We start from the raw sequence: 144,179 nt of genomic DNA, 5'->3' as shown, positions 1-144,179 counted from the left end.
GAGGGAAAGAGAATTTTAGTAAAATTGTTAACATTTATGATAATATACTTCACTTGCATTTTTACATCCATCAAACCCTTTGGTATTCAAGATATAAGAAGCCGTAACATTCAATTCACAGGTAGTACGTTCATAGTGCATGCTGGGACATGTTGCTTTGCGACCCTCTAGGGGTCACCAGCCTTTTTTCTGGGAATCTCAAGATTGTTCTTGAGCAAGGGTATGTTTTGGCTTTTTTTCAACTGCCGTTACACGAAGCTTATTTAACAGAAATTATTATAATAATACCTTTTTAATGCAAGTAGCAAATTTATTAGTGCGGTGCTATTTTTGTACCAGGACGTTACATATGAATATTATTGAATAAAAAATCTTAAATGATGTCATCGGTTATATTGAGTTACTCATAAGGGGTCGCAGTATGAAAAATGTTGAAAACCACTGATCTAGATGGTAAAACCATGACTTAACCTTATAATCTTATATAGATATGGATTTTTTTTTTTATTTTAGTGGTTTTTAATTCCATTAGAAATGAAATTTATTCGATTTTGCCGTTTTAAACTTTGGTCCTTAGAATATCTCTTTTAAACTCATTATTTATATAATTTCCATTTTCAATCATTCTCGCCAGAGCGCTGAATGACCCTGTGGGTCCCAGTGATTGGCTTTATGCCTAAATGCTAAATCACATACTATTCCATTCAGTTCCTTCTGTAATCTGAGTTATCATGTAACATTTGGAATACTTCACCTCACTGTGACCAGATTTTTTAAATTATATTTATCTTGTTCATATATCAGTATCCATTTGCATGTGCTATCAAGTTTTCCTCAGCCTAGCATAATCACTGTCTACTGCCACATATTGCTCATCATCTCTATCTTACCATTTTCTCCCAGGTAATTTCCTTGTGCCTTCGTTTTGTTAGCACCGTCGTTTATTAATTTATCACATCAAAGAAGAAACACACAGTTTACTATTATTTCGTATGTATGTAATATCATAAAACTCCAAACAGCACAAATTCCTACCGTGGGAAATAAGAAGTTAGTCAATTGATGTGATACAAATAACAAGACGACCCACGATTCTAAGCTTCTGGCTTTCCGCGTCATTAGAGTTATCAGGTGCCCACTTGAATGGGAAATGTAAGTATATTTACGAGTTGATTGTTATTGAGGCATTTTATGCCCATTGAACAATTGTTATTTATACCTTATAGGTCTCGACAGTCGCTGAATGAAAAATGCAAAGGGTATCCATCGTTGTCGGTAGGCTACTCCCGAGAAATGTTTTGGAAACATCGACATCGTGCGCCCTTTAAAAAATGTTGTTGATTTGTAGTTTCGTGAAATTTATCTTTGTCGTAAGGCGGCAGTTTGGTGAGCAGAATAAATACGTCCACCGGGGTGTTTATACGATGGAACTGTTGGGATTTTGCAAGGTGTCATCAAATTGAAGTGTTTCGACCATCCTTGTCGCCTCATTTGTTGGAAGCAGGCCTACCTCGTCCCTGCATGCTTACGGTAGGCCACCCTAGCTTGTAGTCTGTAACCAAGGCAAGGCCTTGGTTACAGACAATTAACTGAGGCAAGCCACATGTTTTAGCTATTTATGAATGTCGAACGCAGGTAGAATGCAGAGTAGAGAGGGTCACGAATTAGTAGTAGTAGTACTCGAGGGGGATCTGGGGACGCGAGGGGTTGAAGCCCCCCACCCAAATTAAGACATGTCATCCAAGGTTAGGTTAAGTAAAGGTGGAACTGGTTAGGTTACATTCCCTCCTAAAAGCCTACTAGGCCTAGGCTACAGTAGTCCGGGCCTACTGCTCTGCATTTGCTCCTGAACTATGCTAGCCTGAAAAAAGCTGACACCTAGCTAATCTTTTCTTTAAGGTATAATAGTATGGCTAGAGCTATAAATAAGGTGGTTAGGTAGTTGTGTGGCAACAGCTAGAATGCTGTACCCTGACCTAACCAGACCTTACCTTCCCAACCTAACTTCGAGAGAGTGCCTTGCCCTGACCTAAACAGAAGTAAATTTATTTAGGGAAATTACAAATGCTTAACCCTGTCTCCCTACTGTGCATACTGCCTGCATATTGTTTTACTTTTAGGTCTAGATAATGAAAGTTTCATTTTTCATCCTAGATCCTCTATACATTAGTGGTTGAATAAATTATGACTACTCAGGGCAGTGTTGTTACTGGTATCTTGTAGTTCACGCTCTTTTGTTGGCATATTTTATTATAAGTGCTCACATAGGTAGACTACTAGAATCATTATATGGTAAAAAACCGCATGTTACAGGGGTGGACCATGTACGATCAATGTGTACAACCCGAAGAAAAGTACATTATAACGCGTCCTGACACCGGAGTAGAGGTCTTTAGCTCTGTTTCTCACCAACAACAAGTCGCGTCTGATGCCCATCTCCGATGTCAGGACGTGTTATAATGTACATTTTTTGGGGTTGTACACATTAATCGTACATGGTCCACCCCTGTACCATGCGGTTTTTTGCCCTATAATTATAAGATGAACTTGGCTAACAGTATTCAGCATCTCAGGACTGAAAATCTGTTTTGTAGTCAAATTTTTGTTTGCTGGAGTGCCTTGAAAACTCTTTACTATATATTCTCTTTGTAGGTATAAGTGATAGTCATTATAAGATAACCTGTAGGGTACCTAAAACTTAAACAAAAACTGAAAATGCACATCTTTTTTATGGTCTGTGACAACAAAAAATCTATAGATAATATTTTGTATTTATCCATTGATTAATGGCAGTTAAGCTGAGTATGGCCTAGGCTACCATAATCATTTTCCTAAACCCTCAAGGGAACTGTAGGCAAAATTAGGTTGCCAAAATCAGCTTCCCGTAGGGGGTTAGTGCCATCAGTGCATCTCATTCAGTGCAATGTAGGCATTACTTAAGGTTCTTTGCAGCATTCCGTTGGCCCCTAGCTGCAACTACTTTCATTCCTTTTACTGTACCTCTATTCATATTCTCTTTCTTCCATCTTACTGTCCACCCTCTCCTAACAATTGTTTCATAGTGCAACTGTGAGGTTTTCCTCTTGTAACACCTTTCAAACCTTTTACTGTTAATTTTCATTTCAGCGCTGAATGACCTTAGTTGTCCCAGTGCTTGGCATAATGCTAAAAATCTATACAAATCCAAATCATATCAAATCAAACAGAATCATCTGATATCCATGCCATCATACATGTATAATACAGAAGCAGAATGGTGCTAAAGCTTTTATTTATTTGTTCACATAGTGATTCAAACCATCATTTTTTTTGTTTTCCTCACCTGTTGTGAAACTTGGTAAAAGTTGTATAACTGGTGGTAGGTAGGTAAGTGTGGGGAAGCAGTTTTTCTTCTGCCCCAGCAAAATTAAGATACCTTGTGCTCAGACTAACCATCAAATTGGAACTTACTTTTTTTTTTTTTTTTTTTTTACTTTTTTTTTTTTTTTTTTTTAATACAAGAATACCAACTGTCATTTATTATGCTGGAATATTCCTGAACACAAGGGGCATCGGTCTTTGAAACTTCTTAACAAGTTTCAAATGCGGGAAATACTTGCACTCACCTGCCATCACCAAGGACTTTTTCTGCCACGGCCGTCTAAGTATGGGTTTCTTGTTGCATGACTGCTTGGCTTAGTTGAAACTTCAATTTTGTATGACAGTTTTATGGTTTGCATTTATAAATGAAGAAAAAACTTGTATTCCCCGCAAAAATTGTTTGAAGTGGTCAGTTTTGCAGTGAGAAAGGTTTGATAGAAAGAGGAAGAGGGATCAGAAGCTTCTCAGGAGGGGAGAGCCTTTCCATGACACTTGTCAATTCTTTTAGTTCTGTATTTCCCCACCCCTCCCATGCTTCTTTCCACTCCTGCACATACTACTCTCTCTCGGTCTAGGGAGGGTACCTGCAAGATGAGTGACCCAAACTCTCTTCTAATGATAAGTTGTTCCCATGGCAGGCCGCCAGGTCCAAGGAGACCTCTCTCAAGAAGTTTTGTAGGGCTTTGAATACATGCCCTTCCCCAGTTAGTGGGGGTGAATTAGTTCATCCACATCCAGGTTTTACAGCAACTGTAGATAGGGTTGATGAATGTTATTGAGTTTGTTTGGTATCCCAATTTGGCTCATGCCTACATGGGCACAAAGGCTGCTCTTGATTCAACCACCCATATTTCACCTGAAGCACACTGTAGAGTCAGCATTGCCTCGCCTGCTTGGTGCTTGGAAGGTCCTGGGTTTTACGTACTACAGATGGAGTTTACATGTGACAGGTTTCTGCTGTAGGATGCACACCAGTGCCATGGACCCTAGTTTTGTGCATGTACGATGCCAACTGTGCTCTTTCTTCCATAGCCTCTACTAGGTTGGTTTTCGATGAACATAGGTCATCTTCGGCCTGGGTTACATGATCCAGTCTTGGTGGTACTGACTTTGTGCCATTGCCCAGTGTTTGTGCCATTGCCCAGTGTTTGGGCACTAGAGCAGGCTGAGTCATCTTCCCTTCAGTTGGGAGATAGCCCAGCGCATTTTTCTGGGATATAATGAGACCAAATGAAATGGAACATTTAAGAGATTATTGTGCTCATGCATGAATGTAAAAATCTTGGGGAAGCTTCCACAGTTCCATATCTTAATCCAATGTCATTGATAGAATTCATTTTCGATTGAGCTCATGAAGATCGATCATAGTTCAGATTGCCATTGTCTAATCTAGCTCATGTTATTTTGGGCTAAGTGAATGATCTGATCTCTGGTTGGGAAAGTTCCTTGTCACCTGTCAGGTCAGGCAGCTCTTTCTCATGCTGTTGATGTGTCAGAGGAGGTCTGTATACCCCCAGAGAGCTCAGAGACTAGTATACTCCTATGCATTGTGCTCTCCAGTCTGCTGACATGAATGACCTCCCCCAGTCAAGACTGTCAGGAAGCCACTGTCTTCTCTTAACCGAGCTCTCATCCCAAACAGCAGGCAAAGTAACCTGGCATGCTAAGAGACATTGCAGCAGTGAGTATTTTTCCATTAAACTGTCAGCAAATTCTGTGAGGTTACACCATGGTTTCTCTCTCAGCAGGAATAAACGAGAGCCTTGTATCAAAGTGCCCACCTCAACACCCTGCCTTGTCCCCAAGGCCCAAGGATAAGTTGTTGTGACAATAGGTGAGTAAAGGGTATCCTCCCCCTCCAGGCCCCTATAACTACCAGTTAACCACTCTTGTTTACAAGTTCAGCAACTGTCTCCCGGTGTTGTGTGGAGACAGAAAGAGATCAAGCTTTCCTGTGATTTTCCTGTGATGTATGGATGTGCAGTGAAGTATGAAAGGGTTAGCATGGTAAATGGTATTCACATGGTGTACTATTATTACTTTAGGGAATTAAGTTAAAGTGTCTTGATTTGATTTATCTTAAATGTTTTTGTATTAATTGTTAATGGATGTGCTTGTTTTTGGGGTAATGTAGTGTTGTTGAAGTAGATATTGCCTCTGAATTACGTTGTGAAGAAATTTGATCATACTTTTAAACCCTGATAACAAGGAAAGGTCAGGACCACAACCATTCCAAGTTTTCAGGGTCTTACAGAATTTGTGTTGAACAGCAATTTGCATTTGAAAAGTTACCATAATCAGGACTACTGTATTTTGACTAACTTTCAACCTATTTTTTACTTTTAGACAAAATTCAAACTATTTTTAACTTTTATTTTTTATTATCTCCTTTCTGAAGAACCAGGTTGTTACTGAGTTACATTCTTTGCCAGTGATTATCCATTGAGCTTACAAAAAAATTACTGTATTCTATTAGGAAATTGGTTTTTAAGAATTATTTTATTGTAGTTTGTAGAAATAATCACAAGTGCAAACAAATGTTTGATAAATAGATAAATTATTGTCTTGTTTATTTTGCAGGTTGGACAAAGAAACATTGTTTTATTCTCACGGCATATGGAGAGTTGAGTAGCTTCAAGATGGATGCACCAGGTGTGAATCTCCCATTGAGTTTGGGGGATTCCCATGATATTAGTGGAAATGTAATGGTTTTAATGAATGACCTAGGTACTGTAGATTCTTCATTATTGGATGTTCCCAAACTTGATTTCTCAGTGCAGAAAAGTGTATCCTGTCAAACAGATTTTGATGACTTTGGAGGGAACAGTTTACCTTTGCTCTTTTGTGGCTTGTTGTGTAACGAGCGTGAAGCATTCACCCAATGTGATATTCCAAGGAAGGTGAATGTAGGTGTGTCTTGCACCAGTCTGCCTGAAGTAAATGTGACAAGCAGGAATGAAAGTTCAGCTGATGCCATCAGGATATCTGTTGCAACAAAATCATTGACCGATAGTTTAACATCTTTGAGAAAAACAGAGGTCAAACCTAATGAAGACATAGTTTTTAGGCCACTGGGGTCAACTCCTCCTGTGATAGTGACACCAATAGCAAAGAATGAAGGAAGCATCGATGGCGCTAAGGTCAAAGTACCTGCTGGTTTTACTAATGTTTCTTCACTTACGGGTGATAACTCCAGAGATTCCCCTTTAAGAGGTGAGTGCCTTTTGCATTAATTATTTATTACCCTGGTATCCCAATTACATACACTTGTAAACCCTTAATTTACAGAGCCATAATATTCCACTTTAAATGGTGTATAAGTCACAGATTACTAAAATTTTACCACTATATGTAGTGCTGAAAGGGAAACCCCTGGGAGTTAATGTATGCTGAATGGCTTTGTTAACACTGTCCGGTACAGCGCTGGAGCAGAAATGATGAGCTAGTGTCGAATATGCACTTTTAGTACATATATACTCCATGATGTTGCCTTTGTTAAACCAGTTGCCTGTGTTACCATCCAAAGGAAGGGCCACCCTTTTTTGCTAGTGAGATTCCCATTAAAGAAAGTATGAGAAATTCATTTGTATTTCCTTTTTTCTTGAAGCTAAATTGACTGAGAGATATGATTACTGAGGTCCTAATATCTCATCCCTTCAAGTTATTGCTCAATTTTTTGTAACTTTCTTACTCGTTTTTTAAATGTTATCAAAATAGCTGAATTCCTATGCAGGAGGTATTTTTATGTTCTTTGTCTGTAAGGACATGGGTGTTTGTGAAGCAGTTATTTCAGTTTCCAGTCATACAGAAAACCCTAGATTTTGGCCATGAAGTTCATGATTGGTCTTGACTCTGGTATTGCTTTGACCTTGTTTACTATGAGACCCTTGTTTTTTTTAACTTCATCAGATGTGAGTTTGGGGGGTCGTTTTATAGTAATAATACTGTATTGAACTCTTAGCTAAGTTCTTAGTGTAGCTGTTGAAGGTCACTAGTGACTGCAGGCTTTTGATATGGTGTTCCTTTGGGTATTTTCTTGTTCTGCTATTAATATGATGTAAGTACAGAAGAGGTTGGTTTGTCCTTGAAGACAAGCTTCTTACTTATGCAGATGATAGTAGTTTTGTGTAAATTGCTGATTTTGCATATATAGATTTGGAGTTGGTGAATCTCGTAACAGATACCGGTAAATTTAGTGTATGATTCAAGTATTGAGAATGAAGTGTAATCTTTACATTACAATTATGAATGTTAGTAAGTCTAGGACATTAGGGCCCGATCCCCCTGCTCCTTAAGATCTTTTCATTGACAGTATTTCTTTAACCACTTTCAACTCATTTAGAATTCTAGGTATCAGGGCTGATTGGAAATTTGCATTTTATAAACATTGGAGTATATCTTCTTCAGTTGTATAAGAAATTGGTGTGTAGAGAAATCTTTTAAGATTTTTTGGAGACTTGACCGAATGTTTTTATCCTTTTACTCTGCAGTGTTTTGAATACGTACTGTTCTTCGGTTTGTTTTATTGAACAGAAAATAGACTCGTTCATACTGGAATACAAACTGTTGCCCTTTTTAATAGGAGTAGTTCTCAGCATGGGGTTGGAGACTTGTAGAAGCTTGGTGACAAAGTGGTTAATTGGTGATAGGCAGATGATTTGGTAGTCTCCCACTCACCTGCCACAAGCCAGGATTTTTTTCTTGTCTTGGTTGAATATAGACATATTACTAGCACTCTGAGACCCAAAATCGATCTCTGCTTTCTTCTTTTCTAGGTGTGGTGTTTCCCATGTTTATAAAACTTAATGTCCTTTTGTGTCTGTGGAACCCCACAAACTTAGTTCTTTTGCAAGGTAGGGCTTGCAGCCCTGATTTTTCCTCCAAGGAGTGTGCTGGCTGGTCTCCTTCATAGAAGAAGAGATCTGGCAAGAAGCACAGAAAGACAAAAAGATGCTTGCCAGTGTCTTTGGGGAGGAAGACATTGCAATAGGAGAGATGTGTTAATACTCCCTCTCTGTATTCTTGGGAGTAGAAGAGGTTATACTCGTAGGTCTCCTGGGACCTCAGCCACGTCTAGGTCTGTCTTGTGTACCCAGGTTCATGGCCAATCCAAGGCAACTTCCTCTCTCCCTCATGCATCAGTTTTATCAGCTTTGCTCTACCTGTATAGCTTAATAACATAGATGGCTTAGCCCTCTGTCCTTAGTTTTCCCCTTCTGTGTCTGAAGTTCTCATTCTGCAGAATTAGATCATGAGACAAGCTCATAGGAACTTTGTTTGGTTTTAATTAAAGCAGATCCTTATGCACCTCCTCCTCATAAAGCAATGACTTTCATCATAGACATCTAGAGTATCTGCTGCCATGCCTCATAGCACTGATAAGAAAAGGCATTTCTTGCAATTTATTTTTTTTCTTGCAGAGTTTAACAGTATAACTCATGGATTTATTAAGGTGTAGTCCATATCATGACTCCTTTTTAGCCTCAGGAGTCATGTTGCACCTACTATCCTTCAGGCAATAGTGATGATTGGTTCAGTGACCCCAGAAGTTCCAAGATTTCTGATTAATTTTCTAGGTGTGAGTCACTTCCACCAAAGTACTTACTTAGGTTAAAATGAAGTACCAATGGGTTTGTGTAGAAAGGTTGCAAGGTGGGCATTTTTTCAAAGTGATTATATATAAGCCCGTTTACTTAAAAAACTTGCCTACTTTGCAATCTTTCTAAGCTGTAGCTTGTTTATACTATGAAGAGAATGGCTGTTTTTTTTTTTTTACCCCCAAAAGGTGCTCAGAGACTTGGATGTATACTCAGATAGGTGAAAAGTAGGACTCTTTTAGGATGTGCATGGAAATTACTGCTGCTGCAGATTGACTTTAAATTATAGGCATGAAAATGAAAAAAATGCATTTGATGTATTGAAAATTATTTTAAAAAACGTTACCCTTTTATTGTTAAGATTTTTTATAATTGGAGATTTTAATTCATCATTATTTTTATTTTTATTACCACTGCCAAGATTGTATTAGCTCAGTTAGTTATCAAGATTATGCAAAAAGTTTCATTAATGCTTTTATTGAAAATTTTGTTTGTCATAGACTGCATGACTAGGAGAGAATGGTAAGATTTGGGGAGAGATCGATATGTGGATGGGGGGAATTTTTAGGTGGGTGTTGGATTCTTCAGTCATGGTAGTCATATCAAAGTTTGCACTCTCAAAATGCTTTTGATTATTTGTAATGTGTTGTCCTGTAATATTTAATGTGGTTTTGTTAGTCTGTAGGTAAGTGCAATGGAAATCTCCATTTTTTAAAATATTACAGGTAACACTGTGGAATTATGTATTTTTTTTTTTTCAGTTTTTACATTGCCAGCAAGGAAGAGAAAAAAGACAGTTGATTTTGATGGCTTTGCAGGTTATACAGGCATTAGTGAAGAGGAAGCAGACTTATGGGACAGTTCTTCACGTATGGTTTTAGAAGGGAACCAAAGGCCAGGCATTGCATACAATGCAAGTGTTCATGAAGATCCTCAACTGAAAGTTGTAGAGGAGTGTCTTAAGAAAATGAAAAGAGAGGAACCTGTGGAACCTGAAGGGATAGAATTTCAAACTAAAGTGCTGGTAACTGATGAAGACCTGGAAGAGCAAAGACTGCAGAGGAGGGAAAGGGTCAGTTTGCTGAAGAGTATTCTTCGACAAAACATTAAAATAGAAGCAGAAGGAGAATGGATTACAGATGATGAAGAGGATGAGGATTACGAAGATTTTACAGAACAACTAGAACAGAGTATGAAAGATGAAGGTGAGCGTACATGTAAGGATTGCAATCTTACTTTTAACTCTCACTTATTGCTCATTGAACACACTGAGTCCAATCATGTTGCAAACATATGTTCATATTGTGGGTTTACAACAACATTTAAAAACAAGTTGGATAGACATGTAGTGAAACATACTAAAGAGAAGGCATTTATTTGTGATATGTGTGGGAAGCAGTATTCCCAGAAACAGAATTTGCGTGATCACATATCACGCTATCACAGTGAGGAAGATAGTTCCAGCAGATATCCATACAGCTGTGAACATTGTAAAAGAATGTACCGCAATGAAAATAACCTTACTAAACATTTGGAATCTCAGGGTGGTAAATGTGACATATGTGGTGAAGTGCTGCCTTGCTCTGGTGTTCTTTTCCGTCATAAAAAGAATCATGCCACATGCAGTTGTGAATATTGTGATAAGGTTTTCCAGTCAAAAAGTGCTCTGCAGATACATGTGAATATCAAGCATAAAGACAAAGGCCTCCAGTGTTCTATGTGTCCAAAGAAGTTCCTGTTCCCCTCCTATCTAAAGTTACACTTTGCCAATGCTCATAGTCAGAGTACCCCACAGTTTAAGTGCCAAGAATGTGGTTTTTGTGCTGTGACTGAATCTTATCTCAAGTCACACATGACAAGAATGCATTCTGGTTCAGACAAGAGAAAGTACACTTGCCAGGTGTGCCACAAGAACTTTCGAAGCAATGCCCGCTTGGTTGAGCATACTCGGATACATACTGGTGAGAGGCCTTTTTCTTGTCCTGTGTGTTTCAAAACTTTCTATTCACAGAGCAATTTGTATGCTCACGAAAGAACAGTTCATGGTAGGTTAAATAACTATGGTTCCAAAGACATGATTGAAGAAAATGAAAATCCTCCTGTTATGAAGAAAGTGTTCAGCAGTTGTTACCAGTGCCAGTCCTGTAGTGAAACATTCAGTAATAAAAAGAAACTAAAAGCTCATATGGAAAATGAGCACAACATATGTGACAATGATGACAAAGCTACCTTTGAAGAAATGGTTTCTGACATGACAGATATTGAAGTGGCTCCCATGCAGTTTGAAATGGACAATGAGACTGTTGTTCATTCAGAAGAGTATATGGCCAATGGCAAAGCTGATGACACATCTCTACAACCTACAGAGGAGGATACCCTTAATGCAAGGTCTGCCTTATCACTGCCAGCTTATGTGGTTCCCCCTAATGTGAACTTAGTGGAAATTGATGGTGTTCAGTATCATGTGATTAGAAGTAACCCTTAGATAATGATGAAAATAAGTAAAATTTTATTAAGTGAATATATTTTTCAGTATTTTTTAATGAAGAGAAAGAGCACATGAAAGTAGTGTAAGCTGTAAGAGACTTCGTCCCATCCAGCATAATGAGGAAATTATATAGCTTCAGTAGCATATGCAATTGTCCCTTGGAATACTACATAGTTGTGTCTTGATTTATTTGAAAATTGAATGTGCAATCCAGTTGTGTCAGTTATACTTGCAGTATGTAATGGGTTCTTACTTAGGATCATTTCATATAACTACCAAAAAATGTTAACATCTTGTATAGTACTTTTAAACTTTACAGCAGCTAAAACATGCAGTTTTAAACAGCGATTGGTTTATTTTTGGTCTTAGTAATGTTTAGAATTGTCATTTGAATTGCATATGAAAATTTGGTACCCAGTTTATGTATTGGGAAAAAATACAATTGTTTAAATGAATGCATATTGATTAGGTCTCACAGGCAGGAACTAGTCTTATGTTTTCTAATACTGGAAATTAAGCAGGTCAGGTGCAAATGAACCAGAGTACTGTACCCGTGCTTTGTTATAAGAAAGATTATAGCTTGTTATATAACACCGTTTCCATCACATTTTTTAATTTAAAGGATCACTATGAGCTTTTGTGATATTTTGTTCATTTTCATTAGATGGCAGTAAAGATTGACCCTCCGTCCTCCATTTGTTCCTCAGTTCATAAAAAATTAAGTACTTTTTTGTCAAACTCCTTTTACTTCTCTGGCTTTGACCTTTGATTTGACATACACAATTTAATAGCTTGAAAATATGTAGATATTCAGAGAAATAATACTTCCTTGAATGATATTAAATAGTTTTGGGCACAACAGAATTCACAGATTTACATATAACATTCCATGACCTAGTTATACTAATATTATTCACTCCAAGATTACAAAGCAGGGCAGGTTTGTATATTAAAAGATATAAGTGATTTTCTTATGTACATAAAATCAGGTTCTGATTTACATGGCAGCATTTTCAACAAGTCATAGTTAAACTCCCATACCCTGCTTTTTCATTGTATTACTGTACCAGTCTCAACTGAAGGGATCCTTTCACCATTTTACTCAGCAATTTAGAAAAACAAAATTTCATTTTTCAGTGTTTTTTTTTTCACTTTTTTTCACATTAGATTTTTTTAATGAAATTAATGATAAAGAACCTGGAAGCATGTGTGACTGATACAGTCGAAGTTTTGTCCATATGCCAGAGACTTTTGTTATCTGAAGGTGAGCAGCTGGTTTAAGGGTAAAAATCCAGACTTATGAAGATATGACTGCAGTATTTACATCAGGAATAAGAGACATATTATGCATTAATTTTAGCCTCAAAAATGCCATTGTGACGCTTTTGTTTTTTGCCCTTTCAAAAAAAATCAGATACCTGTTCCCTTGTATGTATAAATTACGTACTTTAAAATATTAAGTTAATATGGTATAGAAAATGTGTTGATCTCTTGATAATATTGTTGGCATGACAAAAAATTTATTTGAAATTTTAATTTTTACAATCGGCAAAAGTAAAATGCCAAATTTCAAAGGGATATAAGACAATTGCAGTTAATTGGATAGGTTTAGGTTTTTTGTGGGGCAGGAAGGTGTCATGTGTCAATTTGGTTGGCCTTTTCAATTTATGTAAATAATATATCATACTTAGCAAATATAAATCAAACATCATTTTTAGGGAGTGATTGTAGGGAGTCCCCATAACTATATAACTAAAAAAAAAATTTTATTTAGCAAGTCATATTCAGTGTTCATGCATTTCATGGTACACATTCATTAGCTGTTTCACAGATGTCATATGTAATTCTGACTTATTTCATGCACTGTTATTAATCTTGTATTTTGTGTATATCAACAAGCAATGACCTGCAATTCTTTTGATAAAACAGTCAAACTTTTATAGTGATTAAAAAAGTTTTAGGCTTTATTTTGCAGGCTTTAAATGTAAATTTAAAAAGTTGGTAAAAGCCAGAATTTCAGGTAGGGACAGGCTTGACTAGTGGCTCTTTAGTCATAATAAGGTTGTCTCTGTCACTATTTTTTAGCAAGCCATTTGAATAATTGGGATGCATGTTATTCCAGTAGTATTTGTCTTCCCAATACGTTGTCAGTGTTTACCACAACAGTAAACTACAATAAGGTATTTAAAGATTACCGAAATTCCTTTAAGTCTTTGGCTTTATAGCCACTTTTGATTCCCCCTTTGATTTCATAATTGGTAATTTCCCAAACATCCAATCATGTGTATACAGTTATGTATACCTTAAAACTGTACTGCCTTAAAATTATACAGAAAATTATAATCAGGACCCAAGCACTCCACGAGTTGTCATATCCTTTTTGATTGTAGTGTTCATTTTTGCAATCAAATTATTTCATTATAAATGTTATGAAATTTTTGTAAGAGTGGGATTTTAATGAAAAATGTATTGTTTATGCTTATAAAAATGATTTGGCTTTAGATTAGTTTGTTATAAAATCACTCTGTTCTCTATTTGGTATTTTGTGGTCCAAACACCATTGCCCTAAGTAGCTTTACTTTTCCTGATAGCATGCAATCAAGAGTAAGGTTATCCAATGTAGTGGTGTTTATGTACAAAACATAACATTGATTTGTTTCTTACATTTTTATACTTTGCATATTACAGTATATTGTACAAATGCATTTAATCTGAATTGTTTTTTGATCATGCAACTTGTGTTGGTGTCCATGTTTTTATCAATATGTAAATTACAGACTACTTACAGCGTATAACGCACGGATGCTTTAGCTCACAAATTAATTTAGAAAATTACTGGGTGCAGTGTCATTTGACAGGATGTAAGTGTGCACAGAGGTCTGAACATTTCTTTGCTTACAGAAATTATGCTCTGGCTTAATGTAATAATTTTTAACCCTTTGAGATTTTTCTTTTGTGGGGCGGGTGGGGGATCCTAACCTCGTACGTATGTGGTAATACAGACTAGGTTTTGGCTTACTTTTATAGGTTTGGAGAATGGAGAATTTTCCTTCATCGCTATGAAATTCTTCATTTTATAATGCTGGTTTTGATCTCACTTTCAAGCCAAATATTTGTACTCGATGCAATACATATGTTTAAATTTGAAAAACAAGAAGAATGATCCTATCAGAATAGTGCATTTTAGTTGATTGAGAAGAGTATTTTTTCCCAATACATATATTATTTTTAAGCTTGTAATTGTTAATGAAAAAGGTAACATACAATAAGCAAGAATTGCCTTTAAATTGGAACCAATCTAATAATTTTCTTTGAACATTCCCTAAGTTCATGATACTCTCCAGATATCATCCTGTTCGTTATTTCACATGATTTTGTTTCTGCAGATGACAGTATCAGAATCTCAATGCATGAACTTAACAATATGTAATTTGATTTCATCAGAATCTCAAAGGGTTAAATAAATTTTACCTACCCATCTGGATTGCAACAAAATGAAGTTTCTGAATTTGAAACTTAGTGATACAATTTAGTGATACAAGCTATAAACAGTGCTGCTGTTATCTTTAAACCAAAGATGCCTCAGATGTTGCACATTGTACTTGGTAATGAATTCAGAAAACTGGGAAAAATAATTCTAAATGAAGTTTTTTTTAGTACCAATTTGATATATTCATTACAATTATGTATACGTAATCCATTATGAGTTAAATTATATCTTTAAAATTTGATTTTGCAGGATTTGGGAGTTTTAATTTTTTTATAGTATTCATTTTTATGTATATAATTGTTTCATGGAAATAATTTCAGCCCATTGAATTATATACCTTGCAGGGGTACTGTCTGCCTCTTAGGTAGTTATTTCAGCAAGTAACTTATTTCATAGTAACTTGTGTTCTTGTCTGTCTTTGTCTTTAAATGTAAAGCCCCGTCCACACGGCCAAACTTTGCCCGACAGACTTTGTTCCATGTGACGTCAGAAGCGGAGAAACTGCGGATAAGGTTCTGACTTTTCCCGCTTCTGATGTTACATCAAACAAAGCCTGTTGGGCAAAGTTCGAATGTGCGGACAGGGCTTTATTGGTTTATGGCAATGCATTGAAGGAAGAAAAACTGTGCTGAAACCAAGGCAAATCCAAGGATAAACTATGTAGCATTACATATTACACATTGGGTGAAAGGAACAAGACAAGGGAAGATTAAAGTGAAAGCATTATTTACCATGTATGTTTTACTTTATTAGTAATAATTACATACTTACATTTCGTGAGTTTTTGTGAATAGACCAGTATCTTGTTGAGCTGTGTATTGTTTTTAAAATGAATAAATCAGTCGGTTCATTTGATTAATGATCTTTTGCTAGGTAGTTATATTGTCTGCTAGATATGGAGAAATAAAATTTGGGCACCTTACCATTGAAATGAGAAGTAATTCCACAAGCCAATACTACCACTGAACATTTGGGAATCCCGGCATCTTAAGTTTGGAATTACTAGCTGTCTAATAATCCATTTTATTTTTACAAGTAAAAATATATGAACAAAGAATGATGTTTGAAGAATGGTACTCTACAGTGCTACCTCTTTTGAGCTTTATAGATAACAATTCCAGTTGAAGATTTGTTGTGAATCAGAATTCAAATGAATTCCAAATCCATTGGAGTTTTAATAACTTTCCTCTGATAACTCAATCATTAGTCCAGTGGAGGTTTTTATCCATTTCTTTATTGGTTATAACCTAAGTGAGTCCATGTCATATTTTTATTTTTGTAGAAATTCTTTATGTTCTTAAATGGCTTGAGTTTTGTTCAAAAGTTTCCAGATTTCAAAGTAGTATTTCTTGAGTAATTGGTCAGTATTTAGATGTGAAATTAACATTTGTGTTCTGAAAGCAGAGCAAGTAATTAAAACTGATATTGAGTTTTGTGTAAGATATTCTAATTTTCAATTTTTAATATGATTTAAGTCACTATTATTCAAAAGTGCTCATATATGAAGTTTTATATTACTAGTTCAATTATTACCAGGGTACTATATACTGTATCTATTGTGATTCCTCAAGTACAGTTTTTGTATTATGTAAAATAATGCTGGTCAATGAGTAATTTAACAAAATAACTTTGTTTCCATTTTGCCTTTACCCAAAATACCAAGCACCCATCCTTAGCCATGAAATCTTATTTGCGTATGTATTATTTCAACCGTGAACATTGAGCAAAGAAACTTATTGGGAAGATTTGCAAGCCTAGTGAGACTGCATTAAAAATCTTGGGACATGATCGAGTATTGCATTCTTAAATTATGGTAACTTTTAGTTAATACCTAACGCTGTCCTGTATCTAAGCACTGTGGTGTGAAATGACAACTGGAATATGTCTGCAGCAACAGTTAGAAATGAGAAATATAGATGTTGTTAGATTGTGTGATTGTCTTCCAATGAGACAATTAATATAATTGTATTTAAATATATTTGAATTCCAAAGGAGAAAATTTAGTAAACTGTGCATTCTAATCTCTCAATTCTTAAATGCCTTAATTTTAACTTGTCCTGAACAGTACACATAGTATGCAATTACAGTTGAAGGCAAGTGGCATTTGTTCTTATGTGAATACCAACCTTATTTTTCATATAGATGTATTTCTTGGTGTGGATTTGAAACGATTGTTGTAAGGGGGTGGTTCCCGGACTCTCCTGCCATAAACCAGCACTCTTTCGTTGTGGTTTATTCAAAACATCAGATGCTTTCTTCCTCAACTGCCTTACTGAAACTTTTCCATCTTTTACTGTGTATGGAATTTATTTTTTTGTGCCCATCATTGATGTGAACAAAGAAAGCTTGTTCAAAGGTGTGAGACATGACCAAATGTGTGGCAGCTTTATGTCCTGTGTTGAGAATCTCACTTTTTTGTTCATTCTGCAGGAAAGGGGCTGCAGGACCTACCCATCTCCCTGTATGGAGGGTGCTGGCATGTCCCTGTTGCAGTGGAAAAGGCTTGACAACAAACTGAGGATGACCGAGAAGCATCTCCCTGTGTCTTGTTGAGAGAGGCAATAACTGCTGAATCATTTTGGTCCCTTCTGCTTCTTTTCTTCTGGCTCACTGCAGAGAGGATGTACGAGCAACCAACAGATGCTCTCCAACAGTGGTGGTCCAAGTGTGTGCGCCAGCTCTCCTCAGTGAGACCCTAGCATGTGCACATGGTTTGTTAGCAACTACCCGTTTTGTTGCAGTTCAGGCATGTCTGCATCATAAAGTACCAGGAAACCCAACTTTTGCTGCCTTGTTAGACCAATCTGTGACTAAGGGGTCACTGTTCTTCAGCAGCTGCTCAAGTTGCCATTCCAACTACAAATCTCAACCTAACTGAGCCATCTGAAGCAGTCGTCCTGCCTGTGGGAGATACCACTTCGGTATTAAACGGGCTGTGCTGTAATGGTACTTACTGTTCCTGCTTTGGCATCCTTTCTTGCTGTAGTGTAGGAGAAAAACTTATGGACTGAATGTGTAGAAACAGAAAAATGTACTTGCATCTTCTTCCCCTCATTTCTTCTGCCCTTCTTTCTCCTGTAGGAAGTAGTAGTCTTGGATCCTCTCTCACAAAAGTCCTATCAGACTTTGAATGAGTACCTTCCCTCTCTGAGGGTTGGTGGCAATGTTTTTTAAGTTGCGGGTGGGACATCCATCCTAGTAAGAGTTGACATGAGAGGTTTCTAAGCATGCTTATGATCTCATGTCTCCCTGTTCCTTCAGATGTTTGATGACTGTTATAGACTTTTTTTTCCCATAATTTAGCAGAGGGTACATGGAGTAGAGTTGGCACTACCCTCTCGTTGGATACATTTCTCCCATTTTGAGTGGAGAGGGCAGCTATGTTGTACATGGTCCTCTCTGATCCTACTTGCTTTAAGGTTCTGAGAGCTCTGAGCATAACTGTTATGGAGAAATTAGATCATATGCTTACTATGTTAGTATTCTTCAAGTGTATGGATTGTCATTTTATCTAGGCGTGCTTCATTAATCTTGCTTCCTTGGTTAATTCTTAATGTATTCTCCTGTAATAAAAATAAATCCCAGTCACTTGCTGGGAGAGCCTTGTATTCCAAATGTTCTTCCATCTAAACTAGGATCATCTACAGTTCAACAGATTACATAAAAATGCTGTATATAACAAATATCAAAGCTATCATCCAGCTATCTACTAAAAAGATGTTCATCAAGGTTATGTCATAGAGACAACTTTAACTAAAGTGGATGGCTGAAACTGTAACTAAACCACACTCAAAGCACTAAATTACATTAAAATCAGTAATAGAAATGTTTCACTTAATTGGATGAGCAACATGACCAGTGCACAAGGAATGATCCTGTGACAAAAATACTGTACTGCAAGGAACTATTAACAAAACTTAATAACACTGACATCAAAATATATGATGCACTAAAACTATTATATTCCCTCATAAAAATTTCAGTATCAAAATACAGTATATGAAGTATTAGTATGAGAAGTCAAATTATAGAAATTAGGCCATACACTCTACATATTCAAATACCCACTGCAAAGCAAAATCTGGAATAAATTTACCTAAACAGATAATTGTTCATACGCGAACAAACTCTGTCTTAACAATAGGATAATTTCTAGCGCCTAGCTGGATCCGGTAAAAAAGTAGATGAAAGCAAGGAATCTTGTGGTATCTGGCAACGGATGCGTAGATCGGATGAAGAGTGGTCAAACGCCGAACATCTACGCCAGTCTTTCTTTACCGCCTTGGGACGAGAGTTGGGTTTTTTCCTCTCTTGGCCTTTTTCCCGGTTTTTGCCCGTTTCGTTCCTTTAGTGTGTTTGTGTGTGTTTTTACCTAATAGTATGGCTGCTTCTGCTCCATTTATAACAGATACTCTGTGTTTTCTGTGAGTCAAGTGATGAACTATACGACACCACAACATTAAAATGTCAAATGTGGTCAAAACCATAATGCTGAATCCAAAGTGGTCATTTTTTAATCTATTCAGTACAGTAATACTAAGCTCAAAATAATGCAAGGTAAAATGGCGTGTCCTTATATGAAGCAAATTTACAACAGAGAAGGGGATTGAATGGCCCATCCAAAGCTTTACAAAATAGTGGCTAAATATAATTGATAACAATGAAATAAATATTAATAACTAAAGCAATACATTAATGATTTCAAAGAAAACAATTCAAAATTCCTAAGATAAATTTTAACAAAATATATAAAAAATTCCTCATACCATATAATTTGAGGAATCTACCAGACCTGAACAAATTCAAGAAATTAACAGGAAGCTGTAATAAACTTCAAAAATTTTTTGCCCAATACTGAATTGCCATCAAAACCAAAATATAATACAGAAAAACAAGTCTATTAATGAGATGAAACTAAGCAAAACCAAAAGTCAGTAGATGAGATTACATCTTGCCTAGTAAAGAAAAACTAAAGACAGAGGAAGGAACTTACAAAAGAACCACTGGATTCGCAGACTCAGCGATTCGCGGAATTCTCTGTAGAACCTATCTCTATATTATTCATAGCAAAACTCACCCATTCACAGATTTTTCTGTAGAGCAGTATTCTGTATTTTCATATTTTTGTGACTAAATACTGTACTGTACCTACCGTACATATACATTTCATGATAAAATAATGATTTACAGTACTAGTTTTTAAATAATATTAAGTTTAATAAGGATAAATAAAAAATTAAATAAAAATAATAATTCTCTCTCTCTCAGAATTTTTATGTATATATAATATGTATGTTTATTTGCTTTTGTATGATAAATGATTTACTAATTCCAAATATTAATATTAACATAAAAATATCAATTCATTAAAGAAAATATACTAGTGAATTAGCAAAATTTTAATTCAATATACATTCTTTTCCTGAAAGGTTTGGAACAAAGGGGGAGGTGCTATCTGTCAAATATGTCAAATTACTTGACATAAAATAGATCAGAAGGGTAGAAAGTGTTGCCCTTTCAAGGATGTGTAAAATGTGAGAAATGGATGGATGGATAGAGAGATAGATAAGACAGATAAAGGGATAGTAGTTGATAGAAAGATATAGATTAATAGAAAATAATAATTCTATCTCTCTCCCTTACTGAGATGAGAGAATTTTTATACTTACGTAATGTGTATATTTGTTTTCTATGATAAATAAATGATTTACTAATTTCAAATAATAATGTAAACAGCAAATTATCAATTCATTAAAGAAAATATAGTGAATTAGTAAGATTTGGGCTAAATAAATTTTTTCCAGTGTCCATCAGCGAGGGGGGAAGGTGTTACCTGTCAAATATCTTGACATATTGGCCACAAGGGTAGAAAGCGTTGCAAGCGTTGCCCTATTGGTGGTCAAATATATGATGTTGCCCATTCATTGCTCTCTCTCTCTCTCTCTCTCTCTCTCTCTCTCTCTCTCTCTCTCTCTCTCTCTCTCTCTCTCTCTCTCTCTCTGTTATTGGCTATGTATGTAGTACAGTAGTACCTCGAGATACAAAATTAATCCGTTCAGAAGCGCCCTTCGTATCATGAGGTTTTCGTATCTTGGACCACATTTTACATGTAAAATGGCTAATCCGTTCCAAGCCCTCCAAAAACACCCCAGTAAATTTCATAATAAAGCTAAATTGACCTATAAACAATGAAATACTACAACAATTTGGACCATTCAATACCTAAATTAATAGCAAAATGAAAAATAATCTGTAAATAAAGTGTATTAGTGTACACGGTATACAAGAAATACTGTACGTAAAATGTGGAAGCTTACCTTTCGAGTGAGGCTATCTCCGAAAGTGGCGGCAGAGGAGGAGGAGGAGGACAAACGATTGCACTTTATGAAAAGCGGCTAGAACATCCTTAATTTCTGCCGTTTTTTTTTTTTTTTTTTTTTTTTTTTTTTAACTTTTTTTTTTTTTTTTTTTTTTTTTTTTTTTTTTTTTTAACTTCATCACCACTTTCAACTTTCTGTTTTTTTATCACTTGGTTCCCTTCCTTTTTGCTTACAACTTTCTGTTTTTTATCACTTGGTTCTTCCTTTTTGCTTACTCCTGCTAATGCTAAAGGCCTCTTTAAAAAATAACGATCCAAGGAAGGTTGCTTCTGCCTACTTTTCACAATGTTCCTGAAACGACTCAGGCAAACGTCATCGAACTGCGCAAGCATACGACCTGTGTGAGCCTTTTCGGGGTATCTTTTTTTTTCTATAAACGCATAGTGTTCATTAACGGCTGCCCGTCTTGATAATTATCTACTAATTGTTGCACCTCATGACTCTGTTGGCCCTGGTGTCCATCAAAACCCTGTTCAACCAAATGCTCTCTCTGCAACTGATTTGGGTACTGAATGTTCGGCTGCTGACCTTCAACATAAACTGAAGTGCCTTGATTATACTGGTATGAATGTTGTAAATGATTAGTCAACACCCTCTGTTCAGCAGGGAGTGGAGATTCTACCAACCTTGCAAAGTTTCCAGTTATCCCATGAGAGAGACCTTGATCACTTATCCCATGTGAGAGATCTCGGTCACTTATCCCACGAGAGAGATCTTGGTCAATCATATCATATATATGTCGTCACTCAAGAGGTGCTCTTCTTTTTCCATTTTCTGTGAAAAGATATGAGAAATTTTTTTTAAAAATACACATTGACGATCCCGAAACGAATACCACGTGCGTACTATAACAATGCTGGTACCGAGTGGCCGAGGCACGCCACCACGTACATAGATGCATGATGGGAGGGACGCTGGCCAATAGAAGAGAAGGATTTCATGGCTGCGACTAGCATCAGGAACCAATGGGAGAGCAGGAGGATGGTGGCGAGTCCAATAAGTTGGCGGCGCGCGAGTTTCAAAATTGCTATAGGTGGTTCGGGCGAATCTCGGACTTTACAGAAACCTTTCGTATCTTGAAAACTTTTCATATGTAGAGCCATTAAATTTTTCGTATTGGCTTTCGTATCTCGAGTTTTTCGTAAGTTGAGCCTTTCGTATCTCGAGGTACCACTGTATATATCTTTAAGGGTAATATGTTTATGATGATATATAATATAATTTCAAAGATTAATACAGTAATAGGATAATAATTTAAAGTATATTTGATGTAGGATGATAGTTTAAGTATACATTTGGTATTTGAACTTTCAAGAAATGCAGTTATAAACCTTTGGGGGGTTAACAATTTGTGGGGGTCTGGTACGTAGCCCCCACAAATACAGGGGCCAGTGTGTACACTTAAGAATATGAAGTCGCACATTAAAAAAAGAAGTACTGTACATGCATTCGATAAATGCTTGGATAACAAACTAAATACTGTACTATCTGGTTGATTTGACTTACTGAAAAATTAAGCTGTAAAGCCAATTAACTGGGCACTTTCAGCCATTAGTGCATAAGAAAGTGAAAATTTGGACAAAAACAAAGCAATCAAAAGCACAAATACATATCAAAATAATTATGTGTAAATGGGTAAAAACTTCAGCAAAGCATTAAACCAAAATTACCTGACTATCCTTACCCAAACTTCCAAGTCATATAATATGCAACAGGAATATGAACTTACTCCAAACAAGCTTGAGACTGCTTATTCTCCATACTGGATATTATGCTGAAATGGAACAATCAGCCAACCAACAATACATACATACTATATATATATATATATATATATATATATCTATTATATATATATATATATATATATATATATACACACATATTATAATAAATTTAATAACTCTCACATAACAATTAGATAATGTGACTAACTTTACAAATGAAAATAACAAAGACCTACCAAAATTCTCTTTAAGACACAGTGAAATGGTTAAAGCCTAATACAATACATATCAGCAATGATTGAATGACAGCTAACTTTGCCAAAATACTTACTGCCCCATATATTTGCTAACATGCTATTATTTATACCAAAAAAGTATACTTGTACTACTTACTATCAAATATATGAATAGAATTTGTGCCAAATTAACACTAAAATGTTTAAACAAACAACCAAACGAAAAAGAAAGCTGATCCTTTTCTGTCAGTTACTTTGTTAGACCTTTAATTAATAGTAACAACATAGCTACATCACTCTATTCATTCACATAATTTTCAAACATCCTCATATAAACATTACTGAACAAACTGTATTAACACAAGAATCAAATGTTGTTACAATAAGAATCCAGTAAGTTAACAAAGCATACAGTAGCTTTCTTGCATTCAAATGCGCTGTTCAACGAATTGAACTGCACTCAATTTCTAAGACTCCACTGCTGTTTATCTACATGGATATGATAAGGTAATGCAAATCCTTCATAAGATACCAAATCATAAAAAACTGCACATACTATCCACACCAGGTACTCAACCGCTCTTAAAAAGTTAAAAGTTAACTGTTCTAAAATTATTACGAAAGCTAGGGCAGATAAAAGACTAAATGCATCTTTCAGCATATCAAATGTACAACTACAATTCAACGTGAAGGTACCCTTCCACTGTGATACGTACACAACGTATCATACTAGGATTTGTACTTCACTCTAAAAATCAAATTTACTCCACACCACAAAAGAAATGTCAACCATATGATCCCATTTGATGAAGTATTTTGTCATCAACATCTGCCATCTGTCAAGAGTTTTATGAAATATTTGATAGTAAACCTCTGATCACTTTCTCATCATGAAGAGAATATGATACATTTCTGTTAATTTCATATGTAAAGTTAAAGTCAAGATGGATTAGTATTATGATTTATAATGGTAAGATGCATTCTTCTGCTACACAAAACTAGGTTTGTTTACATGTTAGCTGTAGTGTGGCTCAACTACCAACAGGCTTCTCGTTTCTAAGGTAAATATGTGATGCTGAAATTATAAAACTTACTTTTTATTTGGCATAATTCTCAGCATGGTAGTTCTGTTTATCAGGAAGATGTATTTATTTACACTTAATAACCGACTGCCACATTTTAACTTTGCCTGCAGCTTGAACTTAGTTTTCTTTATAATTTCATGCATTTTTTTTAGTTATGAGATACAGTTGACCCCCGCTATTCATGGACTCATGATTGGCGGACTCGCCTATTTGCGGATTTTTCTATGGATGGAAAATTCCTCTATTTGCAGTATTTTTTGCTGAGAAATATTCACAAATTACGAATTGCATTTTCATATCATTTTCATAACTAAATGCACTTTTTGTGATAAAACCATTAGTAAAATACTCAAGTATAAGCATTAAGGTTTTTTTTTTTTTATCTATCGAAATAGGCAATTCTAAGCATTTTTGGAGGGGTTTTAAGTATTCGCAGATTTTAGCCATTTGCGGGGGCATCTGATACCAATCCCCCAGGAATACGGAGTGTCTACTGTATATGGGGGTGAAGCAGACAATGGCCCCAACTTGTCAAGTTTCACTAGTACAGACAGCCCCTGGTTAAAGGCGGGGATTCCATTTCTGGTTGAGCGCCATTAACTGAAAATTGCCAATAATTATGGTAATAAATGGCATTTACATGTCATAAGTACCAACAAACAGCTAATCGGCACCGATAAACCACTTACTGACGCCAATAAACCACTAGCCAACGCAGATAAACTGCTTACCGACGCCAAAAATCAGTTACCGTTGCTGAAAATCTGGTTAACAACGTCATTAGCCGAGTGCCATAAAACTGGAATGCAGTTAACCAACTCTGACAATTGAAAGAGGCCTGCCTGTATATCACTAGTATAAACAATGAAATATTGTCTGACCCTGATTCAGAATCTGATTAAACTATTGATGATCCTGATCTGGTTGACTGTGATGATGATGATGATGATTATGGTAATGATGATGGTGCCCCTGCACAAACTCTGTGTGATTATATTGCTTTACCATTCACATGGGATAAAGTTAAGTCAAATGCTAATAATTCCATTGTTAGAAATTTGCAAATAAGATCAAAGAAATAAAACTAGGGTATAAAATGGGAATTTTGCAACTTATTTCCTATTTTGTCATCACAGTACAGTACAGTATATGCTTTTAATTAACAAAGTATACACTGTGCAATACTGTACACAAAAAACCAAATTGTGCAGTAAACTGTATATAAAAGATGTAGCAAAAATTCAACACTGAAATTCTCTCTCTCTCTCTCACCTGTGAGTAATGCTGAAACTGCTTACAGTGGCTGACTTGAATTTTTTTTTTTTAAAGAATAACCCAGAGAGAGGAAGAGATATTGTACTGTATAGTTTATCTCAACATGATGCATATGTGTACATATACATGCACATACACATGTATGTATTCACATACTTGCATACACAGATTGGCCAGTCTATACCATATGTGTTACTTCATAATTTGTTCAAGTTTTTCAGTTCACTGGTATGTTAACTTCAGAAAAGCTTATTCAATATTAAAATAAATAAACTTGGAACAACAGAAATATTTAAAAATCAATGAGGTGAAAAAAGAGCATTAATCAATATGCTGCTTCAGCTACAGTTACACTTCTCCAATGCACTGACAGTGGAATGTGTGCAGCACACCACCTTTGTTTTTTTCTTTTCAAATTTTGGTGATCAATAGTGGGGTGCATCTTCAAGTTGAAGCTTCTTTGATGCCAGGAAATAATAAGCTGATTTCTTATATTTAACCTACAATTTTCTCTTTATAATTTTGAATATTTAAGCACCAGGAATTCACTGTCACCATTGGCGTTACCCACTGGAGGCTGGGAAGAAAGAGCGGAGTGAGAGGGGAAGGACTCTAAAGTAGCACCCAATGAAAAAACAAAATTTCTGACAAAGCCATGACTCATCTCAATTAGCCACTCACAGGTTATAAACAAAATTAACTTTTATTTTACACTGCTGGTTGTAAGTCAATAACACAGAATTTCATAAAAAAAAGCTTCTAGCCCTCCCAATTCTGCTCTTCCAACTCTCACTTCCCAAACACAATTCCTTGGTCTATAACTCTACAATACCCCTTTATCAGTGTGCTATATGAATTGTTAACAGCATTACCATCATATTCTGTCACCCACACTGCATTACAAACCAAATGGGAGGATTTTTATTTTTTGTATATATATATTACACATATATTGCATGGAGTTAATACTGAGCTGCAGATAGAACACAAGCAAATAATTGAGGTGATACTGTATTTGGATTTTAAAAACTATACCTCGAATGAATGCTTTGTCATTTTTTCCGGAGGAAATATCTGTTTGTGCTGCAAAACCATCAAATAAATATATAAGTCTATGATAGCTAAGCAGCCGCCTTTACCTCAAGTATCACCATATTATCAGTGGACACAGTAACTTCCAGGGATATAAACGTTTGTTGCAGTTGAAACTGCAATGAACTCACAAGCCTACCACTGAATTCACAAACCTAACAAAAAAAGACATTTACCTAAGTGAGAATAGCTTTATATTACTGTATATACACCTGGGGGATGTTGAGATGGACAGTCCCCCTCTCCTACTGCCATAAGTAAGTGGATGCCTGTAGTACACTCTTTCAAGTGTCCCTCCATAATTCCTCAAAGAAGTACAATAACACCTCGACTTAAAGGACTTCAACTTATCATATTTTTGTACTCATCAGCAACATTATTATGATGACTTTACACTAATTTACTATTTTAAGTGTAAAACATTTTTGACAAATCTCTAGAACCGTGTTAAGGGTATTATAAAAGGTTAGTTTAGGCTGTGAGCTTTGAGGAATTGCAGTAATACATTATTAAATAGTTATCTTGAAAATATGCAACTGCAGGCTATACTATTACCAGACTTTGTTACTTATCTGAACAGCAAACCCACAAAAGTAACCGATACTGTGGGGGGGTTTCCTTCACTCTGCAACAGGACTGTCGACCTGTTCAAAGCTATGTGCTTTGGGCTGGTGACAGCCCACTGTTCTTCACACTGGTTTTCAACCCTGGTATCAGCTTGGGCCATTCACAGGATATACTTGCTATATCACAACTACTCCACAGACTACCTACTTTATTTTGTTGTGACCTGGGGAATATGATAAACTTTGGAGAAATCAAATGTCTCACACATGCATGCAGCAGGCAAAGTACCTGGACATGCTCATAAACATCGGAGCAGTGACAGTTTTTTCCTTGGACTCTCATGTTGGCAATCTCAGGGAGGTTACAGCGCAGTTTCTGTCTCAACAGGAATGACCAACTTGGCTTTGGTAGCACCTGTTCTCCTTGGAGAAGCTTGTCCCACACGGGCAACTCTCATCTCTAATTTCCACAGTGGCAATGAAGCCGCACTGGTCAGCAACAAGTGATCCTCCCTTTCAGCTCATGTGCCTGAGAGATCAAAAAGGATCTTGTTTGATGGCTGGATCACGAAAACCTCCTCATGAGAGTTCCCTTGAACTCTCCACCTCTAGAGATGCAGCTGTTTGCTGATACACCAATAGAGGTTGGGGCATACACCAGAGCAGCGTGTTTGCTTCTGATGTGTGGGCAAAGGATGAAACTTATCTCCACATCAAAATGCGAGCAGTGTTGCTAGCCCTTCAAACATTCCAAGAACGTGTGATGGGTCACGGTAGTGTTGATCAGTAACACCAACAGCATAGTGGCATACATCAATAAGCAGTAGACCTATATGTAACCAATTAATGTAATTCTTTTTGCCAGATTGAACTAGTACCCTTCTTTTGTATCATCTCTTCATCGGGTTACCTTTGGTTTTCAGAGTTTCCTTTTTACAAGCGAGGTCCCAGGCACTTCTTGATCAGTGCCTTATGCTATCACTCCTATTATTCTTTGTTTTGAGGCGTAACATACTGATAAAGTACACTACAAGGAGCACTGCAAATGTGGAAAATTAATATAAATGTATTGATGGTGTACACCAACATCAAAGAACATTTTCTATCTTCTCTAGTTTCCCTTTTTGTTACTAATGCAGATAGAAGCCAACTATGTGCTATTAAATATTTTGGGGTAGAGTATAAGACATAATGGTACAAGAAAAATTACCAATATTTAGAAATGAATAAATCACACATTAATCTCTTTGCAGTCGTAAGGAGCTACTTATAAGCTAAAATGATGTTCATTCCTGAAAATATTGAGCTTAGAAAACTGTTTTAAATTTTATTAAACTGAAAACATCTTCACTTTTCAGTGTGAAATGATTACCTTAAGAAACAAGAGCTAAAATAAATTCTAGAGCAAAAATGTTCAGAGACCTTTTCTAGGAGGTTCCTCATGTTTGCCATGCATTCTTTTTGCTGGTGCTCTTTGAACCTTGACTCCAAGTATAACTGAAAATAATGAATCATCAATAACCATGATTTGAAAGTGTGGCCCAAGTAATGTTTCTGCTTACCTGTGTCAACCTGCCAAGTCAAACCAAACAAGACTGTACTTCCTTCTACAACTCAATATATATTACCTTTCATCCAGGGATATTAAAATATATGTACATTATCAATCTAGAGTTGTAAAGTTTTATACATAAAGTAGCTATAAAAGTTTTATACATATATGTAGTAGCTTTAACTTACAAGTATTTATACAATCAGGACTCCACATCAGCATCACTTATTTCATATGTAAAGCAGAAGTCGCTGTTGGATAAGTTCCTTTTTTCCCACTCTTCAAAAGCAGAAATTTCCATCTTGGTTAAACGAGCTTTCCAGTCTCCCACTTTACCTAAGAACATACCAGATTTTCATTACTTTTAAGCCATATAAACATCATCATTAATAAAAGACATGTTAATCTCCATAAACTTTAGACTCGCATTACAATACCAGTTTCGAATCTTTTAGTTTAACAATAGTTTAAAAACTCAAATAGCATTCAGCTTTCTACAACATCTGTCATCAGAAAATATCACATTCAATGCGCTTTTAATATACTAGACAGGTATCATTTCACAAGTTCACTTCAAGAAAATGTTTAATAAATACTCTACCCTGTGATAATTTGAATAACTTTGTCCATGAAATTTTGAAAATTCAAGAAAATTATTCAACAATCTTATTATGAGGAGGTAAATCTGATAACAATTATCATGGAATCTGTACAAAACATTACTGAGTTAAATTGTTCATGAAATTATTACATAGGTATACACACACACACTACATATTAAAGGAGAATTAAATAATAAAAAGTTGTTCATACACAGAACAAACCTTTGGTCTTAACAAAAGGACAATTTTCCAGTGCCAGCTGGAAACCAGTTAAAATAATCAAAGATTGTAAAGCAAGGAATCTGTGGCATCTGGCAACTCATGCGTAGTGAGGTGGAAGCTGGTCACCGACCGGGCTTGGTACCCATGACATTTCAGTCTATCTTTGACCGCCTTGAAGAGTAGTCACTTTTGGGCTCTCCTTCCCAAGCCAGTTTCTTTGTTAGCCCCCAATTTATTTGTGCTTTCATACAAATTATTGTGTTAAAACTGCATATGCTGAAATGTATTGACACTGGAATAGCAGAACCAGCCCAAAAAGAGCCATTATTAGGCTCATAGATATGGATAAACTAATCCTTTATATAATAATAATAACTGGAATGGCAGAAACAATGTTCTAATACTTCTGTGAAACTATAAATATTACTAACACGTATACAGGATACAGTAATCATCTGCAACCACTAAATTTGTCTCAGACTTAACATTTCTCTCTATATTTACAAAACATCTCTTTAGTTTTTTTTTATTACTACGTATTTCATTTTAGAGAATGGCAGTCTCTCCTAGCTATGAGAGAATCTTGACAATTAGTTGGTCTGTCTTGTTAATAATAAAAATAGAATTTTAATGTATGCACAGTTAAACCTCTTAAACCAGCATTCTTTGGTCTGGGAACTAGCCATTGTTTGACTCAATTTAGATGGTGGTGTGCTTTGTTGTACTTTTTATGACAACATTCAAATGCACTGAGTGATCACTGGAATTCATTCTTTATTTTTTTCATCTTGTTACCCTCTACAATAAAAATAAATGACAAAGAAAAAACTAATAAAGATGTGACATTTATCAAGATAGTAAATTTAAGAGATGAAAGTCACTGATAATATTCAGCAGATTCTCAGAAAAGTTAAAATATATGAGTGGTATCAGAACATAGCCAAGTAGTAGGCTAAGTCAGCAATAGGCTAGATTATGTTTACACAAGGCTTCATTTTTTACGGGTGTATTCTATATTCTGGGATTTCCTGTGGTCCAGCTGTGGCCTGGTCCCAAGGTTCCTGGATTTAAGAGGTTGGACTGTAATAAAAATTCAAACATGCTTACCTTTCCTCATGAACTTTCCCTCTTCTTTATGAGCAAACCCAAGGTCTTTCCAGTGCTCATAATTGACACTAGGATTTTCAGACATGGCATCAAATGATGTGCAGGCTGCTACATACAAAATGTCAGCATCTGAGGCTTCTATCTAAAAATATAGCATGCAAGGAGTATAGTGAGGTCTGGAACATGAATAATAAATGTTTATAAAATGTAGCATAATGAACTGAAACAATGGAGCACAAGATCTTTTGCCTTTTGGTCCGTTTCAATAATAATAGTTTGCTAATATTTTTTAATAATAATGAAAATGCCTTTATGTCAATATAAAAGAACTTGCACTCTGCTGTTGCGATTTCATTGTGGTCATATTATCTGCTTCTATCGTATGATGTTATTCCCAGATATGTGTCTTTATATCCGTCTTCCTAATACACATTTATAATATACTAAAACCGAATATTAGATCATATTCAATACAGGTCACTGAAATTTTATCAAATTATACAAACAATTCCCACTATCATATCCACTACTATTTTGTTAACCTCCAGATACAAACTGTACATTCTTATAGGATACAGTAATTATAGTACTGGTCATGATAATCAAGTTAGTTATTAAATATAAATAATCATTTACATATAATAGTATAAACATATAGTACCTTACATGCAAAAGAACTGAAAAATTGAATTTGTTACATACTGGAAAATTAATCAGACAATCTAATTCAACAGGAAGAAAATATTACAAAGACCAGTAGGTTTTACAAATAAAAACTGGTTAATGGGGTACATAACCATTTTAAAGAACAAAACTGCATTAATACTGTACTGTTTTTGGCCAGTTCTAATTGACCATTAATGTTGATTTATTCTGACATTTAATACTTAAGTTGTCTGGCACAAATAAAATTAATCACAGTCCATACATGGGATCTTTATTAAAGAATATTGCAACTCTAGTGAGGAAAATTTCCAATTTGCATATTTTTTAGTGTCATTACATATATGAAAATATTACAATTACCCTGAATATTTTCAACACTGATTTGGCCGACTCAAAGCTGATTCACAATAATATTCCGAAAGTAGGAACTGAAATATCTGATTAGTAAAAACAAATATTACAGGTATTGCACAGCACCACAACTAAACACAAAACATACTTTGGGGTCTGGCTTTCTGAAAAGTTGCAAAGTCTTTTAAATACCTACCAAAGGCCCTATATTACAGCATATACTCATACTTGAATCCAATGCAGTACTTTCTAGATATCCTACAGCTGACAGCAATTCCGCACTGTCCCTTCACTAAACATTCAATCCAAGTGTTTATAGAAAATTGTACCACCTCTATAAAATGGTGGCATAGCAAAAACAATCATAATACACAGCTGGAAAGTACAGAGGACTGTTAACTGTAGGTGTTCCTACTCTATAACTTCAATATTATGCAGTAAACAACTGACAACTAATATCTTTTCACCTACACAAAATGACAAACAATCAAAAAACTTACTTCAAGAAATTTTGCCACTCTCTGTATAACATGGATGGGACGTTTTTTTAAATCCTCATATGTTATAAACAGAATATTGGATACCTCTCGCCTATTCCAGTACTCTAACACATGATCAAAGAATGGGCTGTACATAACTGCAATAGAAATTAATATTATTAATTATTACTATTATCATTATTATTACATATTTGAACAAGATCACTCAAACTACATTTTGAACTCACAGAACTAACCTAATACTTAATACTAATAGTCCTCTACTCACAAATATGTTACATTCTCTACTTATGATCAAGTTACGTCCCGAACGGCTGTTCATATCTTAATTTGTTTGTAAGTCCAATCTAATATACTCAAGAGTCAATATGTACAGTGCTATTTATGTCTCTCTTATACAAAAACACAATACTAGTATGTACTGTACTGTATTCTATAGAGTACCTTATTAATATGAATATTTAAAACCTAAAAACATTAAGCAAATTATGATAATAGTACGGTAAAATACAGTTTTAATTTATAATCAAAGTTCTTCATAACTCTGAGGCTTCATAAGTTGAAAGTTCATAAACAGAGGAGTGTCTGTATTTCTTGGTGTAATGACAACTTTTGCACTGAAAAATATATTTAATTTATCTGAGTATATTATGGATTTACAACATTGACTTTATAACAATATTTTCTGGGCAAATAATTTTTTTATGGGGAAAGTGCAAATTGTCGCGTATCTCGTAATCGTATCTCATTATTATTTTTATCTACATAAGTTATTTTGGGGGAATTTTTATGACATTGTATGGAGCAATCATTCAGGTACAAAATTAAACAAAATTGAGCATTTTTCTTGAAAACTGTCAGAGTTACATGTCTTTGAACTTTAAAAAAAGGTAAACAATTTTTTTTGGTATCACATACCGTATATACTCACATAACACGCAATCTCGCATATCATGCGACCCCCAAATTTTCACCCTCAAAAATTGATTTTATAATGTATCTCATGTATCATGTAAGTTAAATTTACAAGACCAAAATTTAACAATAAGCTAACCTCTTTTTCTCCTCTTATCTATTCCATTTTTTAGTTAGGCTAACCCCTTTTCCTCCATCTCTTAATCTATCCCATCTTCTACTCAAGTTTAAAAAGTAAAAGAGAATGCAAAAAGTATCGGTAGCAATGATATACTTGTTTGGTAAATGCATACAGCCAGAAACAGCTGATTTGCTGTGAACAACCAATCCTATAAAAACAGCCTTTTTGCTTGAATTTCAACCATCGTACGATAGTAAAAAATTACCATAGTTATATTACAAATGATGTTAATGAGAATAGGACTGATATATTTTTACATTACAGGTAGTAGTCGGTCCATGTTAATTTACTGTAAGAATATTATACTAGCGTAGTTTACACTAGGGTAATCAGTACCATCTTTACATATAGAGTAGCCTATAGTCTACACTACACAGCATACTTTATTACATATATGGCATACTAATTATTAATTTCAACTTATTCTCTAGGTTCAATGCACATTGGCTTATGATGATTCAGTACAAAGAGAAATTGAATAACATTTAACAAGTTAGCCTCGCCTATACGATGACGATGATATCATGGTACATACATACTATATCAAATATATATGAATACAGTAGCCTAGCCTTCAGTATACTGTATACTACATACATAATATGATATAATTTAGTAATTTATTAAGAAAAGCCAATTTTGGAGTTTCAATGGATTCTGACTATGACATATCAGTGGGAAACAAAGAAAAAAAAAAATTGGACATGAAATGGGAATCAGATTCAGACCGACATCGGCATACCTAATTGAGCGATGTCAGGCTGCTGACGGCTACGTATGTTTACGAAATAAATACACGATGAATATGCATCTTTTCTGATTCTTTTAAAAAGTTATACATTACAGTATCCAATAATATTGTATGTATTCTAATTGGATTTATGTTATGTAAGCTCATTAGGTATTTAGCTCTTTTGGACTATGAACTTCTGTTTCTGGATCATAATTTTGAAAGCAGACAGCTGCAGATGATGATCCTGCTTGTAGTGAAAGACCTCTTCGTATTGTTATTAAATTATGGTGATGCTTCAAGGGCAATACACTTGCCTCTACCAGAAGCAAGCTTCTTAGGGATGATCGGAACGCTCCTGTGCACAATTGCACACCTTCATGGTGCACCGCATCGAGAGTTTTTAATGCAGATTCTGAGGCGGATGAATATATTGGACAGCAGTAATCTATTCTAGATAAGACTGTTGCCTTATACTATATTAGTGTGTGATAACTTTTTCAATATGGCACGGGCTTTGATGCCCTTGCCTTTAATGTATTTGATGTGCTCTTTCCTTTTCCAGTTAAATGTTGATCAAATATCACTGCCTATAAAGGTGAAGTTTGATTGTTTGGTTCTTCAGCCATCTTTTGTCTTTGTAGAAGATGATTGCTTTTCTTTTATCAGTTGAAAATTTAAATCCAACTGAATTTGTCCATCTACATATATTTGAAATGGTAGTATTGAGCATGTCTCAAATTGCTACTTGTATAGTAAATAACAAAGTCATCAACATATAAACTGTTTTTACATCACTTGGTCAAATTTATAGTAATGTCATTGATTGCTAAAGCAAACAACGTACAGCTCGAGACACTACCTTAAGAGATTCCTTCTTCCAGTTTATAGGTTACTGAGTAGGAATTTTCTACTCTTACTTGAAAATTTCTGTTTGTTAAAAAGTTAATAAATATTGGTAAGTGGCCTCTTAAGTCCCTTGGAGTGGAGTTTTTGCATGATGTTTCCATGTTGTGTCGTATGCTAGTCATGAAAATAACATGAAAATACAATATGTAATTACCAAATATTGCTCTACAAAAACAATTTGCGGTGAATTTTCCGTAATTTATTTGCTTGACTGCTGAACCGTGATATAGCGGGGGTTCACTATACTGTTGAAAGTGAGAAAGTGATGGCTGCATCAGCTGCATTCAACTTATATTGTTTTTTTTCAGTTTTTTTAATACTGTACTTGCTTTTTAGGGCTACTGCATTCTGCCAGTAACTTACCATTGTTTGCTGGAAGGTAAATAGTTGTAAACAAGGTTAGTCTTCTTGAGTCTACATTCTTGTATGAACAAGGTAAAAGATATTATTCCTGCTTACAAAATTCCTTCAATAAAAAATGTTATTGTTATTATACAATTAAGTTTGTTCATACTTACCTGGCAGATATATGTATAGCTGTATTTTCTGAAGTCCGACAGAATTTCAAAACTCGCGGCACACGCAGTGGGCGGCCAGGTGGTAGTACCCATTCCCGCCGCTGGGAGGCGGATATCAGGAACCATTCCCATTTTCTATTCATATTTTATTAATGCCCCTGTCTCCTGAGGGGAGGAGGGCGGGCACTTTAATTATATATATCTGCCAGGTAAGTATGAACAAACTTAATTGTATAATAACAATAACATTTTGTTCATGCCACTTACCTGACAGATATATATATAGCTGAATCCCACCTTCGGATGGTGGGAAGAGACAGAATAGGATTTTTTAGGAAACTTAAATTAAGTAGATGATATACATCTTGGTTCCTCACCTGTTAGCAAAGTAGACTGTGTGATTACTGTCACTTAAGGCTGAGACCTGTAGTGCTGGTGCGCTCTGGATGATCTGTCAACGGGTAAGTGACCTCAACGTGACAAGACCATCGAGCCATACATATGAGGGCAACAAAGCAACTGACCACCACCTGACCAACTATCCAAAGACCCCTTAAAACTAACTAAAGGATGGGAGATCTTCACATAAGACTCACCACAACCTAAAAACACAACAGTAAAACTAACCTAAACCTAACTAAGGGATAGGGAAAGAGCTACTTCCGGACCCCAAGACTGTGTCCGCAGAAACGTATGGCCCAAGTGAATTACAGTCGTCATAAATCGTTCTCACATCCCTTAGGTAATGTGAGGCGAAGACGGAGTTACTCCTCCAAAAGGTGCAATCAAGAATGTCCTTGATTGACATATTCTTTTGGAAGGCAAGAGATGGGTAGCGACAGCTCTAACTTCGTGAGCTTTCACTCGTAAGAGGCTCAAATCAGTCTTCTGGAAAGATGAATGAGCCTCTTTAATGACGTCCCTCAGAAAGAAAGCAACAGCATTCTTAGATAAAGGTAACTCTGGTCTCTTCACAGAGCACCAGAGATTACCTGAGGGACCTCTTACCTCTTTTGTTCTATGTACATAGAACTTGAGAGCCCTGACAGGGCACAGGCTCTCTCTGGTTCTTGGCCCACCAGACTTGACATACCCTTGATCTCGAAAGTTTTCGGCCAAGGATTAGAAGGATTTTCATTCTTCGCCAAGAAAGTTGGGCTCAAAGAGCAGACAGCATTGTCTCCTTTGAATCCCACTAAATTACTAAAAGCTTGTATTTCACTAACCCTCTTAGCCGTCGCCAGAGAAGTTAGGAAAAGAGCCTTCCTTGTCAAGTTTCGAAGAGACGCTGCTTGAAGAGGTTCGAAAGGACTTGACACTTAAGAACTTAAGAACCACGTCAAGGTTCCATGAAGGAGGTCTCGTTTGAGGAATCTTCGAAGTTTCAAAAGATTTTAAAAGATCATGAATGTCTTTGTTGTCAGAAAGGTCAAGGCCTCTGTGCCTAAAAACCGCTGACAACATGCTCTTATATCCCTTGATGGTAGGGACTGCTAATTTCTGCACATTCCTGAGAAAGAGCAGAAAATCAGCTATCTGGTTCACAGAGGTCGAGGAAGAGGAAACTCCCTCCTTTTTACACCATGCCCTGAAGGAAGCCCACTTCGATTGGTAAACAGCTCTTGTAGAAGCACGTCTTGCATTTGCGATTGCTCTCGCAGCTGCTTTCGAAAAACCTCTCGCTCTGGCCAACTTTTCGATAGTCTGAACGCAGTCAGACTCAGAGCGGAGAGGTTTTGGTGAAACCTTTCGAAGTGAGGCTGTTTGAGTAGATCTTTCCTCCAGGGCAATGTCCTTGGAAAGTCTACAAGGAAAGACATGACCTCTGTGAACCATTCTCTCGCTGGCCACATCGGAGCGATCAGGGTCAACCTCGTCCCTTCTGAGGCCGCAAACTTCCTCATGACTTCCCCCAAAATCTTGAATGGTGGGAAGGCGTACAGATCTAGACCCGTCCAATTCCAAAGCAACGTGTCCACAGCGATCGCTTCCGGATCCAGGACCGGTGAGCAATAAAGAGGAAGTCTCTTGGTCCTTGACGTCGCGAATAAGTCGACCAGAGGTCTCGACACACGTCTTTGTTTAAGGTCCATTCCGTCGGTAGGATTTGTTCCCGACGACTGAGAAGATCGGCCCTGACGTTTTGCACTCCTGCAATGAACCTCGTCAGGATCGTAACCTTTCTTCTCTTCGCCCACAGCAGAATCTCCCTCGCCAGGAAAAACAAAGTTCTGGAGTGTGTTCCTCCCTGATTCTTCAAATAAGCGAGTGCTGTGGTATTGTCGGAGTTTACCTGAACAATCCTGTTCTTCAAACTCCTTTCGAAGAACTGCAGAGACAGAAAGATTGCTGCAAGCTCTTTGACATTTATGTGCCAGGCTACCTGTTCCCCTCCCCAGGAGCCTGACACTTCCTTCCCTCCTAGTGTTGCTCCCCAGCCCGTGATGGAAGCGTCGGAGAACAACACTAGGTCGGGGCTCAGAAGACTTAGGGACACGCCCTCCTGTAGCTTCTGTGGGTCGAACCACCATCTTAGATGGCTCTTTATTGGAAGAGATATTCTCAATATCGCATTGAGATCGTCCTTGGCCTTCCACTCGTCCGCAAGGAAAAACTGGAGAGGCCTGAGGTGCAGTCTTCCCAAGGAAACAAACCTTTCTAGCGAGGAAATGGTTCCCAGCAGACTCATCCATTCCCTCGCCGAGCAAGTCTCTTTCCCTAAGAAGGCCGAGATCTTTTCTAATCCTAGCCGCTGACGTTCCTGGGACGGAAACGCTCGAAAAGCCACTGAATCCATCTGAATCCCCAGATACACGATGGACTGTGTCGGGGTCAGATGCGACTTTTCGAGGTTGACAAGAAGTCCCAGGGACTTTGCTAGGGCTAAAGTGAACTGCAAGTCCTTCAGACACTTTTCTCTCGACGACGCTCTGATAAGCCAGTCGTCGAGGTACAGGGAAACTCTTATCCCCGAAGAGTGTAGCCACCTCGCCACATTCTTCATGACTACGGTGAACACCATTGGAGCCGTGGTCAGGCCGAAACACACAGCTCTGAACTGCCACACTTTTTTGTCTAAGACAAACCTTAGGTACTTTCTTGAAAGAGGGTGGATCGGGATGTGAAAGTACGCGTCCTGCAAGTCTAAGGACACCATCCAGTCGCCCGGTCTCAAGGCTCCCAGAACAGAATGAGGCGTCTCCATCGTGAATTTGGTCTTTTCCACGAAAAGATTGAGCCTGCTTACATCTAGAACTGGACGCCAACCTGACGACTGCTTTGGTACTAGGAAAATCCTGTTGTAAAAACCTGGAGACCCCAGGTCCGCGACTTGTTCCACCGCTCTTTTTTCGATCATTTGTTGAAGAAGATCGAATAAAACTTGTTTCTTCTCTCCCTGATAGGATGGAGAAAGGTCTCTGGGAGTCGTAGAAAGAGGAGGAAGATCTAAAAAGGGGATCTGTACCCCTGCTCCACGATCTTGAGGGACCAAGAGTCCGTGTCTCTCTCTCTCCACACTCCCACCCGCAAAAAACTTCAGTCTGGCTCCGACTGGTGTCTGAAGGACATGCTTCTCACTTGGAAGGCTTTGATTTAAAGGAAGCTCTTCCTCGTGAAAAACCTCTCCCTCGAGGAGCTGCTCTCGAGGGGGGAGCCCCACGAAAGGGCTTAACCTTCTTCGGCGGTCGAACAAAAGCTGAAGAAGTTGAAGGGACTGCCGAACGTCTCGAGGACTGGGCTAAGAGGTCCTGCGTTGCCTTCTCTTGCAAACTGCTTGTCAGGTCCTTCACCAAAGTCTGGGGGAAGAGATGGTTAGAAAGAGGAGAAAAAAGCAAATCCGCTTTCTGAGCTGGAGTAACTGAACGAGCCGTGAAATTGCACAGCAAAGCTCTCTTCTTCAAGAAGGCCGTCCCAAAATGAGAGACGAGCTCCTCAGAACCATCCCTGACGGCTTTGTCCATGCATGCTAACACGCTGGACAGCTCCCCCAGACTGAGAGATTCTGGGCTTCTCGATTGCAGATCCAGAACTCCCAAGCACCAGTCAAGGAAGTTGAAAACTTCAAGAGTCCGGAGCAGACCCTTCAAATGATGGTCCGTCTCCGTAGGGGTCCAGGTCACTTTAGCAGTGGATAAAAGGGACCTCCTCTGAGAATCCACCAAGCTGGAGAAATCTCCTTGTGCTGAAGAAGGGATTCTAACCCCCACTTCTTCTTTGGTCTTATACCAAATACCCCCTTTTCCGCTGAGTCTAGCTGGAGGCAATGCGAAAGTTGTCTTGCCTTGATCTCTCCTTCGTTCCATCCAATCTTGGAGTTTCTTGAACGCCCGTTTAGTGGAGAGCGAAGTTTTCATCTCAACAAACTCCGGAGTCTTACCAGTCTTAGAGGATGAAAACTGCGAAGGAGGAGACTTGGGAGCTGCAGGCTGAAACTTGTCCTCGAAGGACGAACGCAACAGCCGCACGAGAACTTTATAATCCGAGATTGAAGAGGCAGCAGAAGGTTCCTCTTCAACAGAGTCAGCAGGACTACTCAGCTCTCCTTCTTCTCTAATCGGAAGAGGAGACCGCCTCTCCGGAGAGGGCGTACGTATGTCGGGTCTTGCCTTAATCAAAGACCCCCTATGCTTACTGGATGAAGCCTTATCTAGGCTGTCTTCTTTGTGACGTTTACCACTCGAAGTAGGCAGAGCGTCCTGACGGCGAAAAGCGTCCTTAGCGACACCCGAGGCAGCCTCACTTGCCAGAGAAGCGTCCTTACGTTTCTTAAACGAAAGGGAAGACATGTTATCCGGAATACGTGCCTGTGCGCGCAAACCAGCGTCTTGAAGTACGGCTTCTTCTTGGCCGGAGTCCCCCAAAGCGTCTTGAAGAGCGTCCTGCTGAACGTCCTGCCGAGCGTCCTGCCAAGCGTCCTGCCGAGCGTCCTGTCGAGCATCCTGTCGAGCGTCCTGTCGAACGTCGTGCCGAGCGTCCTGCCGAGCGTCTTCAAAAGCGTCCTGACGCAACGTCTTCCTAGAGGACGAACGAGATCGGCGAATCGCCGAAGGAGACGCGATCGGCGAAAGAGACGAACGAGGAGAGGGAGAAGGAGACTGCTTCGTCCTCTTGACGGGCAGTCTAAGGTCCTTCCTCCGCTTAGGCTCGACTGCTGCTGGGCGAGTCCTCTGAGCCATAAGCGTCGATAGCTGGTCCTGAAGGGACAAAAGAATGTTCTTCGTTGGAGAGGAACGAACAGAGGGAGCAGGACTGATCCTGCGAGAAGACGAGGGGCGAGGGGATGCCTCCTTCCTTCTCACAGGTACAGCTACCTGCTTCTCAGGGATACGCGCCTGTGCACGCAACCCAGCGTCCTCATCGGAGGAGATCTTACCCCTTTTCTGAGGAGGAAAAGCGTCATACGCGTCCTCCGAAGAAAGCGGCGATACAGGACGTGAAGCGTCCTCAACACGAAACGTCCTTTTCAGCGGACGAGAGTCTCTCCGAGCGCTCCACCCCTTGCGCGGGGAGGACGCTTCGGAGGACGAAAAACAGTCCTTAAGGATGCGCGCCTGTGAGCGCTCCTTGACAGACAGCCTAGGACTTTTGCAACAAGGCCTGCCGAAGGGACGCCAGATCGGTGGGGAGCCCCCGTAACCCTCTTGCGGCTTTCGACATACCCTCTCCCTGAGTCTTGGGAGTCCGATAGAGGTCTAGCCTAGAGGCATTATGGGGCCGATCTGACGCCCCTCCACAACACTAGGGGCACGATCACACACTTGAACTGAGCCAGTTTCCAAGGCTTTCACTTTGGTCTCCAGAGTGCGTAGAGACTCCAAAATAAGAGAGAGAGCATTAGCTTCTCCCGACACAGATTCAGGGCCCGAAGGCAACACAGGTTTAGGAGATGCAAACTCTACAGGTGTTAATACAGGTGAATTATTAGCCTTACCTTTGGTAGAACCACTCCTGGAGGAAGACCTCCTGATCCTATTGCGTTCCAATTTACGCCGATAGGACTCATATACTCTCCAATCATCATCGGTCAATCTCTCACATTCATTGCACCAAAACCGATTATCCACCAAACAATTATCCCCCTACAACTCATACATACTGTGTGGGGGTCTACCGATGCTTTCGGTAGCCTCACCTTACAATCAGTCCTCACACACACTCTGAAACTCACAGCACTTGATCCAGACATCACGTTTACAGAAAAGCCAATCCAAAGTCAAAAAACGGTCCACTATCGCGTATGCCAATCCAACAATCCAAATCAATACCAAAAGACAATCAGATACTTAAAAGCGAGCCAAATCCAAAAAATCCTGAGCGGAGGTCTGTAAACAGTTGTTTTACCGACCCGGCGACAGAAAAAAAATATGAATAGAAAATGGGAATGGTTCCTGATATCCGCCTCCCAGCGGCGGGAATGGGTACTACCACCTGGCCGCCCACTGCGTGTGCCGCGAGTTTTGAAATTCTGTCGGACTTCAGAAATACAGCTATATATATATCTGTCAGGTAAGTGGCATGAACAAACAACATAAGACCAGGGTAAACCAAGGATCTTTCTCAAGTAATGACAAAGACTCTTGAGTCAGTGTGCACAGGTGAGTCATCTCTCTGCATCAAAGAGCATGAAGCATAGCACACAAGCACTATAAACACATTTGTTATAATAAAGCATAATTTCTGGTAACACAACAACCAGAATCATTGACATCAAATCATTGTGGACAAAAATATCAGATGTAAAATAAAATATTCTGATGTAAATAAGGTATTAATCAAATAGGTACTCATGTTACTGTACAGCAAAAGTATTTTCCTTGCTATTAAGATAACTATCATTAATGCCTAGACCATTCTATACTAAACTCAGAATGTCTTCAATATCAATGAATTCACCATATACATATACCTGTGTCAGAGAGAAACATTCTGATGAAATCTGATAAAGTTCCCTGGAAACTGCAGGGCGTCAGTAATCTCATAAAGTGAAAGTACGATATGGCAGTGTCACGTGGGTTTCTTGTTATGTAAACCAACTGAAAAGAAAAGATAATAATTACTTAACAGTGCTATACTAGAAGCTTTCCAGAATCTACAAGAGCTATTTTAAATGTGCAAGTAGTAAATTATGAACTCATTTATATTGCAGGATTGTTATCAAATACAAAGCAAATAATCTAAATTTACATAATTCCAGAAAAAGTAAAGGACCCAAGAGGACTTCATGTAAAAGCAATGTAAAAGCTTTCATATAAAAGTGTAAATTACTAAAAATAAGAGTATTTCTTTTAATCAGGAACTGTAAAAGGAGTGACATAATGAAAGACTAAGTACCAAATGCTTTTGTGTTATGTACGTACAAATCTTTGTGATAAAAAGAAATATAAATAATAAGAGTATATCAAAGCAACTGGTACTTAGTCTTTAAGTTTACACATTTTCAGCAGTTTCTACTTACATATGTGGACAGCAATATAAAGCTAGTTTGCTTGCTAGTACTTCACTAACCGCTTGAATGAATGAATGGCTAGATCAAGCTTACCAACTCTTGGTGTGCATGTAAGTTATGCTATATACTACACCCCTCCCTCTGTGACACTGATACTGTCTCCAAAAATGTGATCCTGGACACTTTCTTCACCATCAATTACTTTGCTTTATTAAAATACAAACCACACTTCACAGAGTAGTATATGAGATATCTTCAACTATTTTGTTTCTTCTGCATTTCACTATACAAAATGGTCTTTTGTATTTCACTATCATCCAGTCTTTTCAGATAACCTTTCCATCTGCCATTTTGTTCTTATATAGGTATATGTGGAGTGTCAAAATGTGCCCTGTTCAGGCCCTACACATATACCAACGATCTTTCTGAAGTAGTGGCACAAAGACTCTTGAGTCAGTGTCCACAGGTAAGCCATCTCTACACAAAAAAGCAAGCAAGATAGCATACAAGCACTATAAATACAATACTTGTTTATAACAAGAGCATATTTTTCAATGAGCTAAATTATGAGTTATCTGGCATCACAACTACCAGGATCACTGACAACGAATCATTACATGGACAAATATTTCAGAATTTTACTTTATTTTGTACAATTATAATTACAGCTCATACATTATCAAAACAAATAGGAACTAAAATCAATAACAAATTCTGAGTATATTTGTTGTAAAATATTTACGTAAATTTACTGAGACGAAGATGCAGTACATAACTTTCTTGGATTATACATGTTTTTTCTAAAATTTCTTTTCACTTTTGTTTGCAAAATTGCAATTATAACTGACATATCATAAAAGATAAGAACTAATACTAACAGCAACCCCTGGGTATATTTATGGACAAATATATACAGTATATATAAAGACAGAGAGAGAGAGAGAGAGGCAGTACATGTTCCCTTGAAGTCAAGATCACAACTAACACATGAGCCGCCTACTTCATTTATCTGAGTCATCCTAAAAGTTGCCATTAGTGAATTTATGGGCTATAGAAGTAATGGAACCTCTTTCCTGCAAGATTCCCCCAAATCGATAGCATGTAATATTGATGCTCGCCATGAATGCATCCGTCCACCACCCAAAAGCTGTTATTGCTACTCATAGGAGGGTATTTGTCCATTAAGGGTTCAGCAAGTATGGCCTATACTGAGGTGGCAAAAGGCTGTTTCCCATCTTGGCATGTTAGTATATTTCCAAGCATATACCTCATGCATGGTCTCCCTCATTTCATTCTTGTTTGTGAGATCCACTATTTCACTTATGGATAATAAACAAGATTCTGATTCTATGTTTAAAATAATTACATAGGATACGACATCACCTTGGAAATAGCTCGACTACTGTTTATTTTGCTAGTTGTCCATTTCATTTCCACACCCCCACACTCACAAGCACTAAGCAAATCTTTACATTAATCCTCTCCACTCAAAAGTATGAAACCACTGTAAAATTTCTTGAACTACTAGATTAAAGGAAATAAGCTTGCAACAGCCTGTAATACACTTAAAATCACAATAAGTAGTAGTATGTCTTTCATCCAAAACTGCTATTTAACACTTACAACGTCACAAAGCTCTGCTGTAAAAATTGAGGTTGAAATAGGATGTGCATCCTTACATTCAGTCACTACTAAAGATTCCCAAAGCAATGTCAGCTCTAGATTGGAGCTATCTGTAAAGATAAAACTAGGAGTGATGCTTAGGACAATTTTCCTTAAAAATAAATGAGTCTCTCATCTCCCATCTGTTTTTAAACTACTAAAATACTCACAAAAAGTGATTTAAGGTAGTTTCCATCGAAAGGTATCCGAAACTCAAAGAGAATGACATCCTTCCTAGCATACTGAAACAATTTAAGAACTTTCTCTCTCCAAATAACTCTAATTTCTTTGTTGTTTTAAATGCAATCTCTGTTAGATATACCAATCCTTACTGATAAAAGGTTGACAATGAAGGTCCAGAGGCAGCTCTGCAATATCAACCAGGTTTGGATTGGGGGAAGAATGCAAGGAAACTGTGGCGAATCTGATACAGTATAGAACAAGGAATCTAAAATAATCAACCAACTTGGTGTTACTGATGAGCTGAGTATATCTTAGTTTTACCAGACCACTGAGCTGATTAATAGCTCTCCTAGGGCTGGCCCGAAGGATTAGATTTTTTTACGTGGCTAGGAACCATTTGGTTTCTTAGCAACAGGACCTACAGCTTATTTTGGGATCAAAACCACATTACGTACACTGAGAAATGAATTCCTAATCGCCAGAAATAAATTCCTCTGATTCTGCACTAGCAGCCACAGGAAGCAAACTTGGGCTACCAGATTGATAGTAGAGTATGAAACCCACTTGTCCAGTGAGGAACTTTTCATTCACTGAGGAGTATACTACTCTTCACAACAATATGAAAGTTTTGACATGGGTTATATCATAAGGGATCCAGGAGGATATTTCCTTTATCGCCAGTGTAAATAGCTCATAGTATTGCAACAGGAAGCTCCTCCTTAGCAGTAGTCAAAGCACATAGGGCAGCCGCAGACACTACACGAGAGAAAGATGCTGGAGAAAGCTCTGTCTCCTCTGCTCTTTTATGAGGAAGGCGGTGAAAGGGCTATCCGAAATATTATGCGCAAGCCAGATCTTTTGGACTTACTCCAGAGACTTCAGTGCTTGGAACATCAAAATCAGATGAACTTGGAGGGAGAGAGCTATCGTTGGTACACGTTAAAAACAGCTACGTCATCCTCCAAGGTAAGGGCATGGCCAGACTATTACTGCTATCCTTCGTAGAAAGAGTAGCAATATTACCATGCCGTGGACTAGGAATGGAAGAGGGAAAAAGAAAAGAACTGGAAGGATTCGGAGGTGTATTCCACCTCATAGAAGCTGGCAAACATTTCTTATCCTTCTTCCTCCTCTCACCAAACTACTCCCATTGCAGGAAGACCAACTAACACACTCATTACAAGGGAAGCACAAGTACAAGTCTTCCACAGGAGAAGAACAAAACCTGTGGGGCTCTACCATTTTGGGACACATGAAATACACACAAGAATAAATACACACAAGGATGACCATAAGCCGGCAATAGTGTTGGTCATGATTTTTCTTCATTTAGGAACAAAAACAAAACAAGCAAAAGGATTAACAGACAGCAAACAGAGATATGAAACTACTCATCCATATCCAACCACCAAATGGCCAAATGGGAAGTGAGTGAAGAAAAAGCATGGTGACGTAAGGCAACTGAGGGGTAGCTCACCCTTCACTTCCCATCTCCACCAATTACAACCTTGTTACCAAGTTCAACGACCACTCAAGGACGTGCTGAAAGACACTCCTATGTAAAAGACAATGGTCTGTACCAGGTACAATATGGTACTGCATTAAATATCAGTAACTGCAATAAAAATATTGTACGAGAAACAGGGGGTGGGGGATGAGGCACAGTAAGTGTGCAGTGTTTCATAGCTTCAGGGTATTTTGTATGCTACATGTAAATTGTTGTTAACAGATTTTGTTATTTATTAGGACATGCAGGCTTCAGGATAATTTGTAAGATATATGTGAATCTTTGTTAACAGAATTTGTTACCGTATTTATTGGGAGAGGCAGGCACCTCCAACTGACTGTCAAGATCCCACTGTAATTCCCCCAATTAAAGACATCAGCAAACATTATTTTACCCTCTCCACTGCAAAGGAGACCAGCCATCACACTCCTGTTACATCAGGGCTGCAGAACAACAAAACTGGTTACAATAACACCAAGGACATAAAACAGCCACACACTTCCATAAGTCATCACTTTCACTGTGCACACTTTCATCCACTGCAAAAACTTACACAACACCATAAACAGAAATAAAAATAGCTTAAAGGTAATAGAGCACATACACACACAAAAACATGTGCACACTCAAATTCAGCTGAAAGAAAGAGCCCTGGCTTACAGAAAGTTATTGAGTGTCTCCTCCCTTTCATATACTCACACCAATTAAGTACTACCTTGTTGCCAAAGCTTTAACAACTGATTCCAGTGTGTACTGAGGAATACCACCTTATAAAAAGTGATTGTTTTTATTTCCGGAAGAACTAATAGTTTCCCATCAATTATAGGTATCCTGGACTGCTATGAACAATCAAAACACTCCGGTGTGTCTTCACGGCAAAGGGAATACATTATGATAAATATATGTAAAGTTCTCTTCCTTAAAGATGTGACTAAATGAACAAAAGAAATTTTATCCACACTAATGGATAAGAAAATTTACCTTGGCATTACTGCTTTCAAATGATGGTGGCAACAGTGAATACGGTAAGTGAGTCTTAATAAATCGACGTCCTGCTTTTGATGCAACAGACTTAATTCCTGGATATGGATACTCAAGATATGGAAACCTTGTCTCTAAAACCTCTGATGATGCATCACTCCTCTTGAAATTATGAGTAAGCATATATACAATTTCTTGTATCCATGTAGTTCCTATATACAAAAGAAAGAGAAAGTGTTAACATGACACTTAAAATACTCTACTAGTCTACATTCTCATAAATCTTACTTATGCCCTTTGAACCTCTATCCATGTAAAATGAACAAATTACCGTACTCAAAAGAAAAATAAATTTTTAAAAATTAATTTGTATTTTTTATAGCTAACAAACCTACAGTCTTAACATAAGAATAAATCTTCTAGCGCAAGCTGGAAACTGGTAAAAAACATATCAAATTGTAGAACAAGGTATTGGTAGCAATGGGATTCAGCCAATCAGATTTTTAAATACATACCTGTCTTTGGGTAACTAGCCACTATGATGTCATCAGGCCTAAACTGAAAATCTGGTAATTCCTTAAGCACTCCTGACATGATTAACTGGCCAGCAAATACATATCCTTTGCACCTGAAAAAATAAAAAATAAACTTTTCATAAAGTCTGTATGCCTCAATTCATATGAATGAAACAAGGAAAATTTAAATAGAAAGTGTCCTACAGTAAAGTTCGTTTATAACATACAGGCTTGTAACAAATTCAGGCTTATAACAAATGAAAGTAAATTCCTCGGTCCCAAATCAAATAAATGACATTAAAATTGTAGGTAATAGGTAACGAACTATGTATTTATTACAATGTCAGGTATATAACCAACTATTTTGTATGTCTCTGTGACAGTTTTATTAGTAAAAAAAAAAAACCTGTTGTAACCAAGTGATAATTGCATTGTTAAACATCATACAACTGTTATCCCAGTGATGCTTAAGAACAGGAAGTCATATCACTGAGAATCACTCCAACTTATTGCAAAAATCCAACGGAAACTAGAGACGTCCCTGACCGTGTTTAACAGTCTGAAAGAAAGACGTCCCTGACCACGTTTAACACTGTTTGACATAAAGACATTTCTTCAGAAATGCATCACTTCCTCCTTAGTACAGAAGTCCGTAACTGACTTTTTAAAGTGTATGAAATGCATGATAAAAGATTTTAAATTAATATGCTGTGTTACTTTCTCTTTCAAAGGTTTTAAATAAAAGAAAAAACTACAAACATACCTTCAATTTTGTTTTAAACTTTAAAATACATACCCAGTTCTTAAAACTAACAATTACTTTTACTGAAAAGTACATATTAGAAATCTTGAACCACATAAGATTGATACTTTATCATCTGAATTTCATTCTGTATCAAAACAAATTATATCAAAACAAAGGAGGTAATCTAATAATTTCAAGTACGTACTATCTCATTTTATAAGGAATGATGCCTATAAAGAATTGCAGACGACAGTCCCCTGGAATTCGTTATAAACGAATATTACTGTATTTAAAAGATAAAATAATGAAGATCAGAAATAGTTCAAACTTTCAACTACTTACTTATACAAAGAAACATCTGCACCAAAAAGTGTTTCATCAACAGGTAATCTAGTGCAATCTTCGAGAAGATTCTTCAGACGAATACCTTTTTGCCTCTTAAGATACCATGCAAGGCCAAGAGTTCCAGAAAAGAGAGTCAGGGCAAATATTCTCTTGTAAATTCGAAACTTCCTCATTGCAGGATACTGTCCATTACTACTGAAAACACCAATGTAATAGTATATAAAACCTGAACTTCGGTTATAAATCATTGAAGTCTGATATAACATCTAAGTAAGTTATTAACAAACTTCTAACATCTCCAGAATTTATACTAGTTTCATATTACATGATCTCTTCAAAAATATATGATTTTAAAAGGGCACAGTATAGTACAGGTACACAACAAGTTTCTCCAAAATTCATCTACCCAATCTCAAGATATTTTGTGAACAAACCAGTACAAAAATTACTTCCTCCCTACTTTACTGGCAAAGGTAATAACCAACAAATTGTAATGCCATAAAATTAAAAGGACAGTATCTACCAGTTAAAACAGCTGTAAAAAATACTGTACAATTCAAATACTTATATATACTATGATACAACACTGAAGAAAAACAACTCCTTTCCCGCAACTTACCTACTGGACAATGGCCTACGAATCCATACATTCTGACCCTTTAATGTCCAAATTCTGCTAGGTGACTGGAAACAACTCCTGGCATTAACGATAAGTCTGTACAATGACATTCTACCAGCTCATCAATCACACATCTGAAAGATACTGAAACACTGAATACCAATAAAAATATTTTTAAAGCAATTTGTATTTTTCTTCGATATACAAAGCTGAGCCTATATGTATGACTTTTCCTTGGTGTGAGCTGGAGCAGTCGTTGAACTTGATAACACAGTCATTAAATATGATATTTTCATAATAAATTTAAGTTTCATATATACTTACCAAGTAATCACATAGCCATTGTTTTCCAATCGTGCAGGAACTTAAATCTGAAATTCACAGTAGCGATTTTACTGTTTTTGTGTAGGTGACTACCCTGCCCACTATCAGAGAACAATAGGTACAACAAAGCAGGGAAAATAACTTCTTTTGTGCTGTTATGTCCATGAGAGGGGAGAGAGGGCTCCAATCTGTAATTACTTAGTAAGTAATATCCCGAGAAACTTACGGCAAGTGAACATAAAAAATTACTCCATCCTACCAAATCTAATGCCCAGAATGGATGGGAGCCTCACTTAGAGTAACAGGTCGAAGAGAAGCAGCAGAGGATCTAACCAGTTACTAAATGGGGAAGCAGACAAGACATGCATCCCTTTAACTTAGGTCTAGCAAGTATTATCCACTATTGTTGTTTCTATAACCTAACAAGCTCTCTCCATTCATAATCAATCACCACATTTCGTTCAACTGAAATTCATATAGTTATCCAAACATGAGCTTTCCCTCAGCAAAAACATATTGAGGCCAAATAAAATTGGAATAATGCCTGTTACAGCAACTTTTACCTTACAGGTTCTTACCAAACGAGTATTCAACAGATTACAAAGTACATACAACAATCTGTCCCTACCGAAACCTGCCACAGAAGTAGACTGATCGGTTACAAGTGTTTGTACCTACTGGTCCCCTGGTGAAGGGTGGGGGAAGTAGATGGACAGAAGATGGATATTCATAGAAAAGAGTGTTCTAATTTTTTTGTTTTAATCTGTCGAACTACCACTGGCGCAGAAGTAAAAGCTATAATGGAGAGGTAAGATTCATTTTAAAAATACAAAATACTTGAAACCCTGCATTATAGAAAGGTAGTGCTAGAGTAAAAAAATATTCAGAGGACCATGACATCCCCAAAATAGGAACTCAAGTACTAAGCTGGACATAGTTCTCATAAGTGTGGTTGTGGTATTGGAGTAACAATATCCCAAATTTTCAACTTCATTTAATGGGAGAGCAGCAAGATATCCTCACTAGAGAGTAGCTAAAGAAAAATTGCTTGACGACACAACCCCCACTTACACAGGTAAAATTTTACTTGAACCATTACGGCATTATGGACTTGAAAATTTAATTTTCCTATGCTCTAAAGGGTGCTTTAAACATTTCTTATATACATTACATTAGCAAATAAATACTTCTAGAGATAGTGGACCCCACCACAGTAGGAAAGTTGGGTTTTTGGTAGGGGACAATACAAGAGTAAAAAACAAGAATTAATTAAATCTTTGCTCCCCCAGGAGCCCCACCTAACTTAACTACGACACTGAGTCCTTACTTAGTCCTAGATCTCCTACCTAACTTAACCTAGGGGGCTGCATTCTTACCTGGGGGCTGGGTCCTTACCTAGCCCTGGGAAGTGGGGGCGATTCCCCTAAACCCGAACTAGTCTAACCTAGCAACCTAGGTCCTTTACCTGGGCATAGACCCCCACATGACCTAAGTCACTGCAAATAAATAATAATAAGGTTGGAATCTAACCAACCACACCTAGGGCACCAGGTTATTACCCTAGTGCAAACTGGAATATTTGAAAACATTTCATAAACTTTTTTAACCTGAATAAGAACTTTCAATGGGATTTATCATTCATGTATTTCATTCATTTTGTTTTCCTCTGACCCAAAAACCCCCACATTCTCACTGTGGTCCCCCAAATTGCAGACTACACTTGAGCATGGGTCAAAATCTTTTAATGAACACTTTTGCTAACAAAATGAATGTCAGAAGCACACATTAAAGTAGGAAAATTATATTTACTAGTCCAAAATATTATTATGATTTAAAGTAAAATTAATACCCACCCACCTGTCATCAGTTAACTACAACCCAGTTTCAATGACAGATTCAAGTGTGTGCTGTGGAATACTAGGTAGATCTAGGTAATAACTACTCGTCGGTTATTTCTTTGGAAATTACAGTTTCCTGTAGTATTTCGGCAGCTTATTAAAAATTTACCATTATTTTTTGGGGATCGACTGTAATCAACCGCCAGGGGCTAGTACTAAACATGGCGAAATACATTTGTCGCCCCAATCCATATTGGCTGTCGTATTCGCAGGAACGTTCGTTACAGCCCATGAGGAGTTATTGCCTAGAATTACTGAATACTATAGGTATAAAAATGGCAACATCTATGCATATGCCTATAGAACCAAAATTATTTTTCATGCAAAAACACTTGTGTGCACCTACAAACTTTCATTGGAAAGTGACTTGGGCATTAAAAAATTTGATAAACCTGAAGAGTACTACTGCAACCCTCTGGTTTGGTAACTACCATTTTATGAGCAAAATAGGGGTACCTATTTCTATATAAGCAATCCACACCGTTCGTCCCCGCGAATACGAAAGCCACCAGGAATTGGGGCATCAAATGTATTTCGCTGTGTTTAGTACAAGCCCCTGGGGGTTAATGACAGTCGTCCGAATAAATATTACTTAAAATTCTTGTTCAGGAGGTAAAACTGCATAGAAAAACCGCAACTGCCATAGTCTAGGTCGCCGTGGAATAGTAATATAAATCTACCAAAATAGGCACCGTGTTTAGTTTCAGCACCTTGGGGAAGAGCGTAAAAACATGAAACTGAACAGTAAATATTTTAAACAAACAAAAACATTTAAAAGTGGAAAATAGGTACCTAGCCTATATTCCCTTTGCTGAATGGCGAGCTCTAGGCCTAACACTTCCTCTGAGTGGAAGCTTAAGGGGTTTCCAATGTTCAGTGTTACTTGGGGGGGAAGGTTATTCTAGTCTTACAGTAGGATAGAGTTCAAAGGTAAATTACAGGTTAGCCTAATTAGGCTAGGTACATCCAGCCGTCAAAAACTACTAACGTTAAATTGTTAAGCAACAAAGATACTAGCTACTACTACTACCTAGCTAGTATAGCTACCTAGCTATATAGGAAACTGCAATTTCCAAAGAAATACCGACTGTGTCTCTACTTAGATTAACCGACTATAGTCGATTCATTTAAGGTAGATTCTTGCGCCTACGAGACGTTTGTTTGGCAGCCTCTGATTGGCTGGTACCGGGAGGTAGGCCGCTCGCTCATTGTGTCATATTTTCGTCTGTGACTTAGAAAACATGCAGTATGTTTATATTTCTTCATTTATCTCACGTTTTCCAAAAGATAATAAAGTTTTGGTCATACCAAAGGATTCGGTATTAATTGCACAACTAAATAATCTTTTCCTGAAACAATTAGATAAAATACAAAGGAATTACGAGTAAAAGTGAAGAGAAAAAGTTTCAATCTTTACACCTGTTTTTATTTATCATCGGATTTTTAATAAGTCATACGATCAAGATGAATTAAAACTTGTATTTTCATACAATAAAATCACCCTGAATACGCTAGTGCTTTCAGATTTTGGATGCGTGTAATATGTGAAGAGAAAATGAAGAATATAAGAATATATCTTATTATGTTGCAGCCGTACTTGACTCAGCCTAATAGGAAGTCAATCTTTCTTAATTATTTGTTGTTTATTACTTCACTGAGATTATTATTTCACATCACTCAAATAAATCTCTGGTGTCCCTTTCATTTGAAAATATATTCATAAAATAAAATTAGAAAAAATATCTTGAAACAACCTGATTAAAGTTTAGGCTGAGTTGAAGAGTGTGAAGTCGTCTTTCCACAGAGTTCAACTTCTTTGCTGGATTGAATTCCCCGCGGCCCGCATGGGTCTGAGCTAACGATACCAGATGCATCCATCTGATTATTATTTGTTTTTCCTTATCAGATTTGCCCAGACATACTATATGATATTGGATTTAAAATGTTCGACAGTTATATTGGAAATTCTGTGTATTTATTTTCAGAAAATGTGATAATATAACATGGTAAATATTGTGGAAACTGCAACCTTCTATATCGCTAATTGGCAACTAAAATCTCTCGCTGAGGCGACAACGCAACGATGACGCCTTGCAGATCTCATTCTCTCAGCAATACCGTCAAACTTGAATCATTTACTGATGCAACATAATAAGACATATTCTTCATTTTCTCCTCACATTTTACACGCATCCAAAATCTGAAAGCAACAGCGTATTCAGGGTGAATTTGTTGTGTGAAAACACAAGTTTTATTTTATCTTATTCGCGTTACTGATGCAAAATCCGATAATAAATAAAAACAGGTATAAAGAATTAAATCCTTCTCTTTTCACTTTTACTCGTTGTAATTCCTTTGTGTTTCATCTTATTGATTTTAGGAAAAGATAACTTGGTTGTACAATTAATACCGAATCCTGTGGTATGACCAAAATTTTCCTATCTTGAGCAAAGCGTGAGTTGATTGAAGAAATATAAACATAATATTGCTAGTTTTCTAAGCCACAGTAGAAAATAATGAGTGAGTGAGCGGCCTACCTCCCGGTACCAGCCAATCAGAGGCCGCCAAACAAACGACTCGTAGGCGCAAGAATCTAGGTACCTTAAATGAATCGACTATAGGTAGTAGCTAGGTAGCCTAGTACTAGCCTAGGTACTACTATACTATAGCTAATTATCTTAAGTTTTGTGAACAATATGTAGTCGGCCAGGTTCGTCTTGAAAGTTCTCAGCCTAGATAATATAGCTACTACCTATGCTATACCTAGCTATTTCTCATCGAGTAGCCGGTGTTCTGTTACTCTACTAGTAGGTACACTAGGGTAGTAGGAGTCCCAGGTTGGCTTAGGTCTGTTGCCTCTCCCTTTAATGGTTTCTGAGAGAAGTAACCAAGTAAGAGACACGAATATCAACCTAAAAATCCTCCTAATTCGACTATTAATATGAATCATGCAATGACACTACTATTATTTAGAGATAATAATTGCGGTATATCTACCAGGTTCCGAATGCACAGGGTCCGGTATACATGACATAGGAAGGGTTACGTTCACTTCGCATCATTTATGACAGCTCGCTGACGGTGCACGCAGACTGACTGTGACTGACTGCTTCAATGGGAAATCCAAGTTTAGTTCTTTATTTTCTGTAAGATCATTCATCAAGTTTTAATGCTTTCCATACCAAATCGTACCTTCTGAATAACACTATATAACATTACACAGAACACATATGGAAACCCCTTAATTTATGATACTTAATAATTTTCTTAACGTCATATTTCTGACGATTTTAACAAAATCGGTGAAATTTGGTTACATATATGATACTGCAGTTATCTGGATGTGATCACTGTTGAAGCCAAGATCTATAACCCCAGGAGATGTAGGTGTAACCACAGCTTAAAGTGATGTAACGATGTAACAACTGGTACTACTTAGTACCTTGTTTAATTAGCTGGTTGAGGTTGAATTTGGATGGCTACCTACATCTGGACCCTTAATGCATTTCAGACACATCGCTATACATTTACGCAGCCAGTAAGCAAGGTATTTGCTGGAAAAAGACCACCTTAATTTAAACTAAGCATTGTTAAAGCATATCTTGGTTTTTAAATCCCCCCCCCCCCACCACACTTCCGCCTCTCTCTCTCTCTCTCTCTCTCTCTCTCTCTCTCTCTCTCTCTCTCTCTCTCTCTCTCTCTCTCTCTCTCTCTCTCTCTCTCTCTCTCTCTCTCTCTCTCTCTCTCATATCAATATTAAAAGTTATACAATTTATCCCATTTGCAAGTACACATTTAACATATATACTACGTGTGCATCTTCAATTAAGTGAAACATAGATGCATCTATAAATATCAGGGAGAGCTAAAAAAAATAATAATAACACACGCATACACATACATACAAAAGTCCAGTGCCAGGTCAATAAACCAAACTTTTATCAAACAAGCAATCCTCACAGAATTATGGTGGAACGCCGAAATGAACAGGCCCATGTAAACAATACACCCGATAGTGATAGACAGATTTCATGCATTTCAAATCATAACACAATGCCATTATTATTAATTATGATGATTAACTATCATCGCTGTTTGGCACTCTGTTATAATGTTTACAAAATCCATTTTTAATTTCATGTAATAGGAATCGAAGACTGCTGCTGATGACCCAGCATCGGAATACTGATTCTTTTCTTTTTACCTTGCGCACCCTGTGATAATTGAAAATACAAGTGACATTCAGTGCAGTACCACGATAGAATACTTTCCCTTTCAACAATATGGTATCCCTAGAGGTTTTTCAAATGCGCAGGAAACAATATATCGGTATTGCTCATCATTGTTTCGTTTCGTCAACTCTGATTTGCAGACATTCTGCACCTTTATATGTAGATTTATATGTATAAAATAGAGGATTTTCTGCTTCCTATGAACGTCTTTCTGTTTCTCTTTCTGAAAAAAATGAGTGTTTTGGTAATGTTCGCAAAGTTCTGCATATGATTTTTTTTTTTTTTTTTTTTTTTTCATTTTAGGAGCCACTATTCGAGTATTTTCGTCATTGTCAATGACCCAAGGCATTGCAGCTCCAGAAAATTTCTAATACTATCTGCACTATTTTTATTGGTAATTATTTAACCTTCGTCGAATAATCCACATGATAAAATGTACTACCAATGAAGAAATAGAACATTTTCAATGCTTTCATATTTGATATGCTAGAATGTCAATTGCCATTACATTCTTTTCCTCCTACCTAATCACAAACACGGACTGTACTTGGAACACCTATCATTCCAATTATTCTCATTATTTTACCTAAGTCCGGCACATCGTAATAATAATAATAATAATAATAATAATAATAATAATAATAATAATAATAATAATAATAATAATAATAATAATAATAATAATAATAATAATAATAATAATAATAATAATAACAACAACAACACTGCCTTCTTTTTGCAAATGGATGAAATGTTATAGCTAATATGCAGCTTTTTCGAACCAAAAAAAAAAAAATTATTTACCTGATGACGTGAGTTTTTGCATACGCTTGGGGACGGTCTTTCCCCTAAAACATTTTAATGTCAAAACTGACGGTGACCGTGTGAACCCTGATGCTCTGCTTCCCCTCTCTCTCTCTCTCTCTCTCTCTCTCTCTCTCTCTCGATGACTGACGTCCCTGAGGATGTTTCCGACTATGGCACCTATGTAGTGCAAGCAGGAGCAACATCGCAAGATCGAAGATCAAGGAGGTTTGCGCAACTGCTTGTTAAATTTAGAATAACGTAACACCACCCGAACCAACACTTCGATGATTGAGTTTGATATAAAATTTAGGCCAAAGGCCAAGCACTGGGACCTATGAGGTCATTCAGCGCTGAAATGAAAATTGACAGTAAAAGGTTTGAAAGGTGCAACAGGACGAAAACCTCGCAGTTGCACTATGACTCAAGTGTTAGGAGAGGGTGGAAAGTAAGATGAAGAGAGAAAATGGGAGGTACAGTAAAAGGAACGAAAGTGGTTGCAGCTAGGAGACGAAGGCACGCTTCAAAGAACCTTAACTAATGCCTACAGTGCACCGCATGAGGTCCACTGACGGCACTATCCCCTACGGACCGCACTTCGATGATGGGCTGTTATCTTCTCGCCCCGCCCACCTTTTTAGATGCTCTTCAGAAGAAAACTATCCATTCACTTTACATTTTAACATCAACATTCAATACTGACCGATGTTCGAAAGTCTATGTTTGCTTTACATAGCAATATACTCTACTCTATAATTGGGGATTTTTATGACACATTATTGTATTATTACCAATGATTCAGAAGATGAACCCTATTCTTATGGAATTCATGCTTCCAAAAAATATTATTGTCATTAATTTATTTGTTACTTTTAGTCTATCATAGTCATCCAGTTCGACTGGGCAGTTTTCATAGTATGGGGTTCCGCATTGTATCCTGCCTCATTAGGAGTCCTTCATTTTTCTCACAGTGCTGTGTTGGTAGTAGTACATTCTTCTGCACAAGTCCTGGAGCTACTTCGGCATCTAATTTTTCAAGGTTACTTTTCAGGGATCTTGGGATCGAGCCTAGTGTCCCTATGATTATAGCTACAATTTCCAATTGCATATCCCATATCCTTCTTATTTCTATTTTTAGCTAGTCTTCATACTTACCAATTTTTCTTTTTCTTTCACATCTACTACTCTGGTGCTCCATAGTATTGCGACATCAGTGAGTGATACATTCTTCTTAATTTTGTCAATCAACGTCACATTTGGTTTATTGATCTATTGATACCATAGTCCCAGAGGATCTTTGCCTGATCGTTTACTATCACTTCCTCAGGCTGGTGTTCGTACCACGTATTACTACAAACTAGCTGGTGTTTCTTGCACAAGCTACCGTGGAGGGCTTTTAAATTGCCACTGAAAAATGGTAATCTCCTTAATACGGGATGTTAAAGAATAAAAAGACTTCCTGGTCATTTTTTATCTTTTCTTGGTACTGTTGCAACATCACGTATGTTGCCCTCACACGAACGCGTGTACACATGCGCAGTATGCTTTCGTAAGGGATATTACTATTGTTATAATAATATACGAGTGGCGCGTACTTCTGCGTATCCAAAATGCGATAATGCCTATAATATAGTCATAGTAATTACAATGAAACCGATGTAATATAAATAAATATAATATATATAATATATATATTATATTATATACGTAATATATATATATATATATATATATATATATATATATATATATATATATACGTATATATATTAATAATATATATATATATATATATATATATATATATATATATATATATATATATATATATATATGTATAGCCACTAATGCTCTCTTAACTTCTTCCAGATTCTTTGCTCTTTCTCTGGATACGCTTGTCACTACAAAGCCTTCAGTTCCAACTTCAAAGAAATTTTTTTTTTTTAAGAAATCATGATGTCCTGTATCGGGAAACGAACCCGCGATACCATAATCACGACGAGGTGACCTTGCCGATCTGACCATGGTTTCCGGGGCTACCGGACTTCATGATTTCTTCAAAAAAATTTCTTTGAAGTTGGAGCTAAAGGCTTTGTAGTGACAAGCGTATCCAGAGAAAGAGCAAAGAATTTGAGAAGTTAAGAGAGCATAGTGGCTATTACAATTTTATATATATATATATATATATATATAGATATATATATATATATATATATATATATATATATATATATATATAACATAAACATAAACTTACGTTCATCATGATGGAGCCTGATAAAACTCGAGTTGGCACTTTATAAATGGAGACTGAAATTTTTTTTTTCCTTTTCCATTTCTTTTCCTCTTTTTGAGGAAGTGGCCGGTGTGGCAAACGCCACAGTGGCCAGTCCGCCTCTGGTCTTTAGTCAATAAACTGGTTAAAATTTTATTTCGTTTAATATTTATCAGACTTACCAGACTATCATACCAGGGATCTCACGCCCATCAAATTCTTTTATCATGCTCAAACAAAAGGGAAAGAAATAAATAGTGCATAAACAATAGGAACGGAGCTTGCTTGAGAGAGCTTGAAAGAAAAGCAATGGATGAAAAAAAAGGGGGAACGAATAAAAAAAAATTATTCCTTCACGGTGCTTTACTGATGGGGGTCGTTAGAGGAGGGTCAGTATATCCCTGGTACAGACCAGTGCCATATAAAAGGTGGAAGGATCTTATATTTTGGTCCCAGAACTGAATCAGAGTTGCTATTCTGGTCACTTTCTCGTCACATTCTCTCGAAAAGTGAGTTTTACTTATTTACTTACTTATTTATGTCACGAAAAATATTCACTCTCTATAAATCATGGTATTCAGCGAAACTTTCTCTTTCACGACCATTACTTTTTCATAGGTCTGCAAAGACTTGAATTTATATTTTTTTCCAGTTATGTCTTTTAATGGGCTGAGTTAGTCATCACTGTATAGACGAAAATCTAGAATATGAAATATATAACTTTGTAAGGAAGTCATTGCATTAGGTCACTTCATCTGTGAGAAACTGTTGGGTATTTCCTTTCCAGAATGCTGGTAAAGGTCTTCGCTGCTCTCGTGGTAACAGTAGCCGCTGTATCCTGTTTTGCAGCTGCCGAACAAGACCTCCTAGCTGCTGAGAGACAGGTAAAAGGTTCAGTAAATCATCTTATATCAAAAGCCTTGTTCGCTAATTTCATTGAGATGATTAAAATTGAATAATTCCAAGTGTTCTGCCATTGGGCCAAACGAAGACAACTGAAAAGGGTTTCTCGATTCTCTTTCCAGGAGATGGCAGAGCTCGCAGCCCGAATCCTACGAATCACCCTTGGCCCCTGGAGTGCAGCAGAGGCTCACAAGAGGAATTCGGGAATGATCAACTCTATTCTGGGGATTCCCAGGGTCATGGCTGAAGCTGGAAAGAGATAAGATGACAATGGAATCACATTTCAGACGTCGACAACTGCGAAAACTTAGTAACTTTCTCTTCATCCTCGTGAACGGAATTAAAACTAATTCCAAATTCCTTACAACGTCTCAATAAAGAGAAATACCATATCCATTTACTTTCTTTTTCATCGCAGGCTGTGATATATGTATATCAGTAGAATCTCATATGGTTCCTGGTTCCTAAGCGCGCTTCATGTTCTGATGAGGTGCAAAGCTATATTCCCTTGTTTTCAACTTTACTCGTATTTAGTTTTAATTTGTAGTGCTTCAAAATGTTTATTCTAATTCTTGTCCATTACACTCTGTATAAACTTTATGTTTTCTTGATCTTCTTCTCTCTCATTCTCGAGAGAAACTAAGACACGAAAATTATCCTAGCTTCAACTACAAAGTCTCTCCTCGGATATAATTTTCCAGTCAGCTGCTGAGGAGTTCATGTTCTAGTTACAAAACATAAAACCAAAGATGTTAAATTATGTTACATATAATAATAAAGACCATGCAGCATACTTTGCCCTCGCTTTTACCATTAGTTGATAGGCTACCTAACTCTTTATGGCTTTACTCAGATAAAATGATATAATTACCTACTTTACAGTACTATTTTACACACACACACACATATAATTCATATGTATATATATATATATATATATATATATATATATATATATATATATTATATATAGTATATGATATACATATATATATAAATATACACACACAACACACATACACACACACACACACACACACACACACACACACACACATATATATATATATATATATATATATATACATATATATATATATACTATATATATATATATATAGACATATATATATATATGTATATATGTGTGTGTGTATATATATATATATATATATATATATATATATATATATATATATATATATATATACACATACACACAGATATATATAATTTCAGAAAAGGCAAAGAGTTGCTAAATTCTTTCTCTATAGTAAATTTATCAACCCCCCTATCAAAACTACATAAGTGGCAACTCTTACCTTTTAGTAGTGGGCCGGCTTCTCTCTGCCAGCAATGTCAAACTAGGCTAATGAGTTCACATAAATAAAAAAATATGCTATTTATTTCCCAAACCAGACAAACATGAAATAGAACAAAGTGATTAAAAAAAAAGGGTCATATTTAAGAACTGAGTCTGACCCACAAAAGAACTGCAAATTGTCATTCCATTCTCCTGAATCAGTCTAAGCAATCACCCCAAAATCTCAAATTGTCAACTACTACATTTCGATAGTCAAACTTTAGAGAATCCCGTCTCTAGAATGATGACATGGGACCCATCTGAAACAAAGAGACATATCCATTATATTCCCCACCACACACTATTAAATAAATGTATACATTTCACACTTCTCTCTTTTCAAAGGCAACTGTTTCTAAGTCATTTAAACATGTGCCATACCTTTTTGATGGGGTCTGTACCAGCACCTGATGTCCTCCGAACCGTCTCCCTCCTTATCTCAAAAGAATGTGTGCTTTCTCTTAAGTGTCTCGAGCGGTTGGACCTATCATGTATACATCCACCACACCCCAAGATCCCTATAGAAACTGTTTGAACAGGTATTGGCCTCACAGATGCATCCTCATCAAATTCCTTCGTTTCAGAGAAGGCTATCCCTAGGTGCTCTCTGTCTCCAAGCCAGAAAAGCTGATACCACGTAATTCACTGACACATTAGTTTCTTCTTTTAATTAATTTAATATTGGGATGCAGGGCACTGATGAACTTTAATAAGGAATCAGCATTAAAATCACGCTAAACAACGCAAATGTAGCGCCCAACACCTATAAAATAAAGGGGGCCATTTATCAAATACTGTCTCCTCCAGGGAGTCCATATAAGGATTGGCTAAGGTAGGACCGGAGGGGCTTCCCATCATCATCCTTTCCACCCATCTGAAGCAAGAATCACTAAAGATGAAGACCATCCCCCGCACAGCTATTCTAAAAGCGGCTTAAGTAAGAGTTTATTAAAACTATTAAAAAGGGATCGTGAGATGAAAAAAATGGTTGGGAATAATCCTAATCGTCTCCTCAGCAGGAACATTAGTGAACAGGGACTCAACGTCGAAGCTGACCATAAAAAGGTCAGAGCCCCGTTTCAGAATGTCGTCCTTAAAATCAACAACTCTTTTTACATCGTATTACCCGGTAAGGTGTTTGCATAACGGAACCAAATGCTTGGCAAGCTTAAAATCTGGTGTATTTGAAGACGATCATATTGGTTTAGTGGGACCATCCTTAAGGACCTTGGGAAAGCCATGCAAGATCCTGTATGTGGAACCTGTAATGAGAAGTTTTTTTAAAGTGTTTTCGTCAATGATGCTGTTGCTTTGTGTACTCCGAGTAATCTATTAATTTTGTCCTCTATTTAGGTGGCGTTTTGCAAATTAGGAGTTTCCAAATGCTGAAATCTTGACGAATCATTGAGAATTGATTGTATTTTGATAATTTAGTTCTGTTTATCAAAAGCTCCCGTTCCATTTATCCTTGTCAAGATGCATATTGGTTATATCTTTGTCTTTAGCTAATTCTTTTACCATACTTAGATCTTTTCTCCAAATAAATGGAGCCCAGTTAGTTTTAAGGTTTCTATACACTTTATTAAATTTATTGAGATGAGTAAAAGTGAATACTGACCGACATGGCCAATATTGCTGAATTTTCCTGGTCAGGAAATCAGCCAAAGCAGATGCGTCAGCACTGTGGTCTTGGGGATTGGGTGGGGGTTTACAAAGGTAAAGAGGAGTGGGTTGGTATAGGTGAAGAAAGTGTGGTGGTCGGGAGGAGAGAGTCCATTGCGGTGTTTGTAGTGTTTTGAGAGGACTTCCCTGGACTGAAGTCCAATAAGGTGAGTTTTTCGGTAGGCCTTTTTATGATATTTTGAACTGCAAGCACAATGAGAAGCTTTGCACAAACATTTGAAGATGTACTGTCAAAGGACTAAAGTAAATCTCGCATGAAAGTAAACCTTGGATCATTATTGTGTATGATCAGAACCCAAGGCTCTTTACTACACCTTTGTGAGACCTGAGAAACCACGAAAATGGCTGGCAATGGGTCAGCAGGCAGACCTATATAGATTCCACCAAAGTTCGCATTCGCCAATGACAATCTATCAAGAACTGAATTGACCTTAAAACTGGGTCTAACCTTTCAAAAGCCTTATAGGCTATCGACATCTTAATCAATCATATTCGCTGCTGTCAAGCATATCTTCTAGTATTGTACAATCGCGACATCTTGGACTTAGTGCCCAGTTCAGCCTTATGTCTTTATAATCCTAAAAGTTAGAAGATTCGAAAGAATTTACGAGTTAAATTCTTGTGATAATGAAACGAGTCTCATTCATCGACATCCACAGACGATCTTCAGTTATTGCACTTTATTCCACCCACCCCCGGACCCACGACCTTGAGGAGGGAGGCTTTAGAAGCCGCTTCATATAAACTCATGGGTTTGCATGTTGCAAATCACAAAATAGCAAACACACACCAGGCACCGGAAACACTAAATTCACACAAAAAGGAACAATATCATCGTAATATACAGGTAGATATACAGGAAAAGCTAGCGACAGTTGGGCAGAGAGCGATGCAATATGCATCTGAACTCAACAAAGGCCGATCCGAAACCGAAGGCAAAGTGATATGCGTAATGCGTATATACCTGGGTGGGTGGGGGGGACTTTCCCCCCGAACAGTAGTTTAACTACCGAAATACCTTGCTATAAATCTCTAGCGGCCGTTTCCAGCTTAGTAGATGAAGACAGTTGAATAAAAATTGATCTTACGCGTAGTCTAAGAATCACCAATAATGGAAGTCTCCCTGTGTTTTTAATGACTCCTTGAAGTAAGTAATTTTAATTGAACATTATTTCAAAAGGCTACGCTAACATTTTCGAAGAAAACATAGAATCAATGATTTTCATTTCTTAAGTAATATCTAATGAGAAAAATTCGTGACGTTTTCTTAGCTTAGAAAACCCACAGCTAAAATGTTAAAGCTCATTCAAGTATTTTCATAGATTAAGGAAGAGAAAGATGATAACGGAATTCCAGTCTTTGGAAGACTGGTTTCAAAGTAGTTGAAAGTAGGTGAGGTAAAGAATATTATCAGGGACCTTGACAAAGTATCATTTGCCACTCTACGTATTCTCAGCGGAGATTTACTGGCTCCTGTTGTCTTCTCTTGATCTTCCTATATTTTCAATGGTACCAGGTTTTGTATATTTCCTTTTTTTTCCTTTGGTGTTCCTTTTTCCAAACTTTATTCAGAAGTTCCTTTTCAGTTTTTCTTAATTCTTACTTACATTAGTACTACTGCTGATTCTGAGATCAGCATTTCACCAAATGAAGTTTGGGATAACTAAATACGGCCGGGACAATATTTCTTTTATTATTATTAATTAAACTTTTTCAGAATTCTTAGAATACATCAAATTTCATTGCTCTATGTCTGTCACTGTTATTGTGTGACAATTTTTCCACACATTCTTTGTGAGAATTATGAAGTGAGATACTTGACTCTGGTCATCTTTTTCTTATCTATGTTCCCAGAGGCCTATAATTTTTTTCCCTCTGACGTGGATATTGTTTTTTTGAAATTATATATGAAGTGCATTGTGGTCATTTCTTTACGGTATAGCAAACGTTTATTCCTAAATGTACGTTTCGCTTTATTCTGCATGAAAAAATCATATGATATAAAAAGCCATTGCTATTTTCTACACTGTCCATATATACATTCATATGTGCACAAAGTATATAGGTTCATATATAAATGTATAATTACTTATATATGTGAGTAAAAGACATTCTGAGCTTCCCTGTTTATTTCCTATATTCAATAAAACTTTACAAAATCGTTCTGTTGATTGGTACACCTTTGCTGAACTCCAGTATTTATGGAAGACAAACTATTTTCATCAACAACTGAAGACACTCATTCCCAGGGAGTAATAAGAGAATTAATTTTGAGGTTAAATTTTGCTGTCTTGATATTTCTCAGGGTTCAGTTAGAAGAAGAAGAAGAAGTATCAACAAATTTGCTCGTAGTTCCATTACAGTATGCCGTCACCATTGCCGTGTCCATCCTGCAACAGAAGATAAAAACATTTAATATAATCCATTTGCACTTGTATGATTTCCCTGATTTCAACTGTTTATTTTTGTCTCCCAAATACTATTTACTGACCTAGAAAATAGGATTTCGTGATTTTATCTCTTCCCTGCTTCAGTCATGACCCTGGGAATCCCGAGGAGGGAATTGATCATTCCTGAGTTCCTCTTGTGGGCCTCTGCTGCCCTCCAGGGTCCTTGGGCAACACGCAGGATTTGGGCTGCAAGTTCTGCCACCACCTAGAATGAAGGTTACGTCTCCAGTAAGATTCCGAAGCTGTTTCTTACTCATTCTAAGTCGAGCGCATGTAGTACTATAGATGTCACTTGCCAGAGGGGAAACTCAAATTATAAGGCTTCATTGTTTTAGACTGAAAAGTAAGTGAACGCTGGAATCCGTCAGGTTGAATTTACATCTTCAAATGTAAACAGAAACTCTTATTGTGTGTTTATGTGTTTTTATGAAGCTTGAATGACATTACCTTTCTTTCCGTAGTCGTGGAATCTTCCTGGGCCACTGCGTAGCAAAGAAGAACTGCCATTGCCACGATGGCAACGATGAATTTTGCCTGCATTCTGGAAGGATGTCGAATACATACCATCATTTAGGTAGTACAATGTTCCTTAGTCATTGCTTTATAGGCTGCGAAATCATAAACTTCATCAAGCTGTAATCAAATTTTTTTTTTTAACAATTGAGTAATGAATTTAATCCCTTAATTGTTTTCTAATCCCTTAGAAAACTACTTTGTCCGGTTATACATAAGTCTTTGAAGACAAAAGATTTGATTTTGTAATGGTTTATGGAAAGAGGAGAATTACTAAACATGAAATCGACTTTACTCACTTTCTGAGGAGGATGGACGAAGAAAGTGATCAAGATGACCAATGAAGATCGAATGATGCCTTTGGGAGAAAACCTCCCTCCTTTTAAGTGGCTAATCACCACCCCCCCCCCCCCCCTTCCTAGCCACAAGGGGCCCCCTCGGGTATTCCGAGTCATCCCCCTTTCAAAGACAATTTTTCTCGCTCTAATTAGTTTGTCTGCATTTTTTTTTACCTGTTAACGTCTTTTTAGCTCTACCCAAACGTGAGATTTATTGTTTACATTTTTATTTTCTCTCAGACAATTGTTATGCCATTTGGGCGTAATTAAGGTTCAAATTTCTATTTGTGCGTTTTGTGGTATTATCTTACAGCTCAGTCTCCTGGAAGCGTTGATTCAACTAGATGTTTTATTGATTTTCTCTGGACTGAAGGAATGCTAATGGATAATCATGTGCTGTATTATAAGAAATCTTTTTTAGAATATGCATAAGGCATCTAACTATGTGAAATGGGCAGTGTTACTTCGGCTGAAGAAAAATCGAGACATGCTACTAGCTTTTATAATAATGACCTCTGGAAATATTTTCTGATCAAAGTGGGATACTATAGTGAATTCCACTGAATTACACAACTGAATTTTACATATATAAACTTACGTTATTTTGATGTGAAACAGAAAGTATATGATTTTCACTGAAGAGAATAAACTTTAGTTATACCTTTTATCTGTAATAAGCTACATCATATGTTTTTAAGTTACCTCCTTTTTGTAGATTCCACTTCAGAGTGAATGCGTATTTTCCATAGAAGGAGATCCACAAGTAATTTTGCACGTACAAGCAAGGCTCCGAGGCTGCCAAGGAGATTAAAAGAAATCAGCGGTCATAAAAGTATCAATCTTGGGTTATGCAAAAATCAATTCAATTGAGTTTAGAAGAGGTATTAAAAAGAGTCACCGAGCATTATAGAAGAGAGAACAGCTTGATTTGTAAGTAAGTATAAATATTGTAAGTGGCAAGAGAAGACAGTAGGAGCTTTGCAAAAGCCAAGAACGAAAATGCCTAACGGATGGGAATCTTTTATTGAACAATTAAGGAGATTTTTTGAGTGATGTCAGCGAGCAAGTCCAAAGTTTGATGAACCTTACGACAAAACCAAATTGTTACGCTTATGTTCCTTAGCTGTAATACGCAAAACCCACAACATCAAATCAAAATTTAATTTCGGGCAAAATGTGCATTTAATTATACATTTCTGTAACCTTGAAATTTTCTTTAAAATCAGCATGAGAATCACGCTAAACAACGCAAATGTAGCGTCCACAACCTCCCATAAAATAAAGGGGGCCATTTACCCAGGGAATCCATAAAAATATTGGCTAAGGTAGGACCAAAGGGGTCTCCCATCAGTCACCATCCCTTCCACCCGTCTGAACAAGACTTACTAAAGTTGAAGACCGTGCCCCGCACGGCCAATTATAAAAGTTGGTTAAGTAAGAGTTTCTTAAAACTATTAGAAAGGGAATCGTGAGAAGAAAAAAATTGTTGGAAATAATCCCAATCGTCTCCTCAGCAGGGACATTAGTAAACAGGGACTCAACGTCGAAGCTGACCATAAAAAGGTCAGAGTCCCGTTGCACGCTCTCATCCTTAAAATCAACAACTCTTTTTACATCGTATTATCGGTAAGGTGTTTGCACAACGGAACCAAATGCTTGGCAAGCTTAAAACCTGGCGTATTTGAAGAGGATTGTATTGGTTTAGTGGGACCTTCCTTAAGGACCTTGGGAAAGCCATGCACGATCCTGTATGTGGAACCTGTAACGAGAAGTTTTTGGAAAGTGTTTTCGTCAACGATGCTGTTGCTTTGTGTACTCCGAGTAACTGATTCATTTTGTCCTCTATTTAGGTGGCGTTTTGCAAATTAGGATTTTCCAAATGCCGAAATCTTGACGAATCATTGAGAATTGAGTGTATTTTCATAATTTAGTTCTGTTTATCAAAAGCTCCTGTTCCCTTTATCCTTGTCAAGATGCATATTGGTTGTATCTTCGTCTTTAGCTAATTCTTTTACCATACTTAGATCTTTTCTCCAAATAAATGGAGCCCAGCTAGTTTTAAGGTCTTGATACTCTTTATTAAATTTATTGAGATGAGTAAAAGTGAATACTGACTGACATGGCCAAATTGCTGAATTTTCCTGGTCAGGAAATCAGCCAAGGCAGACGGTACAGTACTGTGGTCTTGGGTACTGGGTGGGGGTTTACAAAGGTAAAGAGGAGTGGGTTGGTATAGGTGAAGGAAGTGTGGTGGTCGTGAGAAGACTGGAGAGAGTCCATTGTGGTTTTAAAGGAGTTCCCTGAACTAAAGTCCAATAAGGTGAGTTTTTGGGTAGGCATTTTTCATGTTATTTTGAACTACAAGCATACTGAGAAGCTTTGGCACCGACATTTGAAGATGTACTGTCAAAGGACTAAAGTTAGTTATTCATAAAAGTAAAACTTGGATCAGTATTGTTTGTTTGTTTGTAAGGTGTTTTTTGCGTTGCATGGAAACACTGGTTATTCAGCAACTTGACCAACGGCTTTACGTGACTTCCGAGCCACGTCGAGAGTGAACTTCTATCACCAGAAATACGCATCGTTGATCACTCAATGGAAAGCCCAAGAATTGAACTCGTGGTCACCGAGGGGCCAGGCCAAAGGATCAGTATTGTGTATGATCAGAACCGAAGGCTCTTTACTACACCTTTGTGAGACCTGAGAAACCATGAAAATGGCTGGCAAGATCAGCAGGGAGACCTATATTGGCTCCACCAAATTTCACAAGCGCTAATGACAATCTATCAAGAAATGAACTGAGCTTAAACACTGGGTCTAACCTTTCAAAACACTTATAGGCTATCGACATCTTAGTCCATTATATTCGCTGCTGTGAAGCATATCTTCTAGTATTGTACATTCGCAACATCTTGGACTTAGTACCCAGTTCAGCCTTATGTTTTTATAATGGTAAAAGTTAGGAGATTCGAAAGAATTTGCGAGTTACATTCTTGTGATAATGATACGAGTCTCATTCATCGACATCCACAGTTCTTGCACTTCTCACCCACCCTCGGACTCACGCACTTGGGGAGGGAGGTTTCAGAAGCCCACTCAATAAACTCATGGGTTTGTTTGCATGTTGCAAATCACAAAACGGCAAACACACAAAAGGCACCGGAAACACAAAAAGGAACAATCTCACCGTAATACACAGGTAGTAGACATACAGGAAAAGCTAGCAACAGTCGGACAGAGAGCGATGCTATACGCGTCCGAAATCAACAGAGGAGGATCCGAAAGCAAAGTGATATGCGTAATGAGTATATACCCATGTGGTTGTGGGGGGGGGGGGGGGGGGACCATCCCACCCGGAGGGTAGTGTAACTACCGAACTATAGCGTCTAGCGGCCGTTTCCAGCTTCGCGTTAAGGTAATTTAAAGGACCGAGGGTTTATATAGTGAGGAAAATTACAATTTACTTCATAAAAATTGTGGTTTCAAAGAGCACGGGGATTCTAAGAATTTCTTTTAAGCAAAACTGTCCTCTTGGCATGCAATGAGACGTTGGTCTTTTTTCCAGAGTAAGAATGGATTAATTAATTAAATGAAGACAGTTGAATGAAAATTGATCTTATGCGTAGCCTAAGACTCAACAGAAATGAAAGACTCCCTGTGTTTTAATGACTCCTTGCAGCAAGTAATTATAATTGAACATTAATTCAAAAGGCTACGCTATTTTTTCCGAAAGAAGCATAGATAAATTTATTTTCAATTCTTAAGTAATATTTATGAAGCGAAAGATAATGTCGGAATTCCATTCTTTTGAAGATAGTTTCAAAGTAGTTGGAAATACGAGAGGGAAAGAATATTATCAGGGACCTTGACAAAGTATCATTTGCCGCTCTACGTATTCTCAGCGGAGATTTACTGGCTTCTGTTGTCTTTTCTTGATCTTCCTATATTTTCAGTAATGCCAGGTTTTACATTTTTTCTTTTTTTCCTTTGATGTTGCTTTTCCTAAACTTTATTCAGATGTTCCTTCTCAGTTTTTCTTAATTCATACTTACATGAGTACTACTTCAGATTCTGAGCTCAGCATTTCAACAAATGAAGTTTAGTGTAACTAAATGTACCTGGGACAATGTTTCTTTATTATTATTATTATTATTATTATTATTATTATTATTATTATTATTATTATTATTATTACTTGAGCTAAAATTCTTCAGAATTCATCGAAGACATAAAATTTCCCTGCTCTTTGTTTGTCACTGTTACCCAATAGATTATGTGACATTTTTTCCACACATTCTTTGAGAGAATTATGATGTGAAGTACTTGACTCTGAGCCTCTTTTTCTTATATGTGTTTCCAGAGGCCTATAATATATCTTCCTCTGACGTGGATATTGTTTTTTATGAAATCATGGATGAGGTACATTGTTGTCATTTCAACATTTACGATACAGAGTACGTTTATTCCCAAATGTACCTTTTCCTTTTATTCAGCATGAAAAATAATACAGTATAAAAATTCATTGCTATTTTCTACACCGTTCATAAATACATTCATATATGCACAAAGTATATAGGTTCATATATGTATATTTACTTAGATATGTAAGTAAAAGACATTCTGAGCTTCCCTGTTTATTTCCCATATTGAAGAAAATCTTACAAAAACTCTGTTGAATGGTAGACCAAGGTCCAAAGAAAGTTGGACCCTGGTCCCTATAGAACTGTCCGTTGCTGAAATGCAGTAATTATGGAAGACAAACTATTTTCATTAACAACTGAAGACACTCATTTCCAGGGAGTAATAAGAGAATGAATTTTGAGGTTACTTTTTGCTGTCTTGATATTTCTCAGGGTTCAGCTAGAAGAAGAAGGAGAAGTATCGACAACATATTCGCCCGTAGTTCCATTACAGTATACCGTGTCCTGTAACAGAAGATAAAAACATTTAATATGATCCATTTGTACATGTTGTATGATTTCCCTGATTTCAACTGTTTATTTTTACCTCCCAAATACTCTACTAACCTAGAAGGTAGTATTTCGTGATTTTATTTCTTTCCTGCTTCAGTCATGACCCTGGGAATCCCGAGAAGGGAATTGATCATTCCTGAGTTCCTCTTGTGGGCCTCTGCTGCACTCCAGGGTCCTTGGGCAACACGCAGGATTTGGGCTGCAAGTTCTGCCACCACCTAGAATGAAGGTTACGTCTCCAGTAAGATTCCAAAGCTGCTGTTTACTCATTCTAAGTCAAGAGCATGTAGTACTATAGATGTCACTTGCAAGAGGGGAAACTCTAATTAAAACACTTCTTTGTCTCAAACGGAAAAGTAAATGCACGCTGGAATCCGTCAGGTTGAATTTACATCATCAAATGTAAACAGAAACTTATTATGTGTCTATGCGCTCATTACCTTTCTTTCCGTAGTCGTGGAATCTTCCTGGGCCACTGCGTAGCAAAGAAGAACTGCCATTGCCACGATGGCAACGATGTATTTTGCCTGCATTCTGGAAGGATGCCGAGGACATATCATGAATAAGATAGCACGATGTTGCTTAGTCATTGCTTTATAGGCTGAGAAATCATGAACTTCATCACGCTATAGTAAAATTTTTGTATAACAATTGCATAATGAATTTACTCCCTCAAGTAAAGAAAACTACTTTGTCCGCTTATGCATAAATCTTTAATTAAAGACAAAAGATTTTGTAAAAGTTTATGGAAAGAGGGTAAATATGACATCGACTTTACTCACTTTCTGAGGAGGATGGACGAAGAAAGTGATCAAGAAGACCAATGAAGATCGAATGATGCCGTTGGGAGAAAACCTCCCACTTTTTAAGCCGCGTAACCCCCCCCCTCCTCCCCCACCACAGGACAAGGAGGGCTCCCTCGGGTATTCCGAGTCACCCTCCTTTCAAAAACAATTTTTCTCGCTCTAATTAGTATGTATGCATTTTTTTTACTTGTTAACGTCTTTTTAGCTCTACCCAAACGTGAGATTTATTGTTCACATTTTTATTTTCTCTCAGACAATTGTTATGCCATTTGAGCGTAATTAGGGTTAAACTTTGTATTTGTGCATTTTGTGGTATTATCTTACAGCTCAGTCTCCTGGAAGCGTTGAAATAATTAGATATTTTATTGATTTTCTCTGAAATGAAGGAATGCTAACGAGTAATCTTGGGCAGTATTGTAAGAAATCTTTTTTTAGAATATGTATAAGGCATCTAAGTGTGTGAAATGGGAAGTATTACTCCTACTGAAGAAAAATCGAGACATGTCACTACCTTCTATGATAACGACCTCTGGAAAAAGCTTCTGAGCAAAGTGGGACACTATAGTACATTCCACTGAATTACACAACTGAATTTTACTATATAAACTTACGTTATTTTGATGTGAAACAGAAAGTCTACGATTTTCACTGAAGAGAAACGACTTTAGTTATACCATTTTAGCTGAAATAAGCTAGATCATATGGTTTAAATTTACCTCTTTTCAGTAGATTCCACTTCCGAGTGAATGCCTATTTTCCGTAGGAGTTACACAAGTATTTTTGCACCTACATGCAAGTTCAGAGGCTGTCAATAAGATCAAAAGAAATTGGGTCATAAAAGAATCAACCTGTGGTTAAGCAAAAATTAATTCAATTGAGCTTAGAAGAGGAAGTAAAAAGGGTCTCTTTTATTGAACAATTTAGGAGAGATTTCGAGTGATGTCGGCGAGCAAGTCCAAGGAATGATGAAAATTACGATAAAACCAAATTTTTGTGCTTGGGCTCCTTACCTGTAATACGCAAAACCCACAAAATTAATTCAAATTTAATTTCGGATGAAATGTGCATTTTATTATACTTTCTGTAACATGGAACAAATGTTTCTTCATGAAAACTTAATCCTTACGCCCCTGTAGCTGCATCTCCTATTTAACCTTTTACTTTACCTCTATTTTCATTTCCTTTCTCCAGTTTCGCTGTCCAACCTCTCTAAATAATACTTCTTAGTCCACCAATGGGAGTGTGTCCCAGTTTCACTTTTAGCGTCATTTCCATTATTTTCTGTCTCTTTTTTTATCTTATTACCCAACCACTCTCATCTCTCCTTTCACTTCCTTATCCAACCACTCCAATATCTCTTGTCACTGCCTTATCCAACCACTCCCATCTCTCCTTTCACTGACTTGTCCGACCACTCCCATCTCTCTTTTCACTGCCTTATCCAACCACTCCCATCTCTCTTTTCACTGCCTTATCCAACCACTCCAATCTCTCTTTTCACTGCCTTATCCAACCACTCCAATCTCTCTTTTCACTGCCTTATCCGACCACTCCAATCTCTCTTTTCACTGCCTTATCCAACCACTCCCATCTCTCTTTTCACTGCCTTATCCAACACTCCCATCTCTCTTTTCACTGCCTTATCCAACCACTCCCATCTCTCTTTTCACTTCCTTATCCACCACTCCAATCTCTCTTTTCACTGCCTTTATCCGATCACTCCATCTCTCTTTTCACTTCCTTATCCAACCACTCCAATCTCTCTTTTCACTGCCTTATCCGACCACTCCCATCTCTCTTTTCACTGCCTTATCCAACCACTCCAATCTCTCTTTTCACTTCCTTATCCAACCACTCCCATCTCTCTTTTCACTGCCTTATCCAAAACACATCCCATATCTCGTTTCACTGCCTTATTCCCCCAACCACAACCCCCCCATCTCTCTTTTCACTGCCTTATCCAACCACTCCCATCTCTCTTTTCACTGCCTTATCCAACCACTCCCATCTCTCTTTTCACTGCCTTATCCAACCACTCCCATCTCTCTTTTCACTGCCTTATCCACAACCAACCTCTCTCTTTTCACTTGGCTATCCGACCACTCCAATATCTCTTTTCACTGCCTTATCCAACCACTCCAATCTCTCTTTTCACTGCCTTATCCAACCACTCCCATCTCTCTTTTCACTGCCTTATCCAACCACTCCAATCTCTCTTTTCACTGCCTTATCCAACCACTCCAATATCTCTTTTCACTGCCTTATCCAACCACTCCAATCTTCTTTTTATGCCTTATCCCAACCACTCCAATCTTCTTTTCACTGCCTTATCCGGCCACTCCCAATTCTCTTTTCATGGCCTTATCCAACCCCCTCCTTTCTCCTTTTCACCTCCCTTATCCAACCACTCCCATCTCTCTTTTCACGGCCTTATCCAACCACCTCCCATCTCTCTTTTCACTGCCTTATCCAACCAACTCCATCTCCTCTTTTCCCACGCCTTATCCAACCCAACTCCCATTTCTCTTCACGGCCTCATCCACATCCATCTCTCTTTTCACTGCCTTATCCAACCACTCCCATCTCTCTTTTCACTGCCTTATCCGACCACTCCCATCTCTCTTTTCACTGCCTTATCCAACCACTCCCATCTCTCTTTTCACTGCCTTATCCAACCACTCCCATCTCTCTTTTCACTGCCTTATCCAACCACTCCCATCTCTCTTTTCACTGCCTTATTTTCCAACCAGTCCCATCTCTCTTTTTCAACTCCTTATCCAACCACTCCATCTCATCTTTTCACTGCCCCTTTTTCCACTCCTTATCTTTTACCACCTCCCATCTCTCTTTTCACTGCCTTATCCAACCACTCCCATCTCTCTTTTCACTGCCTCCATTTTCCGACCACTCCATCTCTCTTTTCACTGCCTATTCCAACCCTCCATCTCTTCTTTTCACTCTTATCAACACTCCCATCTCTCTTTTCACTGCCTTATCCAACCACTCCCATCTCTCTCACTGCTAATGAACCACTCCCACTCTCTCACGCCTTATCCAACCACTCCATCTCTCTTTTTGAAAACAACAGCCTTATCCACCACTCCCATCTCTCTTTTCATGCCTTATCCACTTTTACTCCATCTCTCTTTTCACTGCTTATCGAGCCAACCTCCCATCTCTCTTTTCCACTGCTTTTTATCCACAGTCCACCCATCTCTTTTCACTGCCTTATCCAAACCACCATCTTTTCTCCTCTCCCACGTGCTTACTCGCCACCCATCCTCTCCTTTTCACTGCCTTATCCACCACTCCCTCTCTTTTCACTGCCTTATCCACCACTCCCATCTCTCTCACTTTTCCTACATCGAACCACTCCAATCTCTCCTTAACTGCTACCCTGAATGACTGTAACTGTCCCAGAGCTTGGCGTGTCAGTCTAAATTTCATCAATGGTTTCGTAAATGAATTCTAATGGAGACATGGGTCTTACCTACCGGATTAACCTAAAAAAAATACGATATAAATAACCTGTATATACTAACTGTGAAAGATATTTTTGCTTTTCTCTCTGAGTGATCTTTATTTACTCGCTTACCGGATAATGATTTTTTACTCCAGTACCTACAGAGATTGTTAGCAATCTTTGCCGCTCGTTGAGTTAATGAAACTAATATTACAGAATTTTCGAAGAAATGCAACTTAGAACTTTGATGAAAATTGTTAGGAAATATTATTAATTAGTTGCTTGCAAGAATTATGGCATTTTGCAACTTCCTAGAAAACAAGAATGCTTAACTAGTTGTGCGGAAACTAATAATTAAAATAGTAAATTACCATTCTTTGAGATTAAGAAGGCATATTATTGGGAGGTTGAATGAATTTAAAATTCAGTCCTGGAGAGCACAGAACAATGAAGATTTTCACAATCTTTTATAACTGTTATACTTGGTGAATCAACATCTGTACTTTTCCTAATAAGAGTTCTAGCTCTTTTCTCGTTGGACAAGTGGACTTCATGCTCGGCTACCAATCTGGTGGTCCGAGTTCGATTCTCGGCTCGGCCAACGCGAAATCAGAGGAATTTATTTCTGGTGATAGAAATTCATTTCTTGATGTCGTGTGGTTTGGATCCCACAATAACCTGTAGGTCCCGTTGCTAGGTAACCAATTGGTTCCTAGCCACGTAAAAATATCTAATCCTTCGGGCCAGCCCTAGGAGAGCTGTTTATCAGTTCAGTGGTCTGGTAAAACTAAGATATACTTAACTTCTTCCTCTCTCATTTATGTCTTTTCTTTCCTAACCTTTTCACAACTTCTCTTCCTTTTGTTTTTCCTAGTCTCAGTCTTTTAGCTTCATGTCTGAGAGTTGGGTCGTCCTAGTATCAAGTCCTTATTGCAGATGACGCTGAGACAAAACTGGTATAGCTTAATACGCATAGTGCAAATATCTAACGTCTCTCGTGTCTGAATAAAACTTTATTCTTCAGTCTTCGAAAAGATTCAATTTCTCTCTCTCTCTCTCTCTCTCTCTCTCTCTCTCTCTCTCTCTCTCTCTCTCTCTCTCTCCCTTAATGCCAGTTTTAGTCAATCCTGGTTAGCTCAAGTGAAGAGTTCCCTTCTTGTAATGTATTGAGAAGCACTACTCTCTCATTCTACTATGTTGAACCTTCTGGGAGTTGTTGTTGGCAATCTGGGATCTCCCGCGATCCACGAACTGTGACGCCAGCAGAAGCATGGGTCTGCTTACTTGTAATTGATATACCAGAATAAAGTACGTGAATGACCAACCTGTCTTCTTGCGACCTAAGTACTAAAGGACGAGAATGCAACAGAGTTTGAATTAGACACTGGCAGTGGTGCATCCACTATTTCACGGCATGAGCTAATAAATTGAATTTAACACCATTACCAACAAGGAAACGCTTAGCAAATTATGATAAAGCTGAAATGCAAGTGTACGGTGAAATAAATTGTGATGTTTCTTTTAAAGGCCAAATGGTCCAGGGACAAAAGTTTTTTGTTGTAGATAATGATTTAAATTTAGCAGGCAGGTCTTTAATGAAGAAATTGAAATACCAGTGGGTACAAATTGATAATGTGTGTGATGATAAATTTAAAGGTCCTCTTATTACCCCAAGTAGTGCATCTAGGCCTAAGCTTGATTGTGTAAAAATGTTCAATGAGTATCAGGTGGTGGAAGGATCACCCATTACAAATTATGAATGTCAATTAATGTTAAAAGAAATTGCTGTGCCTAAGTATTTTAAAGCTAGACCTGTTCCTTATCATTATAAATGTAAAATTGAGAATAGTTCGAAAGAACTAGAAAGTAAAAATATAGTGAGCAAGGTCGAGCATGCTGGAGATTGGGCCAGTCCTATTGTTCCTGTAATGAAGCCTAATGGTGAAATAAGGATTTGTGTAGATTTTAAGTATCTCAATACCCAAACCAGTGTTAATACCTTCCCATTACCGAGATTGGATGATATTTTGGCAAATGTAGGTTCTTGTCAGTATATTTCGAAATTGGATTTGAAAAATGCATATTTACAGGTATCTGTGTAGTAAAAATTCTCAACAATATTTAATTATGAATACTCATTTGGGATTATATAAGTTTCATAGATTGCCTTTTGGGTTGTCGTCAGCACCAGGTATTTCAGCGGTTTATCTCTGAATTATTGGCAAATATTGAGGGTGTTCATGTATTTTTAGATGACATATTGATTGTCGGAGCTACCAAGGAGGAACATGACAAGAGTTTATGTAAGGTTTTATCAATTTTGCAACAGAGAAATGTTAAATTGAATAAAGATAAATGTATTATTGGTTCTAGGGAAGTACCTTATTTAGGATACATTTTAAGTTGTGATGGAATTAAACCTGACCCAAAGAAAATAGAGGCAATTTTGGAAGCTCCAACCCCTCACTCTGTTCAGTCTTTAAAATCATTTTTGGGGCTATGTACTTATTACAATAGGTTTGTACCTCAGTTCAGCTCTATTTTATGTCCTTTATATAATTTAACCCAAAAGAATGTGGAGTTTCATTGGTCAGCAGTTCATGAAGAAGCTTTTCAGAGTATTAAGGAAGCTTTGGGAAGAGCTGATATTTTGGATAATTTTAACCCCAATGCTACCATGATTTTAGAAGTTGATGCTAGCCCTGAAGGAGTGGGAGCTGTTCTTAAGCAAGAATATAAGGGTAGAATTTCTACTATTTCTTTCAAAAGTAGAAAATTATCTAATGCTGAGTGTAATTATTCTCAAATTGATAGAGAGGCTCTATCCATTATGTTTGGAGTCAAGAAGTTTTCTGATTTCCTTTTGGGTAGGAGGTTCGTTATAAGGACGGACCATAAACCCTTGTCTCATCTATTTAACCCTAGTAAGAGTATTCCACAATAATCTAATGCTCATATTCAAAGGTGGGCTTTATTTCTATCAGGTTTTGATTTTAAAATTGAGCACATTAAGGGAGTGCATAATACAGTGGCAGATGCTCTTAGTAGGCTACCATTGTATAGAGATTATGCTGATTTTCATGTACCAGGAGAATATGTAAATTTGATTAATATTTTGGATAAGAATTCTTTTGATGTTACAATGGTAAAAGAATGTATAGAAAGAGACACTGTTTTATGCAGAGTAAGAGATTATGTAAGGAAGGGGTTCCCCAAGGAAAATGTGATGGAAATTTGTATGTTACCTTTCTATAAATTGAGAAATGATCTTTCTTTGCATGACAATGTATTACTCTATAGGAATCGTATTTTGGTTCCTGAGATGTTGAGAAAGCGTATTAAGGAAATGCTTCACGAGGGCCACAAGGGTATTGTTGCCATGAAAGCTGAAGCAAGGTCTTTTGTATATTGGCCCAACATGGACCAAGATTTAGAACAAATAACTTCCAACTGTGCATTATGCATAACAAATCGCAAACATAAGGCCATTTCACCTTTATCTTGGCCGTCAGTAGATAGACCTAGGTCCCGCTTGCATGTAGATTATTGTGGACCCATTGACAACATGCAATATTTGATTATTATTGATTACTTTTCTAAATTTATTGATGTCTATGCTTGCAAGAATATAACTTCAGAGGGTACCATACAATGTTTAAGGTCATGTTTTGCTAATTATGGTATTCCTGACACAATTGTATCTGATAATGCAACTTCTTTTATGTCTAGGGAGACTCAGAATTTCTTTCAGAAAAATGGTGTTAGACATTGTTCAGGAGCACCATATAATCCAAGTACAAACGGGCTTGCAGAACGGGCTGTCCGAATATTCAAAACTAATTTCAAAAAGTTTGATTGTAATTTGCCTGCAAAAACCAGAATGGCAAAATTTTTGTATACCTATAGACGTACAGTACAGTCTTCTACTGGCTGCTCCCCAGCTGAATTATTATTTGGAAGGAAATTTAAGGGTCCATTAGATGTTATAATGCCTAAACAAAGAGATGAGTTTTATGTTCATGAGTCTAAATTCAGAGTTGGCGATGCAGTATATGCCAAGAATTTTGGTAAGGGACCAGAATGGGTGGAAGCTAAGATTATCAAAGCTCTTGGTGAAAGAAATTATTTAGTTTCTGTAGATGTTAATGGTATTTTGACTTGGAAGCGTCACCTATCACAGTTATTTGAGAGAAAAATGTATAATACTAGAGTAACTGATGAACCGTCACTATTAGACGATACAATGATTCCTTATGTTCCTGTAGTTTCTTCTCCCCGTAATGTACAAGGATTAGAAGAAACAAATAACCCTATTCAGAACTCGGGTATGATTTGTAATCCCAATGTAGAAGTAGTAGGATCAGAGAACAGTAATTGTGATACTGGTGCCATTGTAAGAAAATCTACCAGAGTAAGTAAGAAACCTAGGAGACTCATTGAACAAATTTAATTTTTTGTGTGTTAACCTAAGGGGGGAGGAGTGTAATGTATTGAGAAGCACTACTCTCTCATTCTACTATGTTGAACCTTCTGGGAGTTGTTGTTGGCAATCTGGGATCTCCCGCGATCCACGAACTGTGACGCCAGCAGAAGCATGGGTCTGCTTACTTGTAATTGATATACCAGAATAAAGTACGTGAATGACCAACCTGTCTTCTTGGGACCTAAGTACTAAAGGACGAGAATGCAACACTTCTCCTCCCAGGCGGCGCAATATCCCTGACTTACAATAGTTTTCCTTTGACGAGACAGGTCTATTGCTTCCTTTCAGCTTCAGCAACACCCAGTTGTCTCATTTTTTCAAGTCTGGCCTGAAAAAGTTATTCGGTATTTAATGTTGTCAAATGAAAACACCGTGGCTTAACAGTCATTGTTAAAAATATTCCTAAGCTGACCCGTAAGAAGCTGGAAGCCATATTTGGAGATATAATCAGTTTATCTTACAGTCAGATTTCCATAGTTGAGTTGCACACCTCCGTATGTTGTATGAGATGTGAAAAGATTTATTTGTGTGCCTATTGTTTATATACAGACAATCCTCTCCACTTGTAGACTAATTTCCTTTATACCTTTTTCAAGACCTTTGGATATTGCCAATTTGAAGGGATGGTTGCCAACAACTCATGGGTGAAGTACATTGCTATCTTTACAATATTTACAGAACAGATCATAAACAGGTTTGGCCTCCATAATCAGATTAGTCTACATCTTACTTAGTATGAAAATTTGCATAAATTCATGCATGCATAATCTTTGCGATCCAGATATTCAGACATGCTCTCATGTGATAGAATCTTGCATATATAAATATATATCCACAAAAATGGGTAAAGAAAGGAATAACATTAGCTGCCATATTTATTTCTTAAATCTTACGCAAGCCTTGCAGATCTGAAGCGTCTGAGACGTTATCTCTTGTAATAAGGATATGTTAAAACAGTCGTCAATTTTTAACTGTCTGTTGATGACTGCAGCATAAATGAAGTCAATGAATTTTGTTAACAACTGACTGGGGAAATTTTCAGGGAGCAATCACAGAACGAATTTACGGAGGTCAGTTTTGATTCCTCGGTTTCTCTCAAGGTACAGTGAGAAGAAGAAGTAAATGCAGCAAATTTGCATGATGGTCCATTACAGTACATCGTGTCCTGCAAATAAAAGACAAAAAAAGATATCAGTTTACATTCCTTTAAATATACTATATCAACAACTTCATTTTACCCAGGCCCGTTCATTGTTTCAGTCTCGCAGTATACTCAGTTACTACTTATTTACCTAGAAATTAGAATTTAAACAGTCCGTCGTCCTATTTCTTTCCCGCTTCAGCCATGACTCTGGGAATCCCGAGGATGGAGTTGATCATTCCCGAATTCCTCTTGTGGGCCTCTGCTGAACTCCAGGATCCGTGGGCCGCGCGCAGGATTTGGGCAGCAAGTTCTGCCACGACCTGTAATGAAAGTCACATCCAAAATTGTAATCAAAGTTTCTGTTTTGTACTGAGAAGTAACAGTGTATTGGAGGCTTCCAGTTTGCATTCTGTACTACGTAATCTAATGACAAAAATTACTTTTTTTGGGGGATGGGGGGGGGGGGGGGGGATGTTGTTGCTCTTTCATAGAGAGTGACTCTAAGCAATGTTCAGGGCTCGTTATCTAGGATTAATATTTCTTGGGGGTCATTAACTTAATGATATTTACAAACTTTTGTTTATGATTTTACGGTTATATCCCCACCAGGCTCGTACCAAACAGGCCGTGATACATACCAGGTCAAAATCCTTTGGGGGCCACCATCAAGAAAAGATCCATTTTTTCCCCTCTGTTTTAATAACCTCCTGGCAATGATAGACTCACCTGTCTCTCTGTTATCATGAGATCTTCCTGAGCCGTTGCATAGTAGTACAGGAGCATTAGGTCCTAAAACATGCCAACTTGGAAAAAAAATGCAGAAAGCTGATTTTTTTTACTGATGGTACTAAAATTCTTCCTCAGTTGAATGACATAAAGTTTACCAAAGTTAACCCTGAGCTTGCTGAGTAATTCAAAATGGCGTGCTAGATGGCTGCCATTAGTACGGAACCCACTTTCTGAACTAATAACGCTAAAAATGGGGGAAAAAGTTTTACAAATTAGGTTTTAAGCAGTGGAAAGAACATTTTTCATGTCATTTATTTGATATGTTGCCCATTTAGTCATACTTTAATATAAAAAAAATTCTTTATTTCCTCAAAATAACGTGGTGTGAGATTTTATGCAATTCAAAATATGATTTGTAGTCGTTACTAACTCCTGTTTTCAATTCTCCTACATATACCATATACCCCCTCCCTTTCCCTAATACACTGTGATACCCATTGCAAGGGGTGGTGAGGAAAAGTGAACTCGTCCTGTACCTGTATAAGCTACTTCCCGTATCTCACTGGTGAGCCGTTCCCAGACACTTAGTCTACCACACAGATCCTTCGTGATTACACCACATTTCATCAGACAAGGCTGTTCAGGTACTTTATATTCATCTGGTATAATCTCAAAATATCTCACCTTTGTATTTTATAACATATATATATTATATAGTAATATATATAATTATATATAGATAAGATATTATATAATATATATATAATATATAAATGCTTTAAACATATATAATATTAATACTTATTTAATAATTATTATTAATTATATTATATAATAATAGAGATATATATAATATTATAATATATATATACAATTAGTTATTACTTAAATAGTTTATATATATATATATATATATATACATATCTATAAGATTATATATATATATAGATATAATATATAGATATATATTCTATACATTATATATAGAAGATATATATCTATAGGATATATATATCTATAGAGATTCTATATATTATATATATATAGATATAGATATATATCTATAAATATATATATATAGATATATATTATAAGATAGATACTTTAAGATATATATATATATAGATGATAGATCCGAGATATAGATAATTAGATAGATGATAGATATATAATGAGATATATATAATATATATAATATGATATATATATATATATATATATATATATATATATATATATAGATATATCTATTTTTTTTTTTTTTTTTTTATATATATATAGATATATATATATAGATATATATCTAGATATATATATATATATATAGTAGATATATAGATATATATATATATATATATAGATATTATTATATAGATATATATCTAAGATATACTATAGATATGCAGATATATATATATATATATATATCTTATATATATATCTATATAATATATAGATGATATAGATATATACTATATATATATAGATATATATATATATATAGATCTATATAGATAGATACTATATATATATATATAAATATATATATAGATATATATATATATATATATATATATAAGATAGATATATATAATATAAGAGATATATCTAATATATATATAATAAGATAGATATATATATATTATATATATATATAAACTACATTAGGTAAAGACTCTAATTAGTCTTTACTTACCTAATGTTAGTTTAATATATATATATATAGAGACTATATAACTGATATTAGATTAATAATCTAGTAGATATATATATACTATAGAGATATATCTATTTAATATAGATCTATACGAGTATTATATCTAGAAGATTCGATATAATAATCTATATAGATAGATTTATATATAATATATATTATATAGATATAGAAGATAGATCTGTATAGCATAATTATATATATAGATTAATATATATGATCATATATCTATATATACCATCTAATCTTATATATATATCGAATATATAATATAATATATATATATTAGATATATAATATATATATTATATAATATATAATATATATAGAGATATATATAATCTATCTATATATATAGATATATAATAGGATAGTATATATAGATATAAATATATTATATAAGATATATAATCTTATATTAATATATACTTATATACAGATATATAAGGATATATATATTACGATTATATATATATATATAGATATATATAGAATTATAATCTGATGATTAGATATATAGATTATATATGCATATAGATTATGATACATATATATATAATATCTATTATATTATATCTTAGTATAATACAATTATATCTATCTATATATTATTATACTTATTATTATATATATATATATATATATTACATATAGATAGATATAATCTACTATATAATTATATAAAGATGAGTAAGATTATATAATTTATATATATATATAATATATAGAGAATTATATATGATGATATATATATATTAAGATTATATCTATATATAATATATATATTATATATGATATATATTTATATATATATATATCAAAAAATTACTATAATATATATATATAAACTACATTAGGTAAAGACTAATTGTATTCAGACTTACTTATTGTGCTCTAAATATCCAGTCTCTCAGCACCAAAGGCATTGTTTTTCAAATTATTTGTAATCTGCGAATGAGAATTATTTTTAAACTACGAATTAAGAACCAGTGATTTAGTTTGACATCAGAAACTTTTCTTTGTTTCAAGGTATGAGTGATGGAAGAAAGATGCCGATGTGTGTTTTCTGCAATGAAGCCATTGACATGGATCAGGGTGCAATGGGTCAAAAGGGATTTGACAAAGTCTTAGCAATCAGCAGTGAAATAAAGGATGGGTTAGACCAGTGTGTGTATTGTGGAAAGTGTATTGACTATTCTATGATAAGCAAACAACCTCTTAAGAGACGTGATAAAATACATGAATCGAGAACTAAAGACTTTATCCACTCATTACAAGAGAAATGCATAGAACGCTCTGATAAATGGGGCAATGAAGTACATGTGCGTATTTAAAACACTGGAGATACAGTTGCTGCTGAGGTAAAATATCAGCATGACTGTCAGGTAAGTTTTCACACGGGTAGGGAATCTGTGCAAAATCCCACAAAAAGGCCTAAAGGTCGTCCTACAGGGTCAGTTGATGAAGAGAAAAATGTAGGATTTTACAAACTTTGTGAGCTCTTAGATAACAATGATGACCACCAATACACTTTGACAGAATTAGAGGGTCTTTTGAAGGATTGTTCTGGAGATGGTGAAGTGTACACTGCGAGACAACTAAAGTCTAAACTACAAGATAGGTATAAAGATGAAATGATTATTACGTGCGAGCAAGGTAAAGAGACAATTTATACATTTCTGAATGAGAGCAATAATATACTGAGACAACATCACAGTAATACTGGACTAACACCTGAAGAAATTGTCGACATGGCTGGAGTTCTCATAGAAGATGAAATAAGGACAACCATATATGATAAATCCCAGTATCCAAAATTTTTTGGAGATGAGCAACTATGAGAAGATGGAAGAACGTGTTTCTCAACTTCTATTATGTTACTTAGTCATCTCATCAAGGACAGACGCCGTAGGATTGCAATATCACACAGTATAACATCAGCTGCACGCCCCAGATCATTTCTCTCTCCAATTCTCTTAGGAGTATCAGAGTCTCATAAAAGCTTCAGTTGTACCCATCTCAAGTGAATGACCTTCAAAATCCATATTACATTGTCGATGGTGGACAACTACTGCAAAGTGTTCCTTGGCCAACAGATGTGGATGGTTGCACATATGGTGATGTTTGTAGCACATATGTATCATACGTACTAAACAACTTTGGTAAATGCACAGTATGTTTTGATGGGTATTGTGCTACATAAAAAAAAATTTGCAGAGCAGAACCGGCGTAGTCTTTTTCTCACGGTCTCTGCAGATATAATTGTTGTTCTTGAACATCCAGTCACTACTAATCAACGTTCATTCTTGGCCAATAGAACAAACAAGTCACAGCTAATAGAAGAGGTTAAAGTTCAGCTCTCAAGTAAAGGAGTTAAATGTCTACAGGCAGAGGCAGATGCTGATTACATACTGACCAGCACAACCACTAGTTATGCAGAGGTCACACTGATTGCCCAGTGGTACTAGTAGGCACTGACACTGATTTACTAGTAATGCTCATTGACAAAGTAACATATAAGAATGTATATATGATGTACTCACGTAATAATGTCTATAAGATCAGCGGTATGCAAGAGGTAATGCACCATCAGTCCCGTCAACACATTCTTCTAGCCCATGCAATCACTGGATGTGATACGGTGTCTGCCCTTTTTAGCATTGGAAAGAAACGAGCACTTACAGTTTTAGAGAACCACAGCTAGTGTGACATGTTTGATAAATTTAAAAAGTGTGATTCAAGTCATGATGAGATAGCTAGGGTTGGGGAAAATTTTTTATTAAATCTCTACAAGTGTTATAAATCAACATCTCTTGACAAGTCTCGGTACATATTGTACACACAGAAGGTGAGCAAAATGAGCCGCAATTTTAAGCTAGAGAGCCTCCCCCCAACCTCTGCAGCAGCTAAGTACCATTCATATAGGACTTACTTTACAATACAAGAGTGGCTGGGAAATCCTGGAAAGCTAGATCCTACAAATTGGGGTTGGTACTACAAAGGTAACGTGCTGACTCCCATCTTCACTGATAGGCCTGTAGCCCCAGAGCAAGTGCTGCTTATTATATCCTGTGGATGTAAGGGAGGGTGTGCGAAGAGGTGTAAATGCCGTAAAGCAGGAATGTTTTGCACAACCATGTGTTCATCATGCATAGGGCAAACATGTAAAAATTCCTGGCCTGCAGATGGTGATGAAGATGAGAAAATACTATGAAACCTGTGAATACGTATATATGATTTTTTTTGGTTAATTCAATATTTATGATTTGAATTTTTTTTATTTGGTTATTAATGGCAAGAACTTGTACATGTTACACTGAATAAAAGAAATCACATTATATATGAGTCTGGTGTATACTATGCTTGATTCAGTAGACATTTTGTGAACTCTTGTATTTTATTTGGATTTTAAATCTCGGAACATGTAAAGTTCTCTTTGAATAGAAGAAACCACATTAAATACGAGATATGTGTCTACTATGGATAAATAACAAAATTGCTTAATTCAATATTTATAATGTGAAGATTTATATTTTATTTGGATTACAAGGCCAAAACATGTAAACTTTACATTGAATTAGAGAAATCACATTAAGAATGAGTCTTGTGTCTATAATGAACGACAAAAGTATTTTTCTCGGTTTATTTCAATATTTGTGATATGAAAATTTGCATTTTATTTTGATTTTAAAGGCCAGAAAATGTAAACTTTATATTGAATAAAAGGAATCACATTAAATATGAGTTTTTAGCACCAAAGTTCCTTGTTTAATAAGTACTAAACAATGCTAAAGGAGTATTTTCGAAAATTAGCCGCATCGCAGCCGCCATCTTGGATTTTTCAGCAAGCTCAAGGTTAATTTAGGTAAACTTTATTCCACTGAACTTAGTAAGGTTTCAGATAACTTATGTGAAAAATTCAGCTTTCTGCATTTTTTTCCATGTTGAACCCTATTGCTCCTGTACTATAGCAGGAGAGAACGACGACCACCAAGGCCAAGCAGACAGCTACGAATTTTGACTGCATTCTGAAAGAAAGTCAAGCGCATGGATAAGGTAGTCTGTGAAAACGTCATGTTCTCTGTATCAACCATCTAAGATGAATTCACATCAAAACACAAAACAAAATCGTGTGTTGGTAGTTCATACTGAGTTCATGTAAAGGGAAATAATTATGAAATACAGAACCACTTGTGAATTGTACTTTGAGAGAGACGAAATAAGTGGGTGATCAGGAAGACAAACGAAGATCGAATGGTGGCGTCCAGAGAGAATCTCCCACTTTTTAAGCAGTGTCAACCCCTTTCCCAGGCTATACCTGTCCAACCACCCCTTCCTCCCGCCCCCTCCCCCACCTTCAACCCCAGGATTCCATTCAAAGACAATTTTTTCTCATCCTACCTTGTTTTGTCTGCATCATTTTTTTGTCATCTATTATGTTCTTTTTAGCTCCATTCAAGCAAGAGTTTGAATTTTTTCCACATTTATTGTGTCTTGTACGATTATCATCTTATTTGAACGCAATGAAGGGACAACTGTGTGCATCCGAGCTTCGTGACATTACAGTTTAATCATATGAATGAATATCGAACCAGATTTAATACCTATCCAAGCAAGGCCAATTTTACTGGTTGGGATAAAAGAAACCTGATGTAGCTGCCTACCCGAATTTTAGCCTTTTGTCTTCCTAAATATGTTATGTAGCTATGTATGTATGTATATAAACGACCAAGATTATCACCTTTAACATTTTATTCCCAATCATTTAATTATTGCTTATCTATAACCTATTCTGTCGTTTAAGAATTGCATTATTTTGCTGAGCATCCAAGAAGTGGGAAACGACAAGAAACCTCGACCACTATTGCCACCCATAGCAGTGACGATTTTCCCCTGCTTTTGTGAAGGAAGAATGACGTCGTCAGATATTATACTATATCTATTTAGTAAGTTATTATAATGAAGTTATAGAATTATTTTTATTTTGATTCTAGCTATCTGTTTGCCTGTAAAAATATGTACTAGATACGTGATTTTATCAACAAGAAATTTCTATTATGAGGGAGCGCAACCTTCAGGTCTCACGAGCTTTTATTTATTCATTTGTTTGTATTTTGCTGCTACGCCCACGGTCCCTCTTCACCTTGTCTATGACTGACCAAAACCAGCATCCCAGCTTACTATTATCTCCTTGCGTTAACAGAAGCACAATAGCTCGTTAATTATCTTATTATTATTATTATTATTATTATTATTATTATTATTATTATTATTATTATTATTCCAGAAACAGATCCAAGCGGAGCAACAAGAATCCAATGTTGGCGACGAAAGAAGAAGATCATCCAGCTTTTACGTAACCGAGTCACTGTCCTACGCTATGACACCCATACTTTTTTTTAACCGATTCTTTGTCCGATTGTAACTTTTCGCGAGGAATTTCTATTCGTGATCATAATACAGATCATATTTTGTGTCAGGACAAGTTATCACATAAATTCAGTTTTCATGTGTATAATTCAATCGGAAGAAAACAAAGAATCAGCCATGAAAAGAATGTGCAGAGAGAAACACTATTAATTATTCATCATTCATTTTAGTTATCAGAGAACTTCTGGGGCTTTATCTTAAAAATTGCCTATTTTAAATCATTCCTAAATACGAAGTAGTATTATGAGTGAAGACAAACTTTTCTTTTATTTATTATTTAATATTTCTACATAGAGATCCCTCTTTGCTAAAAATATGATTTCGCCCAACCATCTTGTGAGTACTGCAAAGTTCCTGCTGCCTTATTGGCTTTTGTTAGTTAATGCTGCACACTTCTTACATCCACTAGTAACATTTTTATTCTTAGATTATTAGCGTCTGATCTACTAATAATTTAAGGTATTACTAATAATACCCGGAACTCTCCCCTCACCTAACTTTCCTCAACTCGTCTGTGATATTTGTCATTCTTGCAGACATATTCTAATGAGTTTTTCATTTCCCGAAATTCTCACGGAATTTAAGTTTTTTTTTAACATCAATTCATTGTTATTTGAATTTTTTTTAGTCTTTTGCATTAAAATGGCCTACTTTTATATCTGTAACTCAGAGGAGCTACTTGTTTTTCCAATGAAATTATCTTCTAAGAGTCTCATTCGATAAATAAAGCAGCATGTCTTGATTTTCGCGCCCGTAAATAATACTTCAGGTTTTGAGTTTTTCGATATATTATCCATAGATATAGAGAAGCCTCCATAGCTATGGTCTTATCCACACCCGATGTACTTTTCTTTAAAGACTCATGGACTTATTCACTGACTTTTTTTTTTTTTTTTTTTTTTTTACCCAGAGAGAGAATGAATTAGTCAACATGATTTGTTTACAGAGAAAATCAATATATTCCATATTTTGTATCTATATCTCTCCAATAAACTTTATTGGCATACAATACACCGACACTTGGGTACAAACACTCCATAACCAAATTGCTTTCAAATAAGATTATAATTGTTACAGAGAAAATACCGCAAGAAAAGAATGAATGTTATCGTTGAACAGACCTATAGAGGAGATATGATTAAAGCAATAGAAAGATAAAACGTAGGGAAGGGGTCAAATTGTCCAACGGTTGGTTGGGTGCGAGTAGGGTTGGAGTGTGGTGTTGGTACGGCACCCGTAGAGGACTGCTCAGCTGCTTAAAAAGAGGAAGTTTCTCTCACGACATCATTCGATCTTCCTCGCTCTTCTTAGTCACTCTTTCGTTCCAGTAGCACCTGAAAGTGAGTATAAGTATTATCCTTGATTAAGCTTTTTTTATTTAATGGTTTTAACTATCTACTGTAGTAGGCTACACATGGATTTGTTTATTTACTGGAGTGATGTGATCTCCTGATAGTTGAAAAAGATTCTCATAATACGGTGTAAACTGTAAAGATTCTATAGATCTCGGTTACCTAAGTAAAATTAAGCAAAATGATGTGCCGGTTACCTTAGTTTAAGAGAAACTCCACTTGATTTCCTTTTAGAATGCAGGCAAAAGTCTTCGCCGTCCTTGTGGCAATGGTAGTTGTCGTTCACTCCTGCTATACGGCGTCTGCCCAGGAAGATCTCACGACAACAGAGAGACAGGTAAGCTATAAGGCCGTTATAAGAGTTCAGAAATCACTCGGCTGAAATTCTAACTTTTAACCAAGTTTTGTAACCTAACTGGAAGACTGAAATGCAGTTGCTTCGCAGTTTGATACAAAGATATATGTTGCTTTAATATCTTCTCAATAACCGTCTCCTAAAGCTTATATACTTGACTTAGAATGATTCAACAAGGATCGCAGAACTTTATTTAGATGGAAACGAAACTTTCATTTTAGGTGGTGGCAGAACTTGCAGCCCAAATCCTGCGCGTGTCCCATGGACCCTGGAGTTCAGCAGAGCCCCACAAGAGGAATTCAGGAATGATCAACTCCATCCTTGGGATTCCCAGAGTAATGGCTGAAGCAGGAAAGAAGTAGGATGACGAAATGTTTACATTCTAGGTAGGTGAGGAGTGGCTGATGTACTTTCAAAAATGAAAATTATTAGTAAAAAATAGTGACCTGCCTGGGTAAAGAGAACACGCCTTCACAGGCCTGTACCAAGGGGGGATGGGGTGTCGAACTGTACTTTTAAAGTAAAAAGTAACAGTTTTTTTTTTTTTTTTTTTAGTTTTTTTTTTTTTTTTTTTTTAATTATGTTTTTAAACATTAACATCATTCTTTAGTAGTAGGAATTACAATAGTGATAATAGGAATATGATATAGGCCACCATATTTGTAAATGATTTTAAGTAAAATTCTGTCAACCAAAGTCAGTTCTTTGAATAACATCTAATCGGGTAGAAGGGCATAGACCGCATACCCAATTTTTCTTCTTAATACAACTAAAGTAACATTTTCAAGTATTTCATCCTGTATATACCTATATATATATGCAATGACATTTATAGAAGAAAAAGTCCAGTTTTGGGAAAAACGAACCCCTCCCCCCCAAAAAAAAAAAATAATAATAAACTCTGGGTACGGGGCTGTGTCATGTACTGAATTCAAAGAAATGAAACTTGCAAATTTACAAAGTTGATATTTTTGTCTTTTATTGCAGACCACAACCTACTACAATTGACCACTACAAAAATTTGATACATACACTTCTTCCAGCTACACCTTTAGAGAAACCAGGACACCAAAAAATAACCTCCACAGTTCATTCTGTTACCTTTCCATGGAGATGAGTTTCTTCAGCCAGATCTCAACGAAACTCATTGATCTTCAGTTATGCCACAGTTCAGCAACAGACAGTTGTGAATTGATGCCTGAGTCCAGATATCCATCTTGCTGGAAAAAAAAAAAATATCTGAAACTTCAGGTGTATAAGATTTGCATCAAATTTCGTCAATAAATATGGCAGCTGAAATTATTTTCTAATTTCCCCATTTCGTTGGTTAATATGTGTACATATACCAAACAATAATTAATGCAAGTGAAAGAATGTATGAATATTTGGATAGCACTGATAAAGATGTATGTATGTATTATGTGTCATGTAACTTACTGTGTGGCTGATCCATGACTCACCCGTAGAAATCTCGTGAGCGGTAATTGGACAAACATCCTTAAAAAGAATATAAACATATCAAGAAATAGATATGTCAATAAACAGATATTTTATTAGAGTTTTTAATAATAATCATAGCATTATGTCTGGTAAGAAATGTTTTTAAGTATGATTTTCGACTCGAGACTCAGTAGTCATCTTAATCGTAAACGCCGAATGCCTTAGTACTATTATATAGGGCTCTGCCCTAGTACAAACCGGGCCCGACAAAAATCAAGAAACTGAAAAAAAAAAAAACGAAAAAAAAACGAGGTTAAACCACAAAGGATAAAATAAACCTTAATGAAAAAATATAATAAATCACGGAACACAGTAGCCCAAAAACATATACTTATATATATATATATATATATATATATATATATATATATATATATATATATATAGATACACATATATATATATATATATATATATATATATTATATATATATACAATATATATATATATATATATATATATAATATATATATATATATATATATATATCCGTGTATTATAGTACAATAAAACTCCACAACATTGAACGGGTCACATAGGTATGTTTAAGGCTTATCAGCATAAATACATCATTCTACACCGTTCACCCCTATTTCTTTCCAATGCACCTTCACTTTATGTACGAAACCATTTATAGGTCTATCTCTCCTCCTCCTTAACGCTTATGATGGACTGTGTACTCTTTCCAACAATCGATCTTAACCTCTTCTGAAATGCCTATGAGTTTTCTTTGCGCTTCTGTGTTCCGTGATTATTTATATTTTTTCATTTAGGTTTATTTTGTCCTTTGTGGTTTAACCTCACTCCCTTTTTTTTTTATTTATATTTCAGTTTCTTGATTTTTGTCGGGCCCGGTTTATACTAGGGCAGAGCCCTATATAATAATACTAAGGCATTCGGCGTTTACGATTAAGATGACTATATATATATATATATATATATATATATATATATATTATATACAATTATATATATAGATATGTATATATATAATATATATATATATATGTATATATATATATATATATATATATATGTATATAATATATATATATATATATATATATAATATATATATATATATATATATATATATATATATATATATTGTACTATATATATATATATATATATATATATATATATATATATATATATATATATAGAATATATATAGTTATTGTACTATAATATATATATATAATATATATATATATATAAATATATGTACTATAATATATATATATATATATATATATATATATATATATAATATTATATATATATATATATGAAATAACTTGATCACGAAATATATAAAACGTGATGCTATGTATAAAGGTGATGCCACGGAGGGAAACGAAAACACGAGAACTGCCGAGATCTTTCGGTCTTAACGACCCTTTACTATTTGGACCCATATATTTGTAAAATGTGTATGAAGAAGGACCTTAAAATAAATGAATTAACTGCTAATTAATTAGTCCCACATGTTTTTAGCTATTATTTTTTTCTCTCTTCATGCTCGCTATATTTATATCCTATGTACGTTTCTCACTCCTTATTTGAACATTAGTGTAAATTTTACGCTAAAATAAAATTTTTATTGTTTTTCGAATTAAAATGCCTTTAACCAATGTGTCTGACCACACTGCTCCTAAATCCTTAATCTAATACTCGGAATTTTACTAAATCTGTACTGTCCGGTCGTATATGCCGCTGTTCTCAAAATGTATTTTTTCTGACTAAATTACCTGTGACCACGTGTGGCTTTTCTCGTTTATTCGTCTCTTCAAAGTGAATTGGATCTTATGTTAATACTGTAATGTCCGTTTGTATACTGTGCCTACTTATACTGTGCTTTTCTCTGTTTTGATCAGTTTTGCTTTTGCCTTAAGTAAAGGGTCGTTAAGACCGAAAGATCTCGCCAGTTCTCGTGTTTTCAAGTTCCTCCGTGGACATTATCTTTATATTATACAATATATATATATATATATATATATATATATATATATATATATATATATATATTTATATGGCTAGTTTTCTCAGAATAAGGTTACACTTACATTAATCATGTATCAGTAGAGAAAAATATGATCTAAGATGCTAGAAGGATATATGGCGTAAAAGTTGTACATTGAAAAAAAAAAAAAAAACTTTGAAGGCCGAATTCCTGCACTTTCCTCCCCACAGCCTGGCCCCAGTGGAAAGCACAACCACGGATCGTAACATTTAGTAAAATGTCGGGAATAGCACGCCATACACTGCCTTCAAAGTCAATCAAAACATCTTCAACTTTAAGGGCATGCTCTCCTGTCAGCTCTCTTATTTCACAAAGAACTTTTTTGTAGTCTCTGCGCCTTTTTCCTGACATAAGCGCAAACAAAAGGGGAACTTGCTTCAACTGCCCATCATGTTTCACAAATGCATGGATGATAAACAGTTGTGTAAATGGTTTGCGTACTATTTTGAAAGTAGCATCGGCATACCACTGCTTCGCTTTAGATAGTAACTTAAGTTGATCATCTGTGGCAAATATCAAATGCCGTCTTTCTCCGACAGTAATGTCCCGTTGCAAAAAGGTTTCAGGAATGTGGGCATCGCTAATTTCGAAATCGAGATCTTGCGGTTCTCGTGGTCGATTTGCCTTCCGTTTACTATTTCCCTGCCTAGCAATATTTAATGGAGCCGGTAAACATGAAAGAGGAATGGTAGAACTTACTTGCTCCCGAAGTACCTCGTCAACAATATCAGAAGCAGGGCGAAAGACGTCTTCCATTTCCTTTTCCTTTACGAGTCTACACACCTTACTTTTTACAGCACAGCTGGTCTGGGTGGATGGCAGTGTTCAGCATGCCCTCTAATAAAAGTGTTACCCACTACTTTTACTGTCGCCATGCATGAGATTTTTTTGTTTCTAACCACACATCGCCAATGAATACTCACGTTTGTTTTTCTCTTTAGTGTGTAAGAGTAGCCGGTGCTGTCAATAAGTTTCGAATTTCCTCTTTGTCAACATGATTCAATCTTTTCATATGTTACTGTCTCCCTCGAGGGAGACATTTCCATTGGCGTAGGATCCTCAACTGAAGAACCACCACTGACATTTGACACTCCATCTTCAAAAGAATCCAGATTTTCACTATGCACATGACTCATTGCCACTGCATTCTCAAAATATTCCGTGTTTGCACCCAAAACTACACAAGTTTCCCCCAGACTTTGATTTTCTTGAATACACATGACACATCCAGTCAACATAACCTTCTTTAACACCAGCCCTGTATTGCTCCCGGGTGATCCCACTTCCGCAGGTCCGGTGCTGCCAGTAGCTACATCCATCACATTGCAGTGCTTCCTGTCATGTGTAAAGAACACGTTACACATGACATTGTGAGTATAAAGTTAATATATGTCATTGCAGTACTATTCACTTTAAAGGTAAATCTCCTTACCTGACAGCATATCAAGCACTGGTCAGCCATGTTGTCTTAGCTGCTTGAAGTCTAGCAGTAGGTTCGTAACCATATCAATTATATAAGCTATGGTTCAGTTTCGAAAATTATTCAAAGCCTTGAACTACATATACGAAACAACTATTACAATGCTCTCTCTTTCTCTCTCTCTTTTCACTGCCTTATCCGACCACTCCCATCTCTCTTTTCACTGCCTTATCCGACCACTCCCATCTCTCTTTTCACTGCCTTATACGACCACTCCTCTTTTCACTGCCTTATCCGACCACTCCCATCTCTTTTTTCACTGCCTTATACGACCACTCCTATCTCTCTTTTCACTGCCTTAAGCCCTGAATGACTGGAATTGTCCCAGAGATTGGCGAGTTAGTCTAAATTTCATCAATGGTTTCATAAATGAATTCTAATGGAGACATGGGTTTTACCTACCGGATGAACCTCAAAAACATACGATATAAATAACCTGGATATACTAACTGTGAAAGATATTGTTGCTCCTTTTTCTGAGTAAACTTTATTTACTCTCTTACCGGATAATGATTTTTTTACTCCAGTACCTACAGAGATTGTTTGTACTCTACTGTTCCTCGAGTTAATGAGGCTATTATTACAGAATTCTCGAAAATATGCAACTAAAAATTTTGAACAAAATCGAAATAAAATATCATTAATTAGTTTCTTGCAAAAGGAATGGCATTTTGCAACTTCCTACAAAACAAGAATGCTCAACTAGTTGTGCGGAAACTAATAAAAAAAATAGTAAATTACCATTCATTCAGATTAAGAAGGAATATTATTGGGAGATTGAATGAATTTAAAATTCAGGCCTGAAGAGCACAGAACAATGAAGATTTTCACAATCTTTTTTAATTGTTATACTTGGTGAATCAACATGTGTACTTTTCCTAATTAAAGTTCTAGCTCTTTTCTTCCTCTTCTCAGTTTCCCGTTGGACAAGTGGACTTCGTGCTCGGCTACCAATCTGGTGGTCCGAGTTCGATTCTCGTCTCGGCCAACGCGAAATCAAAGGAATTTATTTTTGGTGATAGAAATTCCTTTCTCGATGTCGCGTGGTTCGGATCCCACAATAACCTGTAGGTCCCGTTGCCAGGTAACCAATTGGTTCCTAGCCACGTAAAAATATCTAATCCATTTCGGGTCCAGCACCCTAGGAAGCAAGATTTGTTTAATCAGTTCAGTGGTCTGGTAAAACTAAGATATACTTAACTTCTTCCTCTCTCATTTATGTCTTTTCTTTCCTAACCTTTTCACAACTTCTCTTCCTTTTGTTTTTCCTAGTCTCAGTCTTTTAGCTTCATGTCTGAGAGTTGGGTCGTCCTGGTATCAGGTCCTTATTGCAGATGACGCTGAGACAAAACTGGTATAGCTTAATACGCATAGTGCAAATATCTAACGTCTCTCGAGTCTGACTTAAACTTTATTCTTCAGTCTTTGAAAAGATTAAATTTCTCTCTCTTCTCTCTCTCTCTCTCTCTCTCTCTCTCTCTCTCTCTCTCTCTCCTAATGCCAGTTTGAGTCAATTCTGTCCAGCTCGAGTGATGAGTTCCCTTCTCCTCTCAGGCGACTCAATATCCCAGACTGACAATAGTTTTCCTTTGACGAGACAAGTCTATTGCTTCCTTTCAGCTTTAGCAGCACCCAATTATCTCATTTTTTCAAGCCTGGACTGAAAAAGTTATTCGGCATTCACTGTTGTCAAATGAAAAACAACGTGGTTTGACAGTCATTGTTAAAAAGCTGACCCGTAAGAAGCTGGAAGTCATATTTGGAGATAACCAATTTATCTTACAGTTAGATTTCCATGGATGAGTTACACATCTCCGTAGGTTATATGAGATCTGAAAATATTTCTTTTTGTGTCTATTGTTTATGCAGGCTTCCAGGGCCTTTGGAGCAGACCAGTAAGAGGCTGGAAGTCATATTTAGAGATATAATCGATTTATCTTAGTCAGATTTCCAGGGATGAGTTGCACAGCTCCGTAGGTTGCATGATATGTGAAATATTTCTTTTTGTGTCTATTGTTTATACAGGCAATCTCCTCCACTTGTCAACTAATTTCCGTTATACTTTTTTCAGGGCCTTTGGAACAGACCCGTAAGATGCTGGAAGTTATATTTGGAGATATAATCAATTTATCTTACATTAAAAGATTTCCATAGTTGAGTTAACTCGCACACCTTCTCCGTAGGTTGCATGAGATGTGAAAATATTTATTTATATTTTTTGTGTTGATTATTTATCTAGGCAATCCAATCCACTTGTAAACTAATTGCCTTTATACCTTTTTCAGGAACTTTTGATATTGCCAGTTTGAAGGGATGGTTGCCAACAACTCATTGGTGAAGTACATTGCTATCTTTACAATATTTACAGAATAGATCATAAACCGTTTTGGCTTCTATTATCAGATCGGTCTACATCTTACTTAGTAAGAAAATTTGCATAAATTCATGCATGCATAATCTGTGCGATCCAGGTATTCATACACGCTCTCACGTGATAGAATCTTGCATATATAAATATGTATCCACAAAAATGGGTAAAGAAAGGAATAACATTAGCTGACATATTTATTTCTTAAATCTTACGCAAACCCTACAGTTCTGAAGCGTCTGAGACATTATCTCTTGTAATAAGGATATGTTAAAACAGTCATCAATTTTTAACTGTCTATTGATGACTGCAGCATATATGAAGTCAATGAGTTTTGTTAACAACTGACTGGAGAAATTTTCAGGGAGCAATCACAGAACTAATTTACGGAGGTCACTTTTGATTCCTCGGTTTCTCTCAAGGTACAGTGAGAAGAAGTAAATGCAGCAAATTTGCATGATGGTCCATTACAGTACATCGTGTCCTGCAAATAAAAGACAAAAATTATATCATCTTACATTTCTTTGAATACTCTATATCAACAATTTCATTTTACCCAGGCTCGTTCATTGTTTCAGTCTCGCAGTATACTGTTACTACTTACTTACCTAGAAATTAGAATTTAAAAAGTCCGTCGTCCTATTTCTTTCCCGCTTCAGCCATGACTCTGGGAATCCCGAGGATGGAGTTGATCATTCCCGAATTCCTCTTGTGGGCCTCTGCTGAACTCCAGGATCCGTGGGTCACGCGCAGGATTTGGGCAGCAAGTTCTGCCACGACCTGCAATGAAAGTCACATCCAATAATTGTAATCAAAGTTTCTGTTTTTTACTGTGAAGTAACAGTGTATTGGAAGCTTCCAATTTGCATTCTGTACTACGTAATCTAATGACAAAAACTTTTTTTCTTTGGGGGGGGGGGACCTCTTTCAAAGAGAGTGACTCTAAGCAATGTTCGGGGCTCGTTATCTAGGACTAATATTTCTTGGGGGTCATTAACTTAATGATATTTACAGTCATTTGTTTATGTTTTTACGGTTATATCCCCACCGGGCTTGTACCAAATAGGCCGTGATACATACCAGGTCAAAATCCTTTAGGGGCCACCATCAAGAAAAGGTCCATTTTTTCCCTCTGTTTTAATAACCTCCTGGCAATGATAGACTCACCTGTCTCTCTGTTATCGTGAGATCTTCCTGAGCCGTTGCATAGCAGGAGAGAACGACGACCACCAAGGCCAAGCAGACAGCTACGAATTTTGACTGCATTCTGAAAGAAAGTCAAGCGCATGGATAAGGTAGTCTGTGAAAACGTCGTGTTTTCTGTATCAACCATCTAAGATGAATTCACATCAAAACAGAAAACAAAATCGTGTGTTGGTAGTACATACTGATTTCATGTAAAGGGAAATAATTATGAAATACAGAACCGCTTTGAATGAATACTTTGAGAGAGACGAAATAAGTGGGTGATCAGGAAGACAAACGAAGATCGAATGGTGGCGTCCAGAGAGAATCTCCCACTTTTTAAGCAGTGTCAACCCCTTTCCCGGGCCATACCTGTCCAACAACCCCTCCCTCCCGCCCCTCCCCCACCTTCAACCCCAGGGTTCCATTCAAAGACAATATTTTCTCGTCCTACCTTGTTTTGTCAGCATCATTTTTTTTGTCATCTATTATGTTCTTTTTAGCTCCATTCAAGCAAGTGTTTCAATTTTTTCCACATTTATTGTGTCTCGTACGATTATCATCTTATTTGAACGCAATGAAGGAACAACTGTGTGCATCCGAGCTTCGTGGCATTACAGTTTAATCATATGAATGAATATCGAACCAGATTTAATACCTATCCAAGCAAGGCCAATTTTACTGGTTGGGATAAAAGAAACCTGATGTAGCTGCCTACCCGAATTTTAGCCTTTTGTCTTCCTAAATATGTTATGTAGCTATGTATGTATGTATATAAACGAACAAGATTATGACCTTTAACATTTTATTCCCAATCATTTAATTATTGCTTATCTATAACCTAATCTGTCGTTTGACAATGGGGTTATTTTGCTGAGCATCCAAGAAGTGGGAAACGACGAGAAACCTCGACCACCATTGCCATAGCTGACAATTTTCCCCTGCTTTTGTGAAGGAGGAATGACGTCGTCAGATAGTATACTATATCTATTTAGTAAGTTACTATCATGAAGTTATAGAATTATTTCTATTTTGATTCTAGCTATCTGTTTGCCTGTGAAAATATGTACTAGATATGTGATTTTATCAACGAGAAATTTCTATTATGAGGGAGCGCAACCTTCAGGTCTCACAAACTTTTATTTATTCATTTGTTTGTATTTTGCTGCTAGGCCCATGGTCCCTCTTCACCTTGTCTATGACTGACCAAAATCAACATCCCAGCTACTTATTCTCTTCCTTACGATAACAGAAGCACAATAGCTCGTTATTTATCTTATTATTATTATTATTATTATTATTATTATTATTATTATTATTATTATTCCAGAAACAGATCCAAGAGGAGCAACAAGATTCCAATGCTGGCGACGAAAGAAGAAGACCATCCAGCTTTTACGTAACTCATTCAGCAGATGGAAAACCGAGTCACTGTCCTACGCTATGACACCCATACTTTTTTTTTAACCGATTCTTTGTTCGATTGTGCTTTTTCTCGAGGAATTTCTATTCGTGATCATAATACAGATCATATTTTGTGTCAACACAAGTTATCAGATAAATTCCATTTGCATATGTATAATTCAATCGGAAGAAAACAAAGAATCAGCCATGAAAAGAATGTGCAGAGAGAAACACTATTAATTATTCATCATTCATTTTAGTTATCAGAGAACTTCTGGGGCTTTATCTTAAAAATTGCCTATTTTAAATCATTCCTAAATACGAAGTAGTATTATGAGTGAAGACAAACTTTTCTTTTATTTATTATTTAATATTTCTACATAGAGATCCCTCTTTGCTAAAAATCTGATTTCGCCCAACCATCTTGTGAGTACTGCAAAGTTCCTGCTGCCTTATTGACTTTTGTTAGTTAATGCTGCACACTTCTTACATCCACTAGCAACATTTTTATTCTTAGATTATTATAGACCAATAGCGTCAGATCTACTAATAATTTAGGGCATTACTAATATTACCCGGAACACTCCCCTGACCTAACTTTCCTCAACTCGTCTGTGATATTTGTAATTCTTGCAGACATATTCTAATGCGTTTTTCATTTCCCGAACTTCTCACGGAATTTAAGTTCCTTTAACATCAATTCTTTGTTATTTGAATTTTTTTAGTCTTTTGCATTAAAATGGCCTACTTTTATATCTGTAACTCAGAGGAGCAGCCTAATGTATGATATTAAGCTTCTTGTTTTCCAATGATATTATCTTCTAAGAGTCTCATTCGATAAATCAAGGCATGTCTTGATTTTCGCGCCTGTAAATAATACTTCAGGTTTTTAATTGTTCGATATCTATATCCACTGATATAGAGAGGCCTCCATAGCTATGGTCTTATCCACACCCGATGTACTTTTCTTTAAAGACTCATGGACTTATTCATTGACATTTTTTTTTTCTTTTTACCCAGTGAGAGAATGAATTAAGTCGTCATTCTTAGTCAATATGATTTGTTTACAGAGAAAATCAATATATTCCATATTTTGTACCTATATCTTTCCAATAAACTTTATTGACATACAATACACCGACACTTGGGTACAAACACTCCATAAACAAATTGCTTTCAAATAAGATTATAATTGTTACAGAGAAAATACCACGAGAAAAGAATGAATGTTATGCTTGAACAGACCTAAAGAGGAGATATGATTAAAGCAATAGAAAGAGAAAACGTAGGGAAGGGGTCAAATTGTCCAACGGTTGGTTGGGTGCGAGTAGGGTTGGAGTGTGGTGTTGGTACGGCACCCGTAGAGGACTGCTCAGCTGCTTAAAAAGAGGAAGTTTCTCTCACGACATCATTCGATCTTCCTCGCTCTTCTTAGTCACTCTTTCGTTCCAGTAGCACCTGAAAGTGAGTATAAGTATTATCCTTGATTAAGCTTTTTTTATTTAATGGTTTTAACTATCTACTGTAGTAGGCTACATATGGATTTGTTTATTTTCTGGAATGATGTGATCTCTTGATAGTTGAAAAAGATTATCATAAAACGGTGTAAACTGTGAAATTTCTATAGATCTCGGTTACCTAATTAAAATTAAGCAAAATAATGTACCGGTTACCTTAGTTTAAGAGAAACTCCACTTAATTTCCTTTTAGAATGCAGGCAAAATTCTTCGCCGTCCTTGTGGCAATGGTAGTTGTTGCTCACTCCTGCTATACGGCGTCTGCCCAGGAAGATCTCACGACAACAGAGAGACAGGTAAGCTATAAGGCCGTTATAAGAGTTCAGAAATCACTCTGTTGAAATTCTAGCTTTTAACCAAGTTTAATAACCTAACTGGAAGACTGAAATGCAGTTGCTTCGCAGTTTGATGCAAAGATATGTGTTGCTTTAATATCTTCCCATTAACCGTCTCCTAAAGCTTATATACTTCACTTAGAAAGATTCAACAAGGGTCGCAGAACTTTATTTAGATGGAAACGTAACTTTCATTTTAGGTGGTGGCAGAACTTGCAGCCCAAATCCTGCGCGTGTCCCATGGACCCTGGAGTTCAGCAGAGGCCCACAAGAGGAATTCAGGAATGATCAACTCCATCCTCGGGATTCCCAGAGTAATGGCTGAAGCAGGAAAGAAGTAGGATGACGAAATGTTTACATTCTAGATAGGTGAGGAGTGACTGATGTACTTTCAAAAATGAAAATTATTAGTAAAAAATAGAATGACCTGCCTGGGTAAAGAGAACATACCTTCACAGGCCTGTACCGACGGGGGATGGGGTGTCGAACTTACTTTCAAAGTAAAAAATAACAATCTTTTGTTTTTTGGCTAGTCTTTTTTTTTTATAAATTGTGTTATTAAACATTATCATCATTCTTTAGTAGTAGTAAATACAAGAGTGATAATAGGAATATGATATAGGCCACCATATTTGTAAATGATTTTAAGTAAAATTCTGTTAACCAAAGTCAGTACTTTCTATAACATATAATTGGGTAGAAGGGCATAGACCGCATACTCAATTTTTCTTCTTAATACAACTAAATAGCATTTTCAAGTACTTCAGCTTGTATATACCCATATATATGCAATGAAATTTATAGAAGAAAAACTCCAATTTTGGGAAAAACGAACCACCACCCCCACCCCTCTCCCCACAAAAAAAAAAAAAAAAAAAACTCTGGGTACGGGCCTGTGTCATGTACTGAGTTCAAAGAAATGAAACTTGCAAATTTACAAAGTTGATATTTTTGTCTTTTATTGCAGACCACAACCTACTACAGTAACTGACCACTACAAAAATTTGATGCATACACTTCTTCCAGCTGCACCTTTAGAGAAACCAGGACACCAAGAAATAACCTCCACAGTTCATTCTGATACCTTTCCATGGAAATGAGTTTCTTCAGCCAGATCTCAAAGAAACTCATTGATCTTCAGTTATACCACAGTTCAGCAACAGACAGTTGTGAATTGATGCCTGAGTCCAGATATCCATGTTGCTGGGGAAAAAAATTCTCTGAAACTTCAGGTGTATAAGATTTGCACCAAATTTCATCAATAAATATGGCAGCTGAAATTATTTTCTTATTTCCCCATTTCGTTGGTTAATATGTGTACATATACCAAACAATAATTAATGCAAGTGAAAAATTGTATGAATATTTGGATAACAGATAAAAATGTATGTATTATGTCTCATGTAACTTATTGGGTGGCTGATCTGTGTCTCAACCATAGAAATCTCATGAGCGGTAATTGGACAAACATTCTTAAAAAGAATATAAACAGATCAAGAAATTGATAAGTCAATAAATAAATATTTTGTTAAATTTATTAATAATAATCATAGCTTTATGTCTGCTAAGAAATGTTTTAAGTATGATTGTCGACTCGAGACTCAGTAGTCATCTTAATCGTAACGCCGAATGCCCTAGTACTATTATTTAGGGCTCTGCCCTAGTACAAACCGGGCCCGACAAAAATCAAGAAACTGAAAAAAAAAGAGTGAGGTTAAACCACAAATGATAAAATAAACCTAAATGAAAAAATATAATAAATCACGGAACACAGAAGCGCAAAGAAAACTCATAGGTATTTCAGAAGAGGTCAAGATCGATTGTTGGAAAGAGTACACAGTCCATCATGAAAGTTAAGGAGGAGGAGAGATAGACCTATAAATGGTTTCGTACATAAAGTGAAGGTGCATTGGAAAAAAATATATGGGTGAACGTTGCAGAATGGCGTAGTTTATGCTGATGAGCCTTAAGCGTAGCTATGTGACCCGTTCAATGTTGTGGAGTTTTATTGTATACTATAATTACACGGATATATATATATATATTATATATATATATATATATATATATATATATATTATATATATGTGTGTGTGTGTGTGTGTGTGTGTGTGTGTATGAATAACTTGACGAAATATATAAAACGTGATGCTATGTATAAAGGTGATGCCACTGAGGCAAACGAAAACACGAGAACTGCCGATATCTTTCCGTCTTAACGACCCTTTACCATTTGGACCCATATATTTGTAAAATGTGTATGAAGAAGGACCTTAAAATAAATGAATTAACTGCTAAATAATTAGTCCCACATGTTTTTAGCTATTATTTTTTTCTCTCTTCATGCTCGCTATATTTATATCCTATGTTCGTTTCTCACTCCTTGTTTGTACATTTGTGTAAATTTCACGTTATAACACAAATTTTAATGTTTTTCGAATTAAAATGCCTTTAACCAATGTGTCCTAAATCCTTAATCTAATACTCGGAATTTTACTAAATCTGTACTGTCCGGTCGTATATGCCTCTGTTCTCAATATGTATTGTGTTCTGACTAAATTACATGTGACCACGTGTGGCTTTTCTCGTTTATTCGTTTCTTCAAAGTGAATTGGACCTTATGTTAATACTGTAATGTCTGTTTGTATACTGTACCTACTTGTACTGCGTTTTTCTCTGTTCTGATCAGTTTTGCTTTTGCCTTAAGTAGAGTCGTTAAGACCGAAAGATCTCGTCAGTTCTCGTGTTTTCAATTTCTTCCGTGGCATTATATTTATATATATATCTATATCTATATATATATATATATATATATATATATATATATATATATATATATATATATATATATAATATATATATATATATATATATATGTATACATAGATAGATAGATATATATATGTGTATGTATGTACGGCTAGTTTTCTCAGACGAAGGTTACACTTACATTAATCATGTATCAGTAGAGAAAAATATGATCTGAGATGCTAGAAGGAAAAATGCGTAAAAGTTATACATTGAAAAAAAAAACTGGGAAAGTACAGTATATGTAACTAAATCTTCCCATAATATATTCATTTTATGTGCACATGTGTGAGTAAAGCATATAAACTCAAATTACAATACACATATATATAGTACGACTCTGTGTGTGTGTGTTTGTGTGTACGCGCGCTCATGTGTGTGTGTGTCTGTATGTAGGCGTAATCCATAATTATATTTTCCAATATCATATTTTAAATTATATTTAATACGAGAAGTCTGGACTATGGGGTATCATCTTGAATAGTGTATTATACGTCATAAAGTGAAATGGAATATCGATTGTTAGAGGGGTACTCCTTGTGGATTTAGTCCAACTCGTCCATCGAGAACTCGTCCCATCGCCAAGTTGGCCCATTGTGACTACCAAGTACCAACTCTGCCCACTACCAGCTCGGCCCACTATATACAAACTCGGCCCACATCCAAATTTACTTTGTTAAAACTATTTTTTATTATTATATTGTGTTATTTTTTTTACTGTGTTTTTTCTCTCTTTCGAGATCTTTCATCATTATTATATTCGTCCCATAGTTTTACAAGTTGGCCGTGATGTTTATTATACTTATGTTGCTGCTTTCTCAAAACCTTCCTTTCTGACAGCAGCAGCACCTATAAATTAACTATCTTTGCCTCATCATGTAGGAGCTTTAAAAGTAAATAAAAATTTAAGTTTCCTTTCCTTGCCTTTAAGTTTATTCTGTTATGCCATCCCTCAACATCATTATTTGTTCGGATGCTCTTCTATGTTCCTGTGGTATATATGGGAGCGACAACAACTGCCTTAAAAACTTGTAAGTGCCGACATCGTTTGTGTTCGAACTTTGAAGGCCTAATTCTTGCACTTTCCTCCACACAGCCTGGCCCCATTGGAAAGCACAACCACGGATCGTAACATTTGGTAAAATGTCGGGAATAGCACGCCATACACTGCCTTCAAAGTCAATCAATACTTCTTCAACTTTAAGGGCATGCTCTCCTTTCAGCTCCCTTATTTCACAAAGAAGTTTTTTGTAGTCTCTGCGCCTTTTTCCAAACATAAGCGCAAACAAAAGGGGAACTTACTTCAATTGCCCATCATATTTCACAAATGCATGGATTCTGAACAGTTGTGTAAATGGTTCGCATATTATTTTGAAAGTAGCATCGGCATACCACTGCTTCGCTTTAGATAGTAACTTCAGTTGATCATCTGTGGCAAATATCAAATGCCGTCTTTCTCCGACAGTAATGTCCCGTTGCAAAAAGTGTTCAGGAATGTGGGCATCGCTAATTTCGGAATCGAGGTCTTGCGGTTCTCGTGGTCGATTTGCCTTCCGTTTACGATTTTTCTGTCTAGCAAGATTTAATGGAGACGGTAGACATGAAAGAGGAATGATAGGACTTACTTGCTCCCGAAGTACCTCGTCAACAATATCAGAAGCAGAGCGAAAGACGTCTTCCTTTGCCTTTTCCTTTACGAGTGTACACACCTTACTTTTTACAGCACAGCTGGTCTGGGTGGATGGCAGTGTTCAGGATATCCTCTAATAAAAGGGTTACCCACTTCTTTCACTGTCGCCCTGCATGAGATTTTTTTGTTTCTAACCACACATCGCCAATAAGTTTCGAATTTCCTCTTTGTGAAGATGATTCAATCTTTTCATATGTTACTGTCTCCCTCGAAGGAGACATTTCCATTGAGGTAAGATCCTCAACAGAAGAACCACCACTGACATTTGACACTCCACCTTCAAAAGAATCCAGATTCTCGCTATGCACATCACTCATTGCCACTGCATCCTCAAAATATTCCGTGTTTGTACCCGAAACTACACAAGTTTCCCCCGGACTTTGATTTTCTTGAATACACATGTGACACATTCAGTCAATATAACCTTCTTTAACAGCAGCCCTGTATTGCTCCCGGGTGATCCCACTTCCGCAGGTCCGGTGCTGCCAGTAGCAACATCCATCACATTGCAGTGCTTCCTGTCATGTGTAAAGAACACGTTACACATAACATTGTGAGTATAAAGTTAATAAATGTCATTGGAGTACAATTCACTTTAAAGGCAAATCTCCTTACCTGACAGCATATCAAGCACTGGTCAGCCATGTTGTCTTAGCTGCTTGAAGTCTAGCAGTAGGTTCGTAACCATATCAATTATAGAAGCTATGGTTCAGTTTCAAAAATCATTCAAAGCCTTGAACTACATATACGAAACAACTATTACAATGCGCTCTCTCTCTCTCTCTCTCTCTCTCTCTATCGTCTCTCTCTCTTTTTCACTGCTCTCCCTCTCTCTCTCTCTCATCTCTCTCCTTCATGCCTCCAACCACTCCCATCTCTCGTTCTTTCACTGCCTTATCGGACACTCCCACTCTTTTTCATGCTTTATACGACCACTCCCATCTCTCTTTTCCATGCCCTATACGACCACTCCATCTCTCTTTTCACTGCCCGTTTCACCCTACGACCACTCCCATCTTTTCCTCTCCCACTTTTACTGCCTTATACGACCACTCCCATCTCTCTTTTCACTGCTTATACGACCAGTCCCATCTCTCTTTTCACCTGCCTTATACGACCACATCTTCTCTTCCTTTCATGCCCCTTACGACCAACTCCCATCTCTTCCTTTTTCACCTGCCTTTATACCGACCACTTCCCATCTCTCCTTTTCAACCTGACTTTGATACGGACCAATCCCCCATCTCTCCTTTTCCACCTGCCTTAATTTTCCGCCACCAACTCCCATCTCACTTTTCACTGCCTTATACGACCACTCCCATCTCTTTTCCTTTTCCAATGCCTTTTCACTCACGGACCTTATACGACCACTCCCATCTTTTCTTTTCAATGCCTTATAACGACCACTCCCATCTCTCTTTCACTGCTTATACGACCACTTTCCCATCCTTCCGCCTCCAATGCCTTTATTACGACATCCCATCTCTCTGTTTTCACTGCCTTATACGACCACCCCATCTCTCTTTTCATGCCCTTATACGACCACTCCCACTCTCCTTTTCACTGCCTTATACGACCACTCCAATCTCCTTTTCACTGCTTTCGCACCACTACCATCTCTCTTTTCACTGCCTTATCCGACCACGCCCATCTCTCTTTTCACTGCCTTATACGACATCCCATCTCTCTTTTTCACTGCCTTTATCGAAATTACCATTCTCTCTTTTCACTGCCTCTATACGACCCTCCCATCTCTCTTTTCACTGCCTTATACGACCACTCCATCTCTCTTTTCCTGCTTATCCGACCCACCATCTCTCTTTTCACTGCCTTATCGACCACTCCCATCTCTCCCTTTTCACTGCCTTATACGACCCTCCCATCTCTCTTTTCACTGCCTCCGCCCACTAGCCCATCTCCTCCTTTTCACTGCCTTATCCGACCACTCCCATATCTCTTTTTCACTGCCTTATACCGAACCACTCCCATCTCTCTTTCACTGCTTTATACCGACCACTCCATCTCTCTTTTCACTGCCTTATACGACCACTCCCATCTCTCTTTTCACTGCCTTATCCGACCACTCCCATCTCTCTTTTCACTGCCTTATACGACCACTCCCATCTCTCTTTTCACTGCCTTATACGACCACTCCCATCTCTCTTTTCACTGCCTTATACGAAACCACTTCCCTCTCTCTTTTCACTGCCTTATACCAACCACCCACTCTCTTTTCACTGCCCTTATACGACCACTCCCATCTCTCTTTCACTGCCTTTACGAACCACTCCCATCTCTCTTTTCCACTGCCCCTTATCCGACCACTCATCTCTTTCACTGCCTTATACGACCACTCCCCATTCTCTTCCTCACTGCTTATACGACCACTCCCATTTCTCTTTTTTCTTTTCAATGACCTTATACGACCACCCTCCCACTTCCTTTCACTTGCTTGTTATACCAAAACCCACTCTCCTTTCACTGCCTATACGACCACTCCCATCTCTCTCACTGCTTATTTTACGACCACTACCCAGCTCTCCTTTCAACGGGGGGGGGGGGGGCCTTATACGACCACTCCCATCTCTCTTTTCACTGCCTTATACGACCACTCCCATCTCTCTTTTCACTGCCTTATACGAACCAACTCCCATCTCACTTTCACCTTGCTTATACGGACCCACCTCCCATCTCTTTTCACTGCTTATACGACCCTTCCCATCTCCTTTTCACTGCCTTATACCGACCATCCCATCTCTCTTTCACTGCCTTATACCGACCAATCCCATCTCTCTTTTCACTTGCCTTATACGCCACTCCATCTCTCTTTTCACTGCCTTATACGACACTCCCTCCTCTTTTCACTGCCTTATACGACACTCCCATTTTCTCTGTTTTCACTGGCCTTATACGACCACTCCCATCTCACTTTTCACTGCCTTATACGACCACTCCCATCTCTCTTTTCACTGCCTTAAGCCCTGGATGACTGAAATTGTCCCAGAGATTGGCGTGTCAGTCTAAATTTCATCAATGGTTTCATAAATGAATTCTAATGGAGACATGGGTCTTGCCTAACGGTTTAACCTCAAAAACATACGATATAAATAACCTAGATATGCTGACTGTGAAAGATATTGTTGCGCCTCTTTCTGAGTAAACTTTATTTACTCTCTTACCGGATATTGATTTTTTACTCCAGTACCTACATAGATTGTTTGTACTCTACTGTTCCTCGAGTTAATCAGGCTATTATTACAGAATTCTCGAAGAAATGCAACAAAAATTTGAACAAAATCGTTATAAAATATTATTAATTAGTTTCTTGCAAGAGGTATGGCATTTTCCAACTTCCTACAAAACAAGAATGCTCAACTAGTTGTGCGGAAACTAATAAAAAAAATAGTAAATTACCATTCGTTGAGATTAAGAAGGAATATTATTGGGAGATTGAATAAATTTAAAATTCAGGCCTGGAGAGCACAAAACAATGAAGATTTTCACAATCTTTTATAATTGTTATACCTAGTGAATCAACATCTGTACTTTTCTTAATAAGATTTCTAGCTCTCTTCTTCCTCTTCACAGTTTCCCGTTGGACAAGTGGACTTCGCGCTCGGCTACCAATCTGGCGGTCCGAGTTCGATTCTCGGCTCGTCCAACGCGAAATCAGAGGAATTTATTTTTGGTGAGAGAAATTCATTTCTCGATGTCGCGTAGTTCGGATCCCAAAATAAGCTGTAGGTCCCGTTGCCAGGTAACCTATTGGTTCCTAGCCACGTAAAAATATCTAATCCTTCGGGCCAGCCCTAGGAGAGCTGTTAATCAGTTCAGTGGTCTGGTAAAACTAAGATATACTTAACTTCTTCCTCTCTCATTTATGTCTTTTCTTTCCTAACCTTTTCACAACTTCTCTTCCTTTTGTTTTTCCTAGTCTCAGTCTTTTAGCTTCATGTCTGAGAGTTGGGTCGTCCTGGTATCAGGTCCTTATTGCGGATGACGCTGAGACAAAACTGGTATAGCTTAATACGCATAGTGCAAATATCTAACGTCTCTCGAGTCTGACTTAAACTTTATTCTTCAGTCTTCGAAAAGATTAAATTTCTCTCTCTCCTCTCTCTCTCTCTCTCTCTCTCTCTCTCTCTCTCCCCTAATGCCAGTTTTAGTCAATCCTGGTCAGCTCAAGTGAAGAGTTCCCTTCTACTCCCGGGCGGCTCAATATCCCTGACTTATAATATTTTTCCTTTGACAAGACAGGTCTATTGCTTCCTTTCAGCTTTAGCAACACCCAATTATCGCATTTTTTCAAGTCTGGCCTGAAAAACTTATTCAGCATTTAATGTTGTCAAATGAAAACACCGTGGCTTGACAGTCATTGTTAAAATTATTCCTAAGCTGACCCGTAAGAAGCTGGAAGCCATATTTGGAGATTTAATCAATTTATCTTACAGTCAGATTTCCATAGTTTAGTTGCACACCTCCGTAGGTTGTATGAGATGTGAAAAGATTTATTTGTGTGCCTATTGTTTATATACAGGCAATCCTCTCCACTTGTAGACTAATTTCCTTTATACCTTTTTCAATACCTTTGGATATTGCCGATTTGAAGGGATGGTTGCCAACAACTCATGGGTGAAGTGTATTGCTATCTTTACAATATTTACAGAGCAGATCATAAACAGGTTTGGCCTCCATTATCAGATTGGTCTACATTTTACTTAGTAAGAAAATTTGCATAAATTCATGCATGCATAATCTGTGTGATCCAGATTTTCATACACGCTCTTACGTGATAGAATCTTGCATATATAAATGTATATCCACAAAAATGGATAAAGAAAGGAATAACATTAGCTGCCATATTTATTTCTTAAATCTTACACAAGCCTTGCAGATCTGAAGCGCCTGAGACATTATCTCTTCTAATAAGGATATGTTAAAACAGTCATCATTTTTTAACTGTCTGTTGATGACTGCAGCATAAATGAAGTCAATGAATTTTGTTAACAACTGACTGGAGAAATTTTCAGGGAGCAATCACAGAACTAATTTACAGAGGTCACTTTTGATTCCTTGGTTTCTCTCAAGGTACAGTGAGAAGAAGTAAATGCAGCAGATTTGCATGATGGTCTATTACAGTACATCGTGTCCTGCAAATAAAACACAAAAAAGCTATCATCTTACATTCCTTTGAATACTCTATATCAACAATTTCATTTTACCCAGGCCCGTTCATTGTTTCTGTCTCGCCGTATACTCAGTTACTACTTATTTACCTAGAAATTAGAATGTAAAAAGTCCGTCGTCCTATTTCTTTCCCGCTTCAGCCATGACTCTGGGAATCCCGAGGATGGAGTTGATCATTCCCGAATTCCTCTTGTGGGCCTCTGCTGAACTCCAGGATCCGTGGGCCACGCGCAGGATTTGGGCAGCAAGTTCTGCCACGACCTGCAATGAAAGTCACATCCAAAATTAAAATTGTAATCAAAGTTTCTGGTTTGTACTGTGAAGTATTGGAGGCTTCCAGTTTGCATTCTGTGCTACATAATCTAATGACAAAAACTACTTTTTTTTTTTTTGGTGTAGGGGGGGAGCTCTTTCATAGAGAGTTACTCTAAGCAATGTTTGGGGCTCGTTATCTAGGACTAATATTTCTTGGGGGTTATTAACTTAATGACATTTACAGTCTTTTGTTTATGTTTTTACGGTTATATCCCCACCGGGCTTATACCAAATAGGCCGTGATACATACCAGGTCAAAATCCTTTAGGGGCCATCATCTGGAAAAGATCCATTTTTTCCCCTGTTTTAATAACCTCCTGGCAATGATAGACTCACCTGTCTATCTGTTATCATAAGATCTTCCTGAGCCGTTGCATAGCAGGAGAGAACGACGACCACCAAGGCCAAGCAGGCAGCTACGAATTTTGACTGCATTCTGAAAGAAAGTCAAGCGCATGGATAAGGTAGTCTGTGAAAACGTCATGTTCTCTCTATCAACCATCTAAGATGAGTTCACGTCAAAACAGAAAACAAAATAGTGTGTTAGTAGTTCATACTGAGTTCATGTAAAGGGAAATAATTATGAAATACAGAACCGCTTGTGAATGAATACTTTGAGAGAGACGAAATAAGTGGGTGATCAGGAAGACAAACGAAGATCGAATGGTGGCGTCCAGAGAGAATCTCCCTCTTTTTAAGCAATGTCAACCCCTTTCCCGGGCCATACCTGTCCAACAACCCCTCCCTCCCGCCCCTCCCCCACTATCAACCCCAGGGTTCCATTCAAAGACAATTTTTTCTCGTCCTACCTTGTTTTGTCTGCATCATTTTTTTTTTTGTCAACTATTATGTTCTTTTTAGCTCCATTCAAGCAAGAGTTTCAATTTTCTCAACATTTATTGTGTCTTGTACGATTATCATCTTATTTGAACGCAATGAAGGGACAACTGTGTGCATCTGAGCCTCGTGGCATTACAGTTTAATCATATGAATGAATATCGAACCAGATTTAATATCTATCCAAGCAAGGCCAATTTTACTGGTTGGGATAAAAGAAACCTGATGTAGCTGCCTACCAGAATTTTAGCCTTTTGTCTTCCTAAATATGTTATGTAGCTATGTATGTATGTATATAAACGACCAAGATTATCACCTTTAACATTTTATTCCCAATCATTTAATTATTGCTTATCTATAACCTAATCTGACGTTTGACAATGGGGTTATTTTGCTGAGCATCCAAGAAGTGGGAAACAACGAGAAACCTCGACCACCCTTGCCATCCATAGCAGTGACGATTTTCCCCTGCTTTTGTGAAGGAGGAATGACGTCGTCAGATATTATATATCTATTTAGTAAGTTACTATGATGAAGTTATAGAATTATTTTTATTTTGATTCTAGCTATCTGTTTGCCTGTAAAAGTATGTACTAGATACGTGATTTTATCAACGAGAAATTTCTATTATGAGGGAGCGCAACCTTCAGGTCTCACGAGCTTTTATTTATCCATTTGTTTGTGTTTTGCTGCTAGACCCATGGTCCCTCTTCACCTTGTCTATGACTGACCAAAATCAGCCTCCCAGCTACTTATTCTCTCCTTACGTTAACAGAAGCACAATAGCTCGTTATTTATCTTATTATTATTATTATTATTATTATTATCATTATTATTATTATTATTATTATTATTATTCCAGAAACAGATCCAAGAGGAGCAACAAGATTCCAATGCTGGCGACGAAAGAAGAAGACCATCCAGCTTTTACGTAACTCATTCAGCAGATGGAAAACCGAGTCACTGTCCTACGCTATGACACCCATACTTTTTTTTAACCGATTCTTTGTCCGATTGTGCTTTTTCTCGAAGAATTTCTATTCGTGATCATAATACAGATCATATTTTGTGTCAGCACAAGTTATCACATAAATTCAGTTTTCATATGTATAATTCAATCGGAAGAAAACAAAGAATCAGTCATGAAAAGAATGTGCAGAGAGAAACACTATTAATTATTCATCATTCATTTTAGTTATCAGAGAACTTCTGGGGCTTTATCTTAAAAATTGCCTATTTTAAATCATTCCTAAATACGAAGTAGTATTATGAGTGAAGACAAACTTTTCTTTTATTTATTATTTAATATTTCTACATAGAGATCCCTCTTTGCTAAAAATCTGATTTCGCCCAACCATCTTGTGAGTACTGCAAAGTTCCTGCTGCCTTATTGACTTTTGTTAGTTAATGCTGCACACTTCTTACATCCACTAGAAACATTTTTATTCTTAGATTATTATAGACCAATAGCGTCAGATCTACTAATAATTTAGGGCATTACTAATATTACCCGGAACACTCCCCTGACCTAACTTTCCTCAACTCGTCTGTGATATTTGTAATTCTTGCAGACATATTCTAATGCGTTTTTCATTTCCCGAACTTCTCACGGAATTTAAGTTTTTTTAACATCAATTCTTTGTTATTTGAATTTTTTTAGTCTTTTGCATTAAAATGGCCTACTTTTATATCTGTAACTCAGAGGAGCAGCCTAATGTATGATAATTAAGCTTTCTTGTTTTCCAATGATATTATCTTCTAAGAGTCTCATTCGATAAATCAAGGCATGTCTTGATTTTCGCGCCCGTAAATAATACTTCAGGTTTTTAATTGTTCGATATCTATATCCACTGATATAGAGAGGCCTCCATAGCTATGGTCTTATCCACACCCGATGTACTTTTCTTTAAAGACTCATGGACTTATTCATTGACATTTTTTTTTTCTTTTTACCCAGTGAGAGAATGAATCAAGACGTCATTCTTAGTCAATATGATTTGTTTACAGAGAAAATCAATATATTCCATATTTTGTACCTATATCTTTCCAATAAACTTTATTGACATACAATACACCGACACTTGGGTACAAACACTCCATAAACAAATTGCTTTCAAATAAGATTATAATTGTTACAGAGAAAATACCACGAGAAAAGATTGAATGTTATGCTTGAACAGACCTATAGAGGAGATATGATTAAAGCAATAGAAAGAGAAAACGTAGGGAAGGGGTCAAATTGTCCAACGGTTGGTTGGGTGCGAGTAGGGTTGGAGTGTGGTGTTGGTACGGCACCCGTAGAGGACTGCTCAGCTGCTTAAAAAGAGGAAGTTTCTCTCACGAGAACATCATTCGATCTTCATCGCTCTTCTTAGTCACTCTTTCGTTCCAGTAGCACCTGAAAGTGAGTATAAGTATTATCCTTGATTAAGCTTTTTTTATTTAATGGTTTTAACTATCTACTGTAGTAGGCTACATATGGATTTGTTTATTTTCTGGAATGATGTGATCTCCTGAGAGTTGAAAAAGATTCTCATAAAATGGTGTAAACTGTAAAGTTTCTATAGATCTCGGTTACCTAATTAAAATTAAGCAAAATAATGTGCCGGTTACCTTAGTTTAAGAGAAACTCCACTTAATTTCCTTTTAGAATGCAGGCAAAAGTCTTCGCCGTCCTTGTGGCAATGGTAGTTGTCGTTCACTCCTGCTATACGGCGTCTGCCCAGGAAGATCTCACGACAACAGAGAGACAGGTAAGCTATAAGGCCGTTATAAGAGTTCAGAAATCACTCTGTTGAAATCCTAGCTTTTAACCAAGTTTTATAACCTAACTGGAAGACTGAAATGCAGTTGGTTCGCAGTTTGATGTAAAGATATATGTTGCTTTAATATCTTCCCATTAACCGTCTCCTAAAGCTTATATACTTGACTTAGAATGATTCAACAAGGGTCGCAGAATTTTATTTAGATAGAAACATAACTTTCATTTTAGGTGGTGGCAGAACTTGCAGCCCAAATCCTGCGCGTGTCCCATGGACCCTGGAGTTCAGCAGAGCCCCACAAGAGGAATTCAGGAATGATCAACTCCATCCTCGGGATTCCCAGAGTAATGGCTGAAGCAGGAAAGAAGTAGGATGACGAAATGTTTACATTCTAGGTAGGTGAGGAGTGGCTGATGTACTTTCAAAAATGAAAATTATTAGTAAAAAATAGTGACCTGCCTGGGTAAAGAGAACACGCCTTCACAGGCCTGTACCGATGGGGGATGGGGTGTCGAGCTGTACTTACTAAGTAAAAAGTAACAATCTTTTGTTTTTTGGTTAGGCTTTTTTTTATAAATTGTGTTATTAAACCTTAACATCATTCTCTAGTAGTAGGAAATACAATAGTGATAATAGGAATATGATATAGGCCACCATATTTGTAAATGATTTTAAGTAAAATTCTGTTAACCAAAGTCATTTCTTTGAATAACATCTAATCGGGTAGAAGGGCATAGACCGCATACCCAATTTTTCTTCTTAATACAACTAAAGTAACATTTTCAAGTATTTCATCCTGTATATACCTATATATATGTATATATATATATATTATATATACTATATATATATATATATATATGCAATGACATTTATAGAAGAAAAAGTCCAGTTTTTGGGAAAAAACGAACCAACCCACCCCCCAAAAAAAAACAAAAAAAAACTGGGTTCATGCCTGTGTCATGTACTGAATTCAAAGAAATGAAACTTGCAAATTTACAAAGTTGATATTTTTGTCTTTTATAGCAGACCACAACCTACTACAACTGACCACTACAAAAATTTGATGCATACACTTCTTCCAGCTGCACCTTTAGAGAAACCAGGGCACCAGAAAATAACCTCCTCAGTTCATTCTGTTACCTTTCCATGGAAATGAGTTTCTTCAGCCAGATCTCAACGACACTCATTGATCTTCAGTTATGCCACAGTTCAGCAACAGATAGTTGTTAATTGATGCCTGAGTCCAGATATCCATGTTGCTGGGGAAAAAAACTCTCTGAAACTTCAGGTGTATAAGATTTGCACCAAATTTCATCAATAAATATGGCAGCTAAAATTATTTTCTTATTTCCCTATTTAGTTGGTTAATATGTATACATATACTAAAAAAAGAGTTAATGCAAGTGAAAGAATGTATGAATATTTAGATAACACAGATAAAAATGTTTGTATGTATTATGTGTCATGTAACTTACTGGGTGGCTGATCTGTGACTCAGCCATAGAAATCTCATGAGCGGTAATTGGACAAACATCCTTAAAAAGAATATAAACAGATCAAGAAATAGATAAGTCAATAAATATATATTTTATTAGATTTTTTAATCATAATCATAGCTTATATGTCTACTTAGAAATGTTTTTAAGTATGATTTTCGACTCGAGACTCAGTAGTCATCTTAATCGTAAACGCCGAATGCCCTAGTACTATTATATTGGGCTCTGCCCTAGTACAAACCGGGCCCGACAAAAACCAAGAAACTGAAAAAAAAAAAAAAAGAGTGAGGTTAAACCACAAAGGATAAAATAAACCTAAATGAAAAAATATAACAACTCACGGAACACAGAAGCGCAAAGAAAACTCATAGGCATTTCAGAAGAGGTTAAGATCGATTGTTGGAAAGAGTACACAGTCCATCATAAACGTTAAGGAGGAGGAGAGATAGACCTATAAATGGTTTCGTACATAAAGTGAAGGTGCATTAAAAAGAAATATAGGGTAGAATGGTGTAGTTTATGCTGATGAGCCTTAAACGTAGCTATATGACTCGTTCAATGTTGTGGAGTTTTATTGTACTATATTCCACGGATATATATATATATATATATATGTGTTGATAACTTGATCCCGAAATATATAAAACGTGATGTTATGTATAAAGGTGATGCCACGGAGGGAAACGAAAACACGAGTACTGCCGAGATCTTTCCGTTTTAACGACCCTTTACCATTTGGACCCATATATTTGTGAAATGTGTATGAAGAAGGACCTTAAAATAAATGAATTAACTACTAATTAATTAGCCCCACATGTTTTTAGTTATTATTTTTTTTTCTCTCTTCATGCTCGCTATATTTATATCCTATGATCGTTTCTCACTCCTTGTTTGAACATTTGTGTAAATTTTACGCTATAACACAAATTTTATTGTTTTTCGAATTAACATGCCTTTAACCAATGTGTCTGACCACACTGCTCCTAATTCCTTAATCTAATAATCGGAATTTTACTTAATCTGTACAGTCCGGTCGTATATGCCTCTGTTCTCAATATGTATTGTGTTCTGACTAAATTACCTGTGACCACGTGTGGCTTTTCTCGTTTATTCGTCTCTTCAAAGTGAATTTGACCTTATGTTAATACTGTAATGTCCGTTTCTATACTGTACCTACTTATACTGTGCTTTTCTCTGTTCTGATCAGTTTTGCTTTTGCCTTAAGTAAAGGGTCGTTAAGACCGAAAGATCTCGCCAGTTCTCGTGTTTTCAATATCCTCCGTGGCATTATCTTTATATTATAATATATATATATGTATATATATATATATATATATATATATATATATATATATATATATATATATATGTTACGGTCATTTTGAGGAATTGGTCATTTTGCAAACTACCCGGTCATTTTGGAAAATGACCAAAATATCTGTCAGTATGCAAAATGCCCAAATAATTGTGGTCATTTTGGAAAATGACCAGAAGTTTGGTCATTAGTATCGTTGGTCATTTTGTAAAGTTACCCCAATAGCTGCTGGTCATTATGCAAAAATGAACAAATAGTAACTTAAAATTGATTAGGAAAAGTCTAAGTATAAATAAAGGTGTGTGTTTTTTTTATTCAACATTAAAAACTTACCTTACACATTACAAGTATATTAGAATATTGAACGAACTAAAACTGAACTTGAAACACGCTCGAATTAGTATCCTAAGCAGATACAAATGTTTCGAAGTGTGTGTGCAAGTGTATGTTTGTCTGAACAGGCAGTTAGTTCCTACTTAGGTTCGGCCGAGGACGGAAATATTCGTGCTCCTCTCATCACGTATTTGTTGCAAGTATATTGCACACTGAAAAGCTTCACAATGGAAAGTAAGAAAAGTCTTTTCCAAACAAAACTTCTAGAGTCTGAAGAAAACAAAGCTACAAATAGTTCAAGTTTATTTCCCCAGGAAGAATATGAACGAGTAATTAGTCGCCTGAATGAACTTAAACAATCTAATCCTACGAAGACTAAGCAGGATTATCGTTTGTTACAAAAATATGAAATACTGGAGGTCACAATTGAGGGTACCACCGTGCAAAAGTTGCAGAAGAAAGGAACTCAGCTGCGATTCGTTTGTGCTGAATATGTGTTTGATGTACTTCTAGCTATTCGTCGCATAATTGGCCACGGAGGAAGAACTAGTATGTGTAAGGCAACCAAAGAAAAATATGCAAACATTTCACGTGATCAGATAACGCTGTTCTTGCAGTATTGTGAGGAATGTCAGCTAAAGAAAAGTAGTGTGCGGAAGTGTGTGGTTGTCAAGCCAATCGTCTCGAACAGCATGAATTCTCGAGCACAGGTTAGTAACGAAACAAACAAATATTATTATTCACTAAGTTATTGTAGGCATTTCCTAGCCCTCCAATCTTACCTTAATGTAATAAATTATATGCATGACCCTACTACTACTACTACTACTACTACTACTACTACTACTCTACTACTACTACTACTACTACTACTAATAATAATAATAATAATAATAATAATAATAATAATTCTGCTGACAATAATAATTATGATGATGTATTTGCATTACTTATAATTTTGTCTTGTACTGTGTCTTTGCAGGTTGACTTGATTGATATGCAGTCAACCAGATGGGAAGTACCGTTTCATTTTCAATTACCAGGATCACTTGACCAAGATGATATGCCTTCGAGCCTTACAGACTAAGACTGCCGAGGAGGTAGCTTTTCACCTGGTTGACATTTTCTGTGATAAAGGAGCCCCTCATATTCTTCAATCTGACAATGGGAGAGAATTTTCAAATAAGGTAATCAAGGAAGTTCTGGCTATGTGGCCAGAATGTAAACTAGTTCATGGGAAACCAAGATATTCTCAATCACAGGGTTCCGTGGAATGAGCTCATCTTGGTATTTCTGCTGTCAACATACCCGAAGAAATAATGGAAGGCATGGAGACAGAGGAGCAGCTTGCAGAAGCACTTTGTTTAGTTAATGAAGAAGATCAAAATGTAGAACAGGGGAGAAGTGCTGAAAGTTGTGCCATAAATTGCAACTCGTGTGGTCAAAACATTCCATGTCATCCTTCTGGTCAGTGTTGTTCAACTGTAAATGACAATGTTGATGATCCTGTGCTCTGTTGCCTATGCAATAGAAATCGTAGCATTCAGGCTGAACGAAGGGAATCGAAAATACAACAAGAGAAGCAAGCTAAAAAAATGAAGGATAAATCAGTACAGCGTTTCAAGCCAGCCCTTGCAGGGGACGCTGTCATGGTTCCTATTCCACTTGTTGACCGTGGACGAGCGGAGTTTGCGAATGCAAAGGCAATTATAACTGAGACAATGGATGGCGGAACTTACAAACTAGGGACAAAACATGGTTTACTTAAACAGGTGTACAGTCGGAATCAGTTCACTTTATGTGCTGAAAAATTTATGTCACTCGAAGAGGTAATAAAGGATCGCGAAGTCAGTCTGCGAGAGGTAGCGATTGCAGACTCGATGGGACATGGCCAGGGGATCAGTAAGTGTAGCTGCACCCAGTCATGTCGGAGCAGACGCTGTAAATGCTTCAAAAACGAAGTATTGTGCAACAGCAGATGTAAATGCAGCAACTCTTGTTCAAACAAATCAGATAGTGCTAATTTTGATAATTGTTGAAATAATTTTCAAATTCAGTTTTAGTTCTTTCAATATTTTAATATACTTGCAATGTGTAATGTAAGTTTTTAATGTTGAATAAATGACCAGCAGCTATTGGGGTAACTTTACAAAATGACCAACGATACTAATAGTCATTTTGCAAAATGACCAAACTTCTGGTCATTTTCCAAAATGACCACAATTATTTGGGCATTTTGCATACTGACAGATATTTTGGTCATTTTCCAAAATGACCGGGCAGTTTGCAAAATGACCAATTCCTCAAAATGACCGTAACATATATATATATATATATATAATATATATATATATATAATATATATATATATATATATAGATATATATATATATATATATAATATATATATATATACGATATATATATATATATATATATATATATATATATATATATATATATATGTTACGGTCATTTTGAGGAATTGGTCATTTTGCAAACTGCCCGGTCATTTTGGAAAATGACCAAAATATCTGTCAGTATGCAAAATGCCCAAATAATTGTGGTCATTTTGGAAAATGACCAGAAGTTTGGTCATTTTGCAAAATGACTATTAGTATCGTTGGTCATTTTGTAAAGTTACCCCAATAGCTGCTGGTCATTTATTCAACATTAAAAACTTACATTACACATTGCAAGTATATTAAAATATTGAAAGAACTAAAACTGAACTTGAAAATTATTTCAACAATTATCAAAATTAGCACTATCTGATTTGTTTGAACAAGAGTTGCTGCATTTACATCTGCTGTTGCACAATACTTCGTTTTTGAAGCATTTACAGCGTCTGCTCCGACATGACTGGGTGCATAACATATATATATATATATATGATATAATGAGGGTATATATAGATATGTATATATACGTATATATATATATAGATATATATATATATATATTATATATATATATATATATATATATATATATATATAGATATATATATATATATAGATATATATATATATATATATATATATATATATATGACCGTAACATATATATATATATATATATATTATATATATTATATATATATATATAATATATAGATATATATATATATATATATATATTATATATACTACATACGTAATATATATAGATATATATATATATATATATATATATATATATATATATATATGTTACGGTCATTTTGAGGAATTGTCATTTTGCAAACTGCCCGGTCATTTTGGAAAATGACCAAAATATCTGTCAGTATGCAAAATGCCAAATAATTGTGGTCATTTTGGAAAATGACCAGAAGTTTGGTCATTTTGCAAAATGACTATTAGTATCGTTGGTCATTTTGTAAAGTTACCCAATAGCTGCTGGTCATTTATTCAACATTAAAAACTTACATTACAACATTGCAAAGTATAATTAAAATATTGAAAGAACTAAAACTGAATTTGAAAATTATTTCAACAATTATCAAAATTAGCATTATCTGATTATATATATATATATATATAATATATATATATATATATATATATATATATATATATATATATATATATATGGCTAGTTTCCTCAGACAAAGGTTACACTTATATTAATCATGTATCAGCAGAGAAAAATATGATCTGAGATGCTAGAAGGAAATATGGCGTAAAAATTATACATTGAAAAAAAAATTGGGAAAGTACAGTATATGTAACTTAATCTTCCCATAATATATTCATTTTATGTGCACATGTGTGAGTAAAGCATATAAACTCAAATTACAATACACATAATGTATAGTATGACTGTGTGTGTGTGTGTGTGTGTTTGTGTGTACGCGCGCTCATGTGTGTGTGTGTGTATGTAGGCGTAATCCATAATTATATTTTCCAATATTATATTTTAAATGATATTTAATACGAGAAGTCTGGACGATGGGGCATCATCTTGAATAGTACATTATCCATCATAAAGTGAAATGGAACATCGATTGTTAGAGGGGTACTCCTTGTGGATTTAGTCCAACTCGTCCCATCGACAACTCGTCCCATCGCCAAGTTGGCCCATTGTGACTACCAAGTACCAACTCTGCCCACATCCAAATTTTCTTTGTTAAAGCTATTTTTTATCATTATATTGTGTTACTTTCTTTTACTGTGTTTTGTTCTCTCTTTCGAGATCTTTCATCATTATTATATTCGTCCCATAGTTTTACAAGTTGGCCATGATGTTTATTATACTTATGTTGCTGCTTTCTCAAAACCTTCCCTTCTGACAGCAGCCGCACCTGTAAATTAACCATCTTTGACTCATCATGTAGGAGCTTTAAAAGTACATAAAAATTTAAGTTTCCTTTCCTTGCCTTTAAGTTTATTCTGTTATGCCATCCCTCAACACCATTATTTGTTCTGATGCTCTTCTATGTTCCTGTGGCATATATGGGAGCGACAACAACTGCCTTAAAAACTTGTAAGTGCCAACATCGTTTGTGTAAGAACTTTGAAGGCCTAATTCTTGCACTTTCCTCCACACAGCCTGGCCCCAGTGGAAAGCACAACCACAGATCTTAACATTTGGTAAAATGTCGGGAATAGCACGCCATACACTGCCTTCAAAGCAAAGTCAATCAAAACTTCTTCAACTTTAAGGGCATGCTCACCTATCAGCTCCCTTATTTCACAAAGAACTTTTTTGTAGTCACTGCGCCTTTTTCCTGACATAAGCGCAAGCAAAAGGGGAACTTGCTTCAATTGCCCATCATATTTCACAAATTAATGGATGCTGAACAGATGTGTAAATGGTTTGCATACTATTTTGAAAGTAGCATCGGCATACCACTGCTTCGCTTTATATAGTAACTTAAGTTGATCATCTGTGGCAAATATCAAATGCCGTCTTTCTCCGACAGTAATGTCCCGTTGCAAAAAGTGTTCAGGAATGTGGGCATCGCTAATTTCGAAATAGATGTCTTGCGGTTCTCGTGGTCGATTTGCCTTCCGTTTACGATTTCTCTGCCTAGCAAGATTTAATGTAGCCGGTAGACATGAAAGAGGAATGGTAGGACTTGCTTGCTCCCGAAGTCAACAATATCAGAAGCAGGGCGAAAGACGTCTTCCATTGCCTTTTCCTTTAAAGGTGTACACATCTTACTTTTCACAGCACAGCTGGTCTCGGATGGATGGCAGTGTTCAGCATGCCCTCTAATAAAAGTGTTACCCACTTCTTTTACTGTCGCCATGCATGAGATTCTTTTGTTTCTAACCACACATCGCCAATGAATACTCACGTTTGTTTTTCTTTCTAGTATGTAAGAGTAGCCGGCGCTGTCAATAAGTTTCGCATTTCCTCTTTGTGAAGATGATTCAATCTTTTCATATGTTACTGTCTCCCTCGAGGGAGACATTTCCATTGGCGTAGGATCCTCAACAGAAGAATCACCACTGACATTTGACACTCCACCTTCAAAAGAATCCAGATTCTCGCTATGCACATCACTCATTGCCACTGCATCCTCAAAATATTCCGTGTTTGCACCCGAAACTACACAAGTTTCCCCCGGACTTTGATTTTCTTGAATACACATGTGACACATCCCATATCAATTTTATAAGCTATGGTTCAGTTTCGAAAATTATTCAAAGCCTTGAACTACATATACGAAACAACTATTACAATGCTCTCTCTTTCTCTCTCTCTTTTCACTGCCTTATCCGACCACTCCCATCTTTCTTTTCACTGCCTTATCCGACCACTCCCATCTCTCGTTCGTTTCACTGCCTTATACGACCACTCCCATCTCTCTTTTCACTGCCTTAGGCCCTGGATGACTGGAATTGTCCCAGAGATTGGCGTGTCAGTCTAAATTTCATCAATGGTTTCATAAATGAATTCTAATGGAGACATGGGTCTTACCTACCGGATTAACCTCAAAAACATACGATATAAATAACCTGGATATACTAACTGTGAAAGATATTGTTGCTCCTCTTTCTGAGTAAACTTTATTTACTCTCTTACCGGATAATGATTTTTTTACTCCAGTACCTACAGAGATTGTTTGTACTTTACTGTTCCTCTAGTTAATGAGGCTATTATTACAGAATTCTCGAAAAAATGCAACTAAAATTTTTGAACAAAATCGTTATAAAATATTATTAGTTTCTTGCAAGAGGTATGGCATTTTCCAACTTCCTACAAAACAAGAATGCTCAACTAGTTGTGCGGAAACTAATAAAAAAATAGTAAATTACCATTCGTTGAGATTAAGAAGGAATATTATTGGGAGATTGAATGAATTTAAAATTCAGGCCTGGAGAGCACAGAACAATGAAGATTTTCACAATCTTTTATAATTGTTATACTTGGTGAATCAACATCTGTACTTTTCTTAATAAGAGTTCTAGCTCTTTTCTTCCTCCTCTCAATTTCCCGTTGGACAAGTGGACTTCGCGCTCGGCTACCAATCTGGTGGTCCGAGTTCGATTCTCGGCTTAGCCAACGCGAAATCAGAGGAATTTATTTTTGGTGAGAGAAATTCCTTTCTCGATGTCGCGTGGTTCGGATCCCACAATAAGCTGTAGGTCCCGTCGCCAGGAAACCAATTGGTTCCTAGCCACGTAAAAATATCTAATCCTTCGGGCCAGCCCTAGGAGAGCTGTTAATCAGTTAAGTGGTCTGGTAAAACTAAGATATACTTAACTTCTTCCTCTCTCATTTATGTCTTTTCTTTCCTAACCTTTTCACAACTTCTCTTCCTTTTGTTTTTCCTAGTCTCAGTCTTTTAGCTTCATGTCTGAGAGTTGGGTCGTCCTGGTATCAAGTCCTTATAGCAGATGACACTGAGACAAAACCGATATAGCTTCATACGCATTGTGCAAATATCTAACGTCTCTCGAGTCTGACTTAAACTTTATTCTTCAGTCTTTGAAAAGATTAAATTTCTCACTCTCTCTCTCTCTCTCTCTCTCTCTCTCTCTCTCTCTCTCTCTCTCTCTCTCTCCTAATGCCAGTTTGAGTCAATTCTGTCCAGCTCGAGTGATGAGTTCCCTTCTCCTCTCAGGCGACTCAATATCCCAGACTGACAATAGTTTTCTTTTGACGAGACAAGTCTATTGCTTCCTTTCAGCTTTAGCAGCACCCAGTTATCTCATTTTTTCAAGCCTGGACTGAAAAAGTTATTCGGCATTTACTGTTGTCAAATGAAAAACAACGCGGTTTAACAGTCATTATTAAAATTATTCCTAAGCTGACCCGTAAAAAGCTGGAAGTCATATTTGGAGATAACCAATTTATCATAGTTATATTTCCATGGATGAGTTGCACATCTCCGTAGGTTAAATGAGATGTGAAAATATTTCTTTTGGTGTCTATTGTTTATGCAGGCAATCTCCTCCACTTGTCAACTAATTTCCGTTATACTTTTTTGAGATATAATCAATTTATCTTACATTAAAAGATTTCCATAGTTGAGTTGCACACCTCCGTAGGTTGTATGAGATGTGAAAAGATTTATTTGTGTGCCTATTGTTTATATACAGGCAATCCCCGCCACTTGTAGACTAATTTACTTTATACCTTTTTCAAGACCTTTGGATATTGCCAATTTGAAGGGATGGTTGCCAACAACTCATTGGTGAAGTACATTGCTATCTTTACAATATTTACAGAATAGATCATAAACGGTTTTGGCTTCTTAATATTATCAGAATGGTCTACATCTTACTTCGTAAGGAAATTTGCATAAATTCATGCATGCATAATCTGTGCGATCCAGATATTCATACATGCTCTCACGTGATAGAATATTGCATATAGTTTGAATATGCATCCACAAAAATGGGTAAAGAAAGGAATAACATTAGCTGCCATATTTATTTCTTAAATCTTACGCAAGCCCTACAGTTCTGAAGCGTCTGAGACATTATCTCTTGTAATAAGGATATGTTAAAACAGTCATCAATTTTTAACTGTCTGTTGATGACTGCAGTATAAATGAACTCAATGAATTTTGTTAACAACTGACTGGTGAAATTTTCAGGGATCAATCACAGAACGAATTTACGGAGGTCACTTTTGATTCCTCGGTTTCTCTCATGGTACAGTAAGAAGAAGAAGTAAATGCAGGAAATTTGCATGATGGTCCATTACAGTACATCGTGTCCTACAAATAAAAGACAAAACAAAATATCAGCTTACATTCCTTTGAATACCCTACATCAACAATTTCATTTTACCCAGGCGTGTTCATTGTTTTCTGTTCGCAATATAATCAGTTAATACTTATTTACCTAGAAATTAGAATGTAAAAAGTCCGTCGTCCTATTTCTTTCCCGCTTCAGCCATGACTCTGGGAATCCCGAGGATGGAGTTGATCATTCCCGAATTCCTCTTGTGCGCCTCAACTGCGTTCCAGGATCCGTGGGCCACGCGAAGGATTTGGGCAGCAAGTTCTGCCACGACCTGCAATGAAAGTCACATCCAAAATTGTAATCAAAGTTTCTGTTTTGTACTGTGAAGTAACAGTGTATGGGAGGCTTCCAGTTTGCATTCTGTACTACGTAATCTAATGACAAAAACTACTTTTTTTGGCTCTGTCCTAGGGATTGACCCCCGGCAAAGTTTGGGGCTCGTTATCTGGGACTAATATTTCTTGGGGGTCATTAACTTGATGATATTTACAGTCTTTTGTTTATGTTTTTACGGCTATATCCCCACCTGGCTTCTACCAAACAGGCCGTGATACATACCAGGTCAAAATCCTTTGGGGGCCACCATCTAGAAAAGATCCATTTTTTCCCCTCTGTTTTAATAACCTCCTGGCAATGATAGACTCACCTGTCTCTCTGCTATCATAAGATCTTCCTGAGCCGTGGCATAGCAAGAGAGAACGACGACCACCAAGGCCAAGCAGACAGCTACGAATTTTGACTGCATTCTGAAAGAAAGTCAAACGCATGGATAAGGTAGTCTGTGAAAACGTCATGTTCTCTGTATCAACCATCTAAGATGTATTCGCATCAAAACAGAAAACAAAATCTTATGTTTGTAGTTCATACTGAGTTCATGTAAAGGGAAATAATTATGAAATACAGAACCGCTTATGAATGAATACTTCGAGAGAGACGAAATAAGTGGGTGATCAGGAAGACAAACGCAGATCGAATGGTGGCGTCCAGAGAGAATCTCCCACTTTTTAAGCAGTGTCAACCCCTTTCCCGGTCCATGCCTGTCCAACCCCGCCCCCCTCCCGCCCCCTCCCCCACCTTCAACCCCAGGGTTCCATTCAAAGACAATTTTTCCTCGTCCTCCCTATTTTTGTCTGCATCATTTTTTTTTTTTGTCATCTATTATGTTCTTTTTAGCTCCATTCAAGCAAGAGTTTCAATTTGTTCCACATTCATTGTGTCTCATACGATTATCATCTTATTTGAACGCAATGAAGGGACAACTGTGTGCATCTGAGCCTCGTGGCATTACAGTTTAATCATATGAATGAATATCGAACCAGATTTAATATCTATCCAAGCAAGGCCAATTTTACTGGTTGAGATAAAAGAAACCTGATGTAGCTGCCTACCCGAATTTGAGCCTTTTGTCTTCCTAAATATGTTATGTAGCTAAACGACCAAGATTATGACCTTTAACATTTTATTCCCAATCATTTAATTACTGCTTATCTATAACCTAATCTGTCGTTTGACAATTGCGTTATTTTGCTGTGCATCCAAGAAGTGGGAAACGACGAGAAACCTCGACCACCAGATTTTCCCCTGCTTTTGTGAAAGCGGAATGACGTCTTCAGATATCATATATCTAGTTAGTAAGTTACTATAATGAAGTTATAGAATTATTTCTATTTTTATTCTAGCTATCTGTTTGCCTGTAAAAATATGTACTAGATACGTGATTTCATCAACGAGAAATTTCTATTATGATGGAGCGCAACCTTCAGGTCTCACATGCTTTTATTTATTCATTTGTTTGTATTTTGCTGTTAGGCCCATAGTCCCTCTTCACCTTGTCTATGACTGACCAAAATCCCAGCTTACTATTCTCTCCTTGCGTAAACAGAAGCACAAAAGCTCGTTATTTATCTTATTATTATTATTATTATTATTATTATTATTATTATTATTATTATTATTATTATTATTATTATTATTATTATTATTATTATTATTATTATTATTCCAGAAACAGATCCAAGAGGAGCAACAAGATTCCAATGCTGGCGACGAAAGAAGAAGACCATCCAGCTTTTACGTAACTCATTCAGCAGATGGAAAACCGAGTCACTGTCATACGCTATGACACCCATACTTTTTTTTTTTAATCGATTCTTTGTCCGGTTGTGCTTTTTCTCGAGGAATTTCTATTCGGGATCATAATACAGATCATATTTTGTGTCAACACAAGTTATCAGATAAATTCAATTTGCATATGTATAATTCAATCGGAAGAAAACAAAGAATCAGCCATGAAAAGAATGTGCAGAGAGAAACACTATTAATTATTCATCATTCATTTTAGTTATCAGAGAACTTCTGGGGCTTTATCTTAAAAATTGCCTATTTTAAATCATTCCTAAATACGAAGTAGTATTATGAGTGAAGACAAACTTTTCTTTTATTTATTATTTAATATTTCTACATAGAGATCCCTCTTTGTTAAAAATCTGATTTCGCCCAACCATCTTGTGAGTACTGCAAAGTTCCTGCTGCCTTATTGGCTTTTGTTAGTTAATGGTGCACACTTCTTACTTCCACTAGTGACATTTTTATTCTTAGATTATTATAGGCCAATAGCGTCTGATCTACTAATAATTTAGGGTATTACTAATAATACCCGGAACTCTCCCCTCACCTAATTTTCCTCAACTGTCTGTGATATTTGTCATTCTTGCAGACATATTCTAATGCGTTTTTCATTTCCCGAACTTCTCACGGAATTTCAGTTTTTTTAACATCAATTCATTGTAATTTGAATTTATTTAATCTTTTGCATTAAAATGGCCTACTTTTATATCTGTAACTCAGAGGAGCAGCCTAGTGTATGATATTAAGCTTCTTGTTTTCCAATGAAATTATCTTCTAAAAGTCTCATTCGATAAATAAAGCAGCATGTCTTGATTTTCGCGCCCGTAAATAATACTTCAGGTTTTCAGTTGTTCGATATCTATATCTTATCCATAGATATAGAGAAGCCTCCATAGCTATGGTCTTATCCACACCCGATGTACTTTTCTTTAAAGACTCAAAGACTTATTCACTGACATTTTTATTTTGTTACCCAGTGAGAGAATGAATTAAGTCGTCATTCTTAGTCAATATGATTTGTTTACAGAGAAAACCAATATATTCCATATTTTGTACCTATATCTCTCCAATAAACTTTATTGGCATACAACAACAAACCGACAACTTGGGTACAAACAAACCTCCATAAACCCAAATTGCTTTCAAATAAGATTATAATTGTTACAGAGAAAATACCTCGAGAAAAGAATGAATGTCATGCTTGAACAGACCTATAGAGGAGATATGATTAAAGCAATAGAAAGAGAAAACGTAGGGAAGGGGTCAAATTGTCCAACGGTTGGTTGGGTGCGAGTAGGGTTGGAGTGTGGTGTTGGTACGGCACCCGTAGAGGACTGCTCAGCTGCTTAAAAAGAGGAAGTTTCGCTCACGAGAACATCATTCGATCTTCATCGCTCTTCTTAGTCACTCTTTCGTTCCAGTAGCACCTGAAAGTGAGTATAAGTATTATCCTTGATTAAGCTTTTTTTATTTAATGGTTTTAACTATCTACTGTAGTAGGCTACATATGGATTTGTTTATTTTCTGGAATGATGTGATCTCCTGATAGTTGAAAAAGATTCTCATAAAACGGTGTAAACTATAAAGTTTCTATAGATCTCGGTTACCTAAGTAAAATTAAGCAAAATAATGTCCCAGTTACCTTAGTTTAAGAGAAACTCCACATAATTTCCTTTTAGAATGCAGGCAAAATTCTTCGCCGTCCTTGTGGCAATGGTAGTTGTCGTTCACTCCTGCTATACGGCGTCTGCCCAGGAAGATCTCACGACAACAGAGAGACAGGTAAGCTATAAGGCCGTTATAAGAGTTCAGAAATCACTCGGCTGAAATTCTAACTTTTAACCAAGTTTTATAACCTAACTGGAAGACTGAAATGCAGTTGCTTCGCAGTTTGATACAAAGATATATGTTGCTTTAATATCTTCTCAATAACCGTCTCCTAAAGCTTATATACTTGACTTAGAATGATTCAACAAGGGTCGCAGAACTTTATTTAGAGAGAAACGTAACTTTCATTTTAGGTGGTGGCAGAACTTGCAGCCCAAATCCTGCGCGTGTCCCATGGACCCTGGAGATCAGCAGAGGCCCACAAGAGGAATTCAGGAATGATCAACTCCATCCTTGGGATTCCCAGAGTAATGGCTGAAGCAGGAAAGAAGTAGGATGACGAAATTTTTACTAGGTAGGTGAGGAGTGACTGATGTACTTTCAAAAATGAAAATTATTAGTAAAAAATAGAATGACCTGTCTGGGTAAAGAGAACACGCCTTCACAGGCCTGTACCGAGGGGGGATGGGGTGTCGAACTGTACTTTTAAAGTAAAAAGTAACAATTTTTTTTTTTTTGGTTAGTCTTTTTTTTTATAAATTGTGTTATTAAACATTAACATCATTCTTTAGTAGTAGGAAATACAATAGTGATAATAGGAATATGGTATAGACCACCATATTTGTAAATGATTTTAAGTAAAATTGTGTTAACCTATGTCAGTTCTTTGAATAACATCTAATCAGGTAGAAGGGCATAGACCGATACCCAATTTATCTTCTTAACACAACTAAAGTAACATTTTCAAGTACTTCATCCTGTATATAACTATATATATATATATATATATATATATATATATATATATATATATATATATTATATATAGCAATGACATTTATAGAAGAAAAAGGACAGTTTTGGGAAAAACGAACCAACACCCCCCATCCAAAAAAAAAAAAAAAAAAAAAAAACTCTGGGTACGGGCCTGTGTCATGTACTGAATTCAAAGAAATGAAACTTGCAAATTTACAAAGTTGATATTTTTGTCTTTTATTACAGACCACAACCTACTACAATTGACCACCAAAAAAAATTGATGCATACACTTCTTCCAGCTGCACCTTCAGAGAAATCAGGGCATCAAAAAATAACCTCCACAGTTCATTCTGTTACCTTTCCATGGAAATGAGTTTCTTCAGCCAGATCTCAACGAAACTCATTGATCTTCAGTTATGCCACAATTCAGCAACAGGCAGTTGTGAATTGATGCCTGAGTCCAGATATCCATCTTGCTGGGAAAAAAATTCTCTGAAACTTCAGGTGTATAAGATTTGCATCAAATTTCATCAATAAATATGGCAGCTGAAATTATTTTCTTATTTCCCCATTTCGTTGGTTAATATGTGTACATATACTAAAAAAGAGTTAATGCAAGTGAATGAATGTATGAATATTAGGAAAACACAGATAAAAAAGCATGTATGTATTATGTCTCATGTAACTTACTGGGTGGCTGATCTGTGACTCAACCATAGAAATCTCATGAGCGGTAATTGGACAAACATCCTTAAAAAGAATATAAACAGATCAAGAAATAGATAAGTCAATAAATAAATATTTTATTAGATTTTTTAATAATAATCATAGTCTATATGTCTGCTAAAAAATGTTTTAAGTATGATTTTCGACTCGAGACTCAGTAGTCATCTTAATCGTAAACGCTGAATGCCCTAGTACAAATCGGGCCCGACAAAAATCAAGAAACTGAAAAATAAATTTGAAAAAAAGAGTGAGGTTAAACCACAAAGGATAAAATAAACCTAAATGAAAAAATATAATAAATCACGGACACAGAAGCGCAAAGAAAACTCATAGGCATTTCAGAAGAGGTTAAGATCGATTGTTGGAAAGAGTACACAGTCCATCATAAACGTTAAGGAGGAGGAGAGATAGACCTATAAATGGTTTCGTACATAAAGTGAAGGTGCATTGAAAAGAAATATAGGGGTGAACGGTGCAGAATGGTGTAGTAAAGTAGTTTATGCTGATGAGCCTTAAGCGTAGCTATGTGACCCGTTCAATGTTGTGGAGTTTTATTGTACTATATTACACGGATATATATATATATATGAATAACTTGATCCCGAAATAAATAAAACGTGGTGCTATTTATGAAGGTGATGCCACGGAGGGAAACGAAAACACGAGAACTGCCGAGATCTTTCCGTTTTAACGACCCTTTACCATTTGGACCCATATATTTGTAAAATGTGTATGAAGAAGGACCTTAAAATAGATGAATTAACTACTAATTAATTAGTCCCACAAGTTTTTAGCTATTATTCTTTTCTCTCTTCATGCTCGCTGTATTTATATCCTATGTTCGTTTCTCACTCTTTATTTGAGCATTTTTTGTAAATTTCACGTTATAACACAATTTTTAATGTTTTTTCGAATTAAATGCCTTTAACCAATGTGTCTGACCACACTGCTCCTAAATCCTTAATCTAATAATCGGAATTTTACTAAATCTGTACAGTCCGGTCGCTATATGCCTCTGTTCTCAAAATGTATTTTTTCTGACTAAATTACATGTGACCACGTGTGGCTTTTCTCGTTTATTCGTCTCTTCAAAGTGAATTGGATCTTATGTTAATACTGTAATGTCTGTTTGTATACTGTGCCTACTTGTACTGTGCTATTCTCTGTTCTGATCAGTTTTACTTTTGCCTTAAGTAAAGGGTCGTTAAGACCGAAAGATCTCGCCAGTTCTCGTGTTTTCAATTTGCTCTGTGGCATTATCTTTATATTATATATTATACATATATATATATATATATATATATATATATATATATATATATATATATAATATATATATATATATATATATATATATGGCTAGTTTTCTCAGACAAAGGTTACACTTACATTAATCATGTATCAGTAGAGAAAAATATGATCTTAGATGCTGGAAGGATATATGGCGTAAAAGTTATGCATTGAAAAAAAAAAAAGAAAAAAAAACCTTGAAGGCCTAATTCTTGCACCTTCCTCCACACAGTCTGGCCCCATTGGAAAGCACAACCACGGATCGTAACATTTGGTAAAATGCCGGGAATAGCACGCCATACACTGCCTTCAAAGTCAATCAAAACTTCTTCAACTTTAAGGGCATGCTCACCTATCAGCTCCTTTATTTCACAAAGAACTTTTTTGTAGTCTCTGCGCCTTTTTCCTAACATAAGCGCAAACAAAAGGGGAACTTGCTTAAATTGCCCATCATATTTCACAAATGCATGGAGGCTGAACAGTTGTGTAAATAGTTTGCGTACTATTTTGAAAGTAGCATCGGCATACCACTGCTTCACTTTAGATAGTAACTTCAGTTGATCATCTGTGGCAAATTTCAAATGTCGTCTTTCTCCGACAGTAATGTCCCGTTGCAAAAAGTGTTCAGGAATGTGGGCATCGCTAATTTCGAAATCGAGATCTTGCAGTTCTCGTGGTCGATTTACCTTCCGTTTACGATTTCTCTGCCTAGCAAGTAATACAAAATATCGTTATCATAAGTTTGCGACCATTGTCGTATTATTATATATCTATATAAACTTCGTGTGGATTGGGAATTAACTCTCAATTCCTACTGGATAAAGTTAGTTGCAAAATCGCCACCATTTTTCAACTTGAATGAAATCTTTTTCGTGTAGAAAAATCCAAAAAGGTAAATAAATAGTAATCATTCAAGCAAGAGCATTGAACGCAGTCTTATATATAGAATGTAACGAATGAACATTATATATTAGAAAATTAGTTCTTAATTATTGATATTTTGGTTGCTGTCATAAACATTTTCCATTTATTTTTCTTCGTCCTTTTCCTCCCGTTTTAATTTTTTTTTATTAAACTTCACCATCCCGATGGTAAACCTTATTGGTTTCTTCTGTATTTTAGTGACATTGTTCAGATCATCATGCGCCTTATCCTGTGATTATTGAATCCAAATGTTATGACATTGACCTCATTTCAGGGTCACTGGGTAACAAAAAACGATGTCAAAATCGTCAAGATCTGGAATCGGATGTCTCTTCATACATAATAATTTCAAACTCAATTTTAAAATAGCAGTCGCTGCCAATTAATGTTCTCTAAACTTGTCTCCTAAAATTTTGACTTAGGACGATCTTCAAATGTTAAATTGCGTCATTTGTCCACTTCGAATTTCTCCGTTTCAGGAGAAACGGTAAACTAATGTTTGATAAACTTTTTGTTTCATTCTACGACGTCAACATCCTGCAGTTTTGGAAAACTCCCAAAATGTCATCTGCAACGGTTCTTGGAAAATCACGAGTCCTAAAAAGTGGCAGCTGCCTCAGATAACAAATAATGAATTCTACGGGAAAACCCCGATTTCAAATTGTCGTTCAGTTCAGGAGCCGCTGCCTTAGGGCAGTTGGAACATTCCCTCGCATAGTGGAATTCAGTCCGGTAGCAGATGATCGGATTAATATCTATCATTATTTCTGTTATTGAAAGACGCGTTTTCTTTCAGAAAAGAGGTTAGAAACTTCGTTTCTCCAAGGCAGACGGATTCAGTGATTCCTGAAGTTAATAGAGAAAATAAAAGCTGCACAAATCGCTGCACATCTACTTTACGAGACGGAAAGAACAGCAACAAGAGAAGAGAGGAGGAGGAATGGTCATAAGATGATATACTTGGAGATAGGCTATAGCAGAAAACTTCACAACTTTCCATTTGTTCTGTGGAGGGGGATGCCTCTAATTTCGAAACACCCGGTATATATATATATATATATATATATATATATGTATATATATATACGTGTACTATACGTATATATATGTATATATGTATATGTATATATATATATATATATATATATATATATATATATATATATATATATATATATATATATATATATATACTATTCTCAATACATCTCGTCTTCCTTATCGGGACTAACATTCATCCTCATAGCTATGGTCGTACTGTCCCTTGCGATAAAAGAACAAAAATTTATATATTTTTTTTAATTGTTGTGTTTATATTCAAACTTGAAAAATAAATCTACAATTCTCAATACAACATCTTTTCCTTACTTGGAATAACTTTCCCCTCATCAGTTATGATCGAACTGTCTTATGATAAAAAGAAAAAACTAAAATTTTTCTAAATTGTTTTGTGTTTCTATTGAAATGATAAAAAAGCGACTATTCTTAATACTTCATCTCCTATTTCTTATCTGGACTCAGTTTCCTCTTCAGAGTTGTGATCGGACTTTGTCTTATGACAAAAAAATTCCTCAATTTTTTTACTGATATTGTTTTCTGTTTCTAATCAAACTGAAAAAATATCTTCTTTCCTCAAGATGGTATTTATTCCATAAATGAAAGAAATTTGTTCTTGGTTGTGACTGTATTTTTTTAATCACACTAAAATGTTCTTAGCCGCCTTTTTATAGAAATGTGTTTTATCTTTAATCAAAGCTAACTATAATTCATCATATTAACTCATATCATTACACTACAGTGATGAATAACAGTTCCTGGTTAATTTCACTAATATTTTGGGTTAGGTTACCTACTCGTAGTCTAAATAAAATGCAATTCATACGCAGTATCATCACTTGGGATAATTTAACCACTTTTAGAGAAGAAAAACTTAATAGGCTTAATGGTGAAATTAGAACGCCTGATATCCAAACATAATGTTAATTGGAAATGAAATGTTAGATTCCACGATGGAAAACAAGGCGTGATCTGACCTCCAGCTTACTTGGGGGCGCGTGCTAAAATCAACGGTCAATTAGAGGGTTGTTTCAACAACGAAAATTAAAATAAGTACGCCATATTTTTTTAGAAATAGTTTTTCAGTACTGTTCAATATGCACTTTATTTATTTTTTGCATTTTCATTCTCATAAATAAATAATAAAAATCCTATTCTAACATTCCTGTATCATGAACTCAACGCAAAACACCTTTTTCAGACTCTTTTTGGCTTTTTAATGGGGCTTTCCTACACTCCCCCCACCCCCCGCCCCCGCCACAACAACACAAGAACAATAAATTAGGAGTAAGCCACATCTCCACGGTCATTTTAACAGAAGTAACTTCCTGAAGATCTAATGAGCTACGCCAGAAGAAACAATAATGTTGTGTGCAAAAATAATAATAATAATAATAAAATAAAGGGAGAGAGACATAAGGGAGAGAGAAAGAAAAGAAAGTTGTATTAATTTCTGTCATCGGGGCCACGTCGTAATTGAATATTGCTTAACTTCATCTAAACTTTGGGGATGGAACTCAGGGAATGGCTGTTCCGTTTCTGTAGGCAATAAACACTTGTTATCGAAGCGGGTATTGAAATTCGCGACTACTAACGAATGGAAATTAGCTTTCCTAACTCCATGAATATGACTTTTTCTGGCGACTGCAAAAGGTTGAAATACGCAAGGAGTAAAAGGTCAAGGGAAAGAAGAAACGGGCGTTTTCAAGTCGGGTCTCAAGTCCTCCATTAAATAGTACAATCATTTAAGCAGAGCCAAAATGATCACTACAAATGAATGCAGTTGGAATCAAGACGCAATGGAGATTTGTCTCTTTTATTTTTCTCAATGTTATAAACACTGAGATACGAACGTAATAAATGCTTGAACAATATCTATCTATCTATCTATCGATCTATCTATCTATCTATCTATATATGTATATATATATACACTAAAGAAGAAAGTAAATGTGTCGGTGAATTGTAATGTATCAGCTTTCTTGGCTTAGAGACAGAAAGAACCTAGCGACAGTCTTCCTCAAAGTCGGAATTGTTGAGTATGCAGTTGCTATGGGGCTTTAAGGTGTGGCTGATGATTACGTGCATTTGTGCAGGTAATGATGGGTGCAGTCGCCCAATACTTAGTGAGAGAGTCACATGCTCCGGAGGCAAGGCAAAAGGCAGTTCGGAGGACACATTCAAAAGACTTAGGAACAGTTGCCTTTGAAAAGAGAGAAGTGTAAAGTGTATATTTATTTAACATTAATAAATTAATTGTGTGGTGGGAAATATAATGGATATGTCTCTTTGTTTCAGATGGGTCCCATGTCATTATTCTAGAGACAGGATTCTCTTGAGATTTGACTATTGAAATGTAGTGGTTGACAGTTTGGAAGTTTGGAAGTGATTACTTAGTCTAATTCAGGAGATTAGAATGATAATTTACAGTTCTTTTTGTGGGTCAGACTTAGTTCTTAACATGAACTTTTTGGTCACTTTGTTCCATACAATGTTCATCTGGTTTGGGAAATAAATAGGATATTTTTGTATTTACGTGAATTCATTAGCCTACTTTGATATTGACTGCAGAGAGAGACGGCCAGCTAATGAAAGGAAAGAGTTGCCACTTGTTTAGTTTGATTAGGGGTTATATATACACACACACACACACACACACACACACACACACACAAAATATATATGTATATATAATATATATAGATATATAGATATATGTATATATATACTATATATAGATTTGTATATATATATATATATATATATATATATATTATATAGAGATACATATATATATATATATATACATATATATATATATATATATATATATATATGTTATATCTATATATATATATATATATATATATATTATATATATATACATAATAATATATATATTATGTATATATATATATATATATATATATATATATATATATATATATATATATATATATATATATAGATGCATATATACACACACACACACACACACACACATATATATATATATATATATATATATATATATATATATTATATATATATATATATATATATATATATATACATATATATATAAAATCCTTCAAAAAAAAAAATGTTAAAGCAGGATACATCTCAAGTATAAAAGGCCCATTAAAACCCTCTTGTTTAAAGCTAAGGACCATATTTCGGTGGACTGCCTCCCACCCTTATCAAGTAGTGAATGACTGAAGGAGTTACATTTGTGGAATATATAGATAGTGGGAGGTTAAACCTTAGGTGATGCTTAGCGGTAACCCCAGGCATCACCTAAGGGCATACCTCCCACTATATATTTCGCAAATGTAACTTCTTTTTTCACTCACTCTACTTGATACGCGTGGGAGTCAGTCCACCGAAATATATATATATATATATATATATGATATATTATATATATATATATATATATATATATATATATATATATATATATATATATATATATGAATAACTTGATCACGAAGTGTTAGACCGAAAGTTCTTGACTTTCTCGCCTTTCAATTTTCCTCCGTGGCATTACCTTTATTTATAAAAATATATGCAGAGTAATAGCTTACGCCTAAAGGTATATGCAACTTATATTGTTCATCTACATTGACTGGATCTAGGACTTTTGGGTTTCATATGGATAAAGGAAGATGACTGATCAATTTATAAGATTAGAAAACCTTCATATATTTATTAGAGTGGACAACAGAGGGCATAGCTGATATGTAGGTCTTCGCTCGGGTGCAGTACCTTATTCTTCGCTTAAATGCAAATTCACTTTATCCTTTTAGATAATTGTTCACGAAAATAATCTGTAGAAAATAAAATCTCATCAGTGAACATGACTTTAATTAATGCAACAGTTTTAAGGTACTCATGAACAGTCAAACAAGAAAAGCAAAAACTATTTCCAAAATGAAAACCTTTTTCATGAGAAAAAAGACATTCCCCAGATTTTCTGAACACACAATGACATTTCTATTTTACATTACACTGAGAGCTATTTGTACAAGCAATATACACAACGGGAACGGTTTAAATAGAGACGTCTGTTTCATATTGGCGTTTATTCAATGCAACGTTTCAGGGACCAGCCCCATTTACAAGCTGAAAATGATAAATAAAATTAAAATAATTACCCATCTAAAAACACACAGATGAGTAATTACTTTAATGTGAGTTTATTATTATAATTTTCAGCTTGAAAATGGGGCTGGTCCGGGAAACGTTGCATTGAATAAACGCCAATATGAAACAGACGTCTCCATTTAAACCCTTCCTGCTGTGTATCCCATCTGAGGCTTCCCCTTCATTTGATATTATAATATTTTATATATATATATATATATATATATATATATATATATATATATATATATATATATATATTGTCACTTTGTTGTGATATTCTATTCTTAGTTATTTTATTATTCTTGTTTTTGTTATGTATATGAATTGTATTATTATCCATTTAGTTTGTTTTCCTCCTTCCCGGTGGTTTGTCTGTTTGGTAATTGCCACTAATGACCATTCTGTCTTTTCATATATTTGTGAGTGAGTGGTGTTGTCACCGTGGCTGTGGCGGAGATTTTTTCGACAGAAAGAGTCAGTTGATCTCTGAGCCTTATTACTCCTGGTGACTGCTGGATTTGATACATAACGCCTGCTTGGACGTACTTTCACTCTTGAAGGATTACCCTACATCCTGCTTTACCCTCGGCTCAGTAAATGTCGAGGGGCTCTCGCTTTGCCAAGGTATAGGTGACTGATATTTGTTGGGATATCCAAGCGATCTTTGACTTGTTTCTTTTGGACGTCCCGGGTTTCCTGGAGGATCATCCTTGTGGACGTAGGATCGCTGCTTTATGGGTCCGGTCGAGTACCATAAGTATATATATATATATGTACATTCATCACTTAGCCCCTTCAGTTTTGTCTCTGATGCAGAGACATATAAATATTTATAAAGATCACGGTTATAACTCCTATGTTACGGAGGACAGAAACTCATCTGTAATTAAGGAGATCACGGCAATAGCTCCAGTGTTTCAGAGGAGGGAAACCACCGTTAGGTTATTTAGCTAGTGATTGTTAGGTTATTCTTACTTTCCGAATACCTTCTCCTATCTGAATCCCCCTCCCCTTTTGGATGTATCTTTGCCTTACTATCTTCATTGGGTAAGTGTGTTGTTTTGTATAATTAGTTCAGGGTGATTGGTTTTCATTCACATATGTATTCCGAGGTTCAGGAATAACTTCTGTCTTTACGTTTTTGCATTAAATTTAAGAGTTTTTGTGGTGTTTCGTTTTCCCCAATGAATTAAGTTTTGCACTCTTGACATTATTTTAGAGCTATTCAACTGATTGTGGACTTAGCTTGTGGTTGTGAACAGAGGTTGGTAAGAAAGGAATTTAATTTATAATAACGGCGGAAAAGAACCGTTACAATATATATATATATATATATATATATATATATATATATATATATATATATATATATATATATATATATATATATATATATATACACGACACAGTCCAGACGTACAGGGCGTTTATTCACATGTTAAAGAAGATCAAGGGCAGGAACACGAAGAGATTCACACTATCCTTTAATCCTACGTTTCGTGACAACATCGCCACATCTTCAGGGATTTTTCTACAAAATAAAGTATAAAATGTTAACATAAAATAAGAGCTGATCACAAGATCCAATAGTTGAAAAGTAAAAACAGTTTAATGGTAAAATTACAACTCTCATACTTAAATTACATGCACACTTGATTAAAACAGACCAGAAATACCAAACAACTTACAAATGACGAGAAGAATATTTAAAAATTAAAGCTAAATTACACAAAGATAAAAGTAATAACAAATATAAAAAATTAAAAGTCATATATTCACAAAACCAAAACAGCCAAAAACAGCTCAACACTTAAACCAGACCTTTCAGCATCAAAAGATAAAAAACACACTAAAAAGTACAAACAACGTCAAGAGGCACAAGGAGTGACAGAATAATTAGGCTAAAAACAATGGGACAGCAGAGGAATGGTTGTTTAAAGTTGGAACTCGTAGTTTGATGTTCAGAGTTTCCAAAATCAACAGTTCGTTGGGTTCCCTTGTTTGGCCAATAATTTTGAAATCTTCGTAATTGACTGTAGCTTTACATTTAAAAGTATGCTTCCTTATATAAGATGTTTCAGGGTTAGATAATTTACACCCAGTTCTGTAACTAACGCCCGATGGAATCGGCCCTGACCCTGAGAAGACGCCGGGTAGATCCAACATATTTTCCCAGATTACATCTGGGACAAGTGTATTCATAAACGACACCCGACGTCATCAAAGGGCAGAGCCGATCTTTAAACATGAAGAGCGAGCCAATGGTCTTGGGATTTTTAGGTATAAGTTTTAGATTTACGGCTCCAAAATATCTGTGCACAATCTTGGTAAACTCGTTACGAAAATTATCATTTAACAGATACGGGAAACTGGCATAAAGAGGGAGCTTGGGGACCTTAAAACTAATAGGCTGTTCAGAAACCCTTTTATTGAGTAATTTATTTAAAATTCTATAAAAGATCTTAGAAGGAAAGCAATTATTAGAGAAGTACTGGAGGAGAAAAGTAATTTCATTGTGGAAGAGAGACCAGGTAGATGTAAGAGACAGAGCACGATAAAGTAAGGTATATATCGAGTTGAGTTTGAAATTGAGAAAACAGAAACTATAGAAGTTGGAACCGAGCCCGGTAAATGTTTTCTTTCTGAAAATTGAGGTACTAAAACTTTCGTTTTCCTTGGAGACCAAAATATCTAGGAAGGCTAATTTAGAATTATGTTCTTTTTCCATTGTAAAATTAATATTATTATGGTAATTATTAGCAAAATCTAGGAACCTGTCAGCATCGAATTCATGCTTGAACAAGATAAAAGTGTCGTCCACCGTACGTGGAGTAAAACAAAGGGGGCGGAAGGCCAGGGGGCATTCGTCCAAAATGCGCTCCTCCAGGGAGCACATGAATATATTCGCAAAGGTAGGACCAAGGGGAGACCCCATGGCCATCCCCTCAATTTGTTTAAAAAGCTGTCCATTAAAAACAAATGCCGTGTCCAGCACGGCCAATTCTAAAAGAGCTTTAAAATTCGAATAACTAAAATTACAGTAAAAAGACTCAGGTTCGGGGAATAAGCTTATCAAGAATAATGTTTTATGGTCTCTCTACAGGTACTTGGTAAATAGTGACTCAACATCAAAACTAGTCATGAATAAGTCAGAGTCCTGGGGTAAAATACGTTCTTTAAATTGTTCAGAATTTTTAAGGGTATACTGATTAGTGGTCAGCGGTTCCAACAGAGGGACGAGAAATTTTGCTAGTTGGTAATTAGGTGTGTTGTAAGAGGCCAAAATAGGGCGGAGAGGAACATTATCTTTATGTATCTTTGGTAAACCATAAAGAATTCCGTAAGATGAACCACTGGAAAATAAATCTTGGAACACTTTTTCATCAATGATGTTGTCATTTTTCAAGGTTCTGAGAAATCTATTGATTTTATCCTCAACTTTGAATATGCTTTGATAACTAGGCACACCTATTTTCTGGAACCTGGTACGATCGCTTAAAATATTAGTCATTTTGTTGTTATAGTCACTTTTATCCAATATTACCGTTCCCCTCCCCTTATCGGGCCTAACAATGATAATGTCATCACGTTTAGAAAGGGACTTGAGGATTTCCAAATCACTCTTTTTAAAAAAGGGAGCCCAGTTTGTTTTAAGTTTTGAGAAAGCATTTTGGGACAAAACCATTAACTCACTCTGTAGGCGGCTAAGGTCACTACACAAATTGAGATTTTTTAAACGTTGAAATACACTTCAAGGGGGCAGAAAAACT

The 144,179-nt window shown here is 36.3% G+C and overlaps 12 protein-coding genes across 23 annotated transcripts; 7 read left to right on the top strand and 5 right to left on the bottom strand.

The window, feature by feature from the left end:
- The first annotated feature begins 1,021 nt into the window (after window positions 1–1,021).
- LOC135214370 (zinc finger protein 35-like) lies at window positions 1,022–15,171 on the top strand. 2 transcript variants are annotated; one of them, XM_064248606.1, is made up of 3 exons: window positions 1,022–1,152; window positions 5,941–6,573; window positions 9,719–15,171. In XM_064248606.1, exons 2-3 carry the CDS (start codon window positions 6,000–6,002, stop codon window positions 11,440–11,442), a joined length of 2,298 nt encoding a protein of 765 aa, XP_064104676.1. In that variant the 5' UTR covers window positions 1,022–1,152; window positions 5,941–5,999; the 3' UTR covers window positions 11,443–15,171. The 2 variants fall into 2 exon arrangements, with proteins under 2 accessions (XP_064104676.1, XP_064104685.1); XM_064248615.1 differs by lacking the exon at window positions 1,022–1,152 and adding an exon at window positions 1,313–1,530.
- A 3,107-nt stretch (window positions 15,172–18,278) lies between these two features.
- On the bottom strand, window positions 18,279–54,930 carry LOC135214382 (sulfotransferase 1B1-like). Of its 5 annotated transcripts, XM_064248636.1 has the most exons (10): window positions 54,773–54,930; window positions 49,554–49,687; window positions 48,932–49,129; window positions 47,845–47,957; window positions 47,330–47,541; window positions 42,457–42,583; window positions 32,297–32,433; window positions 30,780–30,921; window positions 29,037–29,184; window positions 18,279–18,498 (listed from the first exon to the last, which is right to left on the bottom strand). In XM_064248636.1, exons 2-9 carry the CDS (start codon window positions 49,661–49,663, stop codon window positions 29,051–29,053), a joined length of 1,173 nt encoding a protein of 390 aa, XP_064104706.1. In that variant the 5' UTR covers window positions 49,664–49,687; window positions 54,773–54,930; the 3' UTR covers window positions 18,279–18,498; window positions 29,037–29,050. The 5 variants fall into 5 exon arrangements, with proteins under 5 accessions (XP_064104706.1, XP_064104698.1, XP_064104731.1 ...); XM_064248628.1 differs by lacking the exon at window positions 18,279–18,498 and having other exon boundaries at window positions 26,556–29,184; XM_064248661.1 differs by lacking the exon at window positions 18,279–18,498 and having other exon boundaries at window positions 26,556–29,184; window positions 48,932–49,126.
- Window positions 54,931–59,537: 4,607 nt separating this feature from the next.
- Window positions 59,538–60,765, top strand: LOC135212722 (pigment-dispersing hormone type 1-like). The gene is made up of 3 exons (XM_064246424.1): window positions 59,538–59,595; window positions 59,874–59,970; window positions 60,112–60,765. The coding sequence occupies exons 2-3, from the start codon at window positions 59,875–59,877 to the stop codon at window positions 60,250–60,252; spliced, it is 237 nt and encodes a 78-aa protein (XP_064102494.1). The 5' UTR covers window positions 59,538–59,595; window position 59,874; the 3' UTR covers window positions 60,253–60,765.
- An 18,135-nt stretch (window positions 60,766–78,900) lies between these two features.
- On the top strand, window positions 78,901–80,028 carry LOC135211179 (uncharacterized protein K02A2.6-like). Its single transcript, XM_064244387.1, has one exon. It carries the CDS (start codon window positions 78,901–78,903, stop codon window positions 80,026–80,028), a length of 1,128 nt encoding a protein of 375 aa, XP_064100457.1.
- Window positions 80,029–80,923: 895 nt separating this feature from the next.
- Window positions 80,924–113,313, bottom strand: LOC135214357 (pigment-dispersing hormone type 1-like). 2 transcript variants are annotated; one of them, XM_064248593.1, is made up of 4 exons: window positions 113,215–113,313; window positions 112,938–113,037; window positions 112,376–112,547; window positions 80,924–81,226 (listed from the first exon to the last, which is right to left on the bottom strand). In XM_064248593.1, exons 2-3 carry the CDS (start codon window positions 113,034–113,036, stop codon window positions 112,407–112,409), a joined length of 240 nt encoding a protein of 79 aa, XP_064104663.1. In that variant the 5' UTR covers window position 113,037; window positions 113,215–113,313; the 3' UTR covers window positions 80,924–81,226; window positions 112,376–112,406. The 2 variants fall into 2 exon arrangements, with proteins under 2 accessions (XP_064104663.1, XP_064104654.1); XM_064248584.1 differs by lacking the exon at window positions 80,924–81,226 and adding an exon at window positions 111,949–112,249.
- Window positions 90,362–117,558, top strand: LOC135214316 (pigment-dispersing hormone type 1-like). 5 transcript variants are annotated; one of them, XM_064248509.1, is made up of 4 exons: window positions 90,362–90,418; window positions 90,665–90,767; window positions 91,007–91,171; window positions 117,230–117,558. In XM_064248509.1, the coding sequence occupies exons 2-3, from the start codon at window positions 90,666–90,668 to the stop codon at window positions 91,145–91,147; spliced, it is 243 nt and encodes an 80-aa protein (XP_064104579.1). In that variant the 5' UTR covers window positions 90,362–90,418; window position 90,665; the 3' UTR covers window positions 91,148–91,171; window positions 117,230–117,558. The 5 variants fall into 5 exon arrangements, with proteins under 5 accessions (XP_064104579.1, XP_064104588.1, XP_064104596.1 ...); XM_064248518.1 differs by lacking the exon at window positions 117,230–117,558 and adding an exon at window positions 91,773–92,075; XM_064248526.1 differs by lacking the exons at window positions 90,362–90,418; window positions 90,665–90,767; window positions 91,007–91,171 and adding exons at window positions 115,708–115,842; window positions 116,089–116,191; window positions 116,431–116,595 and having other exon boundaries at window positions 117,286–117,558.
- Window positions 94,388–95,068, bottom strand: LOC135211171 (uncharacterized). The gene has a single exon (XM_064244375.1). It carries the CDS (start codon window positions 95,066–95,068, stop codon window positions 94,388–94,390), a length of 681 nt encoding a protein of 226 aa, XP_064100445.1.
- On the bottom strand, window positions 98,352–99,658 carry LOC135214345 (pigment-dispersing hormone type 1-like). 2 transcript variants are annotated; one of them, XM_064248572.1, is made up of 4 exons: window positions 99,549–99,658; window positions 99,328–99,427; window positions 98,769–98,940; window positions 98,352–98,644 (listed from the first exon to the last, which is right to left on the bottom strand). In XM_064248572.1, the coding sequence occupies exons 2-3, from the start codon at window positions 99,424–99,426 to the stop codon at window positions 98,800–98,802; spliced, it is 240 nt and encodes a 79-aa protein (XP_064104642.1). In that variant the 5' UTR covers window position 99,427; window positions 99,549–99,658; the 3' UTR covers window positions 98,352–98,644; window positions 98,769–98,799. The 2 variants fall into 2 exon arrangements, with proteins under 2 accessions (XP_064104642.1, XP_064104635.1); XM_064248565.1 differs by having other exon boundaries at window positions 99,604–99,652.
- Window positions 102,085–103,873, top strand: LOC135214333 (pigment-dispersing hormone type 1-like). Its single transcript, XM_064248537.1, has 4 exons — window positions 102,085–102,213; window positions 102,460–102,562; window positions 102,802–102,970; window positions 103,569–103,873. The coding sequence occupies exons 2-3, from the start codon at window positions 102,461–102,463 to the stop codon at window positions 102,940–102,942; spliced, it is 243 nt and encodes an 80-aa protein (XP_064104607.1). The 5' UTR covers window positions 102,085–102,213; window position 102,460; the 3' UTR covers window positions 102,943–102,970; window positions 103,569–103,873.
- Window positions 117,559–119,574: 2,016 nt separating the features above from the next.
- On the top strand, window positions 119,575–120,434 carry LOC135211168 (KRAB-A domain-containing protein 2-like). The gene is made up of 2 exons (XM_064244361.1): window positions 119,575–120,057; window positions 120,330–120,434. The coding sequence occupies exons 1-2, from the start codon at window positions 119,575–119,577 to the stop codon at window positions 120,432–120,434; spliced, it is 588 nt and encodes a 195-aa protein (XP_064100431.1).
- Window positions 120,435–127,219: 6,785 nt separating this feature from the next.
- Window positions 127,220–128,533, bottom strand: LOC135214341 (pigment-dispersing hormone type 1-like). The gene is made up of 4 exons (XM_064248551.1): window positions 128,475–128,533; window positions 128,198–128,297; window positions 127,651–127,822; window positions 127,220–127,523 (listed from the first exon to the last, which is right to left on the bottom strand). The coding sequence occupies exons 2-3, from the start codon at window positions 128,294–128,296 to the stop codon at window positions 127,682–127,684; spliced, it is 240 nt and encodes a 79-aa protein (XP_064104621.1). The 5' UTR covers window position 128,297; window positions 128,475–128,533; the 3' UTR covers window positions 127,220–127,523; window positions 127,651–127,681.
- A 2,449-nt stretch (window positions 128,534–130,982) lies between these two features.
- LOC135212714 (pigment-dispersing hormone type 1-like) lies at window positions 130,983–132,807 on the top strand. Its single transcript, XM_064246411.1, has 4 exons — window positions 130,983–131,111; window positions 131,358–131,460; window positions 131,700–131,860; window positions 132,508–132,807. Exons 2-3 carry the CDS (start codon window positions 131,359–131,361, stop codon window positions 131,838–131,840), a joined length of 243 nt encoding a protein of 80 aa, XP_064102481.1. The 5' UTR covers window positions 130,983–131,111; window position 131,358; the 3' UTR covers window positions 131,841–131,860; window positions 132,508–132,807.
- Window positions 132,808–144,179: the final 11,372 nt, after the last annotated feature.

This window comes from Macrobrachium nipponense, chromosome 19 (assembly GCF_015104395.2).
Source record: "Macrobrachium nipponense isolate FS-2020 chromosome 19, ASM1510439v2, whole genome shotgun sequence".
NCBI classification, from domain to species: Eukaryota; Metazoa; Arthropoda; class Malacostraca; order Decapoda; family Palaemonidae; genus Macrobrachium; species Macrobrachium nipponense.
The sequence above is the reverse complement of the archived record's forward strand: the minus strand, read 5'-3'. Positions and strand labels throughout refer to the sequence as shown.

Coding starts and splice junctions, on each gene's coding strand:
- LOC135214341 (XM_064248551.1), bottom strand. CDS start 128,296: ATGCAGTCAAAATTCGTAGCTGTCTGCTTGGCCTTGGTGGTCGTCGTT. Junction 127,823..128,197: donor TTATGATAGCAGAGAGACAG/GTGAGTCTATCA, acceptor CTTTCATTGCAG/GTCGTGGCAGAACTTGCTGC.
- LOC135214345 (XM_064248572.1), bottom strand. CDS start 99,426: ATGCAGTCAAAATTCGTAGCTGTCTGCTTGGCCTTGGTGGTCGTCGTT. Junction 98,941..99,327: donor TCACGATAACAGAGAGACAG/GTGAGTCTATCA, acceptor CTTTCATTGCAG/GTCGTGGCAGAACTTGCTGC.
- LOC135214357 (XM_064248593.1), bottom strand. CDS start 113,036: ATGCAGTCAAAATTCGTAGCTGCCTGCTTGGCCTTGGTGGTCGTCGTT. Junction 112,548..112,937: donor TTATGATAACAGATAGACAG/GTGAGTCTATCA, acceptor CTTTCATTGCAG/GTCGTGGCAGAACTTGCTGC.
- LOC135212714 (XM_064246411.1), top strand. CDS start 131,359: ATGCAGGCAAAATTCTTCGCCGTCCTTGTGGCAATGGTAGTTGTCGTT. Junction 131,461..131,699: donor TCACGACAACAGAGAGACAG/GTAAGCTATAAG, acceptor CTTTCATTTTAG/GTGGTGGCAGAACTTGCAGC.
- LOC135214382 (XM_064248636.1), bottom strand. CDS start 49,663: ATGTCATTGTACAGACTTATCGTTAATGCCAGGAGTTGTTTCCAGTCA. Junction 49,130..49,553: donor CGTAGGCCATTGTCCAGTAG/GTAAGTTGCGGG, acceptor TGGTGTTTTCAG/TAGTAATGGACAGTATCCTG. Junction 29,185..30,779: donor GGGAAAGTTCATGAGGAAAG/GTAAGCATGTTT, acceptor GTATGTTCTTAG/GTAAAGTGGGAGACTGGAAA.
- LOC135211168 (XM_064244361.1), top strand. CDS start 119,575: ATGGAAAGTAAGAAAAGTCTTTTCCAAACAAAACTTCTAGAGTCTGAA. Junction 120,058..120,329: donor GCATGAATTCTCGAGCACAG/GTTAGTAACGAA, acceptor GTGTCTTTGCAG/GTTGACTTGATTGATATGCA.
- LOC135211171 (XM_064244375.1), bottom strand. CDS start 95,068: ATGGAAGACGTCTTTCGCCCTGCTTCTGATATTGTTGACGAGGTACTT.
- LOC135211179 (XM_064244387.1), top strand. CDS start 78,901: ATGTTGAGAAAGCGTATTAAGGAAATGCTTCACGAGGGCCACAAGGGT.
- LOC135214333 (XM_064248537.1), top strand. CDS start 102,461: ATGCAGGCAAAATTCTTCGCCGTCCTTGTGGCAATGGTAGTTGTTGCT. Junction 102,563..102,801: donor TCACGACAACAGAGAGACAG/GTAAGCTATAAG, acceptor CTTTCATTTTAG/GTGGTGGCAGAACTTGCAGC.
- LOC135214316 (XM_064248509.1), top strand. CDS start 90,666: ATGCAGGCAAAAGTCTTCGCCGTCCTTGTGGCAATGGTAGTTGTCGTT. Junction 90,768..91,006: donor TCACGACAACAGAGAGACAG/GTAAGCTATAAG, acceptor CTTTCATTTTAG/GTGGTGGCAGAACTTGCAGC.
- LOC135212722 (XM_064246424.1), top strand. CDS start 59,875: ATGCTGGTAAAGGTCTTCGCTGCTCTCGTGGTAACAGTAGCCGCTGTA. Junction 59,971..60,111: donor TCCTAGCTGCTGAGAGACAG/GTAAAAGGTTCA, acceptor TTCTCTTTCCAG/GAGATGGCAGAGCTCGCAGC.
- LOC135214370 (XM_064248606.1), top strand. CDS start 6,000: ATGGATGCACCAGGTGTGAATCTCCCATTGAGTTTGGGGGATTCCCAT. Junction 6,574..9,718: donor CAGAGATTCCCCTTTAAGAG/GTGAGTGCCTTT, acceptor TTTTTTTTTCAG/TTTTTACATTGCCAGCAAGG.